Source organism: Gopherus evgoodei, chromosome 9 (genome assembly GCF_007399415.2).
Source record: "Gopherus evgoodei ecotype Sinaloan lineage chromosome 9, rGopEvg1_v1.p, whole genome shotgun sequence".
NCBI classification, from domain to species: Eukaryota; Metazoa; Chordata; order Testudines; family Testudinidae; genus Gopherus; species Gopherus evgoodei.
Genome location: NC_044330.1, coordinates 11,939,063 through 12,083,241, shown reverse-complemented (window position 1 = coordinate 12,083,241; position 144,179 = coordinate 11,939,063). Strand labels below are relative to the sequence as shown.

At 41.8% G+C, this 144,179-nt stretch overlaps 2 protein-coding genes across 4 annotated transcripts; one reads left to right on the top strand and one right to left on the bottom strand.

Moving 5' to 3' along the window:
- Positions 1–38,342: 38,342 nt before the first annotated feature.
- Positions 38,343–62,931, bottom strand: ZMAT3 (zinc finger matrin-type 3). Of its 2 annotated transcripts, XM_030575599.1 has the most exons (7): positions 62,727–62,931; positions 55,981–56,078; positions 54,620–54,939; positions 51,935–52,054; positions 49,888–50,054; positions 49,662–49,762; positions 38,343–43,728 (listed from the first exon to the last, which is right to left on the bottom strand). In XM_030575599.1, exons 3-7 carry the CDS (start codon positions 54,881–54,883, stop codon positions 43,517–43,519), a joined length of 864 nt encoding a protein of 287 aa, XP_030431459.1. In that variant the 5' UTR covers positions 54,884–54,939; positions 55,981–56,078; positions 62,727–62,931; the 3' UTR covers positions 38,343–43,516. The 2 variants fall into 2 exon arrangements, with proteins under 2 accessions (XP_030431459.1, XP_030431458.1); XM_030575598.1 differs by lacking the exon at positions 55,981–56,078.
- A 9,062-nt stretch (positions 62,932–71,993) lies between these two features.
- On the top strand, positions 71,994–143,527 carry PIK3CA (phosphatidylinositol-4,5-bisphosphate 3-kinase catalytic subunit alpha). Of its 2 annotated transcripts, XM_030576607.1 has the most exons (22): positions 71,994–72,310; positions 94,682–94,835; positions 96,836–97,252; positions 102,391–102,600; positions 103,357–103,607; positions 104,657–104,902; positions 111,393–111,478; positions 121,680–121,785; positions 123,291–123,443; positions 123,564–123,698; positions 131,754–131,878; positions 132,253–132,334; positions 132,887–133,051; positions 133,684–133,787; positions 135,644–135,815; positions 136,209–136,315; positions 136,788–136,909; positions 137,644–137,722; positions 138,620–138,790; positions 139,359–139,476; positions 139,691–139,842; positions 140,924–143,527. In XM_030576607.1, the coding sequence occupies exons 3-22, from the start codon at positions 96,901–96,903 to the stop codon at positions 141,192–141,194; spliced, it is 3,207 nt and encodes a 1,068-aa protein (XP_030432467.1). In that variant the 5' UTR covers positions 71,994–72,310; positions 94,682–94,835; positions 96,836–96,900; the 3' UTR covers positions 141,195–143,527. The 2 variants fall into 2 exon arrangements, with proteins under 2 accessions (XP_030432467.1, XP_030432466.1); XM_030576606.1 differs by lacking the exon at positions 94,682–94,835.
- The last annotated feature ends 652 nt before the right edge of the window (positions 143,528–144,179 follow it).

Below are 144,179 nucleotides of genomic sequence, written 5' to 3'. Positions count from 1 at the left end.
CTATAATGAAGCAGAATTTATAATGTAGTGATATCAGTGATGCATCAAGTGTCCAGCATTCAGGACTCTAAAAGGTGTTTAATTTTTTTCATTTACAATTTTCTCTCTGCTCCTTTTTTCGTTTGACTTTTTTGCCATTGGATTTTGTTCCCTGGTCTCTTCCCTACTCCTTTTTTCTACATTCTCCCCTAAGAGGAATTGGGAAACCAACAGCATCCCAGATCAAGTCAAATGTTCAAATGGAGTCTGACTTCCATGGAGTGACGCTGATTTACATTGGCTGAGAATTGGCCGTTTATACACAGATTTGCAATTATATGGTTGATTGGTATTCACATACTTAAATATTTTATGACTCCCCCATCAGTGTGAAACAGAAAATAAATTCCAAGGAGAGCAGTACAGTTCCCACATAGGAGAGCTTCTGATTTGCAAGGTAAATTTTATATCAACCTCCTGTGTTTGATCTGCTCAAATGAATTTGCCTCCACCGTGCCCTGTATTTAACAAGTTCCAACAATAACCCTGCTTGGTAGTATCTCTGCTCTCCTGGGGTGTCTCCAAAGCACATGCAGGCAGCTAAAGGCACTAGTTCTGCCAAGTTGGATTTTGGTTTTCTGATTAGGGTAACGGTCCATAGCTGATCAGCCAACTCATTTTATTAATGACCTAAGCGTCATTCACACCTGTGCCTTCAGAGGTAACAGACTGCTATGCTGCTCTCTTAGTGAAGTCAAACAGAAGGGAACTTTAAGGTTAACGCTATTAACAAGAGTAGACGTGTGCCAGTGCAGTACTGGAGTGTTGTAGTACTGGATTAAATAAAACCCCTGCATATTTATAACCTGCATGCCTGACTGCAGAAAAACAGCTCTAAACCCATCTATTGTTTCTGAACAGTGCTTTGGCACTGGAAGAGGAAATGAAAACAACAGAAAACAAAGACCTCAGACACAAAATTCCCTCCACCCAAAGTTGAAAAAATCCAGTTTCCTGATTGGTCCTCTGGTCAGGTGATTCAGGTGAAAGAGACATTAACCCTTAGCTATCTGTTTATGACAAACATGAAGGGAATAAGATTAATCCAAGCAAATGGCCCAGAATGGGGTTTAGAAGAGTCTGGAAGAAGACATAGAGGTAGTACCTAAAGGAGGGGTAATGTTTTGGGCTTGAAAGTCAGAGATTGGGGGAGGGGGACACCTAGAGTAGCTTGTGGGTCTCAACAGGAGTTGAAGTCTAGGGGATAAAGGACTGCTTGTGAGCTCTGCACTGAGTGTTTTGGTGAATGACACTGAATTTTTGTTTCTCTGGAAGAGCAAGAGTTGACTTGTTTTGGCCAGAGGGCTAAACTAACCTATACGAAAAGAGGAAACTAGATAAATTCATGGAGGTTAAGTCCATTAATGGCTATTAGCCAGGATGGGTAAGGAATGGTGTCCCTAGCCTCTGTTTGTCAGAGGGTGGAGATGAATGGTAGGAGAGAGGTCACTTAATCATTACCTGTTAGGTTCACTCCCTCTGGGCACCTAGCACTGGCCACTGTTGGTAGACAGGATACTGGGCTGGATGGACCTTTGGTCTGAACAGGTATGGCCGTTCTTATGTTCTTATGAAAGTGAGACAGTGACCACACCTGTCCAAAGAAGGAGACATAAATCACTCATACAGAGTCTAATTTCCAAAAGCAGCCTCTCAATATGTGACCTCAAAATTACGTGCCAACTTGCCTATGCAACTTTGGACAGTCATGTTTTATGAGTGTTCTAAAATGTGAACTGCAGTGTGCAAATAGTATTTCAGTGCACAGCTTAGGTAGTGAGCCATCTAAGTACCCATTTGGTCTCACAGATATGTTATTGCCACATAAATAAAAATCTGGCTTTTCGGGGGAAGACCAAAATAGCATGGCTGAATATTAAAGCCAAATAGAGGCTGAGCCAAAGCCACTTTGCAGATTTGGTCATGACTGTTTCATGGACACTTTAGTATTAGAGAAACAGTTTCTAAAAATGGTTGAGTTGTTAGGGCTGCTGCATCTGCCAGCCAGCAACTAGATATTACACTGGAATTAACCAATCCCAGTCATTAGCAGCATTCCCCAGCAGGGGTCTGGACTCAGTGTATGGGCATCCAGCATGTTACTGCAATTGAGGCACTAACCAGGATCCTTGCAGCACCACTAAGTGAGCTGTAAAGGGAACCTCCACCCAGGTGATCAGATAAAAGCTGTGCCAAACTAGTCCCAGGCAGAAGCTGCTCTTCCAGTGTCTTCTGACTCAAAGCCTGAGACAAAGAGTTGAGCAGTGAATATCAGGAGAGGGGGGAGTAATTTTAAAAATTTTACGGAGTGCAAAATAGAGTTGCCAAATTTGGTTGGACGTGTTCCTGGAGGTTTCATCACATGACATAATCTTTAATTAAAGACTCCAGGATAATCCTGAAGAGACAGCAACCCTAAGTGCAAAGACAAAGAGAAACAGAGTAAAAGGGAAAGAGTTAGTTTTGATGCACTTTTTAGCTCATTTACATCTAGATCAAACCCTAGAAAGACACTACTTATTGGAACGAAGAGATACAAAATCTCATGCAGTGTTATTATGAGGCTGGAAGCAGAGCGTTCCCAGTGCAGGGTCCCAAACTGTGGAACTTGCTTCCTCAGGGGGCCCGTCTGAGCCAGAGTTTGTTAGCTCTGACAGTGTGGTGCAAGGTTCATCTTTACAGGTATCCCTTTGGCTAATCCAAGTCATGCTGTTGTCTTTCTGCATCACTTTATATTGACATTCAGCCCCAACATTAAAGCAGTGGGTGCTACCAAGCTATTAAACAAGAAATCTCAGTAGTGTTCATGAAGCAGAACTTCTTCCAGGTGAAATGTTCTTTATTTTCTTCCCCGTTCTGCTGCAGCGCATCTGAGGCACCGAAAGCTGCAAATTACTTGCGTCAGTGCTCATCAGTAAGAGCCCTTCACAAAAGAAACTCGAGAAATTAAATCAATACACCTCAGCCAACTTATCAGAAGTGCTCAAGATGTTTAGGTCATTAAGCAGCAATAGAGAGTAATGAGAAAAACAAGATCTCACGTCATTCATATTAACTGCAGTATGTTGTATCTTTTTTAGTTTCCAAATGAAAAGCTGCATAGCAAACAGGGAAGCTGACTGAGGTGTAAAATGTGAACCTACCAAGGTCACGGAGAAGGCAGAAGGAGAACAAGGAGCTAAAATGTGTCCCTCAGAGAAAATGAGAATGCAGGAACTCTGCTTCAGCTTCTGTGTTCATTAATTTAACAAAAAATCATGGGTGAATTTAGTGCTCATGAATGAAAAGCCCTAATAAATGGATGGAGCCAGAACAACTGATGGGTGGGAGCTGGGCAAGCTTCCCAGGCATATCTGTGCCAATGTACCTCAGTCTTGACCTGCTGCAGCCTGGGGTCTCTCTTCACCACAGGTTGCCAATCACTGTAGATAAATGGAGTCCATCTGAAGCGACTACCAAATTCATTTCCATTTATAACTTAAACCCAGGCCTTTAACGGTAAAAAGGTAGCATACTAATTCACTGTCATCCACTTTGAAGACCCTTGGCTTCTTTAATAATACCAAGCCTCACTAAAGAACTGTAAAAAACCACTTCACAATACTCCTGAGTGAAAGGTAATTTTTATTTCCCCCCATGTTACAACTGAAGAAACTTAGATGTAGAGAAGTGATGCCATTATAACACAGGATATCGTGGCTCACAGAATCAGTTCTGTACTGATTCGTCCAGAACGTGCTGCCTTGTCATGGTGAAGAACTGCCTCACCCTTTATTTAACTCCATAGCAAAACTATGCCTGTTTTAAATGGGAACAGAATTAAATGCTACTGGAACATTAACTATCTAGGTTTTGTCTTCAGCTAAACATCTATCCAGCTTTCACACCATAAAAGCCCTCAAACCTGGCTTCTCCGTACAGCTGGCTGGAAAATGGGAACAATCTGTTCCATTTCTTTGTCAAAACATTTTGAAATTTTTCAACCAGTTCTACTTCTCTGTCTAGGAAAGAACTTAGGAGATGCTGCAGTACATTGTGGTCTAGATTTGTCTGTCATCTGTAGAACTTCCAAACTCATCTGTGACATCATTTGTTTTCTTCCTTCATATTAAAAATCATAAATTGTTTCCTGGAGAGCTTGTTTGCTATGGGATCTGTAAGGAGATAGAGATTTTAATCTCTAGGTTTCCAAAACAGATCTGTGGATGGCTGAACATCACCTCAGCACCATCTGGTCTGGTAGCCTAGGTGACTAACCCAGGATAACCCACGGATGATACTTTTGCAACAAAGCACAAAACCAGACAAGTTTCATTCAAACCCAAGATTCAGACAAGGTTTGTCAGGTATGCCCAGCTAGGGGGCCCAAGGGGAAGGATAGTGCTGTGGTTAGGGTGCCAGCCTGGGAAGTGGGAAACCAAAGCTCCATCCCCCTGCTCTGCCTCAGACTTCCTGTGTGACCTTGGGCAAGTCTCTTAGTCTCTCAGTGCTTCAGTTTCCCACCTGCATGTTGAGAATAATAGCATTTCCCTGCCTCTGAGGGGTGTTGTAGGGATAAAGCTTTGTGAGATGCTCAAATGCTGCAGTAATGGGGACCATACAAATAAAGGGGATTTTAGTGGGGGCAGAAAGAGTGATGCCTATTCTGGGATGCAGAAGGCCTCAGTATGAGGTTATCAACAGTGAAAGAGCAAGAGCAGGTCTGCATGGAGCCTTTTGGGTTCCATTAATACTGAATGGACCGAGGGGTGGGGACGGGCAGCAAGCAGCCTACCTGCCCCAAATAACTTCTCCTGAATTGCAGAGAAGGGGTACATACTTTCTGGGCACTCCAAAGGCTGTAAGAAGGAGTCAGAGCCAGCTAGATGATCTCCCTCCACAAGACATATGAACAAGCCACACACCCAGGGAAGGACACTGGCTCAGGGCATCCAAAGGGAAAGTGATGAAATTCTCTCAGATCACTGGTGAATGGGTATAGAGACTGAATGAACTACCCCCGCATTCCTAGATACAAGCCAGAGCTCAGCCACGTGGGCAAAGTGGAGAAGGTTGCACCAATGCTGCTAATGTTGAGTCACTCTGTGGATAAGGAGATGGTGCCCCGTTCAAGTTCTCTCTATCAGAGATTTGGCTTCAAAAGCAGCTCCCAGCAAAATGATTAGAAATGAGCTACGTAAAGTCCTGGTGGCCCCTGTCCATACCAAAACACATAGTATACTGTGTTCAATCCCATACAACAGATGTCGGCCAGCACTTGACATGGCTGCAGGTTCACAGCTGATTGGGAAAGGATTTTAATTGTGAAAGAACACAAAACAACAATTAATTTTTACTGATCCCTTTCTGTAAAATATGTCAAGTTTTTGTCAAAACAAAAAAACAAAAAAAAACCCTGTTTTCAGCAACCAAAAATCAAAAAAATGATGGCTAGTCAGGCAAAAATTGAGTTTTCCTGAAAATATTTGATGGAAAAACAAGACAAACTTTGTCAAAATTGGACATTTCCTATGGAAATTTCCATTTTGATGCAAAAGCCATTTTTCACTGGGACACCGCATTTTGAATGAAAGCTTTGGACCAGTTCCAGTTGAAATGCTATGAAATCTATCCAGGGAAGGCAGACGTCATTGGAACACATGACACCCATAAAGTCCTACAGCCCACCTTCGATCTGACATACACCAGGGAGAGCAAAGAAGCTCACTAATTTGAGCACGGTGCTGAGCATCAAAAACGGCTGAGTTCTAATCGCAGCCTTGACATCTATAACCCCTGTGATCCCAGGCAAGTCACTTAACTCCTCTATTTCCCCATTTGCAGAGTCAGGATTGCATTCCTTCCCTCCTCCATGGGCTGTTGTGAGAAAGTGCTGTGTGCTGTTGCATCAGTAGATGCTTCAGGGGTTAACTTGAGTGCCTGGATGCTTATTTTAAGAAGAGCATAAAAACCTGACAAGCAATAATTACAGTGTTGATAACCAGGGAAGGAATATTTGATGTTTCAAAGCTCACATAACTAATTGGCCCTGAATCAGCTGTGCATGTAGTTTCTGTGATGTTTACTGTGTGTAACACAGAAAGGGTAGGAAGGGGAATTTTATATCGGTGTTGGAGAAACTCTCCTTCCTGAAGCATGGTTCTTCTGTGCCATGCATCACCCTGACATTGCGGTAATCTGGGGTGACCTTTCCCTCATTATATTGTCAAGCAGAATGAATTGGAGAGTGAAGAAATAAATGCCCATCTCTATTCCTTAATCACCTGCTTGGACTGGGATTTCTAACCACAGCATTATTGTTACCCAACATAAAGGATGCTGATGCTTATCAGCCACTGCGAATGAGCAGACACTGTTCACACCAGCACTGAGAGGAACACTTGGATCCATCGGGGAGAGAGAGAGACTGGGGTAAGACAATGGAGAAGGCAAGTTTCTCCTCTGACTGTATCCAGTCTTGTTTCCTCTTTCAGCACAGCCTTTTTTCTTTCCCCTCGCTAAAAATGGTATCTGAGGATATCAGTTGCAGGGTCTCCTGTTCCTTTTCATGCCCTTCCGGAAAGGAGCTTTTGAAAAATATCAGCCGTCTCTTCCAAACAGATGCAAGGGTTTCCTCCTCCAGCAGATATGAGAGATGCTGCTTTCTCTTTCCTAGCTCTTTGGAATGGGTTACTACTAGCAATCAAAATGAGATTTTTGTTCCCCATTCACACTGACTCTCTGTGCTTCTTTATATCCACACTTCCTTTTCCCCTTGTGCTGTGGGTGTCTTCCCATCCACAGCCAGCTTAAATGCTAAGTGAGGGTAAAAGGATCCAGATGGTGTTTTGGGGGGGATGTTTACATTGTTTGTTTGTTTTTTCCTTTTCCTTTTTCTCACTCTCAGTCCCTTCCCCCGCCCGCCTTCCTCTTCAGACTCCTTTTCTTTTCTCTTTTCATATGAGGTCCCGCCACCTGAGTTTCAGAAGCAGGGCATCCAATGTTGTGTAAGCAGGGTTATAACTTCTCTGTGGCCTGTGGAGGATTGAGGGCTATTTTTAAAGTGGTGCTGGGAGTGATAAGAGGCTTTAATTACAAGGTAAAATGTGTGGAGGTGTGTGTGTGCGCAAGGGCAAGGAATTTTTTTAAAAGATTCTGTAAAAAGTAGTGAGAGCATCAGGTCCTGTTCCTGTGGGGTGGGAGACCCCGGGATGGGGTGTTGTTGGAGACAGAACCTTCCCTACACTCACCTCTTAATGACTCCTGTGCCGTGGGGCTGGCCTGGCTCCCCATTCCAGCCCACTGGCCCTCTTTACAGCATGGAAGCAGGCCCTGCCTCTGCCACACTCCATCCAACCCCCTTCCTGGCCCTGGATTGGGGTTCTAGGGGGAGAGGAGCCTGTTCCCCCTGTGCTCAGGGCTCCCCTGAGATGGGGGCTCTGTGCAAATGCACCAAATGCATATTGGTTAATTGGGCCTGCACAGTAGGCTCATACAAACAAAGAGCAAGAGACCAAAATAACTTACAATCCAAATAGACAAGACAGAGTGGGGGGGGGGGGGGAAATCAGAGGCCCAGAGGGTACAGCTGCACGGCACAGCAGCGTGGCCACAGTGGCACAGGCTGGCCACCCAAGTACGTACCCAGGGGGGTTAGGTAGCATTGTGTTCGGGTACTAGCCTATGCCATTGTGGGCGCACAGTTATCTTTAGCATGCCAGCTCAAGCAGAGCTAGCCTGTGTACATCTACCCAAGCTGGGAATCATACTTCCCAGCTGCTATGTAGATACTCAGCGACTTGCCGAGGGTCACACAGCAACGGAGCCCAGAACAGACTTCGCGAGTGCCCTAGCTCCTGAAGGAGTTAGGTTCCTACATACCGCTGGGCCGGAGAGGTCACATTAATCGCCTATTAGTCTGTTCAGTGCTTTCTCACTCAAATAGGGACAGTGCTGTTGAAGTGTTTCAGGGAGAGATGCAGCCACCACGCTCCAAGCTGTCTGCAGACTTTGCAGAAGACACACCCAAAGCACTCTCAGTCAGCCTCATAATGGTTTAGATTGTGCCTGCAAGCAAAGTGAAGTGCTTTTTGGACATCACTGATGAGCCTTCTGTATTAGAGCCCTGTGTCCTTAATCATTGACAATGGATGTAGAAATGGATGAATCCATTATTAAATACAAGGAGTGGATAGTGATCCTCATACCTAAAAGGCAAACCAAACCCATATAATTTAGCAAGAAAAGTTTATGCTTTCCTGACTGAAAGGGTCTGTGTGGTGCTGAGTACCTGCAACCCCTACTGGTGTCATGGTTCAAGCAATATCTAGAAGGAGCGGCAAGTTCCGTATGTGAACACGCAGTCCTTCTATTCAGTCACCCTGAACTCAGGTGCCTATTAGTTGTGAAGTGCCTTGAAGGAGAAGATGAGAAGCTTGAACTTAAGTTGCAAAAGACAAGAGAAACTCAGTGAGGAGATCCAAAGAAGGCAGTATCAGCATCAGCAACAGTCAAAGATTTGGGGATGTTATAATTTTTGATGGATAAAAGAACAAAGCAAGGGAGAGGAAGGTGTTAAAGTATGAAATGAGCCTGTTGCATCATTGTTGGGTAGCCAAGTCAAGTAGACAGCTAGAGAAAGGGGAATAGGATGGAGAAGCCTGTGGTGTCAAGATACATGAAATCACAGTCCATCTTGAATAGGAGGATTTTCTTTTAAATAAATAAACAGCTGCAGCTCCAAACAGGCTTCCTCACAGCTTGAATTCCAGTTTTGTTTCTCCTGTTTACCAGGGACTCCATTGACTCTGGAATTCTACAGTGCACACAGAAAATTTACTGGCTGGAATATATACTGCAGTAAATATGGTGGGGCATAAGGTCGAGACAGTAAATAGTGTAGGGTAGGAGCAGTGCTCTTTCTGTACTTTTGTTAATTTCTTTAGTTTCATGATAGACTTAGGGGCCAATTCCTGAACAGTCAAGTGGAAAACTAGTCTGTTGGCAGGACGCAAAGATACACATTTTAAAAGCAAAATAATATTTAACTACATCTGCTTCCCCTCACGTTTCAGTATGTAAATTGCTTAGCAGAGAGACTGGTTCAACCAAGCCCCTTTCTTCTCCCACTCAATTTTGATGCCCAGCATTATTCCCCTTGGCATTAATGACATTTGTGCTTCTATAATAGTCTTTTCAAGTTCAGGGAGCTAAAATTATCTCCTTTATTAAAAAAAGATCTAAGTTTAAATGGAGGTGTGTAATATTTGGTCCATTTACTTATTTCCAAAAACATTTCAACCAAAGATGCTTTGGGGTTCAATGCAAAATCCTGAGTGCAAAAATTAGTATAATAGGTACCCAGATTAAGACCTTTCCCCCCGCCCAGTGATTAATTAATTTCAGTGTGGCCCCATTTTCCTTGTTGGCCTTGTTTAGAGACCCATTTAAAATGTTTGTATGTGGGCTTTTCAATGCGGCAGTGGCTTCTATTTCTTAAACCATACTGACCTCTACAGATATGTAGAGACTTTTAAAAAAATCACACCACTGAAATTAATCTTTACAGAGACAGTGTGAAACCACTTTTGCACCTGTTTTCCAAAGGTGTTGACATAACTTTGGTTTTCCTCAGAGATCTCCCAAGTTGCTTCACTGGGGAGGGCCAGCACCTTGTATTGTACTCCACCCAAAGGCCCCCTCCCCCATTCCATATGCCAATACATACAAACTCAGGAAACATGAGCAATTTCAAATCTGGTCCATTGTTGGATCCTAAAAGCTAACAGTTTTCTGTCTGCAGTACAGGCCTTCATGTTTTGCTTCTGCTGCAGTTTCTCTGAATTCAGTGTTCTTCTATCAATATGGGCCCAGGACACCTATTCACTGAAGAGCAAAAGTATTTAAATGTAAAAATCCCAAAAAGCAGAATGTTTAATAATCCCACAGTACCTACTTAGATTTCCTAGCTTCAGTGCTTCGCTTCTATTAAGATTTCTAAGACATCTCTCACTAATGTGTGTTGGCAGCAATATTAAGGTCTACGCTGCAGCTGGAGGTGTAATTTCCAGCTAAAGTAAGCATACGCATGCTAGTGTTGATCAACCGAGTGCACTACAAATAGCAATATAGCCAGGGCCATGTGGGTGGTGGCTCGGGCTAGCTGCCCTGAATATATACCTCAGGTTCCAGGTGGGTTGTACTCAGGCCAGCTAGCCTGAGGTGCCACCCTCATTGCTGTTTTTAGCACGCTAGCTCAATCAAAGTTATGACGTGTACATCTACCCAAGATGGAAATTACACCTTCTGCTACAGTGGTGGTACCATTATACCCTCAGTGACTTGCCATCTGAAATGTTCTTCAGGATCTATGGGTATGTCTTCACTGCATTCGTAGCTCAAATGTTACTTCAAACCAGAAATTCTGGGGTGCGGTGTGGAGTCAGGTTAGGGGTGACAGGACTTCAAGCTGGAGGTAGCCAGCTCATCAGGGGAGGGAGTGGTTAGAGCCTGAGTGCCCCGAAACTCAAGCTACTAAGAGAGTGAGTCACCTGCCACTGTGGGACCAAGGAGAGAATATGAGTGGAAAACAAAAGATTCCACGGCTGCCTCTTTTCCATTCAAGTGTTGACCTAGCTCAACTATAATTACAAACCTATATAAGAACTGACCAGATCATATCTTATCACTAGACAGCTGCAGGCTAGTGGCTTTGTTGTTCTATTCACCAAAGCTCTCAGCAATAAGATAACTGGCACCTAATAGGCCCCCAAGCCCTGTCTCCTCAATAGACCTGCAGAACACTATCATTACTATCATTTGTGTGGCCCCATAAAGGTACATGGCTCCATTCAAAGACCTAAATGTGCCATCATACAATACAGAACAAATGCAGAGTGGGATTATGATCTTTCTGCAGGAGTTGAAATACTTTGCAGAACAGAAGCAAAACATCATCAACCTGGGTATCAAATGTACACAACCTTCCCAAACAATGGGCCTCATTCTCCATGGCCTTGTAGTTGTGTGTCATTTACATATGAGCGAAGCATTAGCATTCTGATTGCAAAGCATTTTACACCCACTTTTCACAGGTGGAAATGGCTGCACATTGTGCAAGGTAAGGGAGAATCTAACCCAATATCTTTAAGAACAGCCATTCCCATTACAGAAGATTAACAAGCTTAGAAAGCCAGTATTCTCAAGTAGGACATCATTCAATTGCTAAGAAGGCTGAGATCCAGTCAAATATGAAAATTAGGTAAGATCATGGGGACTCATGCCAGTAAGGCTATATATTTTCATTCCAGCCTCTGGTCCTTCAATGGCAACTAATAATGACAACCATGATGTTTCCATGCCAGCATGCACTTATCCATCTGCATTATCATTAGTAGAGGATCTAATATCATTAACTTTAATAAACTGTGGCACTGTATATAACGGAATGAGCTGTTGCACTGAATACAAGTTGAACTATGAAATTAAAGAGGACTGTAGTCGTAAGAAAAAGGAGCTGCTGAGCCTATGGAGAAGACATGAAGTATTCACCTGATAAACGTGTTTCTCCTGATGTTACATAGCCCTACTAAAAGGTCCCTTCAACTCATTGAAATACTATTTAAGTGCCTAACTGTTTAGAAATCTGGCCCCATGTCTTCACTGCAAAAGGTGCATTTTGACATCAAGATAATATCTAACTCTTGTGTAGCATTTTTCACGAGTAGATTTTGAAGTGCTTTACAAAGGAGGTCAGTATCGCTATCCCCTTTTATAGATGGGGAAATTGAGGTCACACACCAGGCCAGTGGCAGAGCCAGGAACAGAACTAGATTCCCTGTGTCCCAGTCCAGTGCTCTGTCTACTAGCCACACCGTATGGCACTAAAATGGCTACTCTATGTAAAATCCTAGTGGAGACAAGGTAGTTTTTAACCTCGCTGTAGCTACTAAAGGGTGGTCTGTGCTTAAAACATAGGTTGACATAGCTATGGCATGTGAAAAATCCACATCCCTGTATGCTGTAGATACCAACCTAACCCCTGGGGTAGACACAACTAGGTCAACAGAAGAATGCTTCTGTTGACCTACCTACTGTCATTCAGGTAGTGTTCCTACAGTGATGGAAAAACCCCTTCTGTTGGGAGATAGTGCATACACTACAGTGTTATGCTGTAGCTATGCTGCTGTATTCCCACTAGTCTAGGCATGGCCAAGGTCAGACCTACATCCCCCACCCAGGTTTGACCCTGACTAGCTACACGGAGGCAAAAACTCTCTGTGCCTTGTCTCCAACAGGAATTTACATGGAGTTAGTTACCTCCGTGTATAAACCAGGCTCTTTTTGAACATAAGAACAGCCATACTGGGTCAGAACAATGGTCCATTTAGCCCAGTATCCTGTTTTCCAACAGGGTCAATGCCAGATGCTTCAGGGGGAATGAACAGAACAGAGCAATTTTGAGCGATCCATCCCCTGTCATCCACTCCCAGCTTCTGGCAGTCAGAGGCTTAAGACACCAAAAGCATGGGGTTGCATCCCTGATAATCCTGGCTAACAGCCATTGATAGACCTATACTCCATGAATTTATCTAATTCTTTTTGGAACCCTATTATAGTTTTGGCCTTCACAACATCCCCTGGCAAGAGGTTCCACAGGTTGACTGTGCATTGTGTGAAGGAGTATTTTGTTATGTTTGTTTTAAACCTGCTGCCTATTAATTTCACTGGGTGACCCCAGGTTCTTGTATTAAATCTTGTAAATAACACTTCCCTATTCATTTTCTCCATGTTGTTCATGATTTTATAGACCTCTATCATATCATCCCTTAGTCATCTCTCTTCTAAAATGAACAGTCCTAGTCTTTTTAATCTCTCTTCATATGGAAGCTGTTCCATACCCCTAATTATTTTGTTGCCCTTCTCTGTACTTTTTCCAATTCTAATATATCTTTTTTGAGATGGGGTAACCAAAACTGCATGTGGTGTTCAAGTTGTGGGCATACCATGGATTTATTTAGCAGCATAATGATATTTTCTGTCTTATTAGCTATTCTTTTTCTAATGGTTCCTAACATTGTGTTAGCTTTTTTGACCGTCACTGCACATTGAGCAGATGGTTTCAGTGAAGACATAGTCACTCTTCTGAGTATCTACCCTTTGGTGGATCTCTGATATGTCTACACTAGACCTTTTTACCTCAAATTAATTGATTCCTAGTTAACTCAATGTAATTACATTGCAAAGTGTACAAACTAGCCTTTACAAATGTGTTAACTACCTTGACTTAATTGGAAATTAATTAACTCCTAATGTGGACAAACCCAAAGGAAATGAATTGACTGTGCATGCTCTATATGCTAATCTAAAATATCTCTAACATGTAGCTGCAAACCAAGTTCTTTTCAACATGACTGAGCATTAATCTTCATTCACATTCAGTGGCTCTAAGTACCAAGCTATTAAATCAAGCTATTTTTCAGCTTTCCAAGCTCAAAAACATTATAATATGATTTTTTGTCAGAAGATACATCAACATTTTATTTTCAAAAACACCTCTTCTTTCAACTTCTCCTTCAGATACTTTCCACCCCACTTTCTGATGCAACTGTTTTATCACATGTCAGATATCAGAGGGTAGCCGTGTTAGTCTGGATCTGTAAAAGCAGCAAAGAATCCTGTGGCACCTTATAGACTAACAGACGTTTTGGAGCGTGAGCTTTCGTGGGTGAATACCCACTTCCTCAGATGCATGTGGGTGCATGCATCTGAGGAAGTGGGTATTCACCCACGAAAGCTCACGCTCCAAAACGTCTGTTAGTCTATAAGGTGCCACAGGATTCTTTGCTGTTTTATCACATTTTAGCTTTTGATTAGCTGGAAAACCACATTCAATATCTGGGTCTGTTTTCCCCCCATATGTGTGAGAGGCAGACAGTATGAACTACACAAGGTTAGATACAAAACTCTTTTCTGCTAAGTAAGACTGCTTCTGTTTCTGAGCATGAAGCAAAGAGATTTCATTTTCTCATTTTGCTCAGAAAATTGAAGAAGTCAACAGATAAAAAAGCTTGAAATAAGAATTAACAGCCAAAGAGTGGGACCTGTCTACTTTTTGTCACAGGAACTTTCATTTGGTCATTAAAGGTATTTGCTTCACGGCAAATTGTCATTAGATACAATAGATGGATTTATTTTAGACTCTTTTTCATTCTTTACCTCAAAAACTAGACAGTTAACAATGCTCAGTTATTAGGAAATCAGTCTTTGGGTGTGAGAGTAATGTAAATTGAAATCTGTAGTTCAGATGCTGAGGTGAAGTTCTGAAGTATGCTATGGTGTGGCTGCAGTAAAAGAACTGATATGTAAATTTGAAATCCAAAAAGGTCCATTTTAGTTATGATGATACTAATGCTTTTAAAATAGCATGGTGAAAGATCATCTTAAAAGCTATGAAAAAATACTGCATTCTGGCTCATCTAGATAAATTAAACCCAGCTACAAGGTTTGGATGAGAAATCTGGTACAGTAACACAGGTCTTGCATAGTAACATGAACGGCATGTTGGAATCAAAATGATCTCAGCTCATATTTGTGAAGAGATAGCAAAGATAGGTTGAAGGTTGCTAGTGCCCTCTGGCTTTTTGCTGCACAGGAGTTTCCAGAATTTTTAATTGATAAAGCAATCACCTTATACGAATGTCAGATATTGCTAATATTTAATGAAAAGTTATGACAGAGCAGGTAATATTTTATGGCACAAGGAAATGCCCTTGTTCTATATTTACATTTATTTGATGTTGACATCCAGCAGCAGCATCATAACCTCAGTTTTTGCTGTAGTATTTGGCAGTAGACAGGTTAGTAAGTGAGGTTGAGCATCACCTCCAAAATGTAGGACCAGCTCTCCCCAATCCATTTTAATTTCCAAGTTTTCAAATTTAATGGTAATATACCCAACCAGAGGTTCCAAACTCAAGGCTCCAGAGACTTGCTAGTATGCAGAGACAGCTGGCTGTCATCTTTGCTCTAACTACTAACTTGCGTTAAAAGAAGCTAAATGTATACTGAATAATTTTCCGTGTAAGCAATGGTGGTGCTTGGCACAGGGATCTTATGTAAGTGCAAATGAGAAGAGAGGAAGGACGGTGCAGTGGTTAGGGCCGTGACATGGGATACCTAAGTTCAATTCTCTGGTCCACCACAGCCTGCTTGAGTGACCTTAGACAAGTCACTTTGTTCTCTGTGCCTCGGTTTCCCATGGGGATAATAGCACTTCCCTACCTCACAGGGGTGTTGGGTGGTTATGCACTGTAAATACTGTGAGGTGCCCTCAGATACTCCTATGATAATGGTGGCCATATAAATATCATAGATAAGAGGTGGTTTGTGTTACCATAAATGGGAAGGGAAGTGTCCATAAGACCATCTCTCTAGGAAAAAGGTCTGACAACTTAGATGATCCTCCTCACTGAGGTACTGGAGGGTTATAACAGCCCCCACATGCCAAGGCTTTATTTTAGTCCATCTTGCTGGCAAATACCAGTATGTGCCTATCATGTGAATTTTAGCAAACTTCCCATGTAGTCATAAGGGAGCATGGTGGCTTTAATACTTTAACTTCATCAAAGTACATTTTGGTTATTTTTTAAATCTAAAATACTGCAAATATCAGATCAAAATCATAGTCAATAATTCAGCACAGCAAACACAGCCTACAGCACCAGCTACCTGCACCGCAGTCTTATGCGTACTGCATGTCAGATAATTTGATGGAGTAATGATGACACATCAGTCATTGCACAGGTCAAATTCTCTAGCCTCCCGCCTCAGTACCGACATCAATTTCTTGATGCACTGTACATGTGAAAGAGTAAATCCAACACTATTATGCACCAGCTTGTAGCTTTCTAAGCTGTGGCATTTGAGCCACTCCCATGTGCTGCTGTTGGCCTTAGAACCTCCGCATCTTCATTTTTGGGCCCCAATCCAGAGCTTGGCAAGTGGGACTGGCTTGCCAAGGTCACTACAGCTATTGCCAATGGAATTCTAGAGGAAGGCTCTCTGAGCTGTCCCTCCCTGCTTTCTGTGGATAAAACAATATTTCTGATGCTTTCAAGTTATTCATCTGACTGAGGCTGTGGCAAAACTGTACTTGGCAGCTGGTTCACTTAGCTTGGGCCGTGCTGCACAGTTGTGCTCAGTTTGATTGTTTTTAAAAGGGCGTCCACATAATAAGTCAAAATAAAAGACAAACCCAACAGAAAGAAATGACATACAGTTTGAGACAGGCCCAGACCAAAACCTGGCACCTACAAAGTTGGGGGAAGTTTGGATCTCAATTCCTTCTGCAGCTTGGGCCTACCTCGGTAAGAAATACAACATGGAATTAAAATGAATAGTGGCACAAGAATGTTTCCATTCTACCCCTAATTGATAATAATGTTAAGAGACTGATAGTCATTTAAATTCTAATTAAGGGAGACTCATATTGACTTTAATGGCGACCGATAAGGCTACGTTTTAGTCATGGGTATTTTTAGTAAAAGTCATGGACAGGTCATGGGCAGTAAACAAAAATTCATGGCCCATGACCTGTCCATGACTTTTACTATATACCCCTGACTAAAACTTGGACAGGGGGTGGCCCGGGGGTGCCACAGGTGCTGGAGGGGCATGGCTTGGAGGAGGGACGTGGGTGCTCAGGAGAGGAGGAATGGGTAGCTGTGGAGGGGGGAGCACAGGTGTTCGGGGGGGCATGGCTGGGGGGGCACCCCGGGTGCTGCAGGGGGTGTGGCAGGGCTGGAGAAGACTCTCTACCCGGCTCCTGGGAAACAGCGACCTCCAGCTCCTAGCTCCACATGCTGCCTCTGCTCCACCCCAAACCCCAGTTCTGCAGCTCCCATTAGCTGGGAGCTGTGACCAATGGGAGCTGCGGGGGCAGTGCATGCGGGTGGAGGCAGCACATGGAGCTAGGAGCTGAGGGAGGGGAGTTCCTGTGGCCTTTCCGGGGAGCCCCCCCAGGTAAGCACCATCCCGCACCCCAACCCCCAGCTCTGATACCCCTACACACACCCAAATCCTGCTGCTGGGGAGCGGGGGCGTTCCGAGATTGCCCCAGCAGTGGCTGCTTGATAACACTGCAACATGTCAATGACAGCTTTGTAGCAATTTAAACTCTTGCAAAATACTGCTTCCAGTTTGTCCATTGTGAAAGTTTGTCAAAGTTGAAGTTCTCTGGGGCATTGAAGAGTGACATGTTGATGAGATCCTGTAATCTTTGTTGCTTTGTTCCTTCAATTTGCAACCTTTGTTTCTGTCTTCCTTCTGTTTCTGTTCTCCTCTGGCACTAGTTTATTTCTGACACCATGTCATGCTTCTGTACCAGGTATTGACTGGCTACAGTGTATATTGTGGTAGCACTTAGAAGCCCAAGGCATGGGCCAGGACCCCATTGTGCTAGGCTGTGATGGGGCATCTACTCCAAACTAGCCCATAAAGGGTTAATAGGACCCTAGGGAGGCTGCACAACAGGCATCCAATTGGAGAGGGGCTGCGAGGAGCAGCCAGTCAGGGCTGGGCAGGTCCATATAAGAAGAGCTGCAAGGCAGAGCAGGTGAGTCACTCCCTGGAGCTCAAGGAGGGAGGAAGACTGGCTGCTTTGCAGGCAGAGGGCAGCTAGCACCTTGGATAAAGCGGTGCTAGGAAGAATCAGGGGAGGAAGAACAAGCTCCTGGCTGACTGCTGGAGCCCTGAGACAAGGGCGGAGAAGATGCTGGGGCTGTGGGGAAGCGGCCCAGGGAAGTAGACTGCAGGGTTGGAGGGGACGCAGCATGTGGCTGCCATCTACAGGGTCCCTGGGCCAGAACCAGGGGTAGTGGGCAGTCTCTGGTCCCCCTCCTGCCCCTACTTGCCACCGAGGAAGTGGCTGGACAGTGGACTATGATTCCCCTGGAAGGGGGAAGAACAGAGTGTGACACAGCAACTGGGCTGTGTCCTGAAAAGGATACTGTGTTCTTTGGGACAATTCACTTCCTGGAGCAGAAGTGAGGGCAATGAGACATCACCAGAGGCGCCACAGCGGTGAGTTGAACCCTGTCATATAAGTGCTGTACGAATACAGAGCAAAAAGATTGTCCCTGCTCCAAAGAGTTTACAATCTAAGTATAACACAGGAAACAATAGGAGGATACAGACAGAGACAAGGCAGCACAAAGAAACAATGAGACCAACCCACTAATGTCAACAGTCCTGATTCTCTGTTGCCCTGTGCCTTGAAGTAGCCATTCATGCCCACGTAAAGTGAGAGTAAAATGCTGTGTTTCTGATTTGGGAGCTGCTCCCTGGACCCTTGCACTGGTGTAAATGACCACTCTGCATGCAGGGAGTCAGCCCCAGTGGGTGTAAGAGATGGGGGTAGCTGAGGGCAGAATAAGGGTATGTCTACACTACACGCACTACAGCAACCATGGCATAGACATCTACTACAGCAACAGAAGAGGTTTTTCCAGTGCTGTTGCAAATCCACCACTTTGAGAGGTGGTAGCTAGGTTGATGGAAGAATTCTTCTCTCGACCTAGCTGCATCTACATGGGAGATTAGGTCGACCTAATTACATTGCACACGCATGAAACTTTTCACAGCCCTAAGCAATGTAGCTAAGTCAACCTACATTTTAGGTGTACAGCAAGCATAGATTGCCTGTTATAACATGCTCCTCCAGAGCATTCACAAATTGTGATCTATGGTTTGTGGGAAGCGAGGAGAGAATAGAATTTTTTTATATAATATTTGGAACTGAGCACTAAGCATAACAGAAATGCTTGTTGCCTTCCCCATACAATTAAGGACACTGGGTGCCACTTGGGTGTCTTGGTTTTGCTGTCATTAACAAGTTAGATCAATTTTCCAGCTGTCTCAATAACAAAGCAAAGTGATGGGAGGTTACAGTGAAATGAAAGTGCTCAAAAGCATATATCAAATGAGTCATTATCTTTCCATTGCAAAATCAGTATTGCATGCCCGGTATCACTCTGTATGCAATAATAAAAAGCCTTCCGTCATTATTGCCATGGAGCACATTGATTCCTTTTAAATATTTCCGGGGAACATTTTCAGCATTATGCATGTGAATCTATAATCATTGACCAGATACATGGAAAATCTCCAAGTCACCTAGTTGTCTGAATGAACTTTTCAGCCATCTCACTGAGATTGACACTTAGGTCTGTAATGCTAGTGTGCAAAAGAAGAGGGTTGTCGTTTTTATTATATTGACTTTTTGGCTACTAGCACACCATAAAGTAACCATCTTGCCTGCTCATTGTTTCTCTGCTTCCTCCTTTCATCATTTTTCCTTAGAATAAATAGATGCAGCCTGTGGGGGAGGCAGAGAACCAAGACTGGGTGGTTTCTGCTTTATGTACCATCTCAAACAGAACTGAGAGCAGGGTCAGAATCCAGTAACTAGGGCTGCACAGATACAGGATCACAGAAGGACGCCTGGAGCAAATGATGTTTCTGTGTCCTTTACATCTGTGACCTACTCTAGGAGGAAGCTTGCAAACAGTATCATTTGTCGTGTTAGTTGAAGAGATGGGCCAGATCCAAAGCTCAGATCTGAATGCCACTAACAATGGGAATTTGGATCAGATTCCAAACTTTACAGCTGGCCTTTTAACAGCCAGCACAAAATAACCAAGATCTGAATGTCCTTGAACTTTCGGGAAGATCCAGATTCAAATACAAGCTTTGCGGCTCGAGTCCCTCTCTAGTTAGCAGCCTTAGACATAGGTCCCTCTTTGGATGCCTTTATACTTACTGGTGCTTGTAAGTCCTTAGTCCCTGGTCCTCAAGTCCAGGTGGAGCCACAGTGAGGACAGCAATTTGCTTGGCCACTCCCTAGGGACACAAAGTGCCTTATCCCTACCTCACTGAAATCAAGAGGAGTTTTTCGATTGACTTCAATGGGCTTTGTATCAGGTCCACAGTGAGGAGAGGCTGTTTGCATGATCCCTGGCTGTATCCATCCTGAGGTTGGGCACTAACTAGCCCTTTGTTAGTGGCAAGTCTCTTTTCCATAAAACCCACGAGTCTTGGAAAAGCCTGGATCCAAGCCTGACAGCCCAAGTCCGTTCCAGTCATTAGTGATCAGGAAACTAAGGGAAGTGGGATGGGGTAGAGTTACCCTCCTCAGTGGAAGGATTACAGAGCAAGAGAAAATCCTCATTTGGGGCCCGATTCTGCGTAAGATGTTGAGCAACCTCAATACCCACTGGAATCAATGGGAGACGAGGTGCATCCTCAGAGCTAGGTACGATATTGAAAAATGTTTCCATCCCAACTCGGGATGAAAAGTCAAAATGTTTGCAAACCAAAATGTTTTGTTCTGGTCATCTCAGTAATTTCAATACTTCTCATTTCAATTCAACTACTTTTTTTTATAACAACAAACAATCTTTTTCAAGAAAACATTGTTCTGAAAACTGCAAAACTGGAATTTTTCATTTCAAAGATGCCAAAACAAAAGGTTTAGAACATGTTAGAAACTTTTTTCCAAATATTTATGCAGAAAAAGTCACTGAAACCAATAATTTCCCCACAAATTTTTGATGAATAGGCATTTTGGGGGGCTGGAGGGAGCTCAAGTACCTAGAACCTTTCAGGATGAACTCTGCATCTGTATGTAAATCAAGGGTCACTTTTTCACAGCAAGCTTCATAGAAATTAGACAACCACCCATCCGTGCTGGGAGTTTCTCCAGATCACAGGTTTTGCAGTAGAATATTTCCAACATCTGTAATTAGAGTTTCCATTAAAGTCTCATTGCTCTTCTGTTAATTTAGGGAGTGCGATATTGTCAAGAATGTTATTAAGGAATGCCAATGTTGCAAAGAGAGACTTGAGTTTTGATTAAAACTTTTGGGGCAACTGTCATTATTTTGTGTAGTAGAGAAGGCTTTTTTTGGTTAGCCCTGCAATTGTTACTGTTTCAGTGAAAGTCTCTGTTTCTAAAAGCAGGCTAGAAAACTAGTGCTCACTTTCAGCATGCCCTTCCTTGGTGCAGGGTATAAGGATGTCATTACTCATGCCTGGGAATCCAGTGGCAAGACTACTTTGGGAAGTAGCTGAAAGGAATCAGGATGCAGTTTTCCAAAGCATCTAAGGCCTTGTTTACACGCACGAGTTGCACTATTATAACTATACTAGTAGAGTTAAAACAGTACAACACCCCCAGTGTGGATGTAGTGATGCCAGTATAAAAATGCTTATACCAGTATAGTTTCCAATACACAAAGGTGAATTGGCTATATCAGTACATGGCGCCTCTGTGCCATTATAACTGCATTCAGAGTTCTGCATTCTACTGGTATAACTATAACGGCAAATAATAATAATGATAATCACACTTCTACCTGACATGGTTATACAAGTGCAATTCTATGCATGGACCAAGCCTGAAAGATGTACGTGTTTTTGAAATTTTCACTCATAGCCTACAAGTCTTGGTGCTCACAAGCAATTTAGGAGCCAACATCCCATTGACTTCAGTCTACAGGACCATCAATTTGCCAGCTGTTTCAACATTAATGACTCAGTCCTGCGAGGTACTGAACATCCTCCACTCTAGCTAAAACTCAGCACCTCACAGGATCCGGTGCTAAATTCCCTTGACTAATTTGTAATTGTATTGCAGCGAAATTGCAATGAATCTAATTTTTAAGGAGAATACATTGCCAGCTGAAGAATTGGGAACTCTGCGGAAAGTGGCAGGGTCTATCCAGCTTTATTTTATACACCAATTAAACTAACACTGGTCCTGGAATACTGTTATTTTTATTCATTCATAAAAAAGTCATTTTGTCTAGACTTGAGCTGCTGCAGTTTCATTCTTAAAAATACAGTTGATGCAGTTTGCTTGTCAAAAACAGCTGCCCTCTTCTGTTTCCAAAGGGATATTGCCAGTTTTTGAAATTCTAGCATTTGTGGCATTGAAATAGAAATAAGATACCAGCACTTCGCCCACTCCACAAAAGCTAACCTATGTCAATAAAACACCATCACCTCTCTTAACACCTCTTTTGATTTTGGAGCCTCAATATGGAGTTGGGGGTAAAATTTTCAAAAATATCTAAGTCACTTAGGACCCTAAATCCCACTGAAAGTCAATGAGACTTTGGCTCCTAAGTGATTTATGCATTTTTTAAAATTTAGGCTTTTAAGTTACTTTGGCCCTTTTACTTTACCTAGAAGCCTAATTTTAAGCATCTAGGTTTGAAAATTTGGATCTGTGTCTTTTACAAATTTGAGACAGTCTATGCTTAATGAATCATATATAATGATAATTAGAAAGCGGAATCCAGAAATGTTTTACAGGTGTGCAAAAGAAAAATTGGAGTCCACATGAGCTGCCACGTTTCTGTTGGCTAGAAACACCTGCGAATAGACAAAAGCTTGTACTGTTGCAATTAATATTCTACAGCGTGCTTGTGTTTCATAGAATTCATCGATTCCAGGTCAGAAGGGACTACTGTGATCATCTAGTCTGACCTCTTGTGTATCACAGACCACAGAACTTGCCCAGTGAGAAAGAGCAACTTGATAGCAGGCAGAGCAGTGTGCTGGCTTTTTACACATTACAGGCAAGGGCTCCGTGTTTGTCATGGAGGTCACGGATGCTGTGACTTTCCGTGACTTCTGCAGCAGCTGGTGTGCCTGGCCTGGGAGCCACCTGAGCAGCTAAGGCAGCCCCTGGGCCAGTAAACAAAAACAAATGGCCCGTGACCTGTCCACAACTTTTACTAAAAATGCCCATGACTAAAACATAGCCTTAGTTATAGAGCCTAATCAAAGCCCATTTGAGTCAATTGAAAGATTCCTCTTGGCTTCAGTAAGTTTTGCATCAGGCCATATTGCACTTTTAAAACTGTTTTTATTGAAATGGTTACAAGAACGTATGTGTGTGTAATGTTCTGCCTTTGTTTTCAATAAAATCTTTAAATCTAGGTGAGGGTGGCATTATGCCTAGATTCGTAGATTCATAGACTCTAGGACTGGTAGGGACCATGAGAGGTCATCGAGTCCAGTCTCCTGCCCTCATGGCAGGACCAAATACTGTCTAGACCATCCCTAATAGACATTTATCTAACCTACTCTTAAATATCTCCAGAGATGGAGATTCCACAACCTCCCTAGGCAATTTATCCCAGCCTCCCTAGGCAATTTATTATTCCAGATGATGATACCAACTGGATATAAACAATATATTAGGAGTGAGTCTATATTTTTTTATTTTGAAATAATTAATTGTTGATTCCCATTTATTTTCAGAGTGGCCTAAGTTCTGTTCTATACTTGACCTCTCGTTCCTTGAAACCTTTCTTACGGGGAATGCTGATTTGTTAAAAAGCTCCAGGTGACTGATTTGCGATCCTTCAAGGTCATGGTCAAATTGCCTCCCTCTCATAAAATCTAGTTTAAAAAAACAGCTTTACGAGTAAATGTCTTTATAAGCAGTGCCAGGCATCCCTTCTCTTAACATGAATCCTTGCATCAATAAGATTAACACTGATATTGCACCTTATGTATTCAAATTGCTGTAAAATATTAATCTATCTGCACAGCACTCTCATTTTTCCATGAGAGATAGGCAAGATTATTTCCATTGTACTGTCACGTAAACGGAGGCAAAGTAAAATTATTTGGCCAAAGTCAGCAAGCCAGTGGCAGAGACAGAGCTAGAACACAAGCACTCATAGCTCCTATTTCTGCACTCATCTGTCTTATGCAATACACTTTCCTCCAGCTTATAACCCAGATCAGTAATTTACTTTCACTATCAAAGACCAATTTTTATTAATGCCATAGATGGAATGATGATGATTAACGTTTTGGGGGCAGGGGACTGAGGGCTAAGTTCTATTAGCAAATTAAATTCTCAGCAAGGTCATGTCTCTTTGTGTGAGCAACATTCATTCAAACTGAAACCAAATTCTGCCAGTGTGCTCCATCCCCACTGCTGAAGGTGAACTGAGAAGGTTTTGAAAAATATTAAAAACTTGCTTGCAAGATCCCGTAAGAGGGTAGGGGAAACCATGTGTGTTTGAACATATTAGGTCCTCTGCAGCCTAAACTTGACAAAGCCTCTGCTACTTGCATGCACTACGGTACTTCTCTTGTACCCAAAGTCTGCAGCTTCTTTATGGTTTGTTCCTTTCTTTTATTCCTTGAGCACCGCCAAATACTAGCCTATTTTTAAAAGTAAAAATTGATGCATATTTAGGCCAAATTCAGAGGGTAGTTTAAGCTAGAGTAATTTACACCTTCTTTCAGGCCTCCCCAGCCTGTGCTTACAACACCCATGATTCCCTGTAGACTCACCAGGAGTGATTCTACGTTGCATGTGGAAAGCAAATGCTGCACCTCCAGGGGCAGGTAATTCTGGTGTCACTCCGTTGCATACTCCTGAAGCGCACAAATGCAGACAGGCACTGATGTGTGTAAAGGAGAGGGGTCAAAGGTATGGGCCACACCCTCAATCCCCTCAGTTCATTCCCTTGTGTCTGCACAGCACAACAGCTCCTTGCCATGCTTATCAGGTCACTGCTGCTTCAGAAATGTGGAGAACACCACACCGGTGATCGTTGCAGGTATGTGAGAATAAAGACAAACTCAACCATACTCTGGAGACTCCTGACCCCACCAAGTCCAAGGTGCTCTTAGGTAACAGGTAAGCACCTTGAAGCCCAGTCATTCCGGACAAGGCGGGAAGCCCCTCTGCTGTGAGCCGAGGGGACCCAGAGAGTGAGGACCTGGACTGGGAGCTAACACATATATTGAGGGGGGCACAGGATCTCTGTTGGGGAACCTGGGATCCCAGTAAAGCTCCAAACTGGACAATGGACACAGCAGCTGAACTGGTTGTGTGGCAAGGAAAGGATGAGGGATTGGAGGACAAAGGACCCACTTTCTGCAGCAAGCCAGCAGCTTTGTATTGTAACATATGCTGTTGGAAATTGATTTTCCCATGCTTGGGTCTGGGAGAAGAAAATTTCTGTGTCCTTCTGAAAGCTGCCATTACTGTTTCTAAAAGGGCAATACACTCCCCCTCATCTGACGCTGTATTTGACTCCCATGGCCTGCTAGTCACTGTTCCTTCTCCCTCCCTGCACAGCCTAAGCAGCAACTGCTGAGCCATTCCTCTGCCCTCCTAGTTCAGTCCCACCTCAGGTCTCAGAATCCCTCTCATGCCCCTTTCAGCTACATAGTCCCCTGTTTCCAGCCAGGATGGAAACACACAGCAGCTGTCTGCACCAAGCCATGTGGCTCATCTCAGAATGGAGGATGGGGGTGGGGAGAATGTGGAAGAGTTAGAGAAGCCACAGTTTTCAAAGGCTTAATAAAAGGCTCAAATATTGATCTTGTTTTGTACCTGTTGGCGCATGTGCCACTCCCTGACACACATAGCATGCAAGCATGGGCCTATCTGTCGAGAGGACAGGGAGAAGAATCAGGTGCCTGTCAGTCAAAAGTCATCTCCCATTTAGACTCCTAATTAAGGGCCCAATTTTCAGAAGGGCTTAACTCCCTTTTTTAATATGAAAAAAAGAACAGGAGTACTTCTGGCATCTTAGAGACTAACAAACGTGTTTGAGCATAAGCTTTCATGGGCTTCATCAGATGCATGCAATGGAAGATGCAGTAGGAAAATATATATACACAGAGAACATGAAAAAATGAGTGTTGCCATACCACCTGTAATGAGGGTAATTAATTAAGGTGAGCTATTATCAGCAGAATCAAAAAACATTTGTAATGATAATCAGGATGGCCCAGGGAGCCTGCCTTAGCCCCGCTGCGCCTCTGACCAGACTTTTAACGGCCCAGTCAGCGGTGCTGATTGGAGCTTCCAGGTTCCCTTTTCAACCTGAAAGTGTAACTCTAGCACTTCACAGCTTTCTGAGGCTTTTTTCTTAAACCAAATTCTCTGTGAGAATAGAGTCATAGAAATTTAGGGCTGAAAAGGCCCTCAAGAGGTCACCAAGTCCAGCCCACTGCAGTGAGGCAGGATCAAGTAAACCTAGACCATCCCTAACAGGTGTTTATCTGACCAGTCCTTAAAACCCTCCAATCATGGGAATTCGATCACCACCCTTGGAAGCCTATTCCAGAGCTTAACTACCCTTACAGTTAGGAAGTTTTTCCTACTATCTAACCTAAATCTCCCTTGCTGCAGATAAGCCCCATTACACCTTGTCCTATCTTCAATGGACATTGAAGACAATTGATCTCTGTCCTCTTTTTAACAGCCCTTAACATATTTAAAGATTCTTATCAGATACCCCCTCAGTTTCTCAAGACTAAACATGCCCAATTTTTTTAACCTTTCCTCAGAGGTCATCATTTTATTGCTCTTCTTTGGACTGTCTCCAGTTTATTCATATCTATCCTAAAGTGTGACCCCCAGAACGAGAAACAATCATCCAGCTGAGGCAGGGCTGCCTGGGGGGGGGGGGGGCAAGTGAGGCAATTTTCCCCAGGCCCCGGGCCCCATAGGGGCCCCGTGAGCCCTGGCCTGACGGTGGTCTGGGTCTTCGGCGGCATTTCGGTGGTGTGGTGCCCTTCAGTGCTGCTGAAGACACAGAGCGACTGAAGCGCCTCCCCCACCGCCGAAATGCCCCGCGAGCCCTGGCCCGGCGTCAGTCTGGGACTTCAGTGGCATTTCGGTGGTGGGGAGCCCTTCAGTCGCTCCTGGTCTTCGGCGGAATTTCGTCAGCAGGGGCCCTTCAGTGCTGCTGAAGACACAGAGTGACTGATGGGCCCCCCACCACTGAAATACCGCCAAAGACCTGGACTGCGCTGGGTAAGTACAAGCGCTGCAGTTCCCCTGCTTTGCTCCAGGCCCCCTGAATCCTCTGAGTGGCCCTAAGCTGAGGCCTCACCAGTGCCAAGTAGAATGGGACAATTACTTCCCATGCCTGACCTGTGACACTCCTCTTAATACTAGAATGATACTAACCTTTTTGGCAACTGCAAAATTGTTGGCTCATATTCAATTATTCAGTTTGTGATGGCAGGACTCTTTCAGCATCTGTTTTGCAGTCTCAGAAATGGATTTAAACCCTTTGAGGGACGTGAAAAGGATACTATTTGGAAGGGGCCTCTTAGAGGCAAAGTAGATAAAAGGATAAACTAAGGTTAGCCGTTCAAAGGAAACAGTTTACTTCCAGCATACAGCAAGTCCACAAATGAGAAAGGCAGCGGTTGTGATGCTTCTGTGGTGCACTAGATGGCACTGGCACTAGATACACAGTATTGGCCGAAGACAAGTCATTTCTAGCAAACAAGAATTGGAAGAGCCCCCGGCACCAGAAAAAGATTAAAGATTGAAGCCCAGTAGGAAAGACGTCCTGTACTTGTCTGGCAGAACTGCTGCGAGCAAGAAGAAATCTGAAGCTATAATTGTTTTATCACAAATGTCAAACATAACTGATGCCCATGTATGAAACAGTCTCATAACTGGGGTATGTCTAAATTCTCTCCCTGGGACATGCTTCAAACAGCCACATCCACATTCACTTAAACAGCAAGTGCGAATGACCTTTTAAAAAGCAAGCTCTGCCCCAGCTATTTACAATTTATGGCTCTGTCTTCTTTGCAATGAAGGTATTTTTTTAGATTGAAATAGCTAACTCAATATATCTATATTGATGTTAAATCCAAGTGGAGACAAGTGACTGTTGTTTTTACCTCTATGTCACTTATCAAGGTCAATCCCAGGTGGAAGTATAGGGTTGATATATGGGTATAAGGGAAACAAAAATCACCTTTGCCTTGTCTGCACTGAGACCTTACATGGAGATAACCATCTCGAGTTAGCTATCTCATTGCAAAAACACACCCCTTTTTGCAGTGAAGCCATAGGGTAGAATTTTCAAAGGCACCTAAGTCATTTGGAAGCCTAAGCCCCATTGTCTAAAGTGATTTAGGCACTTGGGGACAGATTTACAAAGGTATTTAGGTGCCTAAAGATGCAGATAGGCGCCTGGTGAGATTTACAAAAGCATCTAAGCAAGTTCGGTGCCTAATTTCCATTGACTTCAAGTGTGCCATTGATATCAAAGTGACTAAATTAAATCATTTTAATTAATCTCCGAAGTCACATACACTGTTAGATTTATAGACTTTAAGGCCAGATGGGACAATATGTGATCATCTAGTCTGCCATCCTGCACATTACAGGTCTCACAACCTCACTCATTCACTCCTATAATAGACCCATAACCTCTGGCTGAGTTACTGAAGTCCCCAACTCTTGATTTAAAGACTTCACTTTACAGAGAATTTTACTCTAGTTCAAACCAGCAAGTGACCTATGCCCCACACTGCAGAGGAAGGTGAAAAAACCCCAAGGTCTCTGCCAATCTGACATGGTGAAATTTGTACCCATAGTCTAGAAGAGCAACACTGTCACATCCCTGGAGTTCAAATTGTGTTTCCTTCATTTTTATTATAAACCCCACTGCCATTTTTATAATAAAGCCTAGTCAAGTCCCAGCTATTTTAGTATGTAGTATAAAATGTCGTTCCTGGCTGAAACGCCACTTCATACTGGACATACCCAAATCTGGAGGAGGAAATATTTAATTGTTTGAGTTCTATTTTCCTAAGCTATGCAGTATACATTATTGCTTATATCACTGGTCTACAATTTTTGAGAAGTCGTCTGCTTCAGAGATAAAATGTGATATTTATTATGTATTTTGATGTGCTGAATTCAAATATGACAATTAAAACAACTGATTGGCTACTGTTTCTAAGATATTTAAGTTTTTACATTTTATGTCTATGTATATTGTGTAGATAGTAGAGTTTTAATCATAAATTGTAAACCTAGGTCTTTTCATGTGTTTCTGGTTGCTTTACATGATAATATTTCACCTGTCCTGTTTATGTAACACTTTAAAAATCAGCAAAAGGGTTATATAAATAAAATTTATTATGAAACAAAAGGCAAAAAACTATTACGTACATAGTTTAGTCCTATTCAGTGTCTACTCGGCGCTTCTTGGCTTGTCTCTTGTATTCATTAAATGGAGCATCTCTTGTCACTGTCCAGCAATAGTCTGCAAGCATTGATGGGCTCCATTTGCCCTGATAGCCTGCCAGGAGATTCCACTGCTGTAGTCTGGAGCCCAACAGCTCTGCCTTACTCTTGGGGAGTTCCAAATCCCTGACAAGGTCATTCAGTTCACCTTGTGTTATGAGGTGTGGCTCAGAGGAGGAGGATGGGAGAAAATGTGGGTCCTGTGACATTGATGTTTCAGGACCAGAAGTTTCATCCTCTTCCTCTTCCTCATCTGACTCAAGTGAGAATGATTCTGGTGCATCAGGAACCGGCAGTCCTTCTCCGTGGGGTACTGAGCGTATAGCTGATGGAATGTTTGGATAATGCACAGTCCACTTTTTCTTCTTTGACACACCTTTCCCAAATGGAGGCACCATGCAGAAGTAACAATTGCTGGTATGATCTGTTGGCTCTCTCCAAATCATTGGCACTGCAAAAGGCATAGATTTCCTTTTCCTGTTCAACCACTGGCGAAGATTTGTTGCACAAGTGTTGTAGCATATGTGTGGGGCTCACCTCTTGTCCTGATCTCCAATTTTGCAGCCAAAAGAAAGGTGATAGGCTTTCTTAACCATAGTGGTTATACTGCACTTTTGTGATGCAAAAGTCACTTCACCACAAACATAGCAGAAGTTATCTGCACTGTTCACACAAGTACGAGGCATCTCTGCTCACTTTGGCTAAACAGAAATGTGTCCCTTTGCAAAATCAAACACTGACAAATAAGAGAGCACGACACTGTATGATTTCTAGAGCTGATATAGGGCAATTTGTTCAGCAGAGTGATGTAAGCTTCGTTATGATTGCGTCATCCATGACTTCTAGGAATAACATGATGCAATTCATATCATGTATGACGCAATACCAGCTTCAGATTGCAGCATTCATTGTTTTGCCTCAAAAGCAAGTACTGTCCAAACCCAGTCATAGATTTATTCATAGATCCAGTCAAAGATGTATTTTAGTCATTTCTGGTTTAAATTGAGATCCCTTCCCTTTATAACTCACTTATCCTCTGCCATTCCCAAGTCAAGGGTCGTATATACTGACCCAATAGCATATCTTGAAAACTGGAGCCAATCAACAATTTTAAGCATCATTTTCATTCTCAGTGACCCAGAATTAGTAAAGTTGGACTACATTTATTTCAGAAGCATTTTGGCTTTAGAGCAGTGTATCCAAGGGAGAAACGGGGCTAGAGTAAGGCACTGGAAATAGGAACATTTGGGCGCTACACTCATCTCTGCCACTCACTCACACTGTAACCTTGGAAAAGTCACTTGGCCTCTCTGTGCCTCAATTTACCCATGTGTAACAGGCACCGTAATCATTCATACTTCAACCGGTTAAGCTGAGTCTCCCTGCAGACACCATAAAATCAGTTGTTGCAAACCAACTCTCCACCCCTGGCATGGGGATGTGCAAGGACACAACCTCTGAACTGATCCACCACAATCAATTTCCAATTGACTTCTTTTTTCCCTCTGGTTTTTTTTTTTTTTTTTTTTTGGCTCAGACTGAGTGAGCTTCCAGAGTGGATGTTGCCAAAAGGCTCTTGTTAATTTGAAGGTGCAAGGAAACCTTTCTGAGGCTGTTGAGGAGAATGAGGCCTGTGGGTGATGGAGGAGGTTGATCCTTTCCTTCTCCCACTCCTGGGTGTCTGTTTTTAGATGGTGTAAGCTTTCCAGGGTGGGGATCTGCCATATTTTAGAAGCATGAAGCCTCTGGCACGCTTTTGGGTACAATAGAAATAATATGTTCCTACAATGAGGCAGCAAAGCCTTTTGAGAAAAATGTCCTATAGCTGTGACATTAAAAGCAATTTAATAGAGATAGACTAGGGAACCTGCCAATTTTACCTCTGAGATGTGAAGATTATTTTCTCTTTTGTTATGGCCTGCGATTCAGACCTAGGATCTCTCTTTGGGTCCCATTGAAGTGAGCTTTGGACTCATTGGTACTATTGTGATTTTTGTGTGCCACTGACAATAAATGTTGGCTGGCCTTTTATGCGACCCATCGTCTCCTGTGAATTGTTTCTGTGAGCTTGGTCACTCATCCATTTCCCAGACAGGTTGTTAGGTAGACAGCCTGACAGCGCCCTGTAACCCAGCTTCAGTTTTCAAAACAAACAGTTTGAGGACATGGTTTCCTAAATTAGGCTAAGGCCTGTAAATTTGGTGGGAAGCAGAAAACACAAAGCAAAGCTGGCTTGGTTGTTGCATTCAGTTTGGGTTTGAGGCATGCGTGCAAAGTGTCAAAGCCATTACTGTATCATAATTTTTTTTTGCCACGCTGTGCTCTGCGCTCAGATTATAATGCATCTGAGAAGTTGCTGTGGTCTAACTTTATTTTAATAAGTGCCTGCCATGTACATATACATACCTATGGCCTGATCCTGTAATGATGAGCTCCACTCAGGCAGCAGACCTCAGTGCAAGATCTGGGTCTAAATATGTCAGATGGCTACTGGAGATATTACTGCTAAAGTAGGTTTACAATGCGCCTTTAGAATCTCAAACTGTGGGTCCAGTCCTATACTCCTTGTGACACCAAAACTCCTATTGAAATCAATGGGAGTCTGGAATGTGCAAGGAACACAGGATCAGGCCAGTTGTGCTTACAGCACCCTCTCTGATAAATTATATTTTATAGAATGGGCTGCCTTTTGCCTGCAGAGACCTAGCTGGAGGGATCCCAGTGGCAGAAAGCCCTCCCAGAAGGATAATGGTGGCACAAGGGCAAGCTTCCTAGCCCCCAGGATGCCCATTTCCAGCAGCTCAGCCCAAAAGTAGGGCAGTGCTGGCCAGTTGGAGAGTGTGCTCCAGGTAGCTGGGATATGTGCTGATTTAGCCAGGGTAGCATTTATGGAACCCTGCATAGACAGTAAAGCTATCCTCTCCCAAAAGAATACCATCCCCAGAACTGGATTTTCCCTTTTTCCCAGTGCAGTCATGATTTGCATTAACTCGGCAGAATCTGGTCCCTGTATAATAGACTTTTACGAAAAGTGACTACAAAAAGGACCCATTCAGATTAATAATGTGATGGCAAGAGAATAAAAAATTAAGACTGATTTTCTCAGAGTAAACTTTCAAAATCTAGCTTGGTGATTTAGCTGCGGGCTTCAAACTACCCACATAAGACTGAGTGAACCTTGCATTCTCTCTCATTTATTTATTTCTTCTCTCATTAGCTGGAACTCAGAATGAATCATCCTGACACCATCTTTTTTAAATTTTGGTCCTTTTTTCTCTCATGATTTTCAATAACACTCATTACAAAAGATTTGTTTTTAAACGTAATAATAATCCATGTTTCTCCTAAGCAGACAGACTTTAAATCAATCAAAGAAGATGTTAACACGAACATCATAAAAGCTGTCCTACTAATTACATTTATCTGAGTGTCAGTGTGACCATTTCCAGTCTTACTGTAAAGCAAAAAAGAAATCCTTAGGCACAAGTAAAGTAACACCTTCAAAGGCACATTCACAGATTAGTCAAAGGTGAGATGCCCAATTCCTGATGCTTAGATACCAAGGTGACAGGCATCAGATAGATAGACTGCACAAGGGATCAAACTCAAACCTGGCATAAATGGGTGCAGCATCGCTGAGCTGAATGGTGTTGCATCCTCTTACATATGGACCATCATAAACCCTGGTTGATCCTGCGCGGTTCTGAGTGCCATTCATTGCAACACAAGTTGAAGGTGCTCAGCAACTTGCACCAGCAGAGCTCACTTATCTTTTAACCCACAGCCCAGCCAGAATTCAATACTTTTGCCATTTCCAAGTTACAGCCCAACATGCTGCTGATGGGACGCTGAGACAGGCAATATAAATGCTTTTATTATATAGCAACATAAAAACAAATTTTTTTTTTGCTTTGCTGAAGTATTTGATCCATAAGTGTATAGACATAGCAGCATCAAAATGAGCCATCCGCCTGATGAAATGTGTACAAGCTATATATTATTATTATTATTTTATTTTTATTAGCAATGACCTTCATAATTTTTGTAGCCACCTCCAAAGACCAGCGGTTTTCATAGCATTTTCATAGCAGGGTGCCTGGGGATTTTGCCATGTGCCCTCCCCTGGATTCTAAATCCCTATGCATCACCTTTTTAAATCTAGAGGTAAACACAGGCTAATGTAACAATTTTAGATACTGTTGGTCTGATTCATTTAGCTAAATCCATGGTCTGATTTGTTTATATTACTCTTGCATAAACTGATTCTGCGGAGGCAGCATAACCAGTTTTTTATGCTGTCATATTAGTTTTTCTTTTTAAAACAAATTACCTTACCCAAACATAGATCTTGTTCTTCTCTTCAAAATATCCCTTTGTGACAAATGAGACCCTGATCATGAGAAACAGAACTTAAATTAATATGGTACTTTTAGCACCTTTGTATGTACATCAAATACCTACCAAAGAGAGTTTGTAGTCCCAGGTAATATATTGGGGACAGTCCTCCCATCTCCCTTTATATTGGTGTAGATCCATTTTAAGCAGATCTACTCTTGCTTTACACCAGCACGGAAAGAGAATTGGGCCCAGTGGAGTTATGCTGTTGTAAAAGAGGTGCAATTCCAAGAAGGATTAGGTCCAGTGCATGATACTGTTAGAATAGTTTTATAACTATCATAAAATAGACATGTAGCCAACCTAACACCTTGGAATAGCTAATAATAGGGGCAGGGACAATTTATATGAAGTGAACATAACCTAATACAGAAGACCCTCCATAGCCTGCATTTTGCTAATCCGAACGTAAAAATTGGCAGTCTCTCTCCACTTTTCAGCTAAGATTTAACGGCAGAGACACTGCCAGGATGAGATTTGTCATCTTTTTAAAACTCATGCTACAGGCCAGTTACTAAAACATTGTGAAGTAATATTAGTGAAAATTAAACAATTGTTAAAATAATTTAGCATTCAGTGAATTAGGAAGGAGCATAGTCCAGTGATTTGGGTGAAAACTTTGGAGACCTGGGTTCAGTTCCTGGTTCTGCCACAGACTTCCTATGAGACATTGGGTGAGTTAATTAGGGCAAAAGCGTTGAAGGTATTTAGGCACCTAATTCCCATCGAAATCACTGAAAGGATCTGGGCCTTAGTCTCTCTGTAAAATATAGGGATAAATTAATGGGAGCCATGTAAGTACCTAAGATATAGCATTAGTCCCTGGTTTTGAGTCATTTATTTTTTATTTACTTGCTAATTCACCAAAGTCAGCATTTGGGTTTTTTTTCCCATTGTTTCTCAGGTGCAATTTACTGATATTTGACTGAGCTGAATTGCTGTGGGCTTTCTACAGAATGCCATTAGCCGATGTGAATGCTGAAGAACACCATGTCATTCGACTGCCATGATTGGTAGTATCAGGTAGGGCCAGATTAAGGCAGCGGCTTTAGGGGCTGCAGCCCAGGGCCCTGGCTCAAGGCGGGGCCCGCATAAATAAATCACGGGCAGTGATCTCCGAGCCACTAAAAGGGGTGCTCAGGAAGGCTGCCTGCAGGGCCGTCCTTAGGATTTATGGGGCCCTAGGCAGTATTATTAAACTGGTGCCCCTATGCCGGATGGCAGCCCAAGCTCACAGCCTGGTGGGGGAGGGGGAGGAGAGACTTGACAGCAAAGGATAATGAGATGCCCAGCCTGCCTCATGGTGGCAGAGAGTCACAGTTCCCCACAGAGACTTCCATGCACTCTCCCTCATGCAGAATGGACATGAAGAAAGTACCTAATTAAAAGCACTAAAATTTGGGAATAAAAAATGTCAGTCACAGGTTTTTTGATATGCCCTGAAGTTTGTCAGAGATTTATTTGCAAAAACTTCATAGTAAGGGTGAGTCAGCTGTCCTGCTGAATACAACATTACATATAATGGAATACATGATGCAGCTCTTCTCTGTTTTACATTTTCTTCATCAGTATTTCTAAATTGAATTTATATTTTAAATGTACTCAAATCTTAAGCCAGCATTCCAGATTACTACATATTTAACTCACTGAAACAAAGACATTCTTTTAAATTAATCAGAGAGGTTTAGTGTGTTCATAACAATGTTCATTGCTTTTAGAAAAAGGGAACAATAATTTGCTTTGTGTGATCTCCATAACAAGAGACATGGTTATGAAATTTCACCAACTTTAAAAAAATATGTTTCCAAAGATTTTAGGTATAACAAGGATTTTGTCTTACTAAGGTACTGATTTTGCTGGAGGGTTCTTTTAAACTAGTTTGTCGGATAGTCAGAAGTAAAGAAAGGGAACTCTTTGTCCAGCTATCTGGAAGGGAAGGACTGTTGTCCCTTTAAGGGCTCTCTTCAGTGGGGAGTGGGGGGAGAGGTGGTGAAGAGATGGACAGAAAGGACAGGAAGACTTGGAAGCACTTTTTTTTTAACTATAGTAATTAAAATGTGTATTTTAGATAAGGGAGGTCTTTTGAAGGATTTATTTAAAAAACTATGTGTGAAGATCCACACATTTAAGGCTAAAGATGATTGTGCATCTAAAACTCTATGCAAGCATTTTTTAGAAATGTTATTTTATAATCTTCACCAGCTCACTAATGAAATATTTTTAAAGCAAATTTTAAACTAAAGTCCTGTAGACTGACATGTTCTGTGTAAATATTACATTAATGCACAACTGTTTTTGTCAGTAAAGTCAGAAACTGACAGTATAAAAATTTATTTTGGGCATAAGCTTTCGTGGACATCTGATGAAATGGGTTCTAGTCCACGAAAGCTTATGCCCAAATAATTTGTTAGTCTTTGAGGTGACACAAGGACTCGTCCTTGTTTTTGCTGATACAGACTAACAGGACTACCACTCTGAAACCTGTCAGTATATACCTTGGGGTTGGCAAATGCCTGTTAAATGGCTTTATTACCCCTTGAATGTCTCTTTAACAGTTTCAGTGTTGTGCTAATAGGTCTGGCAGGCTGGAGGTTTTTTCACTTTCAACTACTAGATTCCCTCCCAAGGAAGACTCACCAGGCTAGAGCAGCCATCTGTGGGAGCCTGCAGGAACGGTCAAAACAGGGATAGGAAAACAAGAGGGTGGACACTAAGACCCAGTGGTGCCCCAAATTTTCAGGTGCCCTACGCAGCTGCGTATGTTGCCTATGCCTAAGGACGGCCCTGGCTCCCTGCATGCTGTGGCCTCACACCACTCCCGGAAGCAGCTGGCTCCTGTCTGGTGGGGGGAGGCAGCTCCCCATGCTTCCCCTACCCCCAACAGCGTCCCCACAGCAGGGGCAGCACTTGCGGGCGTGGGCAGAGCACAACAACACGCTTTCCCCCTCCCCCCGAGGGCCGCAGAGACATGCTAGCAGCCAGCTGCTTCCAGGAGCGGCAGGGGGCCACAGCATGCAGGCAGCCTGCCTGAGCCCTGCTGTGCTGCCGGCTGGAAGCCACCTGTGGTAAGCATCTCTCAGCCAGAGCCTGCACCTCATACCCCCTCCTGTACCCCAACCTCCTGCCGCAGATCAGAATTCCCTTCCTGCACCAAACTTCCTCCCAGGAAAAAGATTTGTATACAGGGGCCCCACAAAATTTAATAGCCCCAGGCCCACAGGAGAGTTATTCTGGCCCTGATATCAGGTAATGAGGGCTTTCCACTCTTTGTTCAGCTTTTTCCTAACTGGTGCCTCGGATGAATCACAGTAGCAATTCCTGCCTCAGCTCAGGTCACTGTAGGATTTGTGCTAAATCAGTGACATAAATCTCTACTTGCTAGGCTTCATAACTTTATTAGCTTGGTGGCTTCTCTAATGAGAGGGTGAGCTATGCATTTAGTCATAACTTCCGGGCTCTAGAGGGGACAAAGTGCAGCAGCACCACCACAGTTCCACTGCAGCTGGAAAGCAGAAAGCCAAGAAGCCACCCAGGGACATTCTGCAGTCACATGCACACTAGAGAGCTGGGCTTCATGGCAGCCCTCTTGGCAGGACCATGTGGGCTAGTTGTCAGTCCAGGGTCATGACTAATTGGTCCATGCTAATCCACTGGCCACAAACCCCTTGTAAAGGACACGTGCACAGCAGACTGTGTCAAGTAAGTTGTTCCCTGTAGTCCCTGCCCCTCTTCATTGGTTCCCCACACCAAACCCATTTACCCAAGCTTTGTTCAGGGATGTTCATTTCACTCTTAGAATGGAAGAGTTGTATCTGAATTCTAAAGGTCTGTGACACTGACTGCATTCTGTAAGTTACCCACTATTATATCTTACACTCCCCCTTCGTGTTTGATGTTCTGACCACCAGGGATTTTGTTCTTTAATATCTAGCAATGATATTGAGAAAATTGTCTGAATTAGAAGTCTGCTGGTCTAAACATCTGATCTCGTAAAGTGCTTCCACAAAAGGCAATGGGAGTTGAGAGCACTCAGCACCCCACAAGATCAGGTCCTTAGGCCAGTAAGTGCAAAGCTTTGTAAAGTGTCTTGATTAAGACAGCTTGGCTCTCATTAATTGCATTATTATTTCCCCCCTTTTCTCAAGTGTGTGTGTAAGTAAAAGTAAGAGCTTCAGGACAACTTTAGAAAGGTTACTGGGAACAGGACTGAGAACAGCAACTCATACAGGCACTGAACAGTCATGATCATTGTAACAACGTAAAGGCCCCTATTCAGGAAATCTCTTAAATCCATGCTTAACTTTTAATAAGTGCTTTCCTGAATCAGGGCCATAAAGTCATGTAAATGAAAGGGGAATCTGGCTCCCTGGAGTTATACCAGGGCATATGTGATAGTCAGGTAGGCACCAGTCTCTTGAGCCTTTCAGAAAACTTTTATAAAGTGAAAGGCTCGTATGATTTTTCACTCTACCTTTCTTCAGTCTGGAGATGCAAGTCAGCTTGTGGCATCCATTCTGCAGGAAAATACAATGTGATGCCAGGCCCTTCACTGTGATTTCGGCTCCTATCCTGCAAGGTGCTGAGCATCCTCAACTTCTTGTGAAGCCAAGGAGTCTTGTGGGGAGATTCAAGTCTAAAATGGACTTCAGTAGGAGTTGGAGGCAGTCAGCGCCACACAGGATTGGACCCTTTACCTGTGCTCTAATACATATTAAGCAAGTAGTCTCAATCACCTGTAACTCTTCTGCTAAGTGGACGACTGTTTAGAGCCATGCACTCACCAGCAGCAGTAAAACCAAAACACTGAATCTGTGGAATGGTGAGAGCAAGACGATTTATTGTAGAGTGGAGAAAAGGTTCATTTTCATCAACTCAATTATTCCTCTACAGAGTTCAATGCAATAAAAAGAGGGACAAGTGTACAAAACGAACCTGACAAGAAGGCTCTAGATGACGTACATTCAAAGCATTTGCAAATGATGCTACTATACAGATGCAGGATACAAATTAAATCAGTTCCTTCCAAAGTGGACTGAACCAATTCTGTATCCACACTCACTCTTTTGTGTTTTGTTTCAGAAACATCCATAATCCTCCCTTTCACTGCAGATGCTTTATTCTTTTTTATATAACTCCACTGGCCTTTTCTCATCACTGGGAAAAGGATGCCAGCTATTATTGTCTAACAATTTATTTAAAATCAGATTTTATTTTTACTTCCAATTTGATGCCGGTGGCAACTGATCCTGCTGCAGTGAAGTCAATGGGAGGTTCACCATGACTTAAATGAAATCAGGATCAGGTCCACGGTTGTTCAATCCCGCATGCTAATTTATTCCTGGGAACACATGGACTTTGCCAGTTGTAAAAATAGTTCCTTTTAGATCCATCTTGAAACTTGTTCTTCTTAAGGGGCAAAAGGTTTCTTCCTCATCCAGAGAATCCTTGTAGATACAGACATAAAAACATGTACATGACAAGGCATCAGCACTACAGAATTCCTGGAGTGGTTTAGGGCTTGACCCTGTTCCACTGAAATCAATGGGAGCTTCACTGCCAATTTCAGTGGGAGCAAATTCATGCCCTTACAGAGCAAGAGAAATAATTCTTTAAAAAGCCTAAGCCAGCCTAGATTGTTGTAACAAAATCTACGATTGAGAGAACATTTAGCACCCTGCTTTGTTTTGGCATGGCCAACGTAAGCATACAGCACAGCCATGTCATTCACTTTGTACTCAGGCAATAACCTCTCTGCAGTCAATGGGAGTCTTGCCTGAGTAATGTGACGACAGGATTTTGCTCATGTTATTAACAGCATGTTAGTAAGCCAAAATATGAATCAGTGCTTACAGATAGATTCTCTCTATAATGTTCAGGTAGTAGAGGAAAAAAAAAATCTCCTGGAGTAAATTTTGCTCTTGGTAACACTGGTGTAAATCCAGAGTAACTCCACTGAAGTCAGAAGGGTTTCTTCAGATTTGCACCAGAATAACTATAAGCAGAACTGAGCCCCAGGTTAGATAATGTTATAACATGTTTATTTGTTAATGCATAATGATATCTAATGTTAATACAAACAAAACAGTACCTCTTTCATACTCCGTATAAATTATATGCATCACATGTATTGGTCTCATTGCCTTAAAATATAAGCTACAGCTGGAATGAAATGCATATGTATTTAACGTTAACATTAACATGTGCTCAATTTACAGAGTCCACCATTTAGACAAAGGTTGCAGTTGTGACTTTAGAAAAAATCTGGAGGCAAACTCTGAATTTGTTTGCCATGAAAACATAAAAGGAACAATTTTTATTTTATGTGAAGAAAAAAATACATATACGTGGGGTGAGGGGGAAGAGCCACATTTTCACAAATAATAAATATCTAGTCTGATTCGAAATCAAAGTGCACTGAAGATTTTTCTATTTAAACAAAAACCACCCATAGGATAAAGCCATAAATATTCACAAGACTGTCAGTGGTCAGCATAATAAAATAAATATGAATGCAATGATTTTTTTTTAGCAGCATAGGTCATTAATCTACTGGCCAATGTGATAGCTTCACAAAAGTCCATTTTATTTTTCCAGTCAAGAAATAAACTATTCGGGGGGGGTCCTCTAAAAAGGTGCCACACCTGTATTCTTACTGGGTATGGTGCCTCTCTGCCCCTTGCTGTGCTCCCACCCCACCCCCCCATTTCTGAATGTAACTATATAGCAGGATATGTTTTCCCCAAGCATTCTGAATCCTTATGTACAGAATTACTTTAATATGCATACAGTCAAGTTCTGACCTTCTCTTGCTGAAGGGACTTTGGGTTGGCTTTAACCCTTAAAACATAGGACTGGAAGGGCCCTCCTGGGTCATTGAGTCCAGGCCCCTGTTATCGCAGGAACACTAATGATGTCTAAGGTGTTTTTTTTTTCACACCTTCATGATTAGCCATTTTCTAGGTCAAGGAGAAACCATTGTGGGTGCTGTGACGGGACGGGCAGTCTTTGGTTCACTTGTGCTCACATCAGAACTTCTGGACAGAGCAAATCCCAGCATGTCCCACATCCTTCTAGCCATGGATGCCTTTTCTCCTGCCTGGGAGACTTGTCAACAGGTGCTGTGGAGTCCCACTCCCTGCTTCACACAAGGGCAGAGGAGAGATGGAATTCTGGAGGTGACAACCCTCATCCCTGATGTTCAAACTGAGACTGGATGGCAGGGGAAGTCTACCTGCCTGTTGGGTAGCCTCCCAAGGAAAACCGTGGGAGCTCCATTGCTGGGGCATTTCAACTAGACACAGTTTTATGAGGGAAAATGCCTCCTTGGCTAGACACTGAGCTACATATAACAGGGCTTTCACCAGCTCTCATTTTATTCAGTGTTGCATGAAACAATGGAAACACCATGCCGTGGTTTATGGCAAATGGACATTTAAACATGATGCAGCTATCGCTGTGGGGAGACACGACAGGGCAACTATCGTCCACCATCCTCTGTCCTTACACGGGGTGTACAGCCAGGAAAATAGAGGAAAGGCCACAGTTCCACTATCTGGAATGGGGAGCAGGTCATACCCAACAACTGCACTCTCTACGGCAGCACAGGAAGGTTGGGAATGGGGCAGGCCAGTGGGCATGGCCGGGGGCCAGCCAGGGAGAGCACAGGGGAAGGTGCTTGTGCTTGTGCTCTGCAACCCAGGATTCTGTTCCCCCACCGATTCCACCCAATGGAGTTCCTCTGTGCAAAGCCTATATACTCAGGCTTTGAGCAGAGGACCAGCATTAGGTGCTACAGACACTGAAGTCTGTTACCATGCATTTAAACATGGATCAGCAGGGAGCATGTGATGATTGCTGTGACCTCCATCACAGTTTAACCTCATGGAGTATAGGAGTGCTATATAAAAGACAGGGCAGTTGTGCAGTGCTCGCTGGAGGTGGCCAATGATACAGATTACTCAAAGTCTGAAGAACAGCTTTTACTTCAGAGCACACAAGTGATGCAAGCCTTTCTGTGGTGGCCTGAGAAGATGAACAGAAACTCTGTTTTTTAAGGCTGGAAAGGGCTGGTGGAATGCAGGAAACTAGGGAACAGGGACCAGTGAAGGATGGGGAAAAACAGAGCTGTTTGTAACATGATATGCACTGGGCCAAATTCATCCCCAGTGCAGCCCCAATGAAGTCAATGGGATTTCACCGAGGCAGACATTGACTCGCTGTCTCCAGGAGGAGGGGACAAGCTACAAAGCACCTTTTCACCTCTAGTACCCTCCCACCCGAGAAACAAAGGAGCTACACTAGCATAAAACCAGAACAGTAAAGCTGGCCTGGAAGGAAGATATCCACAGCACCCGCCTGGGTCTGATCCTACTTAAAAAAAAAAGATCAGGATCATTAAATTAACCACAACTGCGTGAATGATCAGAGGAGAGCACAGCAGCCCCACTCAGAGATCAGTAGGGGACCAACATGGTAGCTCAGCCTGAATACCACACAGGGGAGAACACAGCAGCCCAGCCCAAAGATTGCATGACTGATAGGGTGACCAGATGTCCCGATTTTATAGGGACAGTCCCGATATTTGGGGCTTTTTCTGAAATAGGATCCTATTACCCCTCACCCCAGTCCTGATTTTTCACACTTGCTATCTGGTCACCCTAATAAGGGGCAGCACAGCAGCCTAGCCTGGAGATAATACATGGGAGAATATGACAGTCACGCTCATTATCCCTTCCCTAAAACAAAAGACTAAAATGCTGACGTTCCGTGGGAAGCAAGATAAAGGAAAGCCCAGTCTGAGACTTAGAGTAAAGGGAAGAGAGGAAATATGCCCAACACGAGCAGCTCTTCTCCAAGGGTGAATTTCACTTTGCACATATAACACCTGTCAGGCTTAGGGCAGCTGAATGGAGTGGAGGTTAAGGCAGCTGAAATCCAATAATCCCCAATTTCCAGGGAATTTTACTACATCACAGACCCACCCCCTCTACAGTTACTACAGGCTGGAGAACAGCACCTGACCCCCTCAGCACCAATTTGATAGGGTGTTTGGACTCACGATTCCTCCCCAGCCCATCCTCATTGCACCATCCATGCTGTCCTATAGAGGGCCAAGGCTCAGTACAGAGCCTCCATCAGATTATATTAGCTTCTGTTGCTCTCTGGGCCGTGCACAGGCCCTGCTCCCATAGGTGAATTTCACCCACACTGCATAAAGATGCCTATTGGCTCCAGTGTGGTAAAAATCCATTGCCAAGAACGGACCAGAATCTATTCTCTGTGACAGAAGAGAGTATCTGCTGATGTGGCAGATCAGCTACTCTCCTAATGCAGATGTTAGGTTGAAATCCTCACCAGCCACTTGAAGTCCAAACACTGGGGGGTGGCCTATGTGAAGGTGAGGGAGATAGGATACTCCTTAGGGTATGTGCACAGCCTCTGTGCCGTACCAACAGGAATGCAGGAGGCACCTGCTGTAAGTTGTATTTGAGGCTATAGCCTCTGATGCTTCTGCTAGCAGGGATGTGCACCCAGTAATGCCATTCACGCATCCGCTGGTTCTGTTCCCTCCTCTTCTCTAGCCTGCCCATAAAGTCCCCCTGCTGTGGAGTGACGCTGTGGAGCACAGCTCTAGGACACGCCAAAAGGGGTGCTACGTCTCCACATACGCTGCCTGCGTGGCAGAACCGTGGTGGTCCCAGTGCTTCTTAGGCCTTGCACATTCATGCAACAGGGAATGGGGGAGGACAGGGCTCCCCCAAAATGCAAGGAAGAGCTTTAGATAACAAGCAAACAAACATTAAAACCACTTCACATCCTGCAGAGCATATTCCTGCCAACAGCGATATAAAAAACCCTAACCATACCATTAAGTTTTCAGGTGTTACATGTATAGCTAGAGAGCATACTCCTATCAAATAGAGCACAAAGCAGGGCATGTGGCAAACAGCAGGCGAGATAAGCTGCTCTATCTGCAAACTACTATCAAGGGATAGCGTGTCATTGTACATAGCCAAGATTCTCCATCTCATTCCTATACCGCTGTTCAGACACCTTGCTTTTGTGCTGTTTACTTTCTAAATGTTGTCGGAACTCCATCTCTTCGCTAGCCCCGGCATTGCACATGGAACAGTAGTACTGGCCACTTGGGGTGACACACATGGCGAGATCACGAGGAATTCGCTGGCGGGAGCGTGGATTGAAGTAGGGACCTGCAGAAAAAATAAAGGAGCCCATTTATCTGTAAGCAAGAGGAGCCCTGCAGTGTTTCAAGCCTCACTTCACAATTGCTAAGGTCTATGAGTAAAATGTTCAAAAGCACCTAAGTGATTTGGGAGCCTAAATCCTACTTTCAAAAGTAACGTAAGCACTTAGGCCAAAGGTATTTAGGCACCTACAGACACAGATAGGCACCTAATAGAATTTTCAAAGGCACCTAAATGGCTTTGATGCTTAACTTTCCCTGAAGTCAATGGGACTTAGGTCAATTTAATTTTGTAGTGCAGACTTGCCCTAAGTTACGTCAATGTACAGGCACCATAGTAACTGAATCGCTTTTGCATGTCCACACTATGCTCCTCGTGCCGGCGATGCGCGTCCTCACCAGAAATGCTTGCACTGATTTAACTGCCAATGTGGGGCATTGTGGGACAGTTTCTGAAAGGCAGCAACGGTCCATGTAAGCAATGCAGCATCTACGCTGACACTGTTTTGCCCTAACTACATCGACTTAAGTGCTACGCCTCTTGTGGAGAAGGAGTTATTAAGTTGGTGTAGTGGATGAGATACATTGGCAGGAGCTACATTTTACTGTAAACCCCTACAGAGTTAGGTCAATGTAAGCTGCCTGATGGTGTATTGTACACAAGGCCTTAGGCTCCTAAGTGCTTAAGTCACTTTTGAAAATGGGAGTTTGGAGCCTAAGTCACTTAGGAGTTTTTGAAAATCTGACCCTGTATCACTGTTCCCCCTATTTCAGAATTAGAATCCGTTTTCTGATCAGAGTAAGTTTACTGCTCACTTAGTTAAAAATAGTTATGATAAGATCATATTTAATATCATTTTAGAAGAACTGTTATATTATCTAACACCATGCTGAAAACATAAAATTAAACTAACACTCATCAGAGGACTGTCTGTGCTAACGAGCACTCATTGCACGACTTGCAAAGAAAAAATAAAACTGCTGATCCAGACACTATTAAATATACTTCAGATTAAATGGTATAGAATTAAGCACTTGGACAGGAAGCTGCAAATCACAAATATATGGAGATAGACCAATCTCATAGAGCTGGAAGGGACCCTGAAAGGTCATTGAGTCCAGCCCCATGCCTTCACTAACAGGACCAAATACTGATTTTGCCCCGATCCCTAAGCGAACTCACAACCCTGAGTTTAGCAGGCCAATGCTCAAACCACTAAGCTATCCCTCCCCCTCAAAATACCCCCTCAGAATACCTCTGGTTAGGGTGACCAGATAGCAAGTGTGAAAAATTGGGACGGAGATGGGGGATAATAGGAGCCTATATAAGAAAAAGACCCCAAAATCAGGACCCTATAAAATCGGGACATCTGGTCACTCTACCTCTGGTGTGCTCTTTGGAGTTACACAGATATAAAATTACAGTAAATGAGATCAGAATGAGGCCAGATTCATTCCTGCGCTAGTGCCAGCACAGGGACAGAGAGGCTACTAACTTCACCTGTCCTCTTCTGCTGCTGCTCAGAGCCAAGGTGCAAGCTAGAGGACTCCTTTTTTCTGCTGCTATAGGCTGCTGAGTTTGTCTATATTGCAGCTAGGAGCAAGGCTGGATAGACAGACTCTCGCTAGTGGTGCCTGAGCTAGCATACTGAAAAGAGCAGAATGGACACTGTAGCTCACGCTGGAGCTCGGGCTCTCAATCCCAGGGGATTGGGTGGGCCTGAGCTCAGCTCCAGTCTGAGCCGCAACATCCACGCTGCTACATTGAGTACGCTAGCTCAAGCCCCACTAGCATGAGTCTGTCTATCCAGGCTAGGAGGCTTGCTCCTAGCTGTAGTGCAGACATAACCAATGGGAGTCATCAGCGCTGAGCTCCACCCTAGCATCACCTCCTGCTCCGGATTCACCCCTTCCCTCCTCTAGTCTGTCAAGCTTCAACACCTCCCCATCCCCGTCCCCACCATGTTCCACTGCTCCTCCTCATCTCTCTGTCCTGTCCTAGAATGCTCCCAGCTTCTGCAGAGGCAATGCATCACTGGCAGAGCTTGCCCTGCCTGGCCAGAGGCTACTCTGAACTGGAGGAATTGACTGGACACAGGGCTGGGCACCAGAGCAAAGTGACTGTCACTCAGAGGTGAATTCCCCCATGCGCTTTTTTCTGCTTATTCCTAGATCAAAGTTCTTTTTAAAGGATTTTACAGTAAATCGAAGTGCTTTTCTCTCCCTCCTCACTGCCAAAATAAAAGAACAGACTCTGTCTTTCCCATATTGTGTTTGTTCAAAGGGTGGCAGAGCCAGAGTCTGAAACACCAGAGAAACTATTCAGGGAATAGGTGGCTTTGGAGGGTGGCAAACCTGCTTTATCATTCCGGACAGCAAGAATGCGAGCATGGGTTGATGTGGTAAAGTCGGAGTAAAAAGCTCAGGCCCCTTGCCAAGGAAACACCAGGAAATAGCCACCACTTAGAGTAGCAATAGAGAAAGGCAGATGGGAAATTAAGTTATGAGATGAGAAACCAACCAAACAAAGAAACTGACAAACTGAAGTAACTTTAACTGCAGAGGATCAAGATGGACAGATGGGTGGAATCAGCGAGAACCAGACAAAGCCTTGGCACCACAAATAGCTTCTTTCTTTGCAAAGCTTCCTTTACTGAGGGGCTCTCTCAGCACCTGCACAAATCTTGGGTAAACAGATTGTGCTGGGACAAAGGAGTGGGGAATGGAATGCTCCCAACTTGGGCATGGAGCACCCGTGCAGACCCTGCACAGCCTCTGAGGCTGCAGCAATATGGGTGTGGTATCACAGCTTGCTGTATCACTCCTAGACAGAGGCTTTGGCCAGTGGGACTGCATAATCATAGACCCACTGACTGTCTTCAAATGCCCCCTGTGAGGTGCACACACAGCCAGGGTAGGGCTGCTCACTCAGCTGCCATGACTAACCCCAACCCCCAGCTCAGTGAAGACCTCCTGGATTATGACCGGGAGGACAGGGTGGATCCCCTGGAGCTTGGCTGGTGCATGGAGCTCTCCACCCCTTGTGTCCCCCGGTGTGTACTCCAGGAGGTGAGGGAAGCCTTATTGCCTGCCTCTCAGGCCTTTCTCAAGCAGGTCCTGCTGAAGGATGTTCCCTGCCTGCCCCTCACCTCTGGTCCTCCAGACCTCGCCATCAGGCCCCTGCCCTGCAAGGCCCCCTCCACACCACCCAAGCCAGCTGCATGACTTACACTCACTTTGTTTCTGAATCAAGCCTAGGAAGCAACTGTATGTTCTCATACTCCATACCCTTCACTTCCTCACCCTCATGTCTCACCCTGACGCCAAGTGGCAAGATCTTCTATCACATGTGGAGGATGAGGAGCCCCGGTTGGCCACTCTATATTCTACCCTGGACCCTGGCCTACCAGGGATATTAGTTGGCGATTCCTGGCGTGGTTCACCCATTCCCCTCCCTGACACATGCCCTTTTTGCAGTGTGAGATAGACCCTGGAACACATTTACATTGAGTGCACCAGGTTGTGGCCCCTTTTCCGGCTCCTCCAGAACCTTCTCCTTCAGGGCTGGCTGCACTTTTTCCACACCTCTTGATCTACACTCACCCCATCTGTGGCCCCACGAAGTCACGAGACCTCCTCGTCAGCCTAGTGGCGCTGGCGAACGTGGCCATCCATCATGCCAGGAGAAGGATGCTGGATGGGAGGTGCTTTGTGACAGTGGGGCCTATTTTCACTCCTCCCTCCGGTCACATATCTGGGCACAGTTCCTCTAGGCCACATCCACTGGCTCCCTGGACGCCTTTGAGGAGTAGTGGGTGCTGTCCGGGGTTCTCTGCTCAGTGTCCCTCTCTGGCCCCCTGGTTTTACCCCTCACTCCCATCCCTGCTTTTCATTCATTGTCCCCTGAATTTACTTGAGCCCTCAGCTCATGGCTGTTCCCTTTAGGCTGGGGGAGGGTCGTTTACATGTGGGCAGGTGCAGATGTTCAATAGGTGCTATGACTCGCCCCTCCAACAGAGCCTGCAGTGATTCAACTCTTAGGCACGCTGCAGCAGCCAATCCCTGGGCAGGGCCCAGGTCAGCCTCTTCTAGGACCCCGGTGTCAGCGCTGCCCTCAGCCTGGTCATAACTCTACAGCTGGCTTCAACCCTTGGTACCTGCTCCCTGCCACTGCACCAACCACCAGGGCTGACTGCCTAGAACCCAGCACCTGACACCCCCTCCATGGACCTGCTTGAGTGTTTCCCCAGAGGATGCCTCCCCTCCAGTGAGGAATAAAGATCCATGGAAGGAGGCTAGGGAGGAAGACTTAAAGAGGTTCCCCTCATAGCCTTCCTGGAAAAGTTCTCTCAGCTGGACTGTCTTGGGGCCTTGGCCCCTTGCCAACGCTGTGGAGTCTGGGGATCCATGGGGACGGGAGTCTGATATCCAGCTGCAAGGGCAGCTGCTGCCTCCTCTGCTCCCCTTCCCCAAGAAGCATGGCCTCCACACAAGCAGCAGTGAAGAAGGACCCAGAAGGAGTTAAAGCTCCTTCAACAATGTTAGCCCCTGCTGCAATATTTGGTTAGGAGGGGATAGTGCCAGACCTGCTCTGCCCCCTCATACTTCCAGACCTGCTCCCAAGCTCCTGTGGAGGCATTTTCAGGAGGAGAAACCATGCAAGAGAATCCCAGGCATGCTAGGGAAGGTGCTGCTCAGGAGGTGATAACACCCTCTCTGCATGGGCAGGAACAGGTCCATGTGTAGAAGGTCCCCTCTGCATGCAGACCCATGTGGGACAATCCAGCCCTCACTTGTCAATCCAGCCCCCACTTGTTGAGGTCAATGGCAGGTTTGGCTGAGTGAGAGGATCAGGATGGGGCCTATGGCCTGCTAAAACTCCTACTTGCCCCTTAAACCTTCAAAGAGCTTTATAGACTCCGGACCAGATTCCTCAGTCCAACCAGGCCCCTTAGTGTCACTCAGGTGGTACAAAGGAGCCAGATGCTGGCTGTAAGTGGCTAACTGAGAACTTCCCCAGTGGAGAGACCTCCTGATCTAGCAGCCTCCATCACAGAGGGCATTCCAAGGTAGGAGGCAGTGTGTTGGGGGCGAGGCAGTGTCAGAAGATCAGGGTTGGGTGAAGCACCCATCCTCCCTTGGCATGTGGTACCTGACGCAGTGTGGCTAACCACTTTAAGGGGAGATGGGCCCAGCCCCTCCAGTGACACAATTATCTTTGCCTCCCAAGGTGGGGAAAATGAAGTTCATGTGACCAGTCAGGCCTCTGCCTTATCTAACCCTAGGTTTGGGAAGAAAGGGGAAGTGGTGGCCCTTGATGCTGCAGGAAGGCTGTGAGCAGCCAGAGGAGAGCACAAGGCTGGCAGAGACCTGTGGATGACTCCAGGTAGGAAGGCCAAGGAAGGCCTGCTTGGGAAAGACCAGGGAGCAACCCAAAGGAACCCAGGGGGGTGATGGAAAGGAACCTGGGAAGGGCTGAAAGCTGAGCCCAGAGGGAGAGCAGAAAAATTAGAGGACAGAAGAGCGACCCCTTAGGTAGAAGGGATTAGGCCTAGTTTGAGATGGGCAAAGGCGCTGTTTTGTTTGGCTTTAACTTGGATGTGGAACTCTGATTCCCTGGATAGTTGTACTTTTGTTAAGGGCTTAGCTGGAGGACCAAGGCATAGCAGCAAGGCACTGCAGCAGCCAAAGGAGGCCGTGGAGTTTTGAAGAGCTGTGAGAAGGGGGCAAAATGAGGCAGAGCTGCTGCAGAGCTACCCCATGCCACCCTGGAGGCAGCCACCCTGTTACAATCCCTCATGCTGGAGTCAGAACCAGGGCAGACCAGCCTACAGAACAAGAGCTCCCTAATGCACCTTTCTGTGTCAAGCAGAACCCATTAAGCAATAGTCACTGTGTGACCCACAGAGCATGTAAGTGGTGACACAAACATTCAAGTACCTGTACTGTTCTGAACCGCATACACATTTCTTCTGTTCTGCATCATCTTATAGTCGTTCCCTTCTTTCCGTGCCCTCCGTTTGCCCAGTTCTGATGTATCCCTGAAGGTTAAATAAACACATACAGCTCTGTTTTAAAGCTCTCTGAGATACATTAACCGAGACCGTGGAGGCATGGCTGCACACATTCAGGCCAGCCCTTAATGTAAAGGTTGAACAAGACTTACGAGAATGAGTTGTTCTGTGCTTCTGCCAGGCGTAGCCTCTTGGCATGATTCTTTCCTTGGTAGTGAGCCTGGGCCACAGCCGGGGAACTAAATGATGCATCACAAAGCTTGCAGTAATCATTCTCAGTGGCCATGATCACTCGGCCTCCTGGTTTAGAGGCGCTCACCTAGCAGCAAAAGGGAGGGAAAGGATCACATACAAACATAGTGGAGTTCATTCTTTGAAATCACTGAGCCAGGCTCAATGAAGTTGACCCCTCTCAGCAAGGTGGTGGTAAAAGTGGGGATTAGAACTCTGGGTTCTCTGCACTGGGTTCCCCAAATTTGTTCCCTTGTGGGAGGAGCGTTTGCCTCTCCTTGGCTCCAGCTGGGAGTCTGCCCCCCTGAACCTGCACATCCCCTAAGATCCACACCGATCTCTGCAGATCAGATGGAAGATCCCTGAGGATCAGATGCATATCAGAACTATCTGTGCAGAGGCCCTGTACCTCTGCACTGGCTCTCGTGCCTCCTGCTCCCACTTCCAGCTTCCTCGCATGCTTGACTCCTCTGACTACCACTGCTCCTAGGAACACCCTGAACGGAGATTCCACAGCACTGACAGAAGTCTGCGTCCAGACTACCTGCCCCCATCTCCAACCCAGCAAATAACCTTCCGCGGGTTGCAGAGAAACAACTGACCCCTCCTCACACCTTGCCTATGGACAGCAGGAGTTCCATATGCAGATTTTAGAGGAATGATCCAGTCCCGAGTAAGCTCAGTCCTCGGGATCTCCCAGTGAATTATGGGGCATGATCTTGTCTGTCTACTTAGAATGTAAGCTGATTGGAACAGTGACTGAGTCTTTTTGGTGTTTTGTACATCACCAAGGAACCGTATTTCCCAAATAGTGTGAATAACAATGATTTACTCATTGGCCTTGCCAGTGCTATGCTTTCTAAGGTGCAGTTTCTTTGGTCCCCATTTTGATACTTCATATGCTCCTCCCCAAAAAAACACCCTAGAATTCTGGCGTGCATGGTACAATATGAACATCTTCTATGTAGCGGGCTCAAACTTGGCTCTCTTTTTTCCGAGAATTAGTTCCTCAAACAAGGCAGAGCAGCCACCCCAGCTATTGGAAATCAACACAGTGCACTTGTAACATACAATAGCTTAGGCAAGGGCCTGCTCTAATGACCACTGATGTGAATGGAAAGACTCCCATTCACTTCAGTAAACTTTGGATTAGGTTCTTTTTGTATGTCAACAGGTCTCCCCCAAAGTGGCTGGCCCCAGCAACCATATAACAACCTGCTACTTACTCACAGCTAAGGGGTTCGGTCTCCTTTAGTTCAAGTAGTAGAGGCCCGAGCTTTTGGTGCTGAAGGCCCCAGCTTTGATCCCTGCTGACCAACATGCAATGACATGCGAGTGTTGGGTGTGGAGAACATTTGATTTACCCCTTGAGCTAATGGGGCATGCACTCTGCTCTGTGCGTGCCTGCCATTGGGCAGCTCATGGGACAGCATTAATCTGGATCACAAAGGGGCCATTCACTCATGCAGTGATTGGAGAATGAGTGCCACAAGAGTAGCTATTTAGGGAGGAAAATGATGGCCCAGTGCTGTTGGTGCTAGACTTTAAACACCTTTTCTACATAGGCACGCAGGTTCAGCCTCACTTGGATGCACAGGAGATGGCTAGGCAAGGGGAAGATATACCACGCACACACACACACAAAGGAAGGACATGACAACGAGTGATTTCCATGGCTTTAAAAAGCCATAATCAGCAGAGCATCTGATTCACACAGGTATCACAGGATTTGCCACACGAGATTAGATCAGTGGCTTCGTGAGTCAAGTCCCCTGTATCTAGGAGTGGTCAATACCTGAAGAATGTAAAGGCACACATCGGGCCAATTGCACCATGCTGGACATAGTGAGAAAAATTCCTCTGACCCCTGCAGCAATCCCACCCCAAAGCATGAGACCTAGTTACCCTTGTCATAGGGGGTACGGCACATGTAAGCAGCACAGCCTCGGTCATCTACCCAGGCCTTACCTGAGCTGGATGGGAGACAATCTGAGGCACGGCAGGCTCCACTGAATTGCTCATTCTGGCAGGAGCTGGGCAACAACTTGCAGCATAGTAATTCCGAAGTTTCTTACTATGGTTTTTACCCTGGAAACAAAACCTGAATTAATCACTGTCCGGATGGAAGAGTCCCACCTGTATCTAGCAGCCAGAGGACTCAGCTAAGAGGTTGAAATGTAAACGTAGTCATGACAACAGCAGCTCAGATACAAGCTCTGATCCTGAGAGGGTCTGAGCAATCTCAACTCCCATTGATTGCAATGGGAGATTAGAGTGCTTGCCATTCCTCATGAGATGCTCAGTACCTGGCAGGGCTGGGTCTTGGGATGGGGTATGTACCCCCCACACTAGCAGTGAAAGGGTGAAGGGGAGCCCAATTACCCCATTCTGTAGCACCTCAAAGACAGGTAATTGAGGATTAGACCCAGCTGTGAAGAACCAACCTGGGTGGCTTCTATAAAGAAAGGCTGCAAGGCAATAGGGAGAGGAGACCTCCCTAGGGAAGGTAATTGGGTGTTTCCTCTCTGGGAAAGAAAACTCAGAGGGGCCTGCACCTTGGGACTATCCCTGAAGGGAGAGGGTAGCTGGGAAGGAGACTCTTGAAGCAGACCTGGGAAAAGAGAGGCTCCAGGGAGATAGCATGGGACATGCTTTCCAGGCCAGCCAGCAAACCTAACGGATGAACCTACAAAATTCTGCCTGCAAAAATTAGAAGCTTTTTTGAAAATCCATCCCAATAATATAGAAAGACACTCAGGTCTCCTCATCTCACTAAAGCCCTCCCTGTTCAGTACACTCTTCTGGAAAAACCAAAGTGAAAACTATTGCGACATATCCAGAAGGTCAGCAAACTGGCACTCTGATGGACTTGGGAAGGGGGAGTGAATTGAAGACTCTTAGACCACCCACCCCAGATGATCAGATCTAGAAGTTGTCAGAAGTTGAGGGTCCAATAAGATGGTGTTCTTACCAGGTAGAAGCACAAAGTGAGAGATGATCTCTGGGGATCCATATTGTGAATCATATCAAAAGAAATGTACATTGCAGTAGAGAAGCTGGCTAATCCAATGGTGTCTGTCATATACTACACCCCTGTTTGTGGGATGAAGCCCCACTCAGAGACAAGACCAGTTCAAGTGACCCATATGAATAGTGTCTGGTCTAAGAGCAAAGGTAGTAACTTCATTCTTATAGCACAGGGGCGGGCAAACTTTTGGGCCAGAGGGCCACATCGGGTTGTATGGAGGGCCGGTTAGGGGAGGTTGTGCCCCCTTATCCGACCCCTCCTGCTTCTCAGCCCCTGACCGTCCCCCCGGGACTCCTGCCCCATCCAACCCCCCCTGTTCCCTGTCCCCTGACTGCCCCCCACCGCCCCATCCAACCCCTCCTCTCATTCCTGACTTCCCCCCCAGGACCCCTGCCCCATCCAACCACATCTTCTCCCTGACCGCCCCCGGAATCCCCGCCCGACTGTTCCCCACTGCCCCACCCAACCTCCCCCCTTCCTGACTGACCCCCCTGGGATCGCTGCCCCCATTCAACTCCTCTGTTCCCCGCCCTCTCACCGCAGCAACCCCATCCATACACCCGCCCCCTGACCACCCCCCCAAACTCCCCTGCCCTCTATCCAACCCCCCCTGCTACCTGCCCCCTTTCCGTGTTACCTGGAGCACCGGTGGCGACCCAGCCACACCACCGCACAGCACAGAGCACCGGGTCAGGCTGTGGCTCTGCAGCTGTGCTGCCCGACAAGAGCTCGCAGCCCCACCGCCCAGAGCATTGCGCCGGCGACGCAGTGAGCTGAGGCTGAGGGGGAGGAGCTGGGGGCTGGCCTCCTGGGCCAGGAGTTCAGGGGCTGGGCAGGACGGTCCCACGGGCCGTAGTTTGCCCACCTCTATTATAGCACCCGCTCTCTGAGTTACAAAGAGCATACTCCTCAGTCTCAACGGAGCCTGCTCAATCCATCCCCCAGGGGACACAAACCTGCTAAACTGCTATCCACTGTTAAAAGCAGCAAAGCTGGGAGAAAAGATGGGTAATCAACATTTTTAAAATATATTTTTAAATTAGAACTGGAAGGAAAATCAGAACTTTCTGTTGGCCTTAGTTGAACTGGGGAATCTGGTTAAATTCCCACTGCCTCTCCCCCTTTATTTTAAAGTGGGAATCTAGGACCAGATTTCCCAGTTCAACTAAGGACCAAAGCGCACAGGGTTTTGCTTTCTCATTCTCCTGTGGCGGGGGAGGAATGAAAAAGTTTGACTTAAATAAATTTTCCATTATTTTGGCTGAAAGGGCAACATTTTTCATGACAGAAGAAAAGTTTTGATGAAAAAATTGTGATGAACTCCAGCCTAAAGCACAAAGAGGACAAGCAACTCATTAGGGCCCCACTCTGAAACCCTGTGTAGCCTCAGTAACCCTCCTTCAGGCGTAGGAGCAAAAAGGGGGGCTTCATCTGCCCTCAGACCCCATCTGCCTCTGGCAGTGAGACCAGAAGGAGAGGAAGCTCCTGGCACATGACTCCCTCACTTATGGCAGGTTGGGGTCCCACAATTCATAAGGTATGCCCTACATCTCATATTGAAAGAGTGTTAGGCACCTCACAGGAACAACTAATCTGAACATCTTTCTTCTTTTGCTTCTCCTTACCTGGTAATGCGCCTGGGCTTGCTGTGCTGAATTCAGAGTGACATTGCAAAGTTTACAACACAGAGGCTTACATAGTTCCTCCAGCACAGGATCCTTTGCAAGCTCCTCTTCTTGTGAGTGCTGCAAGGAAGGCTCCAGTCCAAACGGTTTCTGTGGGGACAGTGGTGAGTTGGCTCTTGGCCTTGTGGCCACTGACATAGGAGGAGATGAAGGCGTCTCAGGACGAGGATGAGGAGGAAGTCCTGTCTGCTGCAAAAGAATCATTGGCTGGGAGGACTGCTGGCATGTTACTATTGAAGGAGGAAGACTCTTCTTCAGCTCTGAACCAGAAAAAAGACACAGGCTCAAATAAACGGCATCCTTTTCACAATGTGAATGTCCAAGACTGGGGCCAACTTTGCCAGTTTCACTCCAGCTGCTCTGTGTCTCTCCAACAATGCAAAGCAGCCATAAACCCAGTTTAACCAGCCAGTTAAGATGAGTTTATAGCTTCTGCTTCACTGGAGCAGGGCAACGCTGCTGCAGTCAGCCTGTTAATCCAGCCCCAGATATTTTTTTAGGCAAGACGACACGGATTAAAATCTGAGTTTAGCTATTAATAAGGGCTACCACATCCTCCTGGAAATTTAAGTGGACTACTAAGAACTTATAATATCTGGACAACAAACAAAATGAGAACTCACCAGGCATAAGCTTCCAGATGCAAGAAAATATCATTCTGCCATGTTTGTGTTACCCTAGGAGGCCTGGAGCCTATATTTGTTAGTGCAGTGACTCACTGCTGAGCTCATGCAGAGGCCCATTGAAGCAGTGCTTCCAAGGGTAAACAAATGGAGTACTGGGGCCTTACGCCCTTTCCCAAATCAAAGAAGGGATGGGCTCTGTGCCAACGAGTTCACAATCTAAGAAATAAACTAATACTGCAATATATGTTGTTGCTTGGTACCTTGTCAATCATTTGGAAGTAACTGTGTATGTTGTGAATCGTAAACCCCATACAAAGCCTTCATAAATATCAACTTCAGGAAAATATGTCAAAATTAACTTTTCTCCAGTAAATAAAAGCACTGAGGGAGACACTGTTGTCTATTGGTTAGAACAAGGTATCAGGAGTCATTTCTTCTGGGTTCCATTCAACATCCTGCCATTGTCTTGTGGCATGACCTTGGGCAATTTCTCCATGCCTTCACTTACTAAGGAGCTGAATCCTTCTCACACTATCAAACATGACTTAGAGCCTGAATAAGACTCTGCCATCCCTGTCTATCCTGGGCTGCTCTTTGCACGTCCTCTATGTTAAGTCCAATAGTCTTCCCTCTCTAGTGTTCAATGGAGAGATTATTTCATTTGGCCTCTCTTACATGTCCTCCAGTTGCCCAATGGTACACCTGCCATGGCAGATGCTCTGGTTACATTCTTCATACATCCCAGATATTTACATTGTCTTCTCTGGATAACTCTGGAATTAAAAAGTTGTGGAACTTTGACAAATCTCCTCATTTGTTACAACTTCATTCCATTTAATACCCACCATTTTCCTCAGGCATTTGCTATTTAATTGGATATCTGCCTCTACTTCTGGCAGATTTTACTAAGTACAATGCAATATTAAAAACTATTTCATATTTTCTGAGGTTTGGAAGATTATCTCATATTAGCACTTATTCAGTTTATTTCTCAATCAGTTCACATTCTTAGGAACCCCCTTAAATTTCCCACAAAAAGCTTTGAGAGGCTTAACTGATTTATGTTTCCATGTTCTGTTGAAACCCTAGGATGAACATTGCTAGGTTAATGCAAAGTGGAAGTATTAGTGTAAATCAAGACAGAACCACTTTCTTCAAGATTATATTAGCTTCTCATCATAGCTCCGCTTACCAATAAACAGGATTTGATATCTTGGCCATTTCAAATCATGTCAAGCTAAAATTGCATTCTGGGGTGCCAGATTTGTACTATCTTTAAGCAGAAATGTTTTAAATACAGGGACCTACCTTTACTTTTCTAAATAGGAATCCTTAATTTAGATTGCAGGTAACATTTTCAGAAGTATCTTAGGTGCCTAAGTCCCATTTTCAAAAGTGACTTTGGTTCTTAGGCCCAGATCCTCAGAGATGTTTATGCCTTTGAGGATCCTGGCCTGAGGGCCAGATTTCAAAGGTATTTAGGCACCCAAAGATGCACATAGGTGCCTCCTGGGATTTCCAAAAGCACCTAAACAGATTAGGCACCTAACTCCCATTGAAATCAATATGAGGTTGGTATCTAACCTAATTAGGCACTTCTGAAAATCACGAGGCACTTATCTACATCTTTAGGTGCCTAAATACCTTTCAAATTCTGGCCTGTGAGAACCTAAGTGAATGGGCCTTAGGTACCTAGAAGCCTAAGTCACTTTTGAAAATGAGATTTAGGAGCCTAAGCCACATGGACACTTTTGAAAATTTTACCCGAATGAATCTGTGTTGTTGTTTTTGCACACACGGACTCCCACTTCTGCAATTGGCTTCTTGCGAGCAAATCCCTAGGCCTATACAGGACCAGCTGCAGAACAAAAGCTCAAGTTCCAACCAACAATATTGCTTTAAAGTTTTCTGAGTATTTCTAGGGACTAACAGGAGGGAACCCACAAAAAATGAAGCACACAAATACATGCCTTTGGAAATGGGCGGACAATAAAGCCTTTGGGTTTTATTTCTGTAGCACAGCTCCCTTGTCAAGGTGCTGTGCTCCCTACTAAAATCAATTTCTAAATATTAATTCAAATGCAATTCAAAAAACCCTTAAGAACCTCACTAAAATTAACAACTGAAACAAATTTGAGGATGTTCAATGCAGAAGCTAAAGAGGAAAGAAGGGAATGGATGGAAAAGTATAAATTAGAGGGAAGTGGTTGTTCTAAATACACCGGGGAAGGAGGAGTGTTTAATGGTGGGCCGAGAGATGGACTACTGGATTATATGGTTAAGTGAATTCCACACCCTAGGGCCCACCATGACAAAGACACTAATTCCTTTTTCTGACTATGATGGTGGGATTCCTAGAGGGATCTGAGGTCCCTTCCAACCCTGATATTCTATGGTCATGTCATACCAGAGATCCTCTTTGAGATGAATTCCAAAGAAGACGTTCCAAATATAGTCAGGGAGCCTACCTTGTTGCAGCCTTTAAAAACTAACAGCACCAGCTAACAGTTAGTGTGCCACTGCACAGGGAGCCAATTCAAAGAATGTGAAGTGGGTATAACGTGAATGTGACTGTTAGATCAGTGAGAAAAGGGATGCTGGATTCTGAACAAGTGGCTAATAGTGGAGGAACTCTGCTGTTAGCCCTAACAAGAGGGAATTTCATCAGCTGAATGTATGAGACACAAAGGCAGGGACTGCTGTTGTGAGGTTACCCTGAGATAAATCACCTGTGCATCACCTGTGCAAATTGTGAAGTGCACGTGCAAAAAAGGTTCCTATCACATGGAACACATGGAGGGTGGGGGTGGGACTTCCTAGAGAGGGCATGGCTGACTCACTGCTTCTAATCATACCCTCTCAACTAGAATGAGCCTTCTTGTAGTAACTAACTCTATCCAGTAGCAAGACTTCATAACCAATCCTGGGAACACAGAAGTTTTAATGTGTCCAGACAAGACAGTTCAAACATCCCTCCAGGCCAGAGACTTGAACTATGTTGTCCACAGGGCAACAGATGTACAGCTGTGCTCACATCCCATAGTAAGAAATTATCTGGCTAAAAGAGCTCAGTATATACATTGACCAACATGATAAAGGGACCTTTGAAGGACACAGTGTTTCAAATCTCATATTACCACCATGGACTGACTCCTCTCTTCTAGGTAAGACTTCAGAGCAGCTCCAGACACACTAGCTATGTTCCTTAGCTGTCAAAGCAGTAACCACGGTCACTCATATTAAAAAACATTAAGAAATCCACCATGACCAAAATGACAAGCTGACCCTGATTTAAAACCAGCGAGAGGTCATCCGTTAGCCTGACAAGTGCGATCTCAAATCCAAAAAATGCTAGTCCTAAAATGGGAACTATCTGGGATGCCACTAATGTCCAAGTGCTCCTGGACTGGAATAGCCACAGCTTCTCAATCTTGTTCCCTGAAAGTGGGGGATTTGACAGCTGGCAAGCACTTCAGTGTCAAGAGATGGCTTCTAAGGAGTGGGGTGGACATCTGCATGTCTAAGGATAATTAACATCTTTCTCTTGTTAAGTGAGGCATTGATGACATCACTCAATGATGGTGGCACAGTCACACCATTGTCAAGATGGACAGAAGTCAAAACTGAAGGCCATGTGCCACAGGGAATTCCAGAGGACAAGGAAATCAGAGATCAGGTGAAATAATCTATTGTGACCCTCGGCTTTACTAGTCAAAAGATACAGAGACCAGTCTAGAACCACATTGTCTCATCTGCGTAAAAAGGTAACTAGCTCACCATTATAATCAGTTGAAGGAACTGCTAATTGGATAAGGCCATCTGAAGTAATCTGATTGCACACTATCCAAAAGAGTTCAGCTGGAATGTTCATTACAGAAGGTCTAAGCCTGAGGACAAGTAACATCTCCTAACCAGGTGCTTCGGCACCTGGAGATCACCATTAAATCACCATGGTCTCCATATTCAGCAAATTGTGATGCTACAGCAGAGGGAAAGGGAGTCAAGGTATGACCCAGCACCAATATGGAGATCTCAGAAAAGCCACAGAATTCAATAGCTTCCAAGGCTATGAATCTGTAGCACTGATATGGTGTCTGCACTGATATAGATAAGGTGATGATTGACCTACCCAACATAAAGATGTAGTCTACCATCTGTGGGTGTTCTCTTTGACCTTCAGGGTAAAAACCCAGAAGGTGAAATCCTTGTCCCATTAAAGTTAAAGGCAAAACTTCTTTTGATTTTAATTAGGCCAGCATTTCTCCCAGGGAGTCCTTTCACTTCCGCTCAATAGAGCATTTGAAAATGGACTATCTTAATAAACTGACCATTTTTTATATTATCATATTGACACTGCAAGACAATAATAATCAGATTATAGTGTTACAATGTGGTTGGTAAAACAATGTCAGTACAAGTCTATGAATGTCTTAGAACAACATCAGATCATATTAAATGTCTGTAACAGCAATGACTTTAGGAAATGAAAGGAAATCATATCACTGTAAGTTGGTGAAAACCATAAATGCATCAAGCTTTGAAGCCTCTGCTCAGGAATGCTTTTTATCCAGGAATAAAAATTGCTCAAAGCTCACAGAGCTGAAGATTCATTAACATTTCTTCCCTTCTCAGCACATTGTCTGGATTTTAATATAATTGCACCTAAAACTATGTTAAGAGAACAGTAAGCACTCAAAGCCAGGAAATGACATAGTTAAGGTTGCTTTCGCAGCCTTAACATTGCCCTTTGGCTTGTATCCTTTTACAGCACAATCTTTAATGACGTGCTTGGATTCTGCTTCTCAATCCTACAATATACTACCATACAATTTTTCTGTACAATCTTAGGAGCAGATTGTGACCTCTTTATTCACACTGTTAAGCTGTAACTCACATGAGTAATCGCATGTACATGTGCCGCTTCTTCTCATTTTTAAAATTTGTTTATACTTACTCTTTTCAGTAGCTCAATTATTAGAACAATCTTTATTGTTTTAGGGTACAGTCCTGCAAAGTGTTGCACACTGTGGTTCTGATCCAGCAAAGAACTTAAGCGTGTGCTTCACTTTTAAGCATGTGAGATGTCCTATTAAAGTCCATGGGATAATGCTCTTTCACTTTTTATAAATAAATTCTCTTTTCTCTATAAGTATCTTAATCACTGAGTCAACAATTATGTACTATATAATATTTTTTCTAACCACCAGTTTAGTTTACCGTGGGTTCAGCTCAGGGCATAACTGTTAACGCTGAGACAGATTCAGCCCCCCTTACTCCCATTGAGTAGTACTGTACTCTGCAGGTAGTCCCATTAATTTCAATGGAATAACAGGTGGAAGAAAGAGTTATTCATTTGTGATCATGGGTATCATAATTTGGACCCATACAATTAATTTAGCTACACATTTACGTGACCTAGACATGCCAGCAAATTTGTATTATTACTCTATTATACATAATGGAGTGGTTTTCATTTGTAGTAAAAGCACCATTCCAGCAATGAAAAGTGGCCTTAAATTAGATGTAAATATAGTTTACTCTAACTTTAAGCTTACTTTACAAAGCAAGCACAGTCTAAAGTAGCGTTAGAGTAAATGAGAACCAGGCCCAATCTGCTGTATCTTGTCTAAGAAGTGTTTGCTATTACTTTCATGAACTCTGGCTATCATACATAGTGCAGTATACAGCACTACAACATGTAGGGGAAAACAATTATGACATGACCTTATTTGAGAAACGGTATGTAACTAAAGACTTTTTGCAGTGGATTAAGGGTACAGAGGCAGGATTAAGGTTACATAGGCAATCTTAACGTTACCATTTCCTGACTTTTGACAGGAATGTTGATTTTTCTTTAAAGGCCGTGCTAGGATGTTTTTAGTTGGTTGGTTTAGAGAAATATGTAAGAAAAAGAAGATCTATAATCTAGAACTATATGTCTAGGCCCCACTGAACACCCCATCCCATTTACCTTACTAGGTCCACAATGGACTCCATCCATCTGCACACTGTAGGAAGTTAGCAAGAGAGATTCCCTCTCCCTGTGCACTTAAGAAGCCATGCCATTTTTACCTTGCGAGATGACCAATGATCTCTGCATTATTCTCTGCCCAACTTCAGTAAAAGCTCAGTTGTGCCTTTAACACAGCCTGGAGTGGAGAGCCTGGAACTGCAGTTCCCCAGGGTGAATTCCAGGAGTCATTCTGCCTCAGGAAGACAGGATGCCTCCTGGGTCTCACATCATTATGGGCTACAACATACTTCCTCCTGTGTGTTCCACAGGACAATGCAGACGGATTCAGCCGGGTAAGTCCATATACTTCCTACCCCTTTGGAGCACTGTGTGCCTTGGGGAAGTAAGGAAGGAGCTGATCCTGCACTTCCCTGAACACAGAGACCACAATTGTACTTGGCCTTTGTATGTGCCATACTAGAGGGGAGGAAGGTTCTATACTTTCACTACCCTATGCAACCCTGGGAGAAATGCCAGGCACAGTCTAGGCCCAGAAGCTTTCCACTGCACAGCTAAGTTCGTCAAGCATGCACACACAGTACAGCCTTCCTTAGCAGCAGATTTTATGAACACAGTGGGAAAATTCCTTATGAAGTGCACTCTTCAAAGGCAGAGTGCAATTTTTAAAAAGGTCATAACTCAGTCAAATCTAATTTCTGTGCCAAGTTTTCCTGACTGTTTCCAGCTGTTTCAGTGATGGAGTTATTCAAACAGTCACTATTTATTTTTTAAATCAGAAAGTGTATTTTTTTCCTCCAGGCTCCTCATACTCCAGAATGAATGTACAGTACTTGTTTTTGCTGAAACTTTCCCGATACATTCGCCTTTGGTCAGAGATCAAGCCTGACAAATTTCAGCCTGAACGATGAAGGCTTCATACAGTACTAAGTGACTGAATGCAGGGTATTAGAATGGAAACTTTCATGACAGTGGTCACTGACACTGACTCTAGACTACTGTAGATACAAAACAGGTAACGCAAAGGGCAGGGAACATTTTGTTACCTTATACATCATTATGGAACTATACAGTGTGATGCAAAAACTGACATTTTTAGCAAATTTATTTATGCAAAATTGGAAGCTTTACAATCCCCATGACTTAGATTCTAATTAAAATTGGATGCATCTGTTGTTATCTTGAAATGGTTGCAATTCAAGAGAGAATTCAAGATGCAATTTGGGAAACATACAAGCAAAACATAGCATCCAAAAACTGATGCAGTATGTAGACATTCAAAACATACAATGCAACATAACTACCCACATGCAAAACAAACATGTAAAATCCCACAAACTAACAAGGGGAACATGTACATAACGCTGCTTGTGGTGCGATTTACCTCCTTATTATTGCCAGTGTCCTGACTACTCTAATATATGCATACACCCAAGTATAATACACTTACTAGACTCTCCTGATTCTGGGAGGAGGGACTCAGAGAAGCAATCGGCAGGCAATCCCTTGTACCTGGAGCTGGCCAGCCCTGCACATCCCCAGCTGAGATCTTCACCTCCTCCTTTCTTCCTTTTTCATGACAACTTAAGTCGGGTTGCTCCCCACTAGATCTGAGGGGCCATCAGTCAGAAAAGTCAGTAGAACCGGACACAGAGGGAAACAGCTGCAGGAAGTGACTGCAGAACAGGGGGGAGGAATAGGGGAGGAGACTCGGGAAAACTGCCTCTAGTATCTCTGCCAAGGCGCATGAGCCTAGGAGCTCCGGAGAGGAGCAAATATTGCTGCTGCTACTGTATAGCAAGTGATGCTGCCGCTAAACCCCCAGGCTCACCGGAAAGCTCAGCGAAGACAGATCTGGGACAGACACTAAGGGATCGCTTCGCCAGGATGTCAATAAAGTACTGTGGATTTGAATTGAATTCGTAGGAGGCGAGTAACTAGCGAGAGGAGAGGCCATTACCAAGGGGAGGGATGAAAAGGAGGATGCGAGTGGGGAGTAACTAATTTGGGGGAGAGGATAGAGTGAGGAGGAGTCATTAGTGCAGGGATGGAGAGGAGGGAGGTGGTTTGGGATGTGGGTTAAGAGCAACAACAACAAAATGTTGCTATTTTAAATGCCACTTTCCGGTTTCAGCGTCCACAGCCCATTGAGCTGGACTGGGCAGTTTGCCTCTCTGAGAGCTATTGCTTCAGGATGCCTGCAGAAGAAAACACAGAAATGGTTTTCATGACATTTGAAAGCTTTCTCCACAGTCACTTAGGGAAAACGAAATGGATTGTGCCCTACAGCCTTGTTTATTTTGTGTCATTTTACAGAATTCATTTTCTTGTGTACTCTTTTGTTTTCAAGTAAAATATAATTTTTAAAACCAAGAGAGGAAAATACATGTTGATTTTCCAGCTGTTCACTTCTCCTCTGCAAATGGAGGATTCAAAGCATTCTTATTCTTGTCCAGGCTGCAGTTATTATTATTTAAGAATATAAGAACAGCCATACTGGATCAGACCAATGGTCCAGGTCATAGGCATCGACTTCCACTGTTCCCGGTGGGTACTCGACTCCCCTCACCTCGACCCTACACCATCCTCATCCTGCACCCATTCCCCAATGTCTCTGCCCCCTTCCTGCCCCCCTTTTCCCAAGTCCCCACCTCTGCCCCACCTCTTCTCTGCCTCCTCCCCTGAGCATGCCACATCCCTGCTCCTCCCCGCTCCCTCCTGGAAAGTCCTAAGTGCCACCAAACAGTTGTTTGGCAGCAGGAAGTGTTGGGAGGTAGGCAGAGGAGCGGGGACGTGCTGCGAGCTCAGAGGAGAGGGAGGAGGTGGGATGATAGGTGAGGGGAGCTTGGCTGCCAGTGGGTGCAGAGCAGACACTAATTTTTTCCCCGGGTGCTCCAGCCCTGGGGCACCCCCGGAGTCGGTGCCTATGGTTCAGCTAGCCCAGTATCCTGTTTTCCAACAAGGGCCAGTGTCAGATGCTTCAGAGGGAGTGAACAGAACAGGGCAATTTATCGCAAAATCTATCCTATCATCCAGAGGTTTAGGGACACTCAGAGCATGGAGTTGCATCCCTGACCATCTTAGCAAATAGTCACTGATAGACCTGTCCTCCATAAACTTATCTAATTCTATTGCAGAAGCACCTATAGGCTGACCTGGTCAGGCTCCTCTCTCTTTTCTTAGGTTGTCAGCCTTTTAAGGCAGAGACTGCCTTTTTGTTCTGTGTTTGTACAGCCCCTAGCACAATGAGGTCCTAGTCCATGACTGGGGCTCCTAGGCATTATGACAATAAGATAATAATAAATAATTATTAATCATTTTGCTATGTGCTGTATAAACATATGGTAAATGACCGTTCTTGCCCCAAAATGCTAACAAGCTAAAAAAGCAAGACATATCAGGTGAATGAGACAAACAAGTGAGTCAGGGTATGGTGCAATTATAGCATGTGCAATTCTTAGCTAGCCAGAAGTAGATGAAAGCTGGAGATTACAAGAAGATGATTGTTCAGTACCATAAAGGAGAGTTTTGTAGACTGAAAGAGGATTAATCCTCAAATCTCTTTTGCACCTTTTACAAACTGTGTAGAAAATCAGATTATGAGGGATCCATGTGTGGGAAGTGTTATGCCTGTTTTCTGGAATCTTTTTATCTATTGAATATGGCTATTTTGCCATCTGCTAGTTCTCTTGATTCCTGCCCATATTCTTTGTAAAGTAACCCACAATGTCATCTTTCTTGGTGTCTTCTTCCTTACCTTGCTGATAATTCACCTTGTCTTTTCTCTAGGGACTGGGGAGTGAGTTTATTCTTCTCTTCCATGTATTTATAAGATGCCATAGGTCCAGAACCTCAGCTAGTGTAACCTGGGAGAGTTCCACTAAAGTTAACACAGCTATTTTGATTTACACTAGTTGAGGATCTGTCCCCATATTGTTTCTTTTAAAACTTGTAAAACTGGTGTTAAAACTAATCTGTTCTTAGCTCACAGAGTACATTGCCCTTGCCATTATCACTTATCAGCTTCTTGATACATAGAAAAACTTGTTCCCTTACATAGAAAAACTTCCCAGTAACTTTTCCTATCGTGTCTTCTACTGCCCTGATCCTAACAGTTCTCAAACTCAAATCTCAGTTTCTCTTAATTAGTCTTCTGTTTTTCTTTGGCTTATCTACCTAACAGATGTCTTCCTTTTTATCTTATCTTCTTCTATCAGAGCTTCAGATAGCTAAAAACAAAATTAAATTATCAGTCTTTGAACTTTTCAGTGTTTTTTTCTTCCTGTTAATTGTAGGAACATACCAAAACAAGCCAATAGTCCATCTAGTGCACTCAGCTGTTTCCAATGCTATATTGCTTCAGAGGAATGCTTAAAATACCTATAGTACACCTAACTGTGCAATATTATGCCATAAGGAGAAATTTCTCTCCAACTCCAGTAGTGATCACTTTATACTCTGCTTTTTGGATGCACTTGCCAAAATTATTATTAATTATTATTGAACTATTACACTCAGCTTCTCTTTCTTTACTCTTATTCTAAATTGGCACTGATTCTTTTTACTTACCTGTTCATTCAGATCCTCAGTTGTGATGCTGAACTGGTAATTGCATCTGTTTTGCAGTTGTTCCTCCTTTTTTCCAACAGTAGAAATTATGAATATTTCATCACTGTAGAAATACACTTATCTGTCTTACCCAAACCACTTCAGATCCAAGATGGCCTAATTTCCCTTAGAGCCTTTGGGGATAACAAAGCAAAGCCTTCTAACGACAGGACCCACAGCTCCAATGGATTTTTAGTGTGAATAGTGGAATAGATTTCCTATCACTTCTGAGGTCCTTGAGGCAATGGGAAAGAAGATACTCATTTGGGGGCAGGAGGGAGGTTAGAATTTGTGCTATCCATGTAACCGTGGCTGGAATTCATTTGGCGATTGTGCATGCCTTCTTGATGGAATTCATCTTGTAGTACACTGATCACAGTGTTTATAAAACACCTGACTAATTAGCGCTGAGGAAGGATCTTTACCAAGGAGAGAGAGAAAATTCTTTGATGGGAGTTATCTCCCTCTCTACAGTCAACCCTCACTTAAACCCTTGCTTCTGCTAGCTTGCCTGTGAAGAGGAGGAAAGGTATCAACAACAATAAAAGGAAGTGACTCATCAAGATGTAAACATACGTACCTTATGCATAATCATGTGATATTTTTCTGTCAGTTTCATCGTACTCTTGTCAGTTTATGTCTCTCACTTGTTGTATCTTGTTGACAGTATTGCCAACCCCAGGCATTCAAAAGTCATGAGTCAGGCCCCGCCAAAAGTCATGGGATTGGCTTTAAAAGATGAGGGGTTTTTTTTAACTGGTTTCTTGGCATTCAGGGGGCACTCGCTTCATATTTTCAAGTTTTCTTGGCAATCATTAGACCTAGAAATGTACTATTTTAAAATTAAAGATGAGATTCTTGTGAAATTGCTGGATTCCAGCAGCTAGAGCTGTAAGAAAAACTCCAAATATTGTGAGACTCATGACAAAATAATAATTGATGTTGAATTAGACACCTGTCAGGGCAGGGATCATCTCCTTAGATGCTTGATGAATTGTGACTAGTATAGGCCTGACCTGACATGAGAAATTAACACATGGAGGGATGCCTCATCTCTTGGGAAATGGAATTAGGGAGGCATGTTGGGGTTTACAAACCCCACACTGGAGAGCAAGGAGTACAGAGCAGCTGTGGGCCCAGGCGTCCCACCCAGCCACACCTGCAGGGCTTGCACAGGCTGGAGACAGGGCTTTAAAAGGGGGAGCAGAGCAGCTCAATGGGAGGCAGGTATTGAAAGCGAGCCGATGGCTGTTTTGAACTCTGAGAGGAATCATAGAATCATAAAATATCAAGGTTGGAAGGCACCTCAGGAGGTCATCTAGTCCAACCTCCTGCTCAAAGCAGGACCAATTCCCAACTAAATCATCCCAGTGAGGGCTTTGTCAAGCCTGACCTTAAAAACCTCTAAGGAAGGAGGTTCCACCACCTCCCTAGGTAACCCATTCCAGTGCTTCACCACCCTCCTAGTGAAAAAGGTTTTCCTAATATCCAACCTAAACCTCCCCCACTGCAACTTGAGACCATTACTCCTTGTTCTGTCATTTGGTACCACTGAGAACAATCTAGATCCATCCTCTTTGGAACCTCCTTTCAGGTAGTTGAAAGCAGCTATCAAATCACCCCTCATTCTTCTCTTCTGCAGACTAAACAATCCCAGTTCTCTCAGCCTCTCCTCATAAGTCATGTGCTCCAGCCCCCGATCATTTTTGTTGCCCTCCGCTGGCCTCTTTCCAATTTTTCCACATCCTTCTTATAGTGTGGGGCCCAAAACTGGGCACAGTACTCCAGATGAGGCCTCACCAATGTTGAATAGAGGGGAATGATCATGTCCCTCGATCTGCTGGCAATGCCCCTACTTATACAGCCCAAAATGCCATTAGCCTTCTTGGCAACAAGGGCACACTTTTGACTCATAGTCTGCCCATGAGCTCCTTGCCTGAGGCCTCACTATACAGACTAGTGAAGAACCTACAAAAGAGAGAAAAGACACAACAAATCCTGCATCTTGGCAGGGAGCTACATGAGATGACCCTTGCAGTCCCTTCTCACTCTGTGATTCTAAGTGACTGAGCATTGCAGGTTATAGACTTGAGAGAAGTGGCTTATTCTATGCAATTGAAAGAGATGGGGGTAGGAAGTGGCCCAGGGAGGGTGGGACTTAGCACCCCAAGAGTCGAAGTGTAGCCACCCACTGTAAGGTCCTGAACCAGAGCTCAGTGGAGAGAGTGGGCCTACGCTCCCCTATCCGCTCCCAGAAAACAGTGCAACACCAAGACCCTTCACCTAAATCAAGAGGCCTGATGGAATAAGCCTTGACTACTCAAAGACCCAGCCCCTGTTATGCCTGTTCTGGAGAGGACTGGAAAGCCTTTGGGTGGGGGACGCTGAGGGGCAGGACTGAATTTCTAATATAATAGTGTCTTGCTGACTCCTGTCTGACCACTAAGTGTCACTGTGGGTGGTGGTGCACCTTCTACAGGCCCACGTCCAGACTACCCGCCATATCGGCGGATTAAAATCGATTGCTCGGGGATCGATATATCGCGTCTAATCTAGACGCGATATATCGATCCCCGAGCGCGCTTATATCGATTCCGGAACTCCATCAACCCCAGTGGAGTTCCGGAATCGACATGGAGAGCCGCGGACATCGATCCCGCGCCGTCTGGATGGGTGAGTAATTCAATCTTAGATATTCGACTTCAGCTATGTTATTCACGTAGCTGAAGTTGCGTATCTAAGATCGATTTTCCTCCCCTAGTCTGGACGAGCCCAGGAGGTAGAAAAAGACAGTGTCTTGAGTCAGCTAAGATAAGAAGGAGAACTCCCAGAAAACCATGTACTAGGGAAGAAAAGTTGAGCATGGACAGAGCATGCTGCACAAGGATTGGTTCCTGCAAAGTGACCAAGCTAATCCAAAAATGTGTGATGTAATGTATAGTAAATGCAATGAGAAATGTATATGAAGGGAGAGGGTTTCTGTGTAACTTTGGATTTGTGGTACATCCTATGCCCATGCCCTGTGCTTGAGTCCGATCAATTCAGCATAGCTTTGCTATATGCCAAATAAAGGAAGCTAAATGATGAAATCTGGAGTCACACTGAGTTTTTTGGATCCCAGAGAATTGGGTGAAGTGTTCTCCCATAACTGGACAAGGTATTGTGGAGAAGCCAAGTGGAAAAGGTCTCGGAGGAAATCCAATAGTACAGTATCTGGATTCTCAAAAGTGATACATAAATAATAACAATAAGTAATTGACCTTCCTATGATTCTATGACTCATTTGAGCAGGACTCTGCTTGGGCAGAGGCAGGAAATAGCAACAGTCATTCATGAGGCAGAAAATTCTAAAGTCTTTATTAATTCTTCATAAATGTTCTTATAAATAGTGCCTCAAAAAAATGTTGTCCCCTATGGGCAAGGAGGATTGGCAGGCCCGAGAAGCAACTACTGGATCAATTTTAGTAGGTATCCTTCCCCTTCTTACTTACCCTAAGTCTGCTTGCTATTGAAGAGAATGGCCATTTTAATTTGGGGACTGATTCTACTCTCATTTACACTGGCCATACATCTGTCAACTCCACTCACTTTAGTGGAGTTCCTCTTGATTCAGTGGGAGGAAGAAAATTGGACCCTGTCCAGAGGAGGAAACCTTGGAGTACAAGCTCCTTCAGTGGGAATCCATAAGTGCATCCACCATCAAGTGGACAGGAAGCACTTCTTGCTCAGTGGCTACCTACAGAATCATAGCACTGAAAACCATTTTTTCTGTAACATATACTTAGCTTGAAATCCCCAAATAAGATATCAACCTTAGCTATGCAGTGTTTCTTTCATGATTCACCACCATTGGTGGTAGCAACCAGGGAGACTGCTCTGTCAACAAGACTCAGGGTATTTTTTTACCACTGTGTAAACAATTGAATTCTGTGCATGCTACAGCCTTCACTTTTGTTTCCACTATTGAAGCTCTGACAGCAGTGGACTGGGGATCCTAATTGTATCATGGGCCAAAGTCTGTCATGAATTAAAACATACAGTGCGACTTCAGTAACTGAAGGATTGTTTGACTTCACTGGGATAGCATGGTATATAAAACAAACCTACAGTATTCTATGTAAATCATCATTAAGGTTGCAAGTTGGTCATGGAGGTCACAGATTCTGTGACTTTCCGTGAGCTCCGTGATTTCTGCAGCGGCCAGTGTGCCTGGCTTGGGGCAGCTCAGGCAGCCCCTGTGCCAGTCACACCGGACGCTGCTGAGGCAGTCTTGGGCCACTCCCCCCTACCCCCACAGCAGCAGAGTTTGGATGTGGGACGGGGCAAGGGGGTTGGGCACAGGACGGGGAGGTGGGCTCTGGCCGACGCTTACCTGGGGGGCTCCCCTGAAGTGGCGACATCCCCCTCGTTCAGCTGCTAGGCAAAGGCATGGCCAGGCAGCTCTGTGTGCTGCCTCCGCCCAGAGCACTGGCTTTACAGCTCTCATTGCCCCCCCACACACGCACGCACCCAAACTCTGCTGCTGCTGGGGGGCAGGGGAGGGCATGGAGCCAGGTAGGGAGCCTGATGGCCCCGCCAACACCCTGCCCCAACGGCAGCCAGGGTTCCGGGCCACGCTGCTGCCCTCCCCCAGCCCCTAAGTTTTAGTCAGGGGTATATAGTAAAAGTTATGGACAGGTCACAGGCCGTTAATTTTTGTTTACTGCCTGTGTCTTTTACTAAAAATACCTGTCTCTAAAACATATCCTTAATCATCGTTAATCTATTTTGTTCTTTCTGATTTTCATTCTCCCAGTAACATTTCTTCTAACGTTCACACTGAAAATATAAATGCCTGTAACAGCATCACAAAAATAAATATCATACAATGTAAGCATGATTGCACTAGATGGCAGCAGGCAATCAGAACCACAAAAGAAGAAACTTCAAAATATCAAAGCAATTTCAAAGCATTTCTTTCCAAGTGCAGAAAAGATATGTGGGTTGACAACATTCTTAGCAAAGTAGATGTAGTTTTTGTTAGGTTATAAATCAAAAAGCAAAATACAAGTGAGATGTTATAGATTACTAAAGAGGGAGAAATAACTTTTAAGCAGTGAGGACCTTGTGATTTTACCACAAGCCTTTTATAAATGAACAGCATAGCAAATGGTGATTCATGAGGTCACCACTACTTTGAAGTGGCCAGGACTATACATCTCAAGAGATAGTGAAGATTCTTTTTGTATAATGGAAATAATCACATTAGACAAACCGATAAAATCTATCACATAGATCAGAGACTGAAAAGACCTATTAGATCAATCTGTTTATCATGTGGCAAATGCATACAATGTGGCATTCACTAGGACAAAGTCAGCAGGGCAAAGCCCCTACCAGCAATGATGTCCGTCTACAGCACAGCCATGTGCACAAGCCCATTTCCTTTGCTGACCATGAATGATATCATCAGGCTACGACATCACTCTGAGGGCTGATGATGCGGTGAGGTGTTACTGTATTTAGTTCAGTGGTTCTCAAACTCTTGTATTGGTGACCCCTTTCACACAGCAAGCCTATGAGTGCGACTCCCCCTCTGAATTAAAAACACGTTTTATATTTAACACCATTACAAATGCTGGAGGTGAAGCAGGGTTTGGGGTAGAGGCTGGCAGCTCCCAGGGTGACCAGATATCCTGATTTTAAAGGGACAGTCCCAATATTTGGGGCTTTTTTTTTAATACAGGATCCTATTACCCCCCACTCCCGTCCTGATTTTTCACCCTAACAGCTCCCAACCCCCCACGTAATAACCTGGCGACCCCCTGATGGAGACACCCTGGTTTACTTCATGCACTGTCTCTCTGCCCTCCCGCCAGGAGTCAGACAAAGACGACGCTGCACAAAGTCAATGGAAGGGGAGTGTCGCGTATCCACCAGGTGCGTGCTCAGCCCTTGACTAGACACCACGAGGCAAGGACCAGCAACAGCTCCCCGTCCTCCTTCAGCGCATGCGCACTGAACAGTCCTCGCTCGCTCCTTCCCTCCTCCCCCCCTCTAATCACTTCCGGTGAGTCCGTGCGCGCCCGGGGTCACCCCCGCTCCCTTCCTGTTATTCCCTGTGTGGGGAAGCGGCTCTCCCAGGCGCAGCGGGGCTCGGCGAGCCCGCGGAAGCGCTGGGGCCGGCGGCTGCTTTCCGCTGCTCCCCTGAGGCGCCGGGCTCCGGAGACCCCAGGACGGGCTCTGGTGGCTTGAAGGGGCGTCGGGGGGCGCTGCCCGTCGGGGAGGCGGAGGCTCCGGGCGGGGGCAGCTTGGGGGCCGTGTTGTTGGTTCCCGCTCGGCTCCCGGTCTTGGCCGCCTCCCCCGGTGCGGGGCTGCCTCTCCCGTCCCCTAGCTGGCCCCGCCTCGGGCCTCGGCGCTGGCACCGAACGCACCGGGGAGCGAGAGGTGAGTCACCCGGGGCTGGGCGGGGGAGAAGGGACCCCGAGCCACGCGGGAACCCCCGCAGCTTCCCCGAAACGAGGCAGGGCTGCTGTCCTGTCCCCGGCCCCCCGATAACCCCACAGGGTGGGGGTAGATCCGCCTCCTAGCCCAGGGGCTGGGAAACGGGTCCGGCCCCTGCGCTAGGAAATGAAGAAACGGGAGTGTAATTGGTCGCTAATTCTGAGTGATCCTAATAACGCTGTTTCTTCTTGCCACCACACGGTACCTCTTGATTTTCTGATGGCTGCTCCAGTGGTGCTGGTATTAACGCCATGGTGCCCAGAGAGCTTTCAGTCAGCATCGCGCTCTGTTGTGAAACATAGACCCAGTCCCTGCTCTGAAGAGTTTTTACAAGCTAATAACAAAAAATCCCAGTGTGAAAATATCACTTTCTGCTTTATAGGAGAATTTCAGAAATAAAACATCACCGGCTGATGCTACACTGGGTGTCACTTGAGTCTGGTGAGCTCAGTCTATATTGCTCTTTGAAAAGTGTCTTGTGTGTTGTTTCTAAGCTACACACAAATAATAGGAGAATTTCAGAAATAAAACATCATCACCGGCTGATGCTACACTGGGTGTCACTTGAGTCTGGGGGAGCTCAGTCTATATTGCTCTTTGAAAAGTGTCTTGTGTGTTGTTTCTAAGCTACACACACATAAATTAAATCAGCTTTCTCAGTTTAAATCTTATGCCTTTCCGTGTATACACGCAGGGCCTGAACAATAAATAATGCAATTGCTGAGTTAATAGTCCCCTCAGATATTTTGTTAATGCATTGACTAATATGTAGTTTTTTTACGTACCTCATGGTAAAGGTTGGTCGCTAACAAGGTGGCAATGGCTCTTCTCCAACCAGGAAGAAAAAAACAGTGGGAAAAACACAGATTTTTTTAAATGAAAAGCAAAGCCCATACTATGTTATTTGCTTTATAAAATTTATTTATTCTTCAAACATAAAAATGCATACATTATCCATGATGATGTGCTTCTAGTTTTGGTAGTAGAATGCAACTGAATTCTTAGTCTGTTAACTAGATAAGCCTAATCAGGGCGAGGAATGTCTTTCGGTTATGCATGATGTCTAGCACGGGCTCCTGGTCTGTAACCGGCTCCTAGGTGCTCCTACGATGCAAGTAATGATGCCTCAGTTTCACCACTTGTAAAATTGGAGTAATGATACTTTCCTCATTTGTAATGTACTTTGAAGTCTATTGATGAAAAGCACTATATAAGAGCTAGGTATTACTGTTAATAACACTCTAGTATCTGCTTTTAGAGACCAATGTACTTAGTTTTTCAGCATCTACTCTGTTATGAAACCAGTCCAAAGGAGCTTAAAAACATTCTGAACTGTCTAAATGAGAATGTAGATCTCTCAAAAACAGACACTAGATTAATGGCCCTGGCTGTGGTTTAGTTCCACATTTTTCCCCACTGTTTTGATACAACATGCTTCTTCGTAAACAGATTTGGGTACAAATCTGGATTTCTTAGCATGTAAAGTCAGAGAATAGCTGCTTTTCAACTTTCTATTCTGGGTTCAACCAGTAGGGGTTGTAGGGGGGTTCCAGAATGGGACACTGAGCAAAGAACCCTGGACAGTCCTGGCTCTTCAAAGCAGGGCTTTGGAGCTGTGCTCCGGCTCTGCTCCAGCTCCAGGCAAAAACTTGCGCAAAAAAAAAACACCACAAAAAACCTGCTCCGGAGCTGCTCCGGGCTCCAGCTCCGGGCTCCACTCCAAAGCCCTGCTTCAAAAGAGTCAGTGAACGCGGCCTAGAGGAACTCTGCCTGGAGACATGAAGCAACATGGGAGCGAAAACCGGCTCCACAGTGAGAGCACCTCTGTTGGGCTTCCTTCTCCTTGTCTGGCAGATAGCAATCATGACTGATGCCAGGAGGAAGTCATGCAACTTTGTGGGGCCACAGATGGGGTGTGCAAATATGAGACGATGGGATGTGGGGAATACAGCCAGGCCCTGGAAGAGCCAGAAAAAGGGCTGCAGCCTGATTAGCACCATTTAGATGTGCACAAGTGTCTCCCTCTTGCTGCAGAAGGAGCCATCCTGACTAAATAATGGAAAAATTCTTTGTGTGTGTGTGTTTCCTTGTATGGTTCTGGTTTGTTCATTAGATCAAGCTAAATTTCCACTGAGACTGTCAGTGTCACTAGCCTCTGATCTGAAACTCCTTCAGTTGCTTTTGTAAACCTAGTGTGTCCTTTTAGAATCTTTGCATGTAAGATGATATTTGATCAAAGTCCTCTGGCTCAGTGCAGATTTCATCAATTGGATGTACACTTCCTGAGAGTATGCAGACTGTTTCTGGGAAGATGAGCTATCAGTTCTAAGGGTTTATCTACATGAGGAAATTGACCTGAATAAAATAAATCACTTTATTGTGGAATAATTAGGATGCTTCCAAGCTGGGGTAATTATTCTGGAATAAAAGTAATTTTTATTTGAGAATAGTGCCAAAATATGGGAGCTGTTGTGGTATAGCTTATTTTGCAATAGATATTCTGGTCAGTGTTTCCATGTGAACAAGCCCTAATACAACCAACTGTGAAGTTGATGGTGGCTATGGAAGAATTTTTGAAATTATGCAATATGTTTTAGGACTGCTAAGTATTTTGCTTTCTCAATAAGGCTTAAATAGTGTGCCAAACACTATATGGCAAGTTCAAGATGAATGGACATGAGATGTTCTCTAGTCTTTTAGTTGTCTGTGCAGTTAGCAAAGATCTGCTCACCTCTGCATTCTTAACAACTTACATGCAGCATTTTTCAGATTAGAATCAGTAGCATTAAGTAGAATACATTTGTCCTGTTGCAGATGCTTCTAGTCATTGTCAGTTCTCTTGTTTAATTCAGGATAGTGCATTAGTGTTGATATTATTTCACTTCATTTTTCCTGTTCTTCACTTCTGTATCTAATAGTGGATCTGTGAATTTGAATCTGTGCAGTGTATCTAGGAGAAAGCTGTATCTGCTTCTTAAATTGCTCAGTTGTGCTATATTGAAGGTGATGATAACTTAAGACTTGTTATAAAATGTTATGGTTGTCTCCATGGTTTAGGGCTAGATTAATCATTGCCATTTTTGGATGTTGAAGAGAAACAGACTCTTCCTGGATGAATGATGCTGAAAAGTTGCTGAAAGGCCTACCATAGGAATATAAACCATTCTGGCTATGTTTTAATGTTAACGGTGCTGTCAAATGTGTCTCTTGCAGGGTCATCCAGCTCATCAGCTTTTTGTTCTATTTAGCTGAAGAAAATCACCTTTTTGGGGTGGGATGGGGGGATTGGACTTCTTTCCTGATGTTAACTCCTCCACAAACTCAAATGTGTAGTCTAATGAAGTCTGTGCTATAGTAATACAGCTTCTAATACTATTACTGTAGTTATCTGTTAATGTTTCTCTTTTAAACCCTATTTTCAGAGGTTTTATACATCTGTCAGACAACTTGCTTCATTTTTTTCACTAATTAAGCTGGTACTTTGCATGCAAGACACGTCTTTCCCCAAACAATTCTCACAGAAATAATCAGTTCAGTTTCTTCCAGTTTTCTGTCTGGTACTTATTACTATAACATAGGTCCTATAATTAAACACTTTATAAACCTCAAACTTATCTTCACAACACAACTGAAAGGAAGGGAAAATTACCACAACTTTGTGGATGGAGATCTGAGGCACAAAAAGATGAAGTAACTAGCCCAAGGTCACACAAGAAGTCTGTGGGAGAGCTGGGGATCAAATGTAGATTTGCTCTGTCTAATTTAGTACCTTAACTGTAAGACATTCCTTCATTCTGGACAACTGATGAGCTTTATATCAGTGTCTTAAGTGTTGACTACATAGTTCTAGGAAAAAAGGGCTAGTAAAAACTAAATTTCATAATTAATACATGCTCCTGAACTTATTGGGGAGGAAAAACACTCCAAAGGCATAAGTTAAAGACATCAGCAGCATTAAACATAAACCTTCCAGCTTTTGTCTCATCATTATTTAATTTGAAAGTATTGTTTTAAATAGTAATTTCAAACATTTGGGGAATAAAAAGTCAAAGTTCAGACTGATAGTACTATTAATGTGTTTTGAGATTCAGAAGGTTTAGTTTCCCTTTGATACAAGGATGTGCATAGCTCACAAACTTTTATTGTGGTGGAGGGGATGGCTGTGTTCAGTAGTTGGTAGAAAAAAGCCAGTATGTTGTATAAGGTCAGTCATGTGCTGAATGTGTATTTTGTGTAAGCAATATGAGTTCTTGACCAGAATAAAATAAAGTTAGCATTTGACATAACAATGTCCATGCTTGTAGGAGTCAAATCTAATGTAGCCACAGACAATACAAATGCACCAGATAGTGGTGCAGGTTGAAGTTTTGGTAATGACCAGAAGAGATGATAGAAATACTTTCTCTGAAGAAGGGGAAAAAAAAACTGGTGGGAGATAACTTTTCTTCTCCCCTATCCCTCAAGTTGTGAGTAAGGCAAAAAAAAAAAAAACTTTACAAAAAAGCATAAGAAGACAGTATCTTATTTAAAAAATTGGGGGGAAAACAGGCTAATGCCTCTGCTTCCTCCAGTATGTTTTCTGGTATAGAAGATAGTGATGTGTGCACTCTGTTTTAAAGTATGTGAAGTACTCCTGGATGTTATGAATGTTAGATGAACTCGAATATAGCTTTTTGAAATTTTGTTTGTATTTCTGTTTTTAATCTCTTTATGATGCTTTACAAAGAGCCTAAAACAGCTGCTATAAATCCATTGTGTTAAATTTTGAACAGCTTCTATAAAACCAAAATTGTCAGTAAAATGGGAGTTAATAGATAAATAGGAGCAATCAAAACATACAGATTCAGGGTATTTTAGGATATAGTAAAATCCATATAAACTCATTTAAAAAAAAAAACCAACCTCCTGTCATGCTGATTACGAAGAGCTTTCATTACATGTAGTGATGTGTGGTTTCTTGTGGGCAGAGCACATGTTAATCTAGAACAGTGTTTCCCAAACTTGGGATGCCGCTTGTTCAGGGAAAGCCCCTGGCAGGCCGGGCCGGTTCGTTTGCCATCCGTGGGTTCGGCTGATTGCGGCTCCTACTGGCTGCGGTTCGCCACTCCAGGCCAATGGGGGCTGCCTGGAGCGGCTAACTGCAGCCACTGGGAGCCGCAATCAGCCGAACCTGCGGACGAGGCCGGTAAACAGCCCGGCCCGCCAGGGGCTATCCTTGAACAAGCGGTGTCCCCAAGTTTGGGAAACACTGATTTTAGAAGATTTTTGCTCTGTTTCCTTGTTTTGAACATTGCCACTTTGAGAGAACGTGCTCCACCACAGCCCTGCTGCATTTTTTTCCCTTCCCCCTCCATGTGCATTCTCATTTTTCCTAGTCCAGGAAGGAGCAAAACCACTTGATGGGTAGACTTGCATTAAGTATATTTGTTGGAAATGTTTATACTCAGTATATCCAGAACCTATGAGAGTGTTTAAATCATATAATTCAAAATGGGGCATGATGGGTATCTTTGTAGGTAACCTTCCCTAGGAATAGTGTGACCAGACAGAAAGGGTGAAAAATCAGGATGGAGGTGGGGAGGTAATAGGAGCCTATATAAGAAAAAGCCCCAAATACTGGGACTGTCTCTATAAAATCAGGACATCTGGTCACCCTACCTAGGAAGCTCTTTGAAAATACATTAATTTGGCATAATCCTCTCTCTTCAAAACTTGCTCCTGTCTCATTTGTCACAGAGATGATTTAGCATCTAGAGAGAAGGAGAACCTCTACCAAAGACATTCAGGTAAGAACAGCTGGGTCAAGCACTAGCTATGGGTTCATCTATTTTTTTTCATGTCCACCTTCCTTATGCCACCACAAAGTTGGAGCCAGCTCAGTGAAGTCAGACAGAAATACAGATGCATATTTTGAACTGCTTAATCTTAGATACAACAGGAATACACTGTGTCAAAGCAAGCGCTTACACAGGAAAAACAGACACTTGTGCAAAACAGATGTCTAAAGACAACTTATATGCAGAAGAAAACATACTCTGGCATTTTTCCTTTTCTGTGCGTGAAGCGTTCTTTTAATGAGGGGCTGTAATTATCACTGGTGACTTTGTAAAATCACAACTCTTGTTAACAATTCTTTCAAATACAGAAGGCTTGATTAATTGACTAAGACTTGAACTATGTCTACACTACTCACCTTTTAGTGACACAGCTGTGCTGCTACAGCCACGCTGCTAAAAGGCATGCAGTGTATTCACTGTTTGTCGGCAGGGAAGAGCTCTGCTGCTGACAACTTTCATCCCTAACGGGCAGCGGTAGCTTTGTCAACAGGAGAGCTCTCCTGCTGACAAAGCGCTGCCCCCCTGCCCGCCCCTCAACAAAAGTTTTGCTGATGAAAAGCGCTGGTGTGATTTTTATTCACACCTCTGAACGACAAAGTTTTGTTGTTCAGGTTCCAGTTTAGACAAAGCCTCACCGTAAAACACCCTGGAACATTGAGTTAATTGGTTGTAATATTTAGCCAATAGAATGACTCCTCTTCCAGGGAGAAGAAAGATTTCTTCTACAAAGTAATGTCCAACGGATGTTTCCATTGTCACTCTCCAGAATGGAGAAATAATCAGTGTTTTATATGTTTGTTTACACATCTTAAAACTGACTTTTTTTCATAATTGTTCCTAATAGTGTCTCTTGTACTATGTCATCTGTTTGGGCAAGACAAGCCAGTCTGCTTTATCTCTTAGTGTTCAAATAATGTACTTGCAACAGTCACAGCATTAAGATGCTTTAGAAGTCTTAATTAATCTAATGTTCAGGACTGGCCTGTAATAGCTCTGGACTGCTCCCTCCACACAAGAGACATTGGGAGGAAACACTAATCTAATTTAGACTTCCTTTGAGATAGAATTGTCTTTTTCCATGCAGAGGCTTTTCAAAGTCAGCTTGACTACAAATGTCAAGGCATTGATAAAGATTGGTGCTAAAATCAGTTTGTCATATACTTTTCTCCTTAGAATGGATGGAAAGCCTGAACTACGTCAGCTCAATCTATTTATTTAGCTTGTTTTCCTAACTTCCATTTTTCCTGCGACTAGTAGTCATGCAGTGCAGTATATCATAAATTAGAATTATACATCCATAAAACACAGGTACCTGCTCAGTATAAGAACTAGTTCTTTATAATGGGAAGTTCTGTGCCAGTATTTATAGCCATAGTGAATGCCTTAATTGATTATATGTGCCTTGGTCCAAGCAGCTGAGGATTCTCTTTGCACATCAGGAACAAAAGTGAATTCAGGCTGAACTTGACTGCCTACTGCTGAAAGAGGGAATCAGTAGACTGTGCACAACATCAAGAAGCATCTAGCAGTGTTTAGAGAAGATGGAAGCAGTGAAGGTTTGGCATGATAGTCTGGGGGTAACTGTGGTCATGGGTGGAAAGGCTGTCGCTTCTATGATTAATGTAATCTAATGTTGGCATGTCAAAACACTGAAGTTTCTGATGCTTTTTGAAAACAATTCACCTTCACCTTGCTACAAGAATGAGGCCAGCTACTACAAAGATGAAAATGAACTAAAGATTGAGGACATGAAGCTTCAGGCACAAGGAGAGCGACAATAAGTAGTGGATAAATGTTGATTATCAGACAGATGGTTGGAGATGAGGAGCCTTCTTTGTAAGGTATTAAACAGCACTGTTTGTTCTTATGAAAATTATTGCATAGGCTTTTATGGTGAGGTAAATCAGCATTTAACTTAGAGCCCATACCGTTATTATTAGTGTGTTCGTGATTTTTGATTGTCATTAAACAATGTTAAGTTTGCAAAGCACTAACCCCACTCTTGACCACAAACTTTTTTTATAACAGATTTCTATTTCTATTTATGCCATTATTGCTGAATGTGGAAATCCCTGATGAAAATATGAATTTTTAAATCTGCTTTGCGTGGTCATTACATTGCTATAATGCAAAACACACAACCCTATTTCTGATCTACAAACTGTTTCTACAAGCAAATTCTCAGTTTGGTTGGGAACCTCAAAGCCTGGTGCCACAACTGTAGTCCTCATGAAAGTGTGAATGGCTGCTAATGAGCCTAGAAGCTTCTCTCTGAATCTGTCAAGCTTTTAAATGAGACACTATAAAAAAATACTTAAACTGAGTATAACAGGTTTCACTGACATATATGCATGGCCCAGGCACTAATAAAACTAATTGGTGTATTGAGGAAGTTCCCATTAATAGGGTATGCAAAACAAATTCTTTAAATGGTTGATCTCTTGTATTTCATGCTTTCTGTAGTCACTTACTGTCAGCTTAATAAAATCTCTTCCAGTTTTGCCACCAAATAGGAAAATGCTCATCATTCTATTTGTACCAAGGCAACATACCAGCCTCTTCCACTGAATGAGAATATCAATCAAATAATTACAGCTATTGGATAGGCCTTGGGCTTGCTCATAAACTAATTCTGGATCTCAAAGAGGGCATATGTTCAAGTGAAATATCTGCTAGAGCTGTGATGCCACTTCCAATGGCATAGTTACAAAGATTAATGTGTAATTTTTTTTAGTACATATTGGTATAAAACAGTAATATTTAGAATTGAGGTGTTACACATTTGTAACGGTCAAAGAACCCAGTGATATGTGCATTCACAAATGCCTAGAACTAAGCTGCTAGGTGAATTTGTTTTTAAGAGAATAGATTTGGCTTTCTTAAAGTAATTCCACTTCTGTGTTTCAAAAAACAAAACAAAAACTCTAAATGAAAAGTCATAGCTTGCATAAAAGTTTAGTTTGTCTTGTGATGCAGCTGCTTCTTAGCGTATTCGCAGTGTGCCTCAGGTGGCATGTGACCAGGATTCATCACTGAATTTGGTCTGCTGGTTGGATCATTAGTTCCCCAGGCCAGATATTGACGGGGAGTACATCGTGAACTCTGATCCATGCTCCTCTGTGATACAGTTAATCAGTTCTAATGTAGTAAAATTATTCTAACAATGTTTTTGTTTTTGTTTTTAAACATGGATTGAAATGGTGGATAAAGTACTCGTGTAGCTATCCTTCCCCATTAAGCCTTTGTCCAGGTAAATCCAGAGGTCAACCGTGGAGCACTTTGACCTACAGACAGGCAGCATAACTTCCAGCAGGTGACAAGGAAGGATGAAAATGAGAACTAGTAGAAAATGAGATTCTCGTTTTCCTCATGCATGAGCTATGCAAACTATTCCTAACCCTGGAGTGTTTCACTGCTGCTATCTAAATAAACTAACAATAGATGTGAATGCCTTACCAGAAGATACCTGCTTAGATGTATTGTCAAATGATTTGGGACAACTGTGACTCAACTCATCTTTCACCACATCTACTTTGCATGCCCTTCTTCATACCATCTTATCTCATGTATTCTCATGTATTACTAATGTACAATTGAAAGTTGTTAGAGTGTGGATCTCCTCCATTACACAGTCTTAATCTTTCCTCCCTTCCTTGCTATTCTAGTATGTGTACGTGGGTTTTTTTAAACACGTGGGGAGACTTGGTCACAATGGGACTCTTCCATAAGTCCACAGAACTAGTAGAATTTGATTTTCATAGTTTTCTTAGGTACTCCGTGAGTGTGTTAAATTTCACTCAATTGGGAATTCAGTGGTTTCTTATTTTACCTTTAGTCTTTATTTTTTATTTTTTGTTTTTATTTTTTAAAGATTTTTGTAACAAACTGCTGGCAATGGATTGAGGCTTCCTTGTACTTGAAGACTTGTAAAAGTCCCTTAATAGCAATAGTTGCCTACTAAAAGGCATTTTTTTTTGAGTACCCATATTTTCTGTGAAAAGGCAAATTTATGAGGGGAAGCATCTTTAATGATAGCACCCTAGTTATTCTTCTGGGGAACATGCTACTAGATTATGTAGCACAGCCTAAGAATTTTATCCCTTGATTGTGAATCATGCCTTCCAGACATGGAAGCTTACATTCACCTAAACCAGTGTAAAATTGATGTATAGCTCTAAATGACCATCACCCTCCATAGCTCCCAATTTCTTTTCACTAGGAAGCCTACTGCCACTTGAAATTTGAATGCTACCTATACTAATTTGAACTTTGGTTGGATACAGTGGAGCATTATGATTTTAAGCTCCTGTCCCATATTAAGTTTCCCCTCTTTAAGGTATGGAAAGAAGATGTACCTGTCCTGCTTACATGCTAAAAGCCCCAACTGCAAAGGCAGAAAACAGTACCCTTCTTTAGCTAGCTGCCCAGATGTGTAGCTTTTACTGAAAACTCCTACATTTATAGTTACGCATTATCATAAGAATAGCCACACTGGCTCAGAGCAAAGGCCCATTTAGTCTAGTATCCTGTCTTCTGACAGTGGCCAATGCCAGATGGAATGAGAAGAACAGATAATCACTAAGGCAGCGAGTTTGTCACAGAGATCATGGAAGGCATGAGTTCTGTGTCTTTCTGGGACCTCCATGACTTCTGCAGTTGGCAAGTATGACTGACCCCAGGCAGCCCCGGGACCAGCCTCATCCACCCCTCACACACCTCCACACACAACAGCAGTGGTCCCGGGCTGTCCCCCACCCCATGAGCAGCGGCAGTCCAGGGGCCGCCTCCCCCCTCCAGCAGTGGCAGCTCCTGGAGCACAGGCGGGCGCCCTGGAGGCCCCCACCAAGCACAGCTGCAGTCACAACTGCATTTTGATGGGTGTGGGCAGTATTAAACTGAACTTCATATAAAATAACAATACTTTTCAGTGACTTGTTAGGTTTTTTAAAAAAACCTAACAACAAAACTTACCCGACCATGCTGAAGAACACTAAGGTAGTCTGTGACAGAGGAATGGAATTTAAGTCCTACTTGCTACAGACTTCACAGACCTTCATGTTAATCGGCACTCTTGTGCACGTGCCATCTCCAACTTTCCCTTTCAGTGGCACATTCTACCATCTTTTGACTTGTTTTGAGGTAATAGCTGAAGCACAGCTTGTTTCTCAGTGCTTGTGTGTGAAGGAAAAGTAGTTCTATTAAGCAGGGCCCCCAGCTGAGTCACCTGCTTTGACAAAGCAGAAGTACAATTCAGTTCTTTGACATTCTACCCTTTGTATGCAAATCTGACTATTTCTGTCATGACTTCTGCCCAGCCAACAGCCTTTGACACCAGGAAACTGGCTTTTGGGTGATCAATACTGTCTGTATTGCAGAATAACCGCATCACAAGGTGGACATGTTAGGTCTATAGCTCCACCACAGTTGTTAAATCCCCCTTCGTGCTCCTTCCATTATCTCTGGGACCCTAATACCGATGACCTCTTCTAATCAGATTTTTTTAAGTGCCAGCTGTTGACTTAACCACATCAACCACATGTTCCAATGAGTAATGCTCTATTTTTAGCCAGTGTCCACAAAGCAATAGCACTTGTCCATAGTGATTGCAGTCCACATACATGTGGGCAATTACTGTAATAATGGGCCAAGCTCCTCACAAAGAAAAGTAGTCTTGTTCATTTACTGTCCCATTTCACAAACGTAAAGTACAATTGGTTCAAAACTCTGAACTTCATCTGGTCATAGGTCTTGTTTGTATATCGGGGAGTCTCAACATTTAGATCCTGCGGGTTAAACAGGTAGCTGTAGGTGCCATCTATGATAACATCTCTGCTGCTTCACTGTCAACAACACTCTTCTTTCAATGTGTTGGTATAAATTAGGGTAAATGGCTCCTCCGTAGAAGCATTGACATTGAAAATAACATAGTGTGATTGATGTCCAGACCACTAGACATTTGTCAGCACAGTATTGGCTATGTTGAAAGCCTCTAAAATTCAGTGCTTCAGCATGTATTGCTGAGGCACTGCCCAGGAATGCACATGCACAAACAAGGTTGTGTGGAGTTGCATGGGATCATACCTCCATCTTATGCCAGTAAACAACACTTGTGGACCCACTGAATTCTATTAGGGGTAGCCATCTAGTCCTCAACTTTAACAAATGGTATTTGATGCTTCCGTAAAGTAGTGTTGGAGGGGTGTGTGGAAGGTTATTAGCAATAATTGGACGAAAGGACAGAATGTTAACTACACCTTCCTGTACTGTTCTGTCAAAGTTCTTTTTTATGCATGGTTTTAAATAAACATCCCTCTCCACCCCCAGATATTTTAAACAATTTGCATATGTCAATTTAGAAGATATCATCTCTTTATAATGGATCCAGAACCTTGGGGAGCACTTTTCCCCTTGGGAAAATAAATTAATCCTATTGTCTGTCTCAAACGTAATTGTATGAAGTGTAAGGCAGGGAGGTAGATAAAGTCCAATTCAATAAGTCTCAAATATTGGTTAGCTTTTTGGCTTTGGTTTGGTTATGTAATAAGAGGGAAGATGTCTCAGGGTTTATCATCCATGCAGAGTTAATGTAGGCTCTTATTCAAGTGTTAGGCCTTTTACCCCCCCCCCCCCCCCCCGGCTTTGTCTACACTGGCAACTGAATGACAAAACCACATGCATCTGACAAACTGGGTATTCACCCATGAAAGCTTATGCTCCAATACATCTGTTAGTCTATAAGGTGCCACAGCCTCCATCGTCCATTTGCTAAGTTTTTCAAACAAGCACTTTTATGCTTTTCTCCTATGCTGCCCTTACACTTTGTTTATGAGGAACTCTTCCAATCTTAGAGCTACCTTATCCTCTTTTGAATCCCTTCTTAACATTATCCCCTTTTCTGTGATGCCGACAAAAAAAAGCTTGACAACTGTTGTTCACCATTGTGCTGAAAGCACTGCCTATCATGTTGACCAATGTTGTCTGTCTTTTACTCTCATGTCTGTAACCACCTGTTGTCTTTTGTTTTATACTAAAATTGTGAGCTTTTGGGGTCAGGGACCTTCTCGTTCTGTTTTTGTACAGCACCTAGCACAATGGGGTTTTGCTCCATGGCAGGGTCTCTGACATGCTACAGTAATGCTATCATTAATAAAAATAATCTGGATACAGATTACTCTTTATTCAGTGATTACAGTACCTCTCAGTGCAGGCTTGTGAGGGTTGTGCACCAGCAGCGGGTCAGTATATGCCAATTTGGGGAAAACCAAAACACTACTAGTTAAGTTTTGCTACTTTTTATTACCCCTTCCCCTTCTTACAGCTTTTCATCCATGTTAAATCTTCTTCTATTGCAATTAAGGTTGGGGACTGGATCTTAGTTCTGTCAGTGCCTAGGGCAGGCGTTTAATGAGAAGTCACCAAGCTCATGTGAGGGCTTTAGACTGGGTGTGCAGCTCCCAATCTTCTGTTCAATATCTTCATCAATGATTTAGATAATGACATAGAAAGTACACTTAGAGTTTGCAACCTCTCCCAGCTTGGTATTGTATGCAAATGTTTTGGAAGATAAGATTAAAATTCAAAATGATCTGGACAAACTGAAGAAATGATCTGAAGTAAATAGGATGAAATTCAATAATAATAAATGCAAAGTACTCCCCTTAGAAAGGAACAATCAGTTGCACACATACAAAATGGGAAATGACTGCCTCGGAAGGAGTACTATGGAAAGGGATTGGGGGTTAGAGTGGATTACAAGCTAAATATGAGTGAACAGTGTAACACTTGCAACAAAAAGCAAGCCTCATTCTAGGATGTATTAGCAGGAGAAGTGGTTCTTTCACTCTACTTTGCACTGATTAGGCCTCATCTGGAGTATATCCAGTTCTGGGTGCCACAATTTCAGGAAAGATGTGGACAAATTGCAGAAAGTTCAGAGAAGAGAAACAAAAATGATTAAAAGTCTAAAAAAAATGACCTATGAGGAAAGATTGAAAAAATTGGGTTTGTTTAATCTGGAGAAGAGAAGACTGAGAGGGGACATGACAGTTTTCAAGTACGTAAAAGGTTGTTTCAAGGAGGAGGGAGAAAAATTGTTCTCTTTAACCTCTGAGGATAAGACAAGAAGCAATGGACTTAAATTGCAGTAAGGGTGGTTTAGGTTGGACATTAGGAAGAACTTCCTAACTGGCAGTTAAGCACTGGAATAAATTGCCTAGAGAGGTTGTCTAACCTGCTCTTAAAAACTCTAATGATGGTGATTACACAAACACTTGACAGGGATGGTCTATATAATACTTAGTCCCACCTTGGATGCAGGGGACTGGACTAGATGACCTCTTGAAGTCTCTTCTAGTCCCACGATTCTATGATTCTCAAGAGCAGGGGCCTGCTGAGAGCTTCTGTCTCTGAACTCCTCATGACACTGAACCCTGCAGTGAGTAGGTAAAAGTGGCAGTAGTTACTAACACTTTGCTGAGGGAGAAAGGTCAGCAAGCACTCCCCTCCCACTGCAGCACAAAATATTGAGGACTGTGCCCCCAAATGTGCTAAGAACACCAGTGCAGCACCAGGGAGGACACAAGAATTTGGCTTTGCAGCATGGCTACTCACACCCAGACTAAGTTAACCTGGGTGCTGACCACCAAGCTAACTGCAGTTCATGCATACCCTCCCAGTGCATACACATGGGACAAAAATGCCTGGGCTAGTGTTTTTCCCAACTTAAATTTAGAGTATTCTTATTTATAGATACTGCATAAAGGTGCAGAATGGAATAAAATCCATGGAACGCCTATATCTGAACTTTCTTTCTATTCTGACTTTTTTTGTTTGTGTGCGCGCGCCAGCATTTCCTGTTTTGAAAGTTTCTGTTTACTGTCTGGGTTCCAAAATCTTAGGAAGAGTAGAGAATTGGAAATAAATGTAGAAGGAAAAATATAAGCAAACAACGTAATCATGGCTGGAGATTATATTTTAGTTAGATTTTTGGCTACCAGTCCAATTAGTTTTATACAAAAGAAACTCAAAAATAAACCCTCATTCCCATCACCTTGCCTTTACTGTTTCAAAAAGGGCAGAAGATTTATTTTCTGTATACAAAAATGAAATTAAAGCTCTCTGCTTTATCGCTGAGGTCTCTTCTGTGCTCTCTTATTAAATGTTCATGTCACCAATATACGAAACACTTAGTGTAAAAACTCTGAGACCGATAAGCAGGCAGGAAACCTGACAGTTTTATTTTTACATCTGCAAAGGTGGTTGCTATTGTTTCCCCTGGGTTTCTTCAGCACCACAGACCTGCCTTAACAGCTTGAAAAAACTCCAGTGTTTGCTCACCCCACTTCACAACATGTTTGTAGGTGTAGCAGAGCACCTTCAGCCAATGTAAAGCCACTATGGAGCAGGGCTCTTGAACTGTGCATGGGGAAACTTTTTCCATATAGAGGCCAGAATTCCTGACTGGAATAGTAGGATTTAGCAGATATATGGAAGTTCAAGGAAGGAAGGCACACTGGCATTCTGAGTCCTCAAAATGCAATTTTAGCGTTTAAGTGTGTCCCTGCTTAAAAGCAAAAAAAAACCTAACACATTCTATCTCATCTGAAGAGGCTACTAGTTGAGAAACACTGCATCACTGGAATTCTCACCGTTGTATTACGCATGCACACAGCATGGTGGAAAAGAGAGCAAAATTGTAAACTGGAAGAAAATGTCCGTGGAAAAAGAACAGTAGTTCCCACCTTCTCCATGTTCTTACTCCTTAGGGGCCTTTAAGGAGAAGCACGGTTACAGAAGTGGTAGTGAGGTCATCTAAAATTCCAAGTGCCTCTTTCCCAGGATCCCTCCTCCTTCCGTCCCTGAAACAGTGAGTGCATAGTGACAAAAATGTAAGTGCCGTTAAAAAACAACAACCCCAAAACACTTGAGCAGACTTGCACTGCCCTAGAGCCACAGACTTCCATACCTTACTGTGTGTTTTTGTACCTTTTTTCATAGTTTCAGGCTCCAGGTACACTGGACTTGAGGCAGAATTGAGGAACAGCGTTTAGTCTCTGTTTAAACATGTCTTCAGTTTATCTGACTTGTCTTATGCTTTGATTGGCAAAAAAGGAACTTGTATTTCTCCATTGTTGCAGCTCTACCACTGGTATCAATATTGGGACGCTGGGGGTTTGTGTGTTTTGTGTTTTTTTATTCAGATGCTGCTCAGAGCAGGACTAGACTACATGGGCGTAACCATTTTTACCACCTGCTACAGGGCTATTTTTGTGGCCAGGCCTCTCTGAAGAAAACACTTTACAACAATGCTGCTTTAGAATTTATAATATGAATTTTAGAACATGGTTCTATCATATCCTATTCATAGAATGGGTTTAAATACAGCTATTTAATTATGAAGTGTCTTACACTGGGTCTGATACTAGTGCTGTTTGGGTTTTAGTGATAATTGTTATAATATTCACTTATGATCTCATCCTGGAGAGAGAGCTCTCTAAAGCCTTGTCTAAATTACAAAATTTACCCATCACCGGTAATGGGTGCAGCTAAACAAGTGCTGAGACCCCTGTTTCAGAAACTGATTTAAACACAGTTGGTTCAACTAGAGCAATTGTCAGCAATGGGTACATTTTGTAGTGCGGATAAGGGGGCATTTTGTAAAATTAAACAAAAACTTTAGCAATACAATGTTTCAAAAAGGGCTATATTCTCTTCTAACCCTTTCCTTTTTACTATGCTGTTTGCAGCCATACAAGAATGCATGTGAAAACTCTGTTTGCATACTTTGTTAAGTGGATGAAATAGAATAGAAAAATACAAAGACACAAGGAAGCTCTTTACATACAGTGCAACAATTTTTTTTTAACATCAGCAATGTTATAGCACAGGACAATTTCAAGTCTTTGTATTAGATTCTTGGTCTGTAGCTGTATTCTAGAAAAATGCCTGAAGGCAGGCCAGAAGAACAAACAAGTGTCACTGAAAATATCTAGACTGAAGGTAGTTTTACTGTCACCACGCAGCAGATTTGGACAGCAGCGAAAGCAAACACACTGTCAACCCTGCCAACTTTCCGTGTGCTGGGTTTTGGAGTGACTGATGTACCTTTAAGAGGGAAGACAACATTTTGTTCTCTAGTATCAGAGGGGTAGCCATGTTAGTCTGGATCAGTAAATAGCAACAAAGTCCTGTGGCACCTTATAGACCAGTGGTCCCCAACGCGGTGCCTGTGGGCGCCATGGTGCCTGCTGGGGCATTTATGCGTGCCCGCCTAGTGCCCAGCAGGGGAGAGAAGCTGTGGCCTTGCGCCTGGCAGGGACAGAGTGCTGTGGGCTCCAGTGTTCTCTGTCCTCAGGGCTTCTCTCTGGATTCATATATTATGTAATATTTAATTTTCGTATAATTTAATGTACAAATACGAAATAAGCCTTGAAAAATTGTTGGCGCCTGCCACATTCTTCTGAAAACATGAATGTGCTACTGGCTACGGAAAGGTTGGGAAACACTGTTATAGACCAACAGATGTATTGGAGCATAAGCTTTCGTGGGTGAATACCCACTTTGGTCCACATGCATCTGACGAAGTGGGTATTCACCCACAAAAGCTTATGCTCCAGTATGTCTGTTGCTGTTTTGTTCTCTCGTCTATGGAGTTCGAAATTTCTAGACTGACATACTGGCATCAGTGGATAAAAGCTTTACATTCTGGGGGGAGAGAGAGAGAGAAATATTTTTCCCCTGGGAAAGCGACTCCTGTGCCTCCCAGAAAATTTTGCTTTTGGGGAATCGATTGAAGTCAATAATCTTATGTCGGAAAAAATCAGTTGGTGCTGAGAGTGGGATAATGAGAAATAAAGTCAATATGGTGATTTAAGCCTGAGAACAGTGTATACGTTTTTGGAGTTTGTTTCATGTGGAGTGTGAGGGGTCAATCAGTTATGAATCTAGGAGGTTTTTTTGTGTGGATTGTGAAGTGAATTTCTAACTGAGAAGATTAATCAAATGTGTACAAAAGTCCTAGTGGGATGCATATGAAATAGAATAATGGTTACAAGAAGCTTATATATCCTGTGTGTCAAAGCAATTTTAATGAGATTTTTTTCTTGCAATAAGAGAAGCTAACTGACTTTGAATATTTGTAAATAAAATGTAGCATGTTTATTGAATGGCTCAATCAGTCCTAAGGATAAGCTAATGGAAGTGAAATGAGTGATTATAGTTTATGCACTGAATTGCAGAGGATTAGGAAACTTATTTTTCAGTGATGTTGCAGATTTATTCAGTTTTATTTATAATTATTAAGGTGTATACATTATGATCATACAAACAGAAATACCATTTGTTTAATTTAGTGGTTCAGTACATCAACAGTTAATATATGGAGCTGCTTTTGTCTTTCCTGGTTAGTTCCTACTGCTTGTTTCCTTTTGCAAGAGAGAAAAACTTAAAGGAAGGATGTTAGCTGAACTTTTGTACCTATAAGGTAGTATGCTGATCAGTGAATAATAGTGAACATTGTAGAACTTCATCATTGCAAAGCCTGCACAGGAGTGGAGCTTTTTTTTTTTTTTTTTGCACTGATGACAAGCAACCCTCAAGATAAAGGAAGGCTGTTAGGGAGGATACAGTTCTCTTCCCTTCCCGCTCCCCCTCCCACCCCCCCAGCTTGTCAGTGGGTCTTCAGCCTGCTTTTGGGGAGAGGCTAATATGTTGATTCTAGATGCAAGTTTAGCTCCTGTCAATAAAGAGTCCGCTACTTTGATAACATCCAGAGTTGAAAAAATTCCAGTTAATATAACTGCTAACAGTATTATGATATTCCTTGATTACCAACACTAACAACTTTATACTACAGATCATGCAGAGAAGAGAATTTTCGCGAGTAATCTTGATGTGGGGTGGGCTGAATCTGTGGATCTGCTGTGTCTGTGAAAGGAACTATGCCATTGAGAACAAGTGTGCTGCTCCCTCCGGCAGGTTCATGGAAGAGCGTGTTTATCTCTGGGATTAAGGCTGCATCCATTCTTTAGAACCATTTTGTCTTGGTGGCACAGTCAAAACACGAATTAATAGATAGTGGTCTCTGGTGCAGCAGACCCTGGGAACTGGTCTGAGGATTCAGATTCTCAACTCCATAACGGAGAGTCTGAGAGCCCTGGTTTGAGCTGGGATTCTCAGGATTTCCAGGGTTCCTGCTACAGATCTGAGAGCCAAACTGCAGCTGGAGCCAGGGTACCTGGGTTGTTCAAGCTTATACCTAGAAGCAAGGAGCCTAGAAGCCCTTACGTAGCAGGGCTGCCCCAGAGCCTCAGCAGGAGCCTGGGCTCTGAGTTTTGGGCTCCTAGCTCTGTGGCAGGGAGGCTGGTAGCACTGCTGCATAGTGGAGAGCCTAGTAGTAAGAGCCCCTTACTCTTACAGAAGAGCCCCTTACTCTTACAGAAGAGTAAGGTTCTGTACCATGGTGCTGTGGATCCTGGAACACAGGCCCTCTGGCATGTTTCCATTGACAAAAGTTAGGTCAAATCTGTATTAGGTTCATCAAATCAGGATTTTCTGATAAAACAATCATAGAATATCAGGGTTGGAAGGGACCTCAGGAGGTCATCTAGTCCAACACCCTGCTCAAAGCAGGACCAATTCTCAGACAGATTTTTGCCCCAGATCGCTAAATGGCTGCCTGAAGGATTGAACTCACAACCCTGGGTTTAGCAGGCCAATGCTCAAACTCCTGAGCTATCCCTGCCCACCTCAATGGTTAATTGGACAACGTTTGTCTAGCTCCATTATTGATCTTGTTCCCCATTGCTTGTTTAAATGTTCTGTGGCAATTGGGTAGCCGGTATATTATCTGCATTTATCTTTTGACAGAGATTACTGCAAGATTCAGAAAGTTGTTATGGATTCTTCTGATCAGATGATCACTTCTCCTGGATGATGACATTTGGAGTGGGTTGCTACAGGAATTCTTACTTTCAGGAAAGAAGTGGTTGAGGAAGAAATAACATTAAACTTTGTAAAGGCCTCAGATGAATGTTCATGACAAAAATGTGCCCAGTAGCCTTGACTAATTGTATACAGCAGTTTAAGACTAAAGCCAGGCAAATACCTGGTTTTTCTATTTGCTGACAATTCTGAAAACTCAAAAAAATATTTTTTCTGGTCAAATAAAATGTTTCATTTAGATGTTGAGCATTTTTTAATGCTTACTTTTTATAAGAAGACTGAAGTACATTTCTAAATGAAAGGTTCAGAATAGAAATCAAAAATATCTGAATGAAATGTTTAGGCGGGTGGGAGGTTAGGTGTCTTTCCTCCCTCCCCAAAAAAACCCTCCCTCAACAAAAACAGTTCAGCAAAATTGACAGGAATTAACATGTTTTGGTGTTGCCAAATCTGCAATTTTCACCCCAAAAAAGTTTCAGTTGAAAAATTTCATCCAGCTTTCCTTATAATGAAACGTTTTATTGAATGGAAGTTCGGTTAAGGTATTCAAACTACCTTAATTCTGTCCTCATTGCAATGCCATGAGAAAATGAGACTACCTTATCTATCCAGAACAGGGTTAGTTTTATACAGTAGAACCTCAGAGTCATAAACACCTTGGAAATGGAAGTTCCTCAGAAACTCTGAAATGTTCAGAACTCTGAACAAAGCACTATGATTTTTCCTTTCAAAAGTTTACTGCTGAACAGTAACAATACAGCTTTGAAACTTTACTATGCAGAAGAAAAATGCTGCTTTTAACCATCTTAATGTAAATGAAACAAGCACAGAAAGCTTCCTTACCTCATCAAATCTTTTTTTAAACTTTCTCTTTACTTTTTAGTAGTTTGCATTTAATACAATACTGTATTGTATATGCTTTTTTTTTTGTCTCTACTGCTGCCTGATTACGTACTTCCAGTTCCAAATGAGATGTATAGTTGACCAGTCAGTTTGTAATTCTGAGGTTCTACTATATGACAGCAAAAGCTAGAATGCTTCACTCTTTATCTTGGGCCTTCTTTATGGTCTTTTCTCGTTCACCAGAAAGTGGGTGATACAGATGACTGATTTAGACAAATACTCTGTCTTCAGACAGCATAGCTCATAGACCTGGAAAAATGTATGTACCAAACCAAATAGGAAAGTGGTCTGCAAAGCTTTTTTCTTTTCCTCCTTTAACTACTCCATACGCAGAGGAATAAAGATAGACATTAAATATGTTACCTGCATACTCAAAGTACTTTAATACTTTTTGGCACAATCTAAAATATAGTCGTGCATTAGCAATAATTGCAACAGGTGGTTTGTGGGGTTGGGAAAGGAGAACGCAATTACATGGTGGTTCAGGAAGACACTGTAACCAGCCCAGAGAGTTGGTAGTTTGGTCAATGAAGGGGCTGTGAGTTTGGTCTGGCTGGCTACTTGTGGTGTCTCAAAATTCTAGTGGCCTGGAGGAGTGATTGTAACCACGATTTGGAAGTGCTCATCCCTGCCCTTATTTGTGTCTGTGTAATATCTATTCCAAAATAATTTTACAGTAATATCCCTTAAGCTGTTTAAGAACAGTATTGATTCACTTTATTCCAGGCAGCCTTCCAGTTTTCTCAAAACAAGACAAAAACACTAATTATACTTTGAAAATGTAAACAGAAATCCTTTTACTTTCCAAATACAAACCATGATGGTATCCTTACATGCGCATGTGGAGTGAATGTGCATATAGAATTAATGTGTGCACAGTTCCAGCATACGCTTCTAGCCCTTATTCTGTCAGAAGAGGAAACATACGCCGCTGTTTTAGTGTGATTGTTCTAAAATAGTGACTTGCCCATTGGCCTTCTTGCAGCCAACACACTCTCTTAGAAAACAAACACATGGACTATTTTAAGATTTTACTTCATAAACATCATTGGCTTTTTTATTTTGAAAAATTATTTTGGGTCTGCTAAGACTTGCTGAATTGTTTAATATTGTAATCTAAAATTAAATAGTTTTTTTAAAAATGCATACACTTTTCAGCAGCCTAATGTTACAGAACTAGGCCACAGTCTGCACTACAAAAATTAACAGGCCTAGTCATGGAGCTTAGGCTGATTTGGACACAGTCATGTTTATTACTTGTTTTGTATATGTGGACAGAAAACAACATGTTCTGAACATGAGACCTAAATTTTAACACTGGTAGATACCTAGGTTTGTAACATGGTTCCCCTGTATCTCTCTCCTGACCATACTGGTGGTAATAAAAATAAAAAAAACACACACCACTTTTTGTAATATGATTTAACTATAAATTTGTTAGACAACCATAATTTTGGTAATGTAGACTGGAGTCTTGTTCTTGTCTTGGTTGACTAGGAATAAAAACAGTGAAGGGGAAAATATTGCCAGCCTGTCATTTCTTCATTGGTTGTATGACAAACTCTTCCAGAAACGATTGGCTTGTATCCTTCTGTTAATAAGTATAACTTCTTTTTTTTTTTTTTCTTGACAGTTTTCTGATATATTTTTCCGCCATCCTTTTGGGACATCAGAATTGCTGCATCATCTCTTGTCATAAGAGACAGAAATACATTCTATAAAATGGCTTTTGACATTGAAGAATGGGAGAGAGGGAGACATGGATATAATAAATGCAGTTGTGTCGTGTATGAAGAAATATATAAAATTTTATTTCTGCTAATGATTTCTAGAAAATTGCAAGATCGAGCTTGTTTAAATAAATTTACAGTAATTGTATATTAATACATGGGTTTATTAACATAGTAATAGAAACAATTGTGGGTTATTTTCCTTCTCTTGCCTCATTTAGTTTTGTTTTAATAATCGGTGGAATGGGGATGCTAATGTAAACAATAAAGAAAACATAGATGCTATATAGTCAGTAGAGCAAAGGACTGACTGAGTCATGGGTCTCTCTCCGCCAAAGACCTGTTTTGATATCTTTGGCAAGTTGTTTAACTATGTGGACCTTATTTCCCCCATCTGTAAGAATCCCCATTTTACCTACTTTAGACCTTTGAAATACTCAGATTGAACAATTATATAATTTCAGAGTTTCATTCCTGCTCTTTTGTTGTTAACATCATATACAGAAGATGGTTTTAATTTAAATCTCAAATTAAAATCTTATTTATGATCTAGTTGAGCAGTTAATAGGTCTGAGTGTACCTACGTAGAACTTAAAATATCCAAATCTACATTGCCTTCCTATGGGTCAAATAGAGAATTTTTTTTTAATGTCTGCAGAATCTAAGTTGTTTTAAAAAAAAAATACAAAAAACAAAAGAGAAACTAGCCTTTATGGTGATAAAGAACCTTCTAAACATGAATAGAGTGTAAATCAGTGTAGCATTTTACTAAAACTGCAATGGAGAGTTCCATGGCTATGTTGCTATTTGTAGAATTTCCAAAGCTGCAGCAGAGAAGGCTGATCACAATCATATTGCTATTTCAGAATTTTGCGGACTGCAGTGAAACTGAAAAGAATTGTCACTTTCAGTCTGCTGCTTCTTGAGAAAACTGAACAATGGCAGTTTTCAACACACACGAAAAAGAGGGCAGAGTAGTGGAAATGTGCTCCTTCCAGCAGCTGGAAAGCTGAGAGAGATATAGGATAGCAGAAACTTTCTAACCAACTCTCACAGCAGCTAGGAGGCTTTGAGGTGGAAGAGAGGAGGTCTGAGTAGAAAGAGAACGAACGTACATTCTCTCTTAAGGTAACCATGGGGAATTTAAGATGGAGGGATTATCAGACACACATTAATCAATGACTGACACCAAGCACAATGGAGGGACAGCACCCTGACAGGCATCCCAGCTCATTACTTTCAGAACATTTGAGATGGGGACTGTTGACTTAATTGAGTGTTGCATGTGGACACAGGGGCTCCTATCTTTCAAATTAGTCTTTCCCTAACAGAAGACAAAACCTAGCTTTTACCTTTTAGATAGAAGAACTTCAAAGCCTTGTGCGTCAGTGATTGGAGATGGATAGATGTGTATGTGGATTGGCAAGACCACTGATGAGAATTTGGGAAATGTTTCAGTAGCAAATTACTGTACAGATTCAGTGTGTAGACCTGGAAGTGATTACTTAGCACAATTGCATATCTTCCAAGTTTACTATTTTTATACAAATTGAAACTGTAAAGCATAGTCATCTGTGAGGTTAAGCTATTTATAACTTACAGGTGAGAGTTTTAATTATTGGGGATAATGTAGTGGGGAATGAAGAGAATTGTTTAAATGTGTTTCAAGCATAAGTGTGCAAATCATTTTTAATGGAAAAATTAATCCACTTTATTTTTTTTGCAAATCACTATATGCATACTGTTATAAGTTTGCAACAAGTCTGAATAACATCTGTGTTGCTAGTAATTGTACCATTTGAGGGATTTAATCCATATTAAAAATGTGGATTTTCCCCAGAACTTCCTTTGACATAAGACTTTGGGTTTGCCTCCCCCCACCCTCCTTGGTAAAATGCAGTAATTTGTATGTCCTGCCCCAATTTCATGTCAGAAGTGCTCAGATACTGTGTCAGTTGGGGTTATATAAGAGTCTATATAAAGCTGTTCTATCAGTTCTAATTTGTGAGGTTTATATTTTTCATTCTAATATGTTTTAATGTTTTACATTTATTTAGGTCTCTCCTGTAGGAATCTATGCTTAAACTGGTTTCTGTTGTAAGTTTACCAAAAGATTAAGAAGATGCCTCCAAGACCATCATCTGGTGAACTATGGGGCATCCATTTGATGCCACCAAGGATCCTTGTAGAATGTCTTCTACCTAATGGAATGATAGTGACTCTAGAATGCCTCCGTGAGGCCACACTACTGACTATCAAGCATGAACTCTTTAAAGAAGCAAGAAAATACCCTCTTTATCAGCTCCTTCAAGATGAATCTTCTTACATTTTCGTAAGTGTTACACAAGAAGCAGAAAGAGAAGAATTTTTTGATGAAACACGACGACTTTGCGACCTGCGGCTCTTTCAGCCTTTTTTAAAAGTAATTGAACCAGTAGGCAACAGAGAAGAAAAGATTCTTAATCGGGAAATTGGTAAGATGTTCTGTGTTTTAAAGCTTCCTGATTTACCTAGTTAACTAACTTAATCAGTTTGTCCTCTTCAAAATACTGAAAGACGAGTTGAAATAAGCATGGGATTCTCATCGATTGCAATTTGCTGCCATCTTGCAAAAACTGCAGCTGTCTAGCAGAGATTAAGGGTGGTGTTATGAGCTATATAGCGAAGACAGTGATCACAATATAACCAGCACTCCTTTATTGTGTTGTGCAAATAAAAAGTTGGGATTTTAACTGCTGCAATTCTCATTTTGGAGCGCGAGTAGCAGGGGGCGTTGAACTAAGATACGCAACTTCAGCTATGCTATTTGTGTAGCTGAAGTCGAAATATCTTAGTTCGACTTACCTGGCCGTTCTCATGGCAGCGAGTTGACTGCTGCAGCTCCCCCGTCGACTCCGCGTGCTCCTCCTGCTGAGGTGGAGTACGGGCGTCGATTCACGGATTGATTTATCGCGTCCAGACGAGATGATCCCCAATGCATCGAATGCTACCCGCCAATCCCATATAGACGTACCCAAAGTGTCAAAATATGAAACAGATACTTCCTACTGTGGGGTGGAGAGGGGCTTGAAAAATCTACTAACTATGTTGAATGTGAAGTTGTCCCTAATAAGTCATCAACTTTTGCAGATTCAAAACTTTTGTTTAAAAGGAAAAGTACGTTAAGGCTAGAAGATAAATTTCCAGCCATGAACCAAGTATAAGTCAGTCAGATGCAATGTCTTTGTTTTTGCCTGGTTTATATGCAGTTTTTGTACTAGTATAACTATCTTTGTTGGGATGTTAATTTTTTTTAAGTGAAATAGTTATATCAGTACAATCCCTAGCGTGGACACAGTTATCAATGTCCCTTGTATCAGAATGGTTTCTTCACCTTCCTGTATGAGTATAAGCCATACCAATATAACTCTGATGCACCTGTGGGATTGTACTGTTTTATCACTCTCAGTAAGTGAAAGCAATACAACTTTTGTGTAGACACAGATGTAGTTGCTTTGGAAAATTTCATCATGGTTCCTTTCTTTTGCTTTCCATGGTAATTTTGCCATATGGTCCCAAGCGTGAGCAGTGACATCCTTGTGCTGAATGCCAAGGAAGAGCACATTGTAACTGGATACTGATTGCATTTGGTTTTATTACCTTACAGTCAGAAACAATTTGAGATATTCAGTGAAACAGTAATGATTGAAGAGCTAACGGATGTTAGGGTTGTACTTTGTATTTCGGAATAGGTAAAACAGTACCGCTTTTCTGTGTAAACAAGCCTGTAGGCCAGTGGTTCTCAACTTTTGTACTGCTGACCCCTTTCACACAGCAAGCTTCTGAATGCGCCCCCCACCTTTATAAATTAAAAACACTTCTATATATTTAACACCATTATAAATGCTGGAGGCAAAGTGGGGTTTTGGATAGAGGCTGACAGCTTGTGATGACCCCCCCCCCCCCAGAATAACCTCGCGACCCTCTGAGGGGTCCTGACCCCCAGTTTGAGAATCTCTGCTGTAGGCTACTCAAAGCCTTTCCAATATGCAGCAGATTAATAGGGAACCCTGTAAGCAACAGTGAAGCTGACCAAGAATCTTGTTGATTTCACGTTGTTGCTTATGACTTTTTTCTAGGTGGCAGCACAGAGGTAGGCACTGGAGGTGTACACTAGGGAGGAGGACCCCAAATGGAGGCTGGGAAAGGGTTGATCAATGCAGACAATCGCTATTTTTGCAGCAGTTAGGAGAATCAGGGTGCAGTGCCAAGAAAGAGTGCTTCCATCCAGTGTGTTTGGGGAATTCACATTTTAGGCACTTGATAGCTGATGGTTACAAAAGATGAGTCCCTGGGTGTAGGGTCTGTGAACAGCACCCTGTTAGGAATCCAGAACCTTCCTCTTCATCCTAAAGTGAGTCTGGGGGAAAGAGTAAATGGTAATTTTCCCAGGTTCTGCCCTCATGTAATAGCAGTATAAAATTAAACTCATTGTAACTACTTTTGAATTCTTAAAGATTAGAGACTGATTAGAGATTTAAAAAAAATTAAATTCTGAAGCACTTAAATTCTAATGCAGTCACTGGGGAAAAATACTAATGTGGCACGTAGTTGTGATCTGGTCTAAGTCTACTCCGCTCTTTCCTAGCGGATTGTTCAAAGTGGGTGAGAGGGCCTTGGGTTCTCAACAAAGCATTGTCTCTGGCTTCATATCTTTGGTGCTGTTTGTTTAGTTTGCTGGCTATTAGGGCTTGAAAGGTGTATAAAGGGGTGAGTATGAGTAGGTAGTGTGAGTTTGTGGGTGTGGAAGGAAGGGGAAAGTGGAGGAAACAAGACAGTGGATAAAAAATCATGATTTTAAAATATCAAGTAATATTTTCTCATTCAAATCAGATTTTTTTTATTTATATGTTGCTAATTCTTTCTCTCCCTATTTTATATTCTTATATGGCTCAAGTGGATATTTTCTACTTGTTTCTTTAATGTTTCCTGCTTGTTAGTGGAATTTCAGATTAGTAGAGTTTTTTTTTTTCTGCTAAGAAGTTTCACACTTAAAATGAAAAATACAAGTCCAGGATTTCATTAACATCCATACTGTGTGTCTTAAGAGCCTAACTTTTAGGTTCCCGCTTCTGAAAATTTTGACTTGAGTGATTTTTGTGTGTGTTTGTTTGTTTTAAATAAAGTTTGCAATAACTTTGTTTAATATATTGAAATAATTTTCTTTAACACTGAAGCAGTTTTGTTTTGAAATGACTGTTTTTAATAAAATACAATTTTAGCCCCCAGTGCCACAAACACTTATGCATGCACTTAGCTTTTAGCAAATGAGTAATCCTGTTGAAGTTAGTGACACTATTCCTGTGAGCATAGTTATGTACCTGCTTACATGTTTACAAGATCAGAGCCTTAATTTTTGATTTTTTTTTTGTCTATATATAGCAATTTTGTAAAATTCAAATAAGCTAGTTCATTATAAATGGTAATATAATGTGTTAACACAGAGTGTCTAATTGGTTTTACATAGCCTCAATGTGATTTAAGTCAGTTGTTTAAAAAGATTTAAATAATTATTTTAAATAGTTTTGGGTGGTTTTTTTTTTTTTTTTTTTTTAAGCATGCTTAGAAAAGAAGTCTTCACAGAGAGAATGAGATGGGGAGAGAAAGGGGCAGAACTTTTTCAAACGTGTGGAAATGTTTGATTTAATAATGCAAATTATGGTAGTATGCTTTTGTATTCATCTATCCTGCACTGATCACCAATGTGTTTTACAATTATAACCAAACTAGTTGGCTCACCCCTTCTTTTCTTTTATAATGTTCTGTGATTTTTCTCACTACTTGGTCAATTTGATTGACTAAGAACTGTTTGGAATAATCACTATAGCAAACCGGTTTTGTATAAATGCTTTCTTCTTATGATGTTCCAGTGTATCCGTCTGAAAAACTAGATAACTATATTTTGTAAAATAAAATCTTGTAGATAAAACACAGTGATAAAAATCTTCACTTTTTACATTGAATTTGCAATTTTACTGCTCACTTGAATGTGGCACTACAGTGAATATTCATGCTAAAAATAAGTTTTATGAGCCAATCTTAAAGCCTCTGACAGATGCATCTTACATTTATTGTAATAGGGACATCTCAAGTGAGAGAACTTATTCTTTTTCCCCCAGGGTGTTCCAAAATGTTACTTAAGATAAACTAGGTGGTTAGTATAGACCAGTGGTTGTCAAATTTTTGTATTAGTGACCCCTTTCACAATGTGAGCCCCTGAGTGTGACCCCCGCCCATAAATTAAAAACACTTTCTTTATATTTAACACTATTATAAATGCTGGAGGCAAAGTGGGGTTTGGGGATAGAGTCTGACAGCTTACGACCTCCACATAATAACCCCCAGTTTGAGAACCCCTATAGACTCTTTTCCAAGTTCAGGAAAGTTGAAAAATACAGTAGTAGTCCTGAATAGGTGCTATTAATCACTTATCAGTACAATCTGAGCAGAGGCATCATTTGCTGTGAGGTAGGGGGCAGTTGGTTTGGCCCTCTGCCCAGACTTGCCATAGCTCCTCACCAACTAGCACTGTGGTGTCTCCCCTGCGCCTGTGGGGGCATTGGGTCAGGCTGGAGCTCCTACTGACCGCATTATCAGCACTGCTCCTCGGGTGGCACCTGGGCCAAAGCTGAGTCTGAAGCAAATCAGGCTCAATACCTGCCCTCGGCTAGCTGTCAGTGAAGACACCCTCTCCCCCACCCCTACTCCTCCCTCCCCCCAACCCCTTGGATGGGAGTGGCCGAATAACCCCTCACAAGCAACTGTGGCCTCAGCAGGAGGCGGGAATGGGGATGCTGATACAACTTTGCATGCCTCCTCGATCCCCATAGCATGTTTCTGAAGTGACGCCCAGAATCGGAGGGTTCCATCCTATAAACATTTACTTCTGTGGATAGTCCAGCTGAGGTAAATGGGACTATGTGCTTGAGTAAGAATGTGCAGGATTGGTCCCTTGCTGAATCTTCCAGAGCTAAGTTAAGTGCCTAATGTGACAGTCAAAGCTTAAATCTTGTAGCTATTCTAGAATATTGAAAAGTTGACGTGCAGTAAAGTAGATCTGGAAGTATAGAAGGAAGCTGATGAGGGCTCTGAGCACTTTGTGTGAAACCCAGTCAAGGTTTGGGGAGAGTCCTGTAACAGCAACTCCTCCGCCTAATTTAAGGAGCTTCATTAACTGATTTCAGAGGAAGTCTTGTTAGTCCTGTTCCTGTCGAGGATGTTGGTTGTGATGAGGGCAGGGGGAGGCATCCAGTGGTGACCCAGAAACTCCCCAGGTTACTTCAGTGAGCATATGCCATTCTAACCCTTTCATGTGCTTTCATCTGGTGCAGTGCTGCCAGATTTACCTGGTACACTCTTACAGTATAAGGATGATTTCATTGTACAGCATAGCTGCGGGAGTGGAGGACTAGTGGCTAATATAAAATGTGAACAAATATTTTGAATTGCTTTTATAAGCTGCTTAAATACAGGATGTTTGTTCTATCAGCAATAGAAAAATAGTATTTCTATGAAAAATGTACTACGATATATTTATTAGTCACTGACTTGAAATATTTTTTCAATATCTTAGGTTTTGCCATTGGCATGCCTGTCTGTGAATTTGATATGGTTAAGGATCCAGAAGTACAGGACTTCAGAAGAAATATTCTTAATGTATGTAAAGAAGCAGTGGATCTTCGAGATGTGAATGCACCCCATAGTAGAGCATTGTATGTCTGTCCGCCAAATGTTGAATCTTCACCTGAACTGCCCAAGCACATATACAGTAAACTAGATAAAGGTAAAACAAATGTTTGCTATGACTTAATGGTACTTATTTCTATTAACAAAAATTTCAGTTAGTACAATTTGTGATGGCAGACAGGTGAATCATTATTTATGTAGTATATTTAATACACTGTAGCAACATCTTACAACTTGGTTACACACTTTTGTCTTCAGTCAGGATAACCTGCTTAGTAGGAGTTGAACTCAAAAGACATGCCACATTTGATCAAGCACATAGAATATAGAACACTGAACTAGGAAAACCTTTTACAGCTTGAGTTATCCAGTTATTGCGCTGATTAATGCAACTGTTTCAGTGATTATGTGACAGGGTGGACTGATTTGCCAGCTGCTATTAGCATTTTTGTCTGAGTTCAGAAGTGTCTCTCATAATATTTAGAACATATAGAATTAAATGATCCTGGAAACATAAACTATCTTTTTAGTCCTTAATTACAGAATAGTCATATTGTCACTGGAATAAGATTGGCTGAATAAGTACTAGTTGTTTAGAAATAGTTCTGTAGTTAAATGACCGTTTGAATGTACATGTGCTTGGACAGTAAGACCAGAATGGCTTTTTCAGAAGTCAATGTAAGTACAGTCCTCTGAGCACTTTTGCAGAAGGTTCTCTGCACTTTGGGCTGTGAATTGTGCCTGCATGTTCTTTCAGTAAGGATTATGACAAGCAATTCTGAGTCTGACCAGTTTCTTTAGAAGACGATGTATAGGCAATAATAGAATCTGATGTTATTTCACATTATTCCAGGGCAAATAATAGTGGTGATATGGGTAATAGTGTCCCCGAACAATGACAAGCAGAAATATACCTTAAAAATCAACCATGACTGTGTTCCTGAGCAAGTTATTGCTGAAGCAATCAGGAAAAAAACACGAAGTATGTTGCTGTCATCTGAACAACTAAAACTCTGCGTTTTAGAATACCAGGGCAAGTATATTTTAAAAGTGTGCGGCTGTGATGAATACTTGCTAGAAAAATATCCTCTGAGCCAGTATAAGGTGAGTTACTTGTTGTAAATTAATGGATTTATTTAAAAATACACTAGAAGAATTAAAATTGGGAGGGCAGTAAGGGAATAATGTATTAAGATTCTGTGACTGACATAAGTTTCATTTCTTGAACTAATTCAGAAGTCAGAAAATGAAAATTCATATTAGCCAACTAACTCAAATTTTTGTGCAATTGACTTTACTGTGTACAGTTATTGCCATATAAATAAAAATGCAGTGGAAGTGCTCAGCTTTGGCCTATCCAGGCTCCCATTGAAGTCAGTGGGAATTTTTTCTGATTAAGTAAAGGCCAATGCTGAGCACTTTTGGAAATACACCCCTAAATTTCTGAGAGAGAGAATGCTAAATTACAAAATGGACATTACTACTGTAAATGACATTTTTATTTAGAAATAGATATTCTAACTCCTATTTGATTTGTGGGTATTGAAATAACAATATGGAGAATCCCTCCACTGCAGAAATTATAGGTAAGTCGTTCTTAATTTTTCTTTTGTTCCTAGGTTTCTCTCTTTTTCTCCTAGCCTTGTTGTTTTTTGTCTTAAGTAATAACTATCACTTTGACAGGGAACCACTGGATGGAAGAGTAGGTGAGCTGCTCCCTCTGGAGCAGACATCAGTGTTACTCAATAGACCTGGTGACCGAGACTGACCTGAGTTGTGTTGCTTTCTCTTTAGAGACTGTACCACTATTGTAACACGACACGTCCAGCCCTTTACTGCTAGCTGGAAACATGGAATTCAGATAGGATGTCCTACTGCTTCAGACATTATTATTTTTTTCCTTAAAATATGTATATCATGCTGCCTGCTTGGTCATGTGCAATAAGCTAGTTAAAAACATTGTTTTCAGTTACAACACCAATGTAAAGGATTTTATAAAGATAACTGCTACAAGAGCTTATTAAATGTAATTTTCTTAGCCTTCTGGATTTTATATAAGCTTTCCTTTAATATTTTTAAGTGTTGATTACAAAGAAAATACAGCAAAACAGTCTTTTTTTCCTCCCCTTTTTTTTTTCTTCCAACTATTGCAGTACATAAGAAGTTGTATAATGCTTGGCCGAATGCCCAACTTGATGCTGATGGCTAAGGAAAGCCTTTATACCCAGCTGCCACTGGATACCTTTACAATGCCATCTTATTCCAGGCGGATCTCTACAGCTACACCATACATGAATGGCGAAGCTTCAGCCAAATCTCTCTGGGTCATAAACAGTGCTCTCAGGATAAGAATTCTTTGTGCCACCTATGTAAATGTAAACATTCGAGACATTGACAAGGTAAGTGAAATTCTGAATGCATGGATGTTAAATTATTGCCTAGAATCAGAATAAAAACACTGAGCCACTCTCAGTTCAATAGGCCTCTCTAACCAAATTAGGCAATCAATTTGTCAACAGTATATGTTGATACCAGTTACTAGTGTTAATTAGGGGCCTAATTCACACTTAAGTCAGTGGAAGGACTCCCACTGACCAGTGAGTATTGGACAGGGCCTTGGCGCGTACAGAGCATACAGACAACTAGCAAAGTTTTTATATTTTCAAAGCAAATTTTCTAACTAAAAGTACATGATAGATCAGGGCTGGGCAAACTACAGGCTGTTCTAAGCCGGCCCTTGAGCTCCCGCTCCCAGAAGCAGAGGCATGACTCCCTTCGGCTCCTACACAGTCCAATGGCGCCCTCCAGTGCTCCAGTGGGAGCTGCAGGGATGGTGCCTGCGGATGGGACAGTATGCAGAGCCACCTGGCTGCACCTCAGCATAGGAGCCATAGGAGGGACATGCTGCTGCTTCTGGGAGCCACTTGAGGTAAGTGTCGCCTGGAGCCTGCACCCCTGAGCCTCTTCCCCCATGCCCCTACCCCAGCCCTAATCCCTCTCCTGCCCTCTGAACCCCTCAATCCCAGCCTGGAGCACCCTCTTGAACCCTAAAACTCCCCACCCCGGAGCCTGCAGCCCCAGCCAGAGCCCCCCCCCCCTCCCCCCGCAGCCTGAAATTTTCTTTTCTGGCCCCACCCCAGAGCCCACACCCCCAAACAGAGCCCTCATCTACTCCCGTACCCCAATCCCAATTTTGTGAGCATTCATAAGAACATAAGAATGGCCATACTGGGTCAGACCAAAGGTCCATCTAGCCCAGTATCCTATTTACTGACAGTGGCTAATGCTAGGTGCCCCAGAGGGAGTGAACCTAACAGGTAATGATCAAGTGATCTCTCTCCTGCCATCCATCTCCAAACTCTGACAAACAGAGGCTAGGGACACCATTCCTTACCCATCCTGGCTAATAGTCATTAATGGACTTAACCTCCATGAATTTATCCAGTTCTCTTCTAAACGCTGTTATAGTCCTAGCCTTCACAACCTCCTCAGGCAAGGAGTTCCACAAGTTGACTGTGCGCTGTGTGAAGAAGAACTTCCTTTTATTTTGTTTTAAACCAGCTGCCCATTACTTTCATTTGGTGGCCCCTAGTTCTTGTATTATGGCAATAAGTAAATAACTTTTCCTTATCTACTTTCTCCACGTCACTCATGATTTTATATACCTCTATCATATCCTCCCTTAGTCTCCTCTTTTCCAAACTGAAAAGTCCTAGCCTCTTTAATCTCTCCTCATATGGGACCTGTTCCAAACCTCTAATCATTTTAGTTGCCGTTCTCTGAACCTTTTCTAGTGCCAGTACATCTTTTTCTAGATGAGGAGACCACATCCGTATTCAAGATGTGGGCGTATCATCGATTTTATATAAGGGCAATAATATATTCTCCGTCTTATTCTCTATCCCCTCTTTAATGATTCCTAACATCCTGTTTGCTTTTTTGACTGCCTCTGTGCACTGCATGGACATCTTCAGAAAACTATCCATGATGACTCCAAGATCTTTTTCCTGATTTGTTGTAGCTAAATTAGCCTCCATCATATTGTATGTATAGTTGGAGTTATTTTTTCCAATGTGAATTACTTTACATTTATCCACATTAAATTTCATTTGCCATTTTGTTGCCCAATCACTTAGTTTTGTGAGATCTTTCTGAAGTTCTTCACAGTATGCTTTGGTCTTAACTATCTTGAGCAGTTTAGTATCATCTGCAAACTTTGCCACCTCAATTTTTATCCCTTTCTCCAGATCATTTATGAATAAGTTGAATAGGATTGGTCCTAAGACTGACCCTTGGGGAGCACCACTGGTTACCCTTCTCCATTCTGGGAATTTATCATTTATTCCCTATCTTTCAGCTATTTCTCAGTCCATGAAAGGACCTTCCCTTTTATCCCATGACAATTTAATTTACATAAGAGCCTTTGGTGAGGGATCTTGTCAAAGGCTTTCTGGAAATCTAAGTACACTATGTCCACTGGATCCCCTTTGTCCACATTCAAAGAACTCTAATAGGTTAGTAAGACACGATTTCCCTTTACAGAAACCATCCTGACCTTTGCCCAACACTTTGTTCTTCTATGTGTCTGACAATTTTTTTCTTTACTATTGTTTCAACTAATTTGCCTGGTACTGACGTTAGACTTATCGGTCTGTAATTGCCAGCATACCTCTAGAGTCCTTTTTCAATATTGGCGTAACATTAGCTATCTTCCAGTCATTGGATACAGAAGCCGATTTAAAGGACAGGTTACAAACCATAGTTAATAATTCCGCAACCTCACATTTGAGTTCTTTCAGAACTCTTAGGTGAATGCCATCTAGTCCCAGTGACTTGTTAATGTTGAGTTTATCAGTTAATTCCAAAACCACCTCTAGTGACACTTCAATCTGTGACAGTTCCTCAGATTTGTCACCTACAAAAGAAAAGCCGGGTCACGTTTGGGAATTTCTCTAACATTCTCAGCTGTGAAGACTGAAGCAAAGAATCCATTTAGTTTCTCCGCAATGACTTTATCGTCTTTAAGCGCTCCTTTTTGTATCTCGATCATCCAGGGGCCTCACTGGTTGTTTAGCAGGTTTCCTGCTTCTGATGTACTTAAAAAACATTTTATTACCTTTTGAATTCTTCAAACTCCTCTTTGGCTTATCTTATTACATTTTTACACTTAATTTTGCAGAGTTCATGCTTCTTTCTATTTACCTCACTAGGATTTGACTTCCACTTTTTAAAAGATGCCTTTTTATCTCTCACTGCTTCTTTTACGTGGTTGTTAAGCCACGGTGGCTGTTTTACTGTGTTTCTTAATTTGGGGTATACATTTAAGTTGGGCCTATATTATGGTGTCTTTAAAAAGTGTCCATGCAGCTTGCAGGGATTTCACTTTAGTCACTCTACCTTTTTAGTTTCTATTTAACTAACCCCCTCATTTTTGCATAGTTCCCTTTTTGAAATTAAATGCCACAGTGTTTGGGCTGTTGAGATGTTCTTCCCACCACAGGGATGTTAAATGTTGTTGTTATATTATGGTCACTGTTTTCCAAGTGGTCCTGTTATAGTTACTTCTTGGACCAGCTCCTGCGCTCCACTCAGGACTAAATCGAGAGTTGTCTCTCCCTTTGTGGATTCCTGTACCAGCTGCTCCAAGAAGTAGTCATTTAAAGTATCGAGAAATTTTGTCTCTGCATTTCGTCCTGAGGTGACATGTTCCCAGTCAATATGAGGATAATTGAAATCCCCCACTATTATTGAGTTCTTAATTTTGATAGCCTCTCTATTTTCCCTTAGCATTTCATCATCACTATCACTGTCACTGTCCTGGTTAGGTGGTCCCTGATGGTATATTCGTAATAGAGCATGAAATTACTATCCATCGAGATTCTATGGAACATGTGGATTCACTTAAGATTTTTACTTTGTTTTGATTCTACATTTTCTTTCACATACAGTGCCACTCCCACCCCTGAACGACCTGTTCTGTCCTTCCGATATATTTGTACCTCGGAACGATTGTGTACCATTGATTTGTCCTCAGTCCACCAGGCTCCTGTGATGTCTATTATATCAATATCCTCCTTTATCACAAGGCACTCTAGTTCACCCATCTTATTATTTAGACTTCTAGCATTTGTGTAAAACACTTGTCACTGTTTGTTTGTCTGCCCTTTTCTGATGTGTCTGATTCTTTATTGATTGTTTTTCATCTGATCTGGCCCTCTTCCATCCTCTGCTCCTGACTTCAACCCAGAGACTCTCTATCAATAGACTCTCCTGTAAGAGAAGTCTCTGTCCGATCCACATGCTCCTCTGCAGCAGTCGGCTTTCCGCCATCTCCTAGTTTAAGAACTGCTCTGCAACCTTTTTAATGTTAAGTGCCAGCAGTCTGGTTCCACTTTGGTTTAGGTGGAGCCCATCTCTCCTGTATAGGCTCCCCCCCATCCCAAAAGTTTCCCCAGTGCCTAAAGAATCTGAACCCCTCCTCTCTATACCATCATCTCATCCACACATTGAGACTCTGAAGCTCTGCCTGCCTACCTGGCCTTGCTCGTGGAACTGGGAGCATTTCTGAGAATGCCACCATAGAGGTCCTGGATTTCAGACTCTTCCCTAGCAGCCTAAATTTGGCCTCCGGGACGTCTATCCTACCTTTCCCTATGTCATTGGTACCTACATGTACCACGACCACCAGCTCCTCTCCAGCACTACACATAAGTCTATCCAGATGCCTCGAGATCCGCAGCCTTTGCACCAGGCTGGCAAGTCACCATACGGTTCTCTCAGTCATCACAAACCCAACTATCTATGTTTCTAATGATCAAATCTCCCATTACTAACACCTGCCTTTTCCTGGTGCCTGGAGTTCCTTCACCCGGAGAGGTAACCTCAGTGCGAGAGGATAACCTAACACCATCTGGAAGGTGGGTCCGAACTACGGAAAGGTTTCCCTCTGCTCTCATTGACTGTCTGCTTCCCTGGGCCTTTCATCCTCCTCAACCGTGCAGGCAGGGGCTGTCTGACCGGAGGTGGGACAATTCTACAGTGTCCTGGAAAGCCTCATCAGCATACCTCTCTGCCTCCCTTAGCTCTTCCAGTTCTGCCACCCTGGCCTTCAAAGCCTGTATGTGGTCTCTGAGGGCTAGGAGCTCCTTGCACCAAATGCACACACATGCCACCTGCCACAGGGCAGGTAATCATACATGCTGCACTCAGCACAATAAATTGGACCCCCCCTCCCCCCCCGCTGCTGGGCTTCTGCCTGCATTGTCTCCTGCAGCTACCTAGTTAATGAAAGGGTTTTGTTTAAATCAAGAAGTTTTGAATGTAGTTTAGTTTACAGGTTTTAAAGAACAGTAAGTGAACCTTGCCACCTTCCCACTCCCCTTCCAAACTCCCTTGCGAAACTCCCTCTTAGCAGCCCCTGGTCACAGAGCTCCCTAGTTGCTTGCACACTGCTTTATAAAGCCCTGGCCTTCTTGATAGTCCTGCCCACTGACTAAGGCTCTGCCAATTAACAGAGGCTTCTAGCTTTCAAACCCTACTTTGAAGCTCACAGCTTCCAGCTGCCAGCCACAGCACACAGTCCTTCAAACAACCAAACAAACAGACAAACACAAACTCAGCACACAGCAAGTAACCTCAAACACACACTACAAACAGCCATTTACCCCAAGGGTGCTGTATTTTCTCCTCCTTCACCTGGAGAACTCCCTTGTGAAAATTCCCTGTTAGTAGCCCCTGTTCGCAAAGCCAACATGGTCCGCCATACAATTTCTATTCCCAGATGTGGCCTCGGGCCAGAAAGTTTACCTACCCCTGTGGTAGACTATCAAATAAGGGAAAAATCATGGTTAAGCTGCAGTGTATTTGAAAAGTCCACATAAACGCCTCTTTAAGAAACAAAACAAAACTGAAAGTGTCTTCCGGAAGTTGAAAGTGGTGTGCACGCACGCTGCTCTCAATGCTACCTTTAAATTCAGACTTATGCTTTCAAACTTGGCTGCCTGAAATACCTAAATCTTTCTTTAGGTATCCTAATACATTACCTGATTTTTCAGAGTTTTTTAGCACCCTCAGCTGACATTGATTTCAGTGGGTACTAGGAATTACATGACATATTAGAAAATTAGGCCACTTGTTTTAGACACCCAAATCTGAGAATTTTGTCTTACTCATTTAATAAGAAGCATCATAAAACTTCTAAAATTTTCCCTTTTTACATACTACTGTAGCTTACAGTCTATGAAACCCAAAGCATTGAGGTTCTGAGTTGAATGCTTAGCAATTTGTAGTATCAGATCTTAATTTGGTGGTTTATCTAAAATAAACCTGAGGAGAAGCAGGAAAAGCTAAGTAAAGATGTTTCTTGTGTATCTTAAAACAACAAATTCTATGCTTTAAGAGCCATTACTGTAAGAACTGGGACAAGTTTGAACAGTTCTGTGGACGAGTTTACTACCCTTACTTGAAAGAGAAAAAACAAGGGGGATAATTGTATTCAGTTTAAACTGTTACCACTCTAGCTCTTTTGTGTGCTTGGAAGTTGCCCTGTTTATCCGTCCATCCCCATGGCTTGCCCTGGTAATCAAGGATAAATTCCAGTTATGTTACTACTTAAAGTTATTATTTGAAATGTAGTCATAACTAACTTTGAAATGGTGATGCAGAGATAGTAAACTAAAATTTTCTTCCAGAAGCACAGTAGGAGTACTTTACAGTATGTGAACTCATTTATGCCATATAGCTTTTTCTCAAATTGATAGAAATTAAAGTGTGACACATGGTTCTAATCAGCATCTAACAGTGTTGGTATTTACAGTAAAACCTTTGTTCGGACTAGGGTCTAGTATTGAAATAAATTCAGGTGCTAATGCTTAAACACGTTATTTTCAGATCTATGTCCGAACTGGTATCTACCATGGAGGAGAACCATTATGTGACAATGTGAATACTCAAAGGGTACCTTGTTCCAATCCCAGGTAAATAATGTTACTGAAACAATTCAGGGAAATCTGATTTCCAAAGTTTTCTAAAGCAGAAATAGATTCTGTCAGTACCAGTTTTTACCATCAAGCAGGGTCCTTGGCTGGGGAGTATCATTAAGATAGTAGGCCCCACCGATGGAGAAAGCAGCCTTATTTTCTAAAAGGAGGTAATGAAAATCATTTATCATAAATGAAAAACGTTCTTATTTAACATGTGTATAGCTGTCTAAGAAATCACTGGAGTTTTCCTTTTAAATTGATCACTCATTTCCATTTACAAATTTGTTTAATTGGATTAGGCTTTGCAGATGTTCATTTTGTCTTGTAAAATGTTATGTAAAAGCAGCAACCTTTTACTCAACAGGTCTGTTCTCTACGTGTATTCAGTTTTGTCTGTGACCCAAAAATTTGCAACATTTCCCCTTTTTGTTTTACACTACAGAACCAGCATAGCTACTGGAAATTGAGCTGGATTCTGTTCTGGCTTGTGACTTGTTAGCAAAGCTCCAGTTGCAAGTTCAAATTCTGTTTGTAACATGCAACAGTTCTTTTCAGAGGGTTACACAAGTGTTTGCCCTGCAGAATCTGTCACTATGACAAAAGACAAACATAGCTTGACTTTCAGATCCCAAGGTGTGTTTGCAGAGCTGGCTGCTTAACACATTGTTTTCTACCACTTTGTTCTGTTGATCTCATACTAGAATCTGGGTACATGACTGGGGTTCCTAGGCAATATCATAATACAAACAATCTGTTTGGGCAATTGTTTTTCAATGAGTGAGGCATAATAAACAGGGAACCTCACAATGCAGTTTAATAGAATCGCTTTTCTCAAAATAAAACCACACTTTTGCCAGGAGTCTCAAACACAGTGTGGCCCGTGAAGTTATGTCCTGTGGCCTACCATAGGCACCCACTCCACCAGCAGCCAAGATCCCCTCACCCACCACCTCCCTCATCCTTCCCCCCTGAGTGCGCTGCGTCCCCGCTCCTCTGCCTACTTCACAGCTGTTTGGTGGTACTTAGGACTTTCCAGGGGGAGGGGGTAGGAGCAGGGATGCGACATGCTCAGGAGGAGGTGGAGAAGAGGCAGGGCCGGGGCAGAGATTTGGGGAAGGGGTTGGATTGGGGTGGGGAACGGGTGGGAAGAGCGGGGCAGGAGCGGGCCTCATGGACTAGATGAACAGTCTGAGGTATGAAGTTCAGCATGTATGATTCTGTGCTGAGAGTAGTTGGGAAGAATGTTTGTTAAAAGTGGCAGTGTATTTTGTAAGAATAGTTAATTTAAAAAGTTTCTGCCATTACAGCTATGTTGATAGACTGTTAGTGTAGATCATCGTCAGTGTTATTGACCACATAAGGAATAGTTACAGGTGTTTATATTTTATTAAAACCCTTTTTGCATTAGTTTTTAAAGTTAATAAATTGACTTTTAATAGCATAGGATATAGTGTGTGTGTGTTATTTATATAAAAGTATATTTCATGTTTTACTATACTTTTGTATCGTTGTATGAAAAGGTTTCAGTGTTGTGGCCCTTGGCCAACGTACTAGTCCTCATGTGGCCCTCATGGTGGTTTGAGCTTGAGATCCCTGCTTTAAGTGGAAACTTTTTTCACTATCAACATGTTGGATTGTGATTAATCGATGGCCACCAACCCAACACAAGCCACTAGGGAGGGGGAAATGGTGTTAGGGCTTCAGGGCAACTGGAAGTCTGGAATTAGGATGCCCCTGAAATATGGCAGGACAGGGAATAGAAAGAGCTTTAACAGTATCCATTCCTATATTTTATAGAGAAAAGAGTTTTGTAAGTGAGAAGAGAAAAGTGTATAAATAAAAATAAGGAAAAGGTAGAATTGTCATACAGTGTGGCCCATGTAAAGAAGAGCTACTAGGCAAAGAGAAGATCAGAGAGCAATTCACTAGAATGGAAATTAATTGATTTGAAAACCTAAATAGATTAAACTATTTTCATTTGTGTCTAAAAACAAAATGTGGAATTTCAAATAGTGGTGATGTAAATACAAAATGTGCATGGTACAAATGTATGCCAGTGAATTTAAAACAAAAGGTCTTAATCTCTAAAAAGTACTTTGCAATTTCTTCAATACTCGCTCTCTGGCTCTAATGATATTTGTGGGGCCTCAATATCTGTGTGGATCAGACCCAGAGTGTTTTCAAAAATAATTCCAAATTCACATTTTCTGTCTGATTGACCTTGCATGTCTTTAGAAGAGTTTATTAGTTGGTACTTAAATTGTGTTTGCAAACACTACTGCTCTCCAAGAGAATGAATAGATATTCTATTAGGCCTGTTAATTATATAATATATGGCTATTGAAAAATAATTTCTCTCTCGCAATTGCTGCTGTTCAGTTTATCTGCAGTGTTAATATAGTGAATGTATCGATGTTTGGGAAGGAAGTCTCTTTAGGGAAAGAATGATGAAAGGTGTTAGTCCAGAACCTTATCATATTCATTAAAAAAGTTTTTCCATTGTCTTCAGCCACTGCCTCTTCTCCAAAGCTCCAGGATAGCCATTTTCCCCCTGTATTGTAATTTCAGGGAAAGGAGCTTTCAGAAAAAGTTGTCCCTCCATACCCCTAGCAGCCAACAACAGGGATTGTGGCTGTATCAGAGGTTCTGAGTTGTGTAGTTCTGTAGTGACTGCAGCAAGAATCCACTTAAAGGGAATCTTTTCAACCATGCTCTACTTTAGCTCCCTACTCTGTGAGAGGCTGGGCATACTTTTGTTTTTCCATCCCTAAGAAGATCATGTGGATGGAAATGAAGGTGGCTTATACTGACAGCTGCTACCTCTGAAGTTTAACTCATCATAAGTTTCATTACAGGCCACCCTTTTCTCTTGGTGGAAGATTATATCACTTGATATAGCTCATTTGCGTTCCAGATCTGCATCCGTATCCCTTTTGCATTAGCCTCTTGCAGGGGAGCTTCATCCACCCAAGACAAGAAACTAAACATAGCAGCACTATACTGGGTTCATGAGGACCAGAAAGTGAATTGACTATAAACAGACTGGTCTAGTTTCTTTATCCATGCTGAGTAAACAATACAAATGGTTTAAAAAAAAAATCTAATGTGACCTGCATATTGTTAATAGGAAAATGGATGATCTTGTTAGCCTTGGTTCAACTCTCCCATTCACCAAAAGAGCTGTTGATGTGGAAATTCACCAAGCTCTGATCTCTCTGTTGCTGAGTTCCCCCTCTCAGACCATCACTTGGTCTTTTTCAGTATCGGTTATTACACTCCCCCAGTCACTTGACCTTTCCATGTTTTGAATGGAAAGAATCTATTAGAATTATTTTGAGGGAGTCAACAAGCATCTGAGCAAGGGTGATCCAGTGCATATAGTGTACTTGGACTTTCAGAAAGCCTTTGACAAGATCCCTCACAAAAGGCTCTTAACCACAGTAAACAGTCATGGGATAAGAAGGAAGTTTCTCTCATGGGTCAGTAACTGGTAAAAAGAAAACAAGGGGTCAGTTTTCACAATGGAGAGAGTAAATAGTGGTGTCCCTCAAGAGTTTATACAGGGAACAATGACGTTCAACATATTCATAAATGATCTGGAGAAAGGAATAAACTGTGAAGTAGAAAAGTACAAAATTACTCAAGATAGCTAGGTCCAAAGCAGACAGTGAAGAATTAGAAAAGGATTTCACAAAACTGGGTAACTGGGCAGCAAAATCGCAGATGATATTTAGTGTTGATAAATGCAAAGTAATACACGCTGGAAAATATAATCCCAACTCTATATACAAACTGATGGGGTCTAAATTAGTTATCACTCAAGAAAGAGATCTTGGTGTCATGTGGATAGTTCTCTGCAAATATCTGCTTAATGTGCAGCTGCAGTCAAAGCTAACAATGTTAGGAACCCTTAGGAAAGGGTTAGATAATAAGACAGAAAATATCATAATGACACTATATAAAGCCATGATATGCCCATACTTTGAATACTGCGTTCAGTTTTGGTTGCCCCATCTCAAAAAAGATGTATTAGAAATGAAAAGGGTACAGAGAAGGGCAATAAAAGTGATTAGGGGTATGAAACAGCTTCCATATGAGAGGAGAGAAAAGGACTGGGACTGTTCAGTTTGGAAAAAGAGACGACCAAATGGGGATAGGATAGAAGTCTATAAAATCATGAATGGTGTGGAGGAAATGAGTAAGGGGGTGTTGTTTGTCCCTTCATGTAACACAAGAACCAGGGGGTCACAGGATAAAATTAAAAGGCAGCAAGTTTAAAACAAAGAAAAGGAAGCACTTCACACAACGCACAGTCAACCTTTGGAACTTGTTGCCAGAAGATGTTATGAAGGCCAAACTATGTTCAAAAAAGAACTAGATAAGTTCATGGAGGATAGGTCCATCAGTGGCCATTGGCCAAGATGATCAGGGATGCAGTCCCATGCTCTGAGTGTCCCTAAGCCTCTGGCTTCCAGGAGTTGGGACTGGATGGCAGGGGATGGATCACTCAACAATTGCCCTGTTCTGTTCACTCCCGCTGAAGCATCTGGCACCAGCTACTGTCGTAAAACAGAATACTGGCCTAGATGGACCCTTGGTATGTCCTGGGATGGACATTCTGACATTCTTATTTTCAATCCAATGCTAACAACTTGTCTGCTTTCAGCCCTCTTTTCTACGGTTGTGGTGGTTGATTCTGTTTTTCCTCTCCTCCATCCTTACCCTTTTGCTCCTCTTTCCCATTGCAAGGTCCGCTCTACCATCTCCCTAGTCCTGGCTCACTCTCAATAGCTGCTTCCTCTGTTCCTGCTCCCATGTAATGGAGCATCTCTAGCAGAAATTCTGTGATGAGGCTGACCTTCCTTCACTACAGATTTGTTCTTTCCTCTCTAAGTTCTGCCATCTTCCTAGCTGAACAACTCTACTTCTCCAACTTAATTACATCTCAACTACCACCTTATCTCCCGTTTCCCTTTTATTTCTAAGGTTATTGAACAGGTTGTTTACAATTGCTGTCTGGAGTTCCTCCTTTCTAGTTCCATCTTAGACCCTCTGCAGTCCAGCTTTTGTCTCTTGCTCTCAACTGAAACTGTTCTTGCCAATGGTCTCTTCTTAGCTATATCTCAGAACAAGTACTCCATCCTCATCCTCGTTGACCTGATAGTTGACCATTTTCTTCTTCTTGAAATCTTATCCTCCCTTAGCTTCCATAACTGTTTTCTCCCTCTCCTAGTTCTCCTCCTAACTCTCTCATTGCTCCTTCAGCGTGTCCTTTGGAGGATCTTCATCATGCTGTCTCCCAATTTTGTGGGGAATTCTGCAAGGCTCTGTCTTTGGTCCCCTTCTCTTCTCCCTCTGCACCTCTTTCTCTGGGTAATTTCCTCCACAAACACAAATTCAACTCTATGGGCCACCTCACAGATCTACCTTTCTACTCCTGTCTCCTGTCCAAACTAATATCTTAGCATTTCTCTCTGAAATAGCCTTTTGGCTGTCTTGCTGTCAGCTCAGGTGCAACATGGCTACAAGAGAGCTCTTTATCTTCCCCTTGAAGGCCTCCCAGCTGCCTCTTTTCTTTTTCCTGTGGACAACCCCACTTGCCTGTGTGTTGCTCATACACATAATCTGGTGTCATCTTTGACTCGGACCTCTCTCTAGATCCTCACATCCAACCTACATCAATGTCTTGTTGATTCTTTCTGCATGACAGCCCCAAGATATAACCTTGCCCATCTATTCACACAACTAAAACTCTTGTCCAGCCTTTCATCAATGCGTGTCTCAAATACTGCAATAGCCTTTTCTCTGGCCTTGGTAAATTCAGTCTTACCGTCCAGAATGCTGCTGCAAAAGCCTGTTGCTTTAACCATGTCACCCCTTTCTTTATGGCTTTCCACTGACTTTCCCCCTTCTCTCTTGCATCAAACCTGTAACTCATCTTCACTTTCAGAGCCCCTTGCAGCCTGCACTACCTATCATCTCTCATTCACTACCAAGATGTTGACTCTTGCCTCCGACTGGTCAATGATGACAGCATCCATCCTCTAACTGTTAAGTTTTCAAACACCTTCGTGCTTTCTCCCATGCTGACCCTTACACATTAGAGGAGTTCTGAGTAAATAGCTGCAAAGCTACATCAATATCCTCCTTCCAACTCTCTCCTTTTCTGTGATGGCTCCAAAAAACTGGACAAAAACTAGGCCACTGGTGCAGAGAGGCCACAGCATGTCATTCTGACCATTGTTGTCTCATTGTGTCCTTATATTCCCCCATCTATCTGTATCCATTTGTTTTGTCTCTTGGTTTTACACTTAGATTACAAGCTGTTTGTGGAAGGAACTGTCCTTCCACTTAGCAGCACAGTGGGTTCCTGAGCCATGACTTCAGGCTTCAAGGTGCTACAATAATACAGGTAACACAAGAACTAGGGACCACCAAAGGAAATTAATAGGCAGGAGGTTTAAAACAAACACACAAGTATTTTTTCACCCAACGCACAGTCAAGCTGCAGAACTCCTTGCCAGAGGATGTTGTGAAGGCCAAGACTATAATAAGGTTCAAAAAAGAACTAAATAAATTCATGGAGGATAGGTCTATCAATGGCTATTAGCTAGGATGGGCAAGGATGGTATCCCTAACCTCTCTTTGCCAGAAGCTGGGAATGGGCAACGAGATGGATCACTTGATGATTACTGGTTCTATTCATTCTCTCTGGGGCACCTGGCATTGGCCACTGTCAGAAGACAGGATACTGGGCTAGATGGACCTTTAGTCTGATCCAGTATGGCTGTTCTTATGTTCTTAAATAATATCAGTCTCCTTTTAAGCAGAAATCCAAAGAGTAAGGTCTATGTAGGACTAAGGGAGCACTACTGGTACACTTGCAACCTTTAAGAACTTAATGTTTGCTTTGAAAATGCTGCTTTTTAGCATTTTGTGTTTAGCTTTTCAGTTCTTCCATGACCATAGTCAATTTTTAAAAGCTGATGCCCTTTTCGAACAGAGGAAATCCAACTTGGCAACCCAACAAAGAAAATATAATTATGCATCTTTGCTTTTGTAGGGCAATAGCCAAACATATCAGTTGATATATTCAACATGTTTTAAGAAGTCTATAACAACAATAATAATGATAATACTTGGTAGTTCTGTAGAGCCAAACTCTGCTCTTTGATACCCAAGTGTAAATCTGAAGTAACTCCATTAACTTCAGTGGAGTAACCCCAGAATTAGTGTCTGTAGCAGAGAGTAGAGTATGTGCCCATTTATTATTTATATGGAGGTTAAAAAGTGATCGAACTCCAGAAATTGCCTTCATGTACAGAGTGTGTAATGCTGGGGAGCTATTGAGATGAAACCCCTACTGTCACTTATGGAAGACGGTAAAATTTCAATCCCGCTGCTCTGTAAAATGAAGTATTTGGAGAAACCTTTTCTCTCGTTTGTAATTATAACAGTCTTTACAGCCTTATTTTATTAATTACAGTGCAGTAATTGAAACAGGTTGCACTCACTGTTCTTCAGGCTTCTCTGACTTTCATTGGCTAACAGACATCCTGTACTAAATTCAAGTATTCTTCTCCAGTGTTAATTGTTTCCTGTGCAGTTTACTAGTGTACAATTCAACAGAATCATAATTAATATAGCTATGCAAATATTTGGAAAGTATCCATTAGCTCGCTAGGAAATTATTCTTTTTATTACACTGTTGTAAAGGAAGTATTGCTGTAGATCAGTGATATTCAACCTTTTTTCATTTGCGGACTGTTAAAAAATTTCAAATGGAGAGGCTGACCCCTTTGGAAATCTTAGACATAGTCTACAGACTCCCAAGGATCCACAGACCACAGGTTGAAAACCACTGCTGTAGATTGTTGACATTTAGTAAATACAAATAAAATGTGGAGAAATTGGAGAGAGTCCAGAGAAGAGCAACAGGAATGATTAAAGGTCTTGAGAACATGACCTATGAAGGAAGGCTGAAACAATTGGGTTTATTTAGTTTGGAAAAGAGAAGACTGAGAGGGGACATGATAGCAGTTTTCAGGTATCTAAAAGGGTGTCATCAGGAGGAGGGAGAAAACTTGTTCACCTTAGCCTCTAATGACAGAACAAGAAGCAATGCGCTTAAACTGCAGCAAGGGAGATTTAGGTTGGACATTGGGAAAAAGTTCCTAACTGTCAGGGTAGTTAAACACTGGAATAAAATTGCCTAGGGAGGTTGTGGAATCTCCATCTCTGGAGATATTTAAGAGTAGGTTAGATAAATGTCTATGAGGGATAGTCTAGACAGTGTTTGGTCCTGCCATGAGGGCAGGGGACTGGACTCGATGACCTCTCAAGGTCCCTTCCAGTCCTAGAGTCTATGAATCTATAAATACCAAGTTTTGTAGCGAAACTTAACCTTGAGAAGAAAACACAGTATTTTATCATACCCGGGAAAAGGAAGTGTACGTCAGGGAGAAGAGTGATGAGACACTGGTTTTTACTAAATGTAAATGATGTATGACAGTTTTTCATTCATTTATTTCCTCTTAGCATTTATATCCTCAGAATTGAATTTTTTTTTCTTCCACTTGTCTGTGACAATACTTCCTTTACAACTTGGGAGGGGAGTGGGTTTCTTCAGAGAGCGTCTATTTACATATTAATATGGCTACGTTTTAGTCATGGGTATTTTCAGTAAAAGTCAAAGGTAAGTCATGGGCAGTAAACAAAAATTCATGGCCTGTGACCTGTCCATACTTTCACTAAAAATACCAGTGAATAAAATTTGGGGGGTGGGGGGCCCCTGGGGGCCCTGCGGGTGCTGGGGAAGGGCAGCCTGCCTGTTGCAGGGGGGCAGGACCCCTGCTGGTTCTGGTGGGACATAGGTGGTGGCGCACAGGCTGGGACCCCCTGCTAGTGTTGGGGCGTGGGGGTTGGCAGGCCCAGCAGGCTCCCTACCTGGTTCCATGCCTCCCTCCTCTCTCCCCGAGCAACAGCAGAGTTTAGGTGTGGGAGGGGGCACGGGACAGGGTGAGGCAGGCTCTGGATGATGTTTACCTGGGGGGGCTCCCTAGAAATGGCGACACCCCCCTTGCTCAGCTGCTTGGCAGAGGCATGGCCAGGCGCTGTCCCCACAGCTCCCCTTGGCTGTGGTTCTTGGCCAATGGGAGCTGTAAAGCCAGCGCTCTGGGCAGAAGCAGCATGCAGAGCTGCCTGGCCACGCCTCTGCCTAGCAGCTGAGCAAGGGTGATGTCGCTACTTCCAAAGGGACCCCAGGCAAGCGCCACCCAGAGCCCGCCTCACCCCATCCCATGCCTCAGCTGCCTGCCCCCTCCCACACCCAAACTCTGCTGCTGGCAGGGGCGCGGGGGTCCAAGACTGACCTAGCAGTAACACAGGGGCTGCCTGAGCTGCCCCTGAGCCAGGTGCGCGGGCCACTGCAGAAGTCACAGAGGTCACAGAAAGTCACGGAATCCGTGACCTCCATGACAAACCCGCAGCCTTACATATTAGTTATATCATGTTCTATGGTGCTTAAATTTTTTTGCTCGACTTAAGCCTACTAAAGTGCTTAAAAGTGGTGACTATATATTGTAATGTAACTATAAATATGGCATTTTTTGTTTCCAAATGATCCCAATACTGAATTTACAAGTAGAAACACATTTTCTTCTAACTAGCTCTTGTGACTCAAACTGGACTCTGAGAGTCAAGCCAACTTCTTTACTTCATATGCATCTTCATGAATAGTGAGAGATTGTGTAGGCCAAATTAAATCCTCAGTAATAACCATGCAAACCAATGTCTTCAGACTAGGCCTACATTGACAATTACAGTCAGGGAGTCTGCACAAGTGTTGATTAAATTTGGTAAACAATTCTACTGATGAGATGCCCAAGAAGGAATAAAATCCAGCTCACTTTCTCTGAGCGACATTGGTTCTGCAGGGCGAACCAGAGTGTAAAGCAGTAAGGACTTTGGTGACTAAAAGCAGTAGACGTGACTGAATACATGCAGGAGGCTGATCTGTTTAGTCAGAGCCATTTTGATGATGATGCTCTTCTAGAGTAGAAGTATATATTTAATATCCTTGGAGGAGGACCAAATTCTGATTTTTCCATATCAAGTTGTGGCTATTTACTAACTAAAGTGTACTGAGTTTATTCTGTTTTACCCTGGTTTTTATTTTACTTTTAAAATCTCACAGATGGAATGAATGGCTGTCATATGACATGTACATTCCTGATCTCCCACGTGCTGCTCGGCTTTGCCTTTCCATCTGCTCTGTTAAGGGAAGAAAGGGGGCTAAGGAGGTAAAATATTTAATAATTTTAATAGCTCTAAAGTGTTGTAAGATAAAACTCCAGGCAGCCAAGTTTGGGAAGAACAGTTGGCCAACACTTCAATAGAAGTTGGTCTTACCAAAATCTTTTATTTTCTTGAATTTTTATTTGATTAAAATATCACCTAAGATGTATAGAAACTTCTCTTTATTGACTGCAAATTAATTTTTTTTGTTACCTGATATATTTGTTGTGTATTATCCCTGCAGCACTAATTGTGGTCTGTATTGTTGAACAGAAAGGGTTAGGCCAAAATTTTCAAACGTGAGTGCCTAAAGTTAGGTTCCTCAAGCTATTCTTAGGTGCCTAAAAAATACAGGTGGAGGGAGTGTGTGTGTGAGAGAGAGAGAAGGTGCTGAGCACTTGTATCTCCTTTTGACTTAAATGGGAGTTGAGGTTGCTAAGCAATTTGAAACAAACAAACAAAAAAAAAAAAGGCAAGCTTTTCTGAGGGTGCCTAAAATGTAGGTTTTGGATCCTAACTTTAAGCATCCAGGCTCAAAAAGTTTTTGGTCTTAAGTATGTGTGTGGGTGTGTTCTGATATACCATCCATTTTTTATATGTTAGTTTGTGAGTGTATAAGACTTTGCAGTTTAAAATCCTTGAAAGACTTACTTGAGGAAAAAAATCCTGGTAGGCAGCTTAAATGTTTAGATTGTGTTCTTTGAAATGATTGTCACAGCAGCTGACAAAATAGAGGTTTGAAGTCTCACAGGGAAATATGCTACAACTGTCATAATTTGCTCTCTGCTAACCTACATATTTGATAATCCATACTTTCTCTCACACTGTCTCTCCACATTTGACAGTAAGGATTTAATAGCAGAGACATAGTGCTGTAATGATGTCCCATAACAAATCTTGTAATATGTTCTGTAATATATTGTGTAAATTAAGTATTATCACAAATAATTAAAACTAGATTTGTCAAAATGAACAGAGTACAACTTGCAATGTAGTTCTTGCCTTTAATTGTTTGCTTTGCTCTTTTTGCTAACTTAAAAAATTAATTACGGTAATACATTATTTATTCTTAATAGCAAGGTTCTACTACACTATTTTCCTGAATCCAGCTGACACCTGATATCCAGACAAGATTGCCTGAAAAAAGTATTGAGAAATATCTGATTCAGCATGCATATATATGACTTTCATGAGCATGTGTTTGTTGTTTTTCTTGGTTAGAAAACTTACAAATCAAGATATAACAAACAAGCAAGTCAAAAATGTAGGAAAAATAGTGGCTGTTAACTATGCTGGCTTTCATTTTGATAAATTATATTATTTCTGGCTTCCCATAGTGTCAATGCACTACAATACAAATAGTGTTTTGATCTACTTTATGATTGTGTGATTCCATAGTTCAGTTTTTCAAAAATTTTTCCTCCTCCCGTTATTCCTTGAAATCCAATATTGTACTATAACTTGATCACTCTTCACTCTCATTTATTAATGATCATTTGATATTTTTAAGGAACACTGCCCATTGGCTTGGGGAAATATAAACATGTTTGATTATACAGACACTCTTGTGTCTGGGAAAATGGCTTTGAATCTGTGGCCTGTGCCTCATGGGCTGGAAGATCTGCTAAATCCTATTGGCGTTACTGGGTCAAATCCAAATAAGGTAAATTGATGCTTATATTCTCATTTCAGCCTTAGTGTAACACATCTACTTGTTCAGATTATAGTGATTTCTAATTTATAATTTGTTTCAGAACAATCATGAAAATTCTTTTTTCCTCAGGAAACTCCATGTTTAGAGCTGGAATTTGATTGGTTTAGCAGCCCTGTAAAGTTTCCAGACATGACAGTGATTGAAGAACATGCCAACTGGACTATATCTCGAGAACTAGGGTTTAACTACAGCCATGCTGGGCTGGTAAGGGGAATTTACTTTCCAGGATTAGTTACTAAAACTTCAAATATTTGCACATTTTGAAGTGCTTTATTTGTGGGGGGAAATATATTTTATATCAAAATACATGAAGCTAAATTTTTTTTGATAAATACCAGACAAAAAATGGCCAACAGGTTCTGTCTTATGCAGTAAAACATATTGATGCTTCACTGATCAACCAAAATCTTTTAAGGATATAACTGTGTCTTAACGTGCAAACAGTTCTGGACTTTTTTCCAGCTTATATAAACAATTTGTCTGGATGTCAGAACATTACGTTAATTTTGAAAAAAATGTAATAGAGTTAGATTCTCCATCAGTGGCACTATTTCTTCTAATTTTTCCCTATCTCTGCTCCCTCCCACAATTTCTTTCCTGTTGTATATAGGTTTTATCTTTGAAAAATCTTTTTTATAGTCTGTAATATGCTCGTAACTTCTTTGGCAATGTTAATCTCTAAGTTTTATGTTCTACCAAACTGCCAAAAGTTAACTTTATTAGCAGTCAGTATAACTTTATTATACAGTGTCTTGAGCTGAGTCCCATGCATTCTGCGATTCAGTGGCCTTGAAATTTACCACCAAATGTGTATCTTGCTTCAAATGCTGAGCTTCCTTGTTTTTTTTAATTAAATTATATTTCTAGCCCTAATGATTAAGTTGAAAACCTCAAAAATGTGAATGAAAACCAATTCAGTGTTTTCTTCCTGAAACAGTAGCTCTTAGATGTAAACTCAGTCATGTCAAAAGACTGTTGTCACTGAAACCTAAAAATGGTAGTTTAGGTCCAGTTTACTTCAGAATCCAGTTGGGCCATGAATATATGGTATGACCTTAGAAGACTGATGCCAAGTGCTTTTCCAAACCATTCAGACTGTTTTATTTTGTACATCTGTTTTGTTCTGGCTGGGCCAAACATGAGTGGCGCTGCCATCCCAAGAGCCAGGTCGCAATGCCACTCAGTCAAATTTGGCCTGGCTGCCTCCACAAATCTCCCTGAAATTAATCTGAAAATGTTGATCAGCATGGACTGCACTGTGTCTGCAAACTCTTCAAAATGCTTTCCTCTGCCCATGAGCGCAACCTCGGTCTTGCTTGAGTTCAGCTTCTGCCAGCTGTTCTTTGTCTTTGAGCTGAGCTTATCCAGGCACTGGGAAGCCCTAGTGGTAGTGGCATGGCCATGTATGGTGAATGATAAGTAGGGCTCTGTGTTGTCTACATATTGCAGGCTCCTTCTATTACCATTATTGGCCAAAGTTTCAAACGTAGGTGCCTAGAGTTATGTGCGCTTCACCTTCTTTAAAAGAAGCACACAGAATTCAGACTTGGGTGTCATATTTTGCAGATAAATAAGGACTAAATTGTTTCTTTAAGATGCAGTCCTGAATAAGAGGGAAAAGGGTAATATAGGCACACTGCCCGTGGGACCATCAGGTGCAGAGTGAATAGAAATCGATGATTTCTTTTGAAAAACTAAAACATAATTTTTAGTAGATACTTTTTATTTTATTTAAATTGTTTTTTAAAAATAACTCTTTAAAATGAAATCTGAATGTAATACAAAATGTTAAATCCTAAACTTCTTATTATCTCTTAAAACATTTTAAATGAGAAATAAATATGCTGAATCCATGAGCCTCTACCAAAAACTGAGTTAAAGACTGCTTTTTTATGAAGAATGAAAATGGGGAAAAAATCTTAACTTTTGAGATCAAGCTTTATGAATATGGCACAGTAGGTCATGTACAGTATTAAGGGCTTGTTTTGTATAATAAAAATTGCATATGCTGTTTAATTAAATTCTAGTTGCTATCTTAATACAGCTTGACACAAATCATGAGCAAAAAATTAATTATCTAGTAAATAGGCAATATATCATTCACCATTTTCTAACATGCTAAACATGTACAATTAATAAGAATCTGAAAATATTAAGCTATATATAATTGCTTAAGTAACTGTTATAATGTACGAAATCTAGTTCTATTTAGTTGTAAATCAGCATGTTTTAATGGTTATATCAACCAATGAGAATGCATCTTTCTTTAGAAAACAGTTGAAGTAGAAATGGAAAAGCTGATTAAAATTGATTATTTAAATTGCCTTGATTTAAATCATTCCACCCTGATCAGGTGTCACTGAAGCTGAGGGTATGTCTTCACTACCGGCCGGATCGGTGGGCAGCGATCGATCCAGCAGGGATCGATTTTTATCGCGTCTAGTCTAGACGCGATAAATCGATCCCCGAGCGCTCTCCCGTCGACTCCTGTACTCCAGCTCGGCGAGAGGCGCAGGCAGAGTCGACGGGGGAGCGGCAGCAGTCGACTCACCGTAGTGAAGACACCACGGTAAGTCGATCTAAGTACGTCTACTTGTAGCTGAAGTTGCGTAACTTAGATCGATTTCTCCTCCCCACCCCACTCCAGTTCCTTTGTTAGTGCTAGGCATGATCTAACCCTAAGTGGCCTGATTTTCAGAGAGGTTGAGAAGTTTTGAATCTGATTGGAGCAGTGGGTGCTCAGTACCTCTGAGTCAGTTCATTTTATTAGGTGCCTAAATGTGAATTTAGTTACCTAACTGCAATATTGGCTATCATTATCACTTTTGTAACTTACATGATCAAAAGTGTGAAGGAAATAAGTATACAAAGAAATAAAGGCACAGTCCCTTCCTTGAAGAGTCTCCTGCTTTAAATTGTGATCAGAAAGAGGAATGCAAAAGGGAAAGGAGGGACAAAGTTGACAGAAAATTAAGGTAACATGACTGATGTTACTTTATGAACCAACAGGCATAGCAGTGGGAACAAAAGACAGATTTTGGTGGTAACATAGGAAGAGATGTGACAAGGTTTGATAAGGGCCTGCATGTGAAAGGAGAAGGAGAGGGACAACTTTAAGATAATACAAAGTTGTGAGCTTGAGTGAGTACCCAAGGGATAGTGGAGTTGTCTGAAACTGGGGAAGGGTGAAGAAGAAAAGACCAAGTTTACATGTTTGACAGCCTAGGATTGAGGAAGCAGAAGATACTGAAGAAATGCAGTCCTTGATAGATGAGGGGTAGATCTGAGAGTCACTGGCATAGAGGTGATAGAGAGATCATCCTTATGTAAGAAGTTGCACAGGAAAAGAAAAGGGGGACTGAGGCAGATTCTGAAAAACCTCAACAAAGTTGAAGAAGTGTGATGATAAATCAAAGGCAATACTGAAGGAGATTACATGCAGGTGAAGAATCAGGAAAGAAAGGGCTGTAAGTCCACATAAGATGAAGATAGTTTTGACAGCTGGGTGGTCAACAGTATTTAAGGTAGCAAAGCGTGAAGAGAATGTGTATGGTCCTTAGGATTGGCAAGGGAGAGGTCAGTAGTGACTATAGTGAGGGTTTGTAAATTAGTAGTTTCTAAAATATTCATCTCTATAGTAGCTGAAACCTGTCTAGGTTCTTACTTTGAGCCCATGACTGTGATACCTTTAAAAATTACAAAGCAGTCTCCTACTGTCCCCATTTCTCTTTCTTCAACGTCAAAGTAATAGTATGCAATAGGTGAGAGTTGTAATTCCAGAATGCTGTAGTTTTCTCCCATCTATGGGACAGATTAGTAGCGGGGGTCCTCTGATTATCACAGATGGACACAAATCTGCTCATTAATTACTAGTCCAATTCACCTCAACTGCAGAAGCTGCTTTAAAGTAGGAATGAGGCAGACTTGCAGGATGGTCGTGTGAGAATCTAGAAGCTGGAGGTGCATATCTGATGCATATTTGTATCTTCTTGATTGACTATAAATCTTGAAAGAACAGATGCTTTTTAATTTTTTAGAGGCTTTCTGGTTTCTTTAAGGCTCAAATATAGCCGCCTCAGTACTGTTTCTTCTATCCTTAGCTGAAACTAGAAAGTGCAGAGAGGTATACATTCTAATAGTTTTTAAAGGCACAACAAAGATGTGATATTTTTTGAACTTCAGAAATATTCAGAGTTTGTTTTTTCAAGGTTAGGTGGGTGTTTATTTCCTACTGAACCAGCTTGCTCATCCCTATAATACTCAGGAGCGAGATCATAGCAGTTAGAGGTGGAGAAAGGAAGGAGTATTAGCATCCATTTCCATGTCAGTTCAGTATTGCATTGCACTCATACTCTCTCTCTTTTTTCTCTTTTTGTTTTTCTTAACACTGCTACCTGCTAAAACTCTAATAATCTCCTTTGTGTCTGCCAAGTATCCTCTTGCTGCTCCTTCTCATCCCTCTTTAAAACATATTTCATAAAGTCTTCCTAAATTTGTTTCATCACTATTGATATTTCCACATCATACCTGTTGTTCCTTATATTGTCTTACCTGTTTTTATCTTGTAAGCTCTTTGAGGCAGGAGCTGTGTGTTCTGTAAAGTACCGCGTGTGTTTATGGCTGTATAATAGTAATAACACCAAGTAACGTGAAAATAAAACTTTGGACAAGACAATGCATGCTACACATTCAAGATCCAACACAGGCTTAGAGTTTACCAGTTACCAATATACTTGTCAAAAATTTTAAATAAGTTTAGTCCCAGATGCTGTGGAAATCACCAGGCCAAGTTACCATAATGGTGGTCTATAAAACATCTTCTGTTAACATACAAAACAATAGATGTGTGTTTGTTTAATTTTGAAATGCACTACATTGCACTTTTAACCAATAAATTAGTAGAAATATTTAAGATCAGGCATAGATACTGTTATAATGGAGCATTTATAGATCCATTGTTACGTCAAATATTTCAGAAGCTTTCTCAAATATTAAATGTATATATTATCTACTGTCCCACACTTCATAGAATTTCAAGTTTTTGATGTTGGCCTCAACAGGATAAATGCCTTTTCCCACTGGGCTTGACCTAAACCATGAACTTTCTGACCTAATATACAGGTACATTTTGTCTTATGATCCAACATGTGCAAATACACCTCTACCTTGATATAACGCTGTTCTTGGGAGCCAAAAAATCTTACCGCGTTATAGGTGAAACTGTTATATTGAACTTACTTTGATCCACCAGAGTGCGCAGCCCCAACCCCCCAACGCGTTATATCCGAATTCGTGTTATATCGAGTGGCGTTACATCGAGGTAGAGGTGTAGTTTTATATAATCTTATTTTACAGTGGTATTAAGTGAAAGTCAAGAAAATGTAGGGATTTTTCCAAATTTATAGTGAATTAAAAGCAAATCTAGATTTGCACTAAACTTCCTGATTCCTAGTCACTTTCTGAAACTTTTGTTACATTGAATTTACAGGGGGAACTGTCAACCTGAAATCTAGTCAGTTTTGAAAAATGAGTTTCCAGTGCTACCCTTGATCCACTAAAATCCACTTACTAATGTGTATAGTATACAAACAAATTTTCTTTTTTCTCTGCCTGATTACTTTTCAACAAATACCCACCCAAACAAGAAGGAAAACTGAATAACTTGTGTAGGAAAAAGAGCGAACTAAAGAAGCAAACTGAAAAATCATTTTTCTGTAATCACTTTGTTACTGTAATCTTCATTGTTTATAACAGCTGCAGCTATAAAAGGAGTTTCAGAAGTGTGGTTTGTCTTTTAGTTGATGCTTTAACTCTAGATAGTAGCATTGTATGCTAGTTCTGTTTCCTTATTTTTAAGTTGGCTTTGTTCTACTTTCGATGAGCCTCTACTAGAAACTAGATAAATGCATACTTTTAAAAAGTTTTTAATCATATTTTATAAATAGTACATGAATGTGTGACTCTGTTTATCCGATGGAATATATAGCTTCCCCACTCATGGCATGAATCCTTTATCCACTAACTTACTTCCCGTAATTCTCTCTTGCCTTAGGTTTTTTTGTTTTTGTTTTTTCATAGCGTCTCTTGCCATAACATCAAGTATATATATCCCAGTTTTTGATGTCTCCGAGACGTTTAGAATAGACATTATTGTGCTTTATCTATTACATGTTCTTTTTAAAAAAAACATTTCCACTGGTGGTAGTTCTAAGGAATTTGCCTCTTCCCATATCTGACTCCAATTCACTTGCCTCAGAAGCTGCTTGCATTAAAGTGCACAGGCTACAGTGGCTGGATTACTAATCAGGTGGGAGATGGGTGGGAACAAGTCAAGAAGGGATTTTCAGTAGATATGTGCTGCAAGGGAGTGTGGTATGTTCATTCCCTTTGGAAATGCTCATGACTTAATTTAAGCCATTTTTAAATGTCCCCATATAACACCATGATCCATGCCTTGTGTGAGTAACTATAATAATACAGTAAACAAAAAAATGACATAACTAAAACTGAAGGCAAAGCATAGTACTTCCAGTCTTAAGTATCTATTATGTACCTTTTTTAAAACAGGCAGTAGGTAGTAGTAGGCTATAATCTGTCAGCTCCTTCTACATTAAAATATTTTATGTACATTTTAAGGCATAATACTCTTTAAAAGACAAAACAATATGTCTGTCTGTCTCTGGATGATTCTAGTTTGGCTTGTTTCTCAAATGAGAACCAGCCACACTTACAGAAATCTTCATACCAAGATGTTCTAGGTAGTTCCACAATGATGTTACCCAGTAATCGAGCTCTGAAAGAGAGTTTCTGTCAACAAAATGGGAACTTTAGACAAAATTTAGTTTTTAATGCATGGTTCACAGGGCAAAGAGGCTTTTCCTTTTACCATATTTTATAACAACTATGCATCCTGAAGATCTCAAAATGTGAAAGATTTAAAGATGTGTGCAGCTGAATAAAATTAGATGTTTCTGGAGCATTTCAACTTCCAGCAAATAAATGGCAAAAATGATAGCACTTAGAAATAGAGCTGGATGAATAAGTGATTTTTCAGTTTGCTGGTTGTGCCAAAAAAATGGGAGGAATTTTGTTTTGAGTTGACCCAAAACTTTTTTAGACAAAGTTCAAAATAAAAAAAATGGCTTGCTTTTTCTGTTAAACTTCATTGAGGTTTATGTAATCAGTTGTTTTGAATCCAAAAATCAGTCAGTCCGAAATCTTTCATTTTTAAAATGTTGAAATAAAACATAGGTTAAATTTTTTGGATGGCTTTTTTTATCTGAAACAATTCAGCAGATTTAACACAGTCAAATCTGTGGGTTTTGGTGGAAACAAGTTTAAGATGAAAAATTTCACTATGCTCTGTGAATTGTGGCTCTACATTACTGAAACCCCTTAGGAATTCTGTCTTTTTACACTGCAAACCATTCCACACAAACAAAATATCAGAAGCTCCATCACCCTGGCATTTTAATGTAAAACGAAGAAGTTTTACAGCAATCATAGACTAACATTTACTAAATTATGGGAGAAAGAAAGAAGGGGCCAAGGAGTCATGAGTGACCAAGCTGGTTTATTTTATTTTGTATCTATAAAATGGATCTATGTAACAGGCTCTGAGCACATGAAATAACACTAAATGAACTCAATCACTGGATACACCCAGCTCCCCTGGGAGTTATTTTGAGTGTCCCTACCCCTTTGGGGAATCTGTTCAGCATTAACGAACACTGGCTTTACAGTCACATTGGAAATCAATTTGAAACTCTCCTGCTGATTTTCAAAGATTCCTGGACATGTTCCACACTTCGTCTTAGACCTCATATTCAACTATTTTTTCCCCCACATTCTGCTTCTCTAGTCTTGGCTTTTTCTCTGCCCCTTGCAGCAGATTTCCTGAATAGTTTGATAAATGGGGATGGGGTTGTCGCTTTCATCTTGTTGTTTATGGGGCTGTAGCTAGAATCTCATTTGATGGTAGTGTGCCAACTGCTGTTGTTCCCCAATCCAACTAATTTCTTCGGAATGATATCCCTGCCCGTGGTGGTAGTCAGTTACAAAAATCCAAACACTGTAAAGCTAGCACTATTTCATCTTTTTAAAATATATAATACAGAGCTTCACTCAAATTGAAAGAAACAACCAACAGATTTTTAATAATAGAGTAGAAATGATGCTACATTATATACATCACATATGTAGCTTGCATGAGAGCAGAAAAAAGTGTGTGGAAGGATAATGTACCATTTTCTTTTACAGAGTAACAGGCTAGCTAGAGATAATGAATTAAGAGAAAGTGACAAAGAGCAACTCCGTGCAATTTGTACACGAGACCCTCTGTCTGAAATTACTGAGCAAGAGAAGGACTTCCTTTGGAGCCACAGGTATAAAGAATCATAAAGATGGGGTTCTGGAATTCTGTAACTTCATAAAACACACAATTGACTTGAATTCTGACTTGTTCACGTGTTCCGCCTTGCTGTGGTTAGCATTTTAGGAAAGCATATATTAGTTTTATACGTCTATGGAGGAAAGCTGGTGATAGAAGTAATCATTAAGTGCCTCAGTTCTGCAGACTTACGTGCCTGGACAGATACCTGTGCCATGCAAAGCCTTGCTGACTTCAGGGGGACTCTGCAGGCATAAAGATAGATAACATTTTGGCATCGAGGGCCATAGTCTGCTGCGATCAAAGTAAATCTACTTTCTGTTTACCTCTAGTTTGTATATGCAAGTTCATTTTTTTTCTCTTTTACAGACACTATTGTGTAAATACCCCAGAAATTCTACCAAAGCTACTTTTGTCTGTTAAATGGAACTCTAGAGATGAAGTAGCCCAGGTAATATACTGCATTCAAGAAACTTTGCTAAAAGACATCATTTTAATCACAATATTTTGATTTTTAAAAACTATTTTCCTTCAACTTGCATGACAGTGAGCAATCGTTAGAATATGTTCTGCTCGTGCAACCCATTGGTTGGTGTGTGTTCTGTCCCCCTCTATGCCTGATCCACAGATGATATGGGTCTGTTACAGCTAATGGCTCCAGAACCTGGCTGTTTAGTTCAAGAGACTTATGCTTTTACCTCTAGAGGTCCCCGGTTCAATCCCTGCTATATTTCTGACTAGTGAGTTACACTGGGTTGACATTACTGACCATGGAATGATCTGAGGTTGTAATTCTTACTATAGCTTTTTTTAATAGTGGATAAAATGTTTAGCAGGTTGTAGTTTACATCATTAGTCGTTTGTGAGAGCAAAGAGTAAATTCAATTTTTAAACAGGAAAGGATCACTGGTCTTACATGAGTCTATTTCACAATTATTGTTTTGTCCATGCAACTGCTTAAAATGTCTGGATTATGTTGGGTGGTTGTTTTTGTTCCACACAGATGTACTGCTTGGTAAAAGACTGGCCTCCAATCAAGCCAGAACAGGCAATGGAGCTTTTGGACTGTAATTACCCTGACCCAATGGTGCGAGCATTCGCAGTTCGCTGTCTGGAGAAGTATTTGACAGATGATAAACTGTCTCAGTACTTAATCCAGCTAGTACAGGTACCCTAGTTTGTTCTGTTAAATTAGAGGTTATGTATATTTGTTGACAATTGTTTTTAATTGTTGCTTCTTAAATCTGATGTAGCAAGAAGAAAGAAAAGAAATCTTGACAAACGGTAATTCCCTAGTGATTCTGGGGAATAGATAATAAATACAGTAGTTGCAACCGTGAAAGATCAAACCTGGTTTTTTTTTACTGTAAATAGGATATGAGAGTTTAGGATCCTGTAAGGAGATAGAGCTGTTCTGCTGATTCACATTGGCAGCCAGACCATTTGTCTTTCTGTAGCATGAACTGGGCAGGTTCCCTGAAGAGGCAATTATAGAAACCTTAGCAAAATGAGGCTAAAATTTGGTTGGTGTCAGTTAAGTTAACAATAAAGGAAATGTCATATAGGTGGTAAATTTGGACCTTATCCAGTGTGTGTACTGTTAGTCAGGGTTGGAACAATACCTGCTAACATTTACAAACTCTAAAATATGAGGGCCAGACATTCTTGAGTTATAAAATCCTTTTCCAGAATGTGGCTCTTCTTTTATGTAGTATGTGTCTGGATGTGTATTATCCCTGGGAATATTTGTAAAATGAAAGCTACAGTTCCAAATTCTCATTTCTTCTTGCCCATAAATAGGTTCTGAAATATGAGCAATATTTGGATAATCTGCTGGTGAGATTTTTACTCAAGAAGGCACTGACCAATCAAAGGATAGGACACTTTTTCTTTTGGCACTTAAAGTAAGTTTGTTTGGGAAGTTTTTTGGGTAATGGTGAGTTTCCACCAAGTTATATCACAGTAGTTAGAGGTATGAAATGTCAGACTAAAATGTCCTTTTTTTAATTAAGCTATTACCTACTATAACTTTTTTTTGGTTTGTTTTTTGTTTTCAATATAAGCAGCATTATTCCCCAAACAAAATTAGTTCTCAAATCTGTAGTCAGTTTAGGTGTCGAAGTTTGGAAAGATACAGAAGATGATAAACTACCTTTTTTGTAGTAGTAGTAGTAGCCAGCATTGTATCTAAGGTAGGAATGTCATGCTCAGTCACTGAAGAGAACTGAATTCCTTCTCTGCTGGGCTAAGGGTATAAATTTAGGGCCCCATACTCCCTCAATCCACAATAGATCTCCTACTGTTCTCAGTGGAAGGTTATTCAAAGATCAATAACTTTTAATTATTATTTATTTGTTCAGGACCTCATTGCATTTAGTATCACTAAGAAAGTATGCTCCCCTTTAAGAGCACCATTCTTCATTGGTCTTTCTCCTTTAGCCTCTCTTCTATTTCTTTCAATCTTTCCTGTCCTCTAGTTAATATTTCCTGAAGCAGCCACTCTAGCTTTACTGTATACTTATTCTGTTCCTATGGTAAGATCTTTGTTGCATTATATCATACTTAGTCCTGCCATGAGTGTAGAGGACTGGACTAGATGACTCTCAAGGTCCCTTCCAGTCCTATGATGCTATGTCATGATCATTGTTCCACTTTGTCTTTCTACTTAAATCACTGCTGAAAGTATAATGAAAAGTTTTTTTAAAAAAATAGGTGGTGATGTTGAAATTTAAATTAAGATTGCTGAGGAGTTAGTAACTGGGTATGTACCAGGTGATTATCAGCAAATTCCACATGAAGATAGCCACTGTAGATAATTAGCTCATATCCATTGCTTGCTTTCTAAATTTAAGATATTTCAAATTACTTTTATATGCCAAAGCCTTTTAAAATTGCCTGTTGAAGAATGTAGGAATTATATGTATTTTATGAATATTTTTTATATACATATGCACATCATGTGGGTTTTGAGTTACTATACTGCTGGCGAAAGAGTAACTACGTTAAATCAGCCATAGTTAACTAACTTCTCTAGGAACCAAAAGTTAATGATTGAGTGTAGACAATCCCAATGGACAGTTCTCAGATGGACAGTGGAGCGGATAATTCCTTGGAGGTTTATCTCCACTAATTCTGAAGTGGCTTGACAGGCCCCATTGCAGGGGAGTGCAAGAGCTCCACTTGACATCCTTAGAGTTTCTACGCAGGAACTTTCAAACAGAGAGATTGAATATAGTTGAAAAGCTGAGCTTCTGAGTCATAGGGATAGAGGGTATGCAGAGAAGCAGGCAGTAACTCAGTCCCTGGGAAAACAGGAAGGGAGTCAAGGCTAAATTAGGCCTACCTAGTTGCATGAGGTAAATGCTATGTTTGGGCAAAGCTGTATGCTTTTATTGTTTTTAAACATTTTCTCTTTGCTTGTGATGGTCCTCTGGATGGATAAATCATACTGTTTAGAACAAGCTGTTCTGTCCCTGTGTTTACCAGGGGATCACAGCTCCCAGAGTGGGGTCTACAGCAGAAACCAAAACCAGTTGGACCTGCTGAGGTAATATGGGGGGTAAGCAGGAGGCGCTATTGCCTGGTCTGTTCAGTCTAAAAGTGGGCTGAATTGTGGAATTCCATTCTGAGAAGTGCAACTGTAGGCCTGTCCCTTGGAAATGGTGCCCACTGAGAGAGAGGGCACAGGGACAGCATCAGCCCTAAACAGTAGTACTTATAAATGTTCTTCTTTTTAACTGAAAATGTTCTCTTTTGATAGGTCTGAAATGCACAATAAAAATGTAAGCCAGAGATTTGGTTTACTTTTGGAGTCCTACTGTCGAGCATGTGGGATGTACCTAAAACATTTGAGCAGGCAGGTGGAGGCTATGGAGAAACTGATAAACCTCACAGATATTCTCAAGCAGGAGAAGAAGGATGAGACACAAAAGGTATTACTGTTATCAGAATACAAGAATTAAGAATGTTTAAAAGTAGTTTAATAATAATTGGGTCTTTATTTGTTAGTTAAAACAGTGTGGTATTGTTTACTCCAGTAAATAATAAAATTCCTTACCAGGTGTTGGAGATATTTTTACTGTACCCACTCTTGTTGGCCAGTTGAGTAGGTCATTTAAATAGAAATTATGTCATACAACTATTTTCAGGTAATATAAAAATAATGCTTCAGTTCTGGTGATATGTGGCTAATGTAGGATTGTTTATTTTGTTTTTTTTAACACTTGCATTACACAAAATTACAGCTTAAATCAAAATTAAAACCCAGCATGTATGTACATCTGTCTCATATAATCAAAAAGCTCTCAAATGTGATTACCCTTCAGGTACAGATGAAGTTTCTTGTTGAACAAATGAGGCGGCCAGATTTCATGGATGCTTTACAAGGCTTTATTTCTCCTCTTAACCCTGCTCATCAGCTGGGAAATCTCAGGTATGTTCTTCAATTTTGGAATTTATCAAAATATTTAAGTAGACCATTTTTCTGAAATGAGTGCATCTTGGAAAAGATTTTAAAATTTGCAACTGTACTAAGAAAATTGTATAGTGGATACTTTTTTTTTTTTAACCTTAAGCCAGTATCATTAATAAAACAACTTTAAATGACCACAGAATAATGCTTGCAATTTTTGTGAGGAATCTTATTATTTGGCCAGAAGTGATGCTGCTGAAGATTATACACAGCCAGTTCCCTTCTCAGGCAGCACAAGCTAGTGCACTTTTTGCTTTAAGTTTTAAGGCTCATGAATGAAAATTGGTTGTTAACTGTCCATCTTGGCCCATCAGTGTCATATCAGCCATAAGTGTTGGGGGAAGGAAAGGTGAAGAGAGCAGGAATATTACAAAAACACCATTCACTAATGTCAACAATACACTTATTTAGAAGAAATCTTATCTTCTTGTAGGCTTGAGGAGTGCAGGATTATGTCCTCTGCAAAAAGGCCACTGTGGTTGAACTGGGAAAACCCAGATATTATGTCTGAACTGCTGTTTCAAAACAATGAGATCATCTTTAAAAATGGAGATGGTAAGGGCACAAAATACATACGTATCCTGATTAACATATTCCAGAGTTGTGTGTTTATACATTAACTTCTCTTCTCATACCTTGCCTGTTGACTTTAAAAATTTTTCTAAGTTTGTAGAATACATGTTCAAGAAATAAACATACCTTGTTTGGCTTTGCTAATTAGAGTTTCTAAAGAAATAGGCATGTAAAAAATGAACAGAAACACATGCACAGTATTTTTGTAGCTGTGCTCCTAGGCCCTTATTTTTCAAACACTCATTCTCTCTTATAACAATATTTTGAATTTTTTTTTCCTCTTAGAACATCACTCATGTATGCACTCTGCTTTCTGTAGCATTGAAACTGATTTGTCTAATATTTTCGTACGCTTTCCACAGTATTATTTAACTGTAATACTATTCAAATTTTAAAATGCTTTAGAATATTTGCTCCAATTTGTAAAGCCATGTTTGATATCAATCTCATTAATCCAGACAGATTTTAAAGTTGTATCTTAATAATCGATCTTGACACTACCCCAACTCTTTTACATTAATTCTTACACGTTAAAGGTTGCTTTTGACTTTTGCACAATGATGATACATTTTAGAGAACATAACTTTAGTGAAATACACAGCCTACTGTCCCAGTCTAAAATATATTGGAAAAAACTAAATAAAATGGCATGTTACAAAAAGCTTTTGTTCTGATCTGTATGTACTTGAACATCTGTATGTACTTGAATATTTCAGATTTACGTCAGGATATGCTGACACTTCAGATCATTCGAATTATGGAAAACATCTGGCAAAATCAGGGTCTTGATCTTCGGTAAGCAACAGAGTATTCTCAAGTGCCATTCTTAATGTTTTCTGATTAACTTATTTACTATGGATGGTTCCCTTCCTTTTTCATGAAAAACAATTGTAATACTTAATGATCTGTAAGCATGTTTCTGTATGTTATGCTGTAACTCTTATAGCTTCAAGATATCCAAAATATTGGGGTCTGTAAACTGTTCAGTGCCTTATGTGAAAATTTATTTTGGTGGCCTCAGTCCAGTTCCAGGGAATGGCCATCAGTAAGACTAGCTTAAGACCAGCATTGCTGCGGTTCATGGGTTTGCATTACAGTATTATAACAATGTCAGGTAATAGCTCTTGAAATGTATTTTTAAAATTGCATGTGGGGGGTTTCTTAAAGTAGGCTTTACTTATGCATTATTCTGTATTATGCGTTTCTGGTAGCACTCAGGTTGTGCTGAATGTTCCTTTTCTGAAAGTCTAAAGACTGTCCTGCCCTTAGTATTAAAGTCTGAAGATCTGTACAGAAATCTGTCTTGATCAATCGACCTACATTCTGAAAGTTCCATTAATGATTATTGATAATATTCAGAGGTATTGGGGAAACCATTAGTAATTTTCAGCTTAAATCTTTTCCCAGTATAAAACTAGGAAATAAATTGCCAGATGTAGTGGCCGCAGAGTCAGGCACATTATTGAACTCTTAACATTCTTGCACACTTTTTTCTCAACACTTCTGATAATACAGCTGTAAGGTTTTCAAATGTATTTTCAGCAGAACCCTATGAAGTAAATCCAATAGTAGATGGTACTGATCTGATTAAAGTTACTAACCAGAACATACATGCATAGATATATATCTGTTTAAAATGCTTTCTGTCTGAAAACTTGCTCATTATAAAAAAAATTTTTTTTTTCCTTCCAGGATGTTGCCTTATGGCTGTTTGTCTATTGGTGATTGTGTGGGACTTATTGAGGTGGTGAGAAGCTCTCACACAATTATGCAGATTCAGTGTAAAGGTGGTTTAAAGGGCGCATTGCAGTTCAACAGCCACACATTACATCAGTGGCTCAAGGACAAAAACAAAGGAGAAATGTGAGGTTTTACTTTTCATTTACTTATTCTCCTTTTTAATTTACTGGTTTGTTTTTTGTTTTTTTGATGGAGGCCCCAAAATAGAAATATTTCATACCCCCCTTCTTGAAGTGTGAAACTCAGTCATACAGCGCTACTCTACACCTGGTATTTTTGCTATCCATAGTTCTCCTCTTAAGGTTAAGGCGTTGTGAGATACTGTGACAATACAGCAGTTGGCAAAAAATTGGCAATTTAAGATACACACTTGCACAAATATATGGTTTAAATCTGAATTTGCACTGGTAGCTTAGAGTGAAAATTTCTTTTCTCTGTCTTTAAAAAAAGTTGCTATAAGGGTAAGCTGTTTTGTTTTTTTTTTCTCTTATTACTGGCAGTGTTGTATTCCAAGAATGTTGAATCTCTACCTAGCTTTTTGATTCAGTTCAATGATAAAATCCAAGTAGTCTTGATCTGCATGGCTTTGTTAACGTGCATGTAATGAAGATAGTGTATACTAGCTTATTTCTGCATTGCTGTGGTGTTAGAACTTAAGAAGAATAATGCCTCTAGTGTTTGTTTTAAACAGGTATGATGCAGCTATTGATTTGTTTACACGCTCTTGCGCTGGCTATTGTGTTGCTACCTTCATATTGGGAATTGGTGATCGTCACAACAGTAACATCATGGTGAAAGATGACGGACAAGTAAGATACTATTTTTCAAAAACCTCTGTCTAAAAATATTCACTTATGTAATAAGTCATCTTCCATTTGTCTGATGTATAGACACTAATTGTATGGCATATTGGTGTTTTGGATCACAAAATCCACGCAAAAACTAGATGAACTGATGTTACTATGAAAGCTGTTTAAATAAGAAAAATTTTAAAATGTGTAACCATTTTCTCCCTCTTTAAAGCTGTTTCACATTGATTTTGGACACTTCCTGGATCACAAGAAGAAAAAATTTGGTTACAAACGAGAGCGTGTGCCATTTGTCTTAACGCAAGATTTCTTAATAGTGATTAGTAAAGGAGCCCAAGAATGTACCAAAACAAGGGAATTTGAAAGGTAAGCCATTTTTCAATTGAGCAATTATTTCACATAAATGAAAATATTTGATCAGTTTTTGTATATATTTGGGTATATCTTGTAGCAAAATATCTTTTAGCTATAATAAAGAACCAATGATCTTTAATACTTTGGCCTATTACCTGAATCAAGCTATTTGCTATAAGACCCTGTATAGGTACATGTAGAGCTTAATGTACCTAAGAAACATAATGCAGGCATTCAATTTTACATTAATTCAGTTGAGGGACACACATCTCTTTCCAATTGTCCACTCAAGGATAGATCTTTTATGGTTCTCAGCACTCAAGTCCTGTGGGCCTGATCCTTCAAGGTGCTGATCCACAATTCCCACTGACTTTGCTGGATCAGACACATACATAACCACTTAAGATTACTTGATTTAAAAATGTAATTTTTCTCAAGTGTTTAGAACTACAACTGTCCTTGGTAAATTTTACTGGTGACGAGCAATTTTATTTTAATGCTTAAAATAAGTATTCTTCTTAGACTTGCGTAACTCAAATGGCTCAGTGGATTTCCTTAAAAGTCCTTAAATAATTCACCTTTTGCGAAAGCTTATGAACCTAAAATAGGGATTTAGAAGCAAAGGCCTGTCTCCAATTTACTTGGTATCAATTAGTCACTGAAAAATCACTTGAAAATTAACCTAATCTAAGGGCAAATCTACACTACAGCACTGTCGGTGCAGCTGCACTGATATAGATGAACCACTACAGCGACTCTCCTGTTGGCATAGCATTGGTGTGAACAGTGCAAAACTTGCGTTTCTGGGGTGGAGGTGCTTTTTCACACCCCTGAGCAATGTAAGTTAGATCGACTTAACCAGTAGCATAAACTTTCCCTAAGTGGAGGACATTTAGGAAGATGATACAATGAAGAAATATTTCCAGTGCTATTGTGGCATTTACATAAAAAAAAAAACAAACCTTAGTTGGCCTCTCAAGCTTTTATAATGGCCCACCTGCCTCTCACCTTCTGTTGCCTCCAAAAAATGAAAGTTGTTGTGGATCCAGTAGCACCTATCTTGAACCAACCAACTCTTGTCTCTCTTTTCAAGGTTTCAGGAGATGTGTTATAAGGCTTACTTAGCAATTCGGCAGCATGCCAATCTCTTCATAAATCTCTTTTCCATGATGCTTGGCTCAGGAATGCCAGAATTACAGTCTTTTGATGATATTGCATACATTCGAAAGACACTTGCACTGGACAAAAGTGAACAAGAAGCTCTAGAATATTTCATGAAACAGATGAATGACGCTCATCATGGTGGCTGGACAACGAAAATGGACTGGATCTTCCACACAATAAAGCAGCATGCCTTGAACTGAAATGAAAGTGAAGAATTAAAAAAAAACTGATAACCCACTTATGGGTGCTACACTGCACTGTTAATACTTGTCAGCAGCAAAGACTGGTTGCATAGGAATTGCACAAACCACAGACGGCATTAGAATTTACAGCAGGAGCAGAGATGAAATATCCAGATGTTCAGGGAAAAAAAAGGGGGGGTGGGTTCGGATAGCACTAAAACTGTACACTTCAAAATTAAGCTTTCGTGTGATGTGCAATTTCATATTATGCCTTAAACCCAAAAAGGTAAACTTGGAAGATTGGCAGGGGTTTTATTTGCTTTTAATTTGGATAGTTTGGGGAAAGGAAAATCATGCTATCAGCAGAAATAGTCCATCGCATATTACAATAGGTCTAGTATCACTTTAAAGATTATGTAGGGTTTCAAAGAGTTGAAAAGGAAGAAAACAGTGTTTTCATGGTTATTAAGATAGTAGGTATAGTGTTGAAATTGAAGGCATTTTCAGCTCAAAGATTTAAAAGATTAAAGAGAACAGTTCCTTTTTAAATTTAGTCAGAGGCATAATATATATTGGTTTTAATTGAACCTTTGACTTCTGGGTCTGTCATCTGCGCTATTTTGAAAGTAGTAGGAAATAAGCCTACTATGTATGGTATTCTCCTGGACAATATTTGTAGAGATGAAATTTGTAGCTTCAAAGAAACTCTGGTCCCCACCATCCCAAATGACTGGCTTAGAAATTGAATGGACAAGATAGGGTTCAGTGCAACAAAACATTATAATGTTCACTTTGGGGTTTGATTTAATCTAACTTGAACACAATAGATTTTTTTCACACGTTTTCCAGAGCCTAGCGAAGGGTTAGTTATTAAAGTTATTGAAAGATTATTTTTATAAAGGCTATTTATATAATAGGAACTATTAATATATATTCTTTATTTACATGATTTGTCCCATATTCACTCACTTAATTTTGCAATCTAGTTCTCTCTGTCCAAGACTCTCGTTGTCCATCATGTGACTGATGTTCAGCTATACTCACCGGACCAAATTCAACCCTGGTGAAAGAGTATACAAGTACCACTGAAATCAGTGGGAGATATACCCACTTGTGCCAGAGGTGAACTTGGCCAAAGTCTCTTCAAAGAATCTCAGGCAATATTCTTAACATTACTTTGGGCTGGTCTATAATACCATGGTAAGTTGACCCATGTTACGCTACTTTAGTTATGTGAATAACGTAACTGAAGTGATATAGCTTAGGTCAACTTATTGCAGTGTCTACACCACGCTGTGTTGATGGGAGATGCCCTCCCGCCGATGTACCTTGCTCTTCTCAAGGAGCTGGAATACAGGAATCAATAGGAGAGCGCTCTGCCATCAACTTAGTGGGTCTTCACCAGACCCACTAAATCAGCACTGCTGCATCAATTGCAGCATTGTGGATCTACCAGTAAGTGTAGATATGACCTAAGTGATATGCTGGCTGCTCAAGGAATGTATGGTTAAACTCTCAGCCTCTGGGTCCACCTTTTCTCTCTTTTTGTTCTTTCCTGCTCCTTTGAAAGTAGCTGCTTAATTCCTATAACCAACACGTGAGAAATAAATTTGGATTTTCAAAATGATCACCAGCTACTTACAGCAAACACTTTGGAAACTCACAGCGTATAGAGCTGCCAAACAAACATTTTATAGCATGCATGCTCTTGCACATGTGCTTTGGCTTTTTCATGTGCTCTGTATGAGAATGTGAGAAAAATCTAATTGTTGGGCACCAGTTTCGCAAGTATCAAGACTACCAGAGGTTTTTAGATTGTCCTTATGCACAGCTGCAGGCAGAACTTGGGAAGAAGTTGCTAAACCCAGGATTCTGTGGATGACATTTACTCCCGTGTTCTAAACTTGTTAAATTCGCAGCATTTGAAGTGAATTCCAAAAGTCTGGAAGTTTGAGGCGGATGGGTTTATTCGCATGCATGCACGCAGACAGACGTGTGTGTGCGTGTGTGTAGGTGCCAAAGGAAGTGCAATACCAGATGTAATATAAACGTGCTGTCAGTTGATATTAGAGTATAACTTCATAAATACAGCCTGTACAAAGTACAATTTATTTATAAAGTATTAAGTGGTTGGATTCATTTAGCAAATTGTAATACATTAAAAATGTGCAATCAATTATATTATAGAAGGCATGGATAGCAGTAAATTGGGAATTGTACAGCCAAGGCTTTTATTTGGTCTTTTAAGACAATTTTGTAATCATTTGATTCCTACAGTTAGTTAAACACACGGGTAATATATCATGTGGTAAAACACTTCATGAAAATACAAAGAAATACTAAGATTTGAATGGGGAAATATGGCTAGTCTTATTTCTATTGAACATTTTAGAGCAAGCCAGCAGAAATCATATGTCCCTTTGCTCAGATGTGAGTGCTTCCACTCAGTTGTAGTTACTAGAACATAACGACCCTTATGTGTATTTATTATTTGTCTACAGTGAACCCACTGTAATGTTCTAGAGTTTATAAAATTGGGGATTAGTTACAGCAAGAAATTCAGTTAAATGATACAAATCTGAAACCCTGAGGGCTGTAATTCATGATTTAACAGAGAGATGTGTTATTAAAGTGCCACATTAAGTGCTACATTAATTATCCTTATGATTCCTCTTGTACTGAGATAACATATTGCCCTGTAAAGAGGGGTCTTTTAGGACCCGAATTAAAAGGTCCACTCAAGTTTATTGGATCTTATGGGCCTGATTCTCCATATTTTGCACCTTGTGTCAAATGCTGCCATATTAGAATGGTAGTGTTTGCACTCACTTTGCACCTGTTGCAGAGCTCTGAAGAATCAGTCCCAGTATCTTCAAGAGTTACTGCAACCAACCACTGCACAAGCTGTGAAAAAGTTCTTAATGCTAGAAGAAAGCAAACTGAATAGCCAACCCAAGTATAACAGGACATGGGGTAACTTCAGAATTAAACAAAGAAAATGGA

Coding starts and splice junctions, on each gene's coding strand:
- ZMAT3 (XM_030575599.1), bottom strand. CDS start 54,883: ATGATTCTTTTGCAGCAGACAGGACTTCCTCCTCATCCTCGTCCTGAG. Junction 52,055..54,619: donor AAGCCCAGGCGCATTACCAG/GTAAGGAGAAGC, acceptor TTTTGTTTCCAG/GGTAAAAACCATAGTAAGAA. Junction 43,729..49,661: donor TGCGGTTCAGAACAGTACAG/GTACTTGAATGT, acceptor TTTTTTCTGCAG/GTCCCTACTTCAATCCACGC.
- PIK3CA (XM_030576606.1), top strand. CDS start 96,901: ATGCCTCCAAGACCATCATCTGGTGAACTATGGGGCATCCATTTGATG. Junction 121,786..123,290: donor GAAGAAAGGGGGCTAAGGAG/GTAAAATATTTA, acceptor GATATTTTTAAG/GAACACTGCCCATTGGCTTG. Junction 138,791..139,358: donor GACAAAAACAAAGGAGAAAT/GTGAGGTTTTAC, acceptor TGTTTTAAACAG/GTATGATGCAGCTATTGATT.